The sequence below is a fragment of the Pangasianodon hypophthalmus genome, chromosome 30, assembly GCF_027358585.1.
Source record: "Pangasianodon hypophthalmus isolate fPanHyp1 chromosome 30, fPanHyp1.pri, whole genome shotgun sequence".
Classification (NCBI taxonomy): domain Eukaryota; kingdom Metazoa; phylum Chordata; class Actinopteri; order Siluriformes; family Pangasiidae; genus Pangasianodon; species Pangasianodon hypophthalmus.
Genome location: NC_069739.1, coordinates 1299502 through 1443680, shown reverse-complemented (window position 1 = coordinate 1443680; position 144179 = coordinate 1299502). Strand labels below are relative to the sequence as shown.

General features: G+C 39.2%; 21 protein-coding genes and 1 pseudogene across 21 annotated transcripts; 19 read left to right on the top strand and 3 right to left on the bottom strand.

Annotated features, from left to right (window-relative positions):
• The first annotated feature begins 4634 nt into the window (after positions 1-4634).
• On the top strand, positions 4635-6073 carry LOC113536348 (trace amine-associated receptor 4-like). The gene has a single exon (XM_026930234.3). The coding sequence runs from the start codon at positions 4671-4673 to the stop codon at positions 5715-5717; it is 1047 nt and encodes a 348-aa protein (XP_026786035.2). The 5' UTR covers positions 4635-4670; the 3' UTR covers positions 5718-6073.
• Positions 6074-12839: 6766 nt separating this feature from the next.
• LOC113536331 (trace amine-associated receptor 13c-like) lies at positions 12840-13889 on the top strand. The gene has a single exon (XM_026930211.3). It carries the CDS (start codon positions 12840-12842, stop codon positions 13887-13889), a length of 1050 nt encoding a protein of 349 aa, XP_026786012.1.
• A 2518-nt stretch (positions 13890-16407) lies between these two features.
• LOC113536321 (trace amine-associated receptor 13c-like) lies at positions 16408-17457 on the top strand. The gene has a single exon (XM_026930199.1). It carries the CDS (start codon positions 16408-16410, stop codon positions 17455-17457), a length of 1050 nt encoding a protein of 349 aa, XP_026786000.1.
• A 16984-nt stretch (positions 17458-34441) lies between these two features.
• On the top strand, positions 34442-35491 carry LOC128317876 (trace amine-associated receptor 13c-like). Its single transcript, XM_053231841.1, has one exon. It carries the CDS (start codon positions 34442-34444, stop codon positions 35489-35491), a length of 1050 nt encoding a protein of 349 aa, XP_053087816.1.
• Positions 35492-38971: 3480 nt separating this feature from the next.
• Positions 38972-40021, top strand: LOC117596536 (trace amine-associated receptor 13c-like). The gene has a single exon (XM_034301871.2). The coding sequence runs from the start codon at positions 38972-38974 to the stop codon at positions 40019-40021; it is 1050 nt and encodes a 349-aa protein (XP_034157762.1).
• A 2137-nt stretch (positions 40022-42158) lies between these two features.
• LOC113536263 (trace amine-associated receptor 13c-like) lies at positions 42159-43190 on the top strand. Its single transcript, XM_026930113.3, has one exon. It carries the CDS (start codon positions 42159-42161, stop codon positions 43188-43190), a length of 1032 nt encoding a protein of 343 aa, XP_026785914.3.
• Positions 43191-48711: 5521 nt separating this feature from the next.
• Positions 48712-50119, top strand: LOC117596535 (trace amine-associated receptor 13c-like). The gene has a single exon (XM_034301870.2). The coding sequence runs from the start codon at positions 48982-48984 to the stop codon at positions 50011-50013; it is 1032 nt and encodes a 343-aa protein (XP_034157761.2). The 5' UTR covers positions 48712-48981; the 3' UTR covers positions 50014-50119.
• Positions 50120-51361: 1242 nt separating this feature from the next.
• LOC117596534 (trace amine-associated receptor 13c-like) lies at positions 51362-52494 on the top strand. Its single transcript, XM_034301869.2, has one exon. The coding sequence runs from the start codon at positions 51463-51465 to the stop codon at positions 52492-52494; it is 1032 nt and encodes a 343-aa protein (XP_034157760.2). The 5' UTR covers positions 51362-51462.
• Positions 52495-56486: 3992 nt separating this feature from the next.
• LOC113536232 (trace amine-associated receptor 13c-like) lies at positions 56487-57536 on the top strand. The gene has a single exon (XM_026930075.3). The coding sequence runs from the start codon at positions 56487-56489 to the stop codon at positions 57534-57536; it is 1050 nt and encodes a 349-aa protein (XP_026785876.3).
• Positions 57537-60697: 3161 nt separating this feature from the next.
• Positions 60698-61747, top strand: LOC113536207 (trace amine-associated receptor 13c-like). The gene has a single exon (XM_026930048.3). It carries the CDS (start codon positions 60698-60700, stop codon positions 61745-61747), a length of 1050 nt encoding a protein of 349 aa, XP_026785849.1.
• A 5415-nt stretch (positions 61748-67162) lies between these two features.
• On the top strand, positions 67163-68206 carry LOC113536172 (trace amine-associated receptor 13c-like). The gene has a single exon (XM_026929991.3). The coding sequence runs from the start codon at positions 67163-67165 to the stop codon at positions 68204-68206; it is 1044 nt and encodes a 347-aa protein (XP_026785792.3).
• Positions 68207-72084: 3878 nt separating this feature from the next.
• Positions 72085-73493, top strand: LOC113533601 (trace amine-associated receptor 4-like). Its single transcript, XM_026925844.3, has one exon. The coding sequence runs from the start codon at positions 72236-72238 to the stop codon at positions 73268-73270; it is 1035 nt and encodes a 344-aa protein (XP_026781645.3). The 5' UTR covers positions 72085-72235; the 3' UTR covers positions 73271-73493.
• Positions 73494-76528: 3035 nt separating this feature from the next.
• Positions 76529-77591, top strand: LOC128317806 (trace amine-associated receptor 3-like). The gene has a single exon (XM_053231615.1). It carries the CDS (start codon positions 76529-76531, stop codon positions 77513-77515), a length of 987 nt encoding a protein of 328 aa, XP_053087590.1. The 3' UTR covers positions 77516-77591.
• A 4753-nt stretch (positions 77592-82344) lies between these two features.
• Positions 82345-83331, top strand: LOC128317805 (trace amine-associated receptor 3-like). The gene has a single exon (XM_053231614.1). It carries the CDS (start codon positions 82345-82347, stop codon positions 83329-83331), a length of 987 nt encoding a protein of 328 aa, XP_053087589.1.
• Positions 83332-88146: 4815 nt separating this feature from the next.
• On the top strand, positions 88147-89145 carry LOC113536138 (trace amine-associated receptor 3-like). Its single transcript, XM_026929945.3, has one exon. It carries the CDS (start codon positions 88159-88161, stop codon positions 89143-89145), a length of 987 nt encoding a protein of 328 aa, XP_026785746.2. The 5' UTR covers positions 88147-88158.
• Positions 89146-90909: 1764 nt separating this feature from the next.
• Positions 90910-103840, top strand: stx7l (syntaxin 7-like). The gene is made up of 10 exons (XM_034301842.2): positions 90910-91066; positions 94798-94888; positions 95045-95114; positions 95252-95342; positions 96098-96235; positions 96753-96802; positions 97225-97321; positions 98317-98389; positions 101185-101267; positions 102331-103840. Exons 2-10 carry the CDS (start codon positions 94816-94818, stop codon positions 102424-102426), a joined length of 771 nt encoding a protein of 256 aa, XP_034157733.1. The 5' UTR covers positions 90910-91066; positions 94798-94815; the 3' UTR covers positions 102427-103840.
• A 948-nt stretch (positions 103841-104788) lies between these two features.
• Positions 104789-107508, top strand: LOC113533660 (trace amine-associated receptor 13c-like). Its single transcript, XM_026925938.3, has one exon. It carries the CDS (start codon positions 106159-106161, stop codon positions 107143-107145), a length of 987 nt encoding a protein of 328 aa, XP_026781739.1. The 5' UTR covers positions 104789-106158; the 3' UTR covers positions 107146-107508.
• A 2093-nt stretch (positions 107509-109601) lies between these two features.
• On the top strand, positions 109602-110683 carry LOC128317804 (trace amine-associated receptor 13c-like; annotated as a pseudogene).
• Positions 110684-113624: 2941 nt separating this feature from the next.
• Positions 113625-114620, top strand: LOC113533604 (trace amine-associated receptor 13c-like). Its single transcript, XM_026925858.3, has one exon. It carries the CDS (start codon positions 113625-113627, stop codon positions 114618-114620), a length of 996 nt encoding a protein of 331 aa, XP_026781659.1.
• Positions 114621-119089: 4469 nt separating this feature from the next.
• On the bottom strand, positions 119090-120082 carry LOC113536092 (trace amine-associated receptor 13c-like). Its single transcript, XM_026929853.3, has one exon. The coding sequence runs from the start codon at positions 120080-120082 to the stop codon at positions 119090-119092; it is 993 nt and encodes a 330-aa protein (XP_026785654.3).
• A 7622-nt stretch (positions 120083-127704) lies between these two features.
• LOC128317898 (trace amine-associated receptor 13c-like) lies at positions 127705-128697 on the bottom strand. Its single transcript, XM_053231910.1, has one exon. The coding sequence runs from the start codon at positions 128695-128697 to the stop codon at positions 127705-127707; it is 993 nt and encodes a 330-aa protein (XP_053087885.1).
• A 7806-nt stretch (positions 128698-136503) lies between these two features.
• On the bottom strand, positions 136504-137496 carry LOC128317891 (trace amine-associated receptor 13c-like). Its single transcript, XM_053231885.1, has one exon. The coding sequence runs from the start codon at positions 137494-137496 to the stop codon at positions 136504-136506; it is 993 nt and encodes a 330-aa protein (XP_053087860.1).
• Between the last annotated feature and the right edge of the window lie 6683 nt (positions 137497-144179).

The window sequence follows — 144179 nt, the reverse complement described above, 5'->3', positions numbered from 1 at the left end:
TAGGCCAGCTTCAGCCTGTGGACTCACTATTATTGATCCCAGCGGACCGCTCTTAGCCTGACCTGCCATGGATATACACCCTTGTACTCATTGTCTCGGAAATCAACTATTTGCAGGACGTAACCCTCAGCTCAAAAAGGAGTAGCAGGCCTAGACCTCGATTCTGTGCCTGTCCACATCCATCCAAGCTGCAAATCATTCAGTGCCAGCCAACATCTAGAGAAAAAAGCCCAAGAAGTGATTCAAAACCTCTCTGAATGTGTGAGGACATTGACTACAGATATGGCTCAGCTAAAATCGTCCCACTGATAGCCAGAAGTCCAGGCCCCTTCATGGTGCTCAACCAAGACTCATGAGGTCAGCATAATCATCGCTGGTTATAGAAGAATTATTAAACAAGAAAACAAACCAATTGTTTATTGTTTTTAATAAGGGACTTGGTTCGGCATCTGGCAGCTTACAGAAACAGCAAATTTCAAATCAGCCATAATTGCCATGATTAAAATGGCAGCAACTCATTTAGGGCTGGATACAGCAACTCAACCCATGGTGCCAAATGTGCTTTTTTTTTTTTGCTTGCTGGTAGCCACAAAAATATACACACCTCAGTGTGAGAATTACATGGATAGCTGTGTTGTAGGTTTCCAGCAGCCTTCCTCCACACACTGGAGCTCTGTGCCTTGGCTAATATGTCAGGCCCTGACAAATACAGTTTGAAACGCATGCCTCTTGCATTCCAGTGGTTTCTCCAGTGCTACGCTTGAGGTCTGCTCTCCCAGTATCAAATGAAGACATACTGATAACTGGCTAGCAAAGGCTTATGATATCACCATGCACCTGATGTGCACGGACAAATCTATAGTGATTTTTCAGCTAGTGCTGGAGCAGCTACTCTAAGTGTCAGAATCCGGCCCCTCTGCTACAGAGTTAATGGAGGCCTCACTTCTAACAGCAGGGCACAAGGCTCAACAGTTTGGTAAACTCACTGCCAGCTTGGTTAATGCATGGTGAACCATGCAAAATGGCACTCTATGGTTTGCCCTGCGTTCCTGGACTGCTCTTTGGGCCTGCGGACAAAGAGGCCCTAGAGAGGAGAGCCCAGGTTTCAGAATAAAAAAACACACCCAGGCCAAGTAGTCCTACTAGACTGCCTAGAACTGAACCAACACTCCAGTTCCCCCTGAAGGCCCACAGTCCACAATGGAGCTACAGTATAATACCTAAATTCATGAGTATAGTATTAAAAACTCCTGAACAAGATTAGTGATCATGGGTGGATAACAAAGAGAAAGCCACTGAGATAAAAAAATATCTCAATTTTGCTACAGACCATGTAGGTGTCCTACAGCAGGACGGAAATCATAATTTGGGAACTGATGAGAAAATATTTTACCCTTTGGAAATAAAAACACTGAAGTGTTGGCAAATGGAGACTAAGACTTAACATGACTTGAATGTGGGCAGAAAAGACTGATCAAAACGTCTAAGTAAATTTCTAAATTCATATAGGCCATTAAGCTTTGTCTTGGCCTCTTCCAACATGATGCCTCCTGGCTATATAATACAGTAGATGCTGGCACTCAAGTGATAGTCATGCTATTGTACAGATATCTAGGAAGTGGTTTATTATGTGAGGTATGCTTTTGTGAGGAAAAATAGCTTATCATTAACTTAAAATCACTGCACTTTGGATGCCTTTTTAAGATATAAACACAATCAGTGATCTCCTTTTCCCATTTACCTACATAACTCTTTTAAAAACACTCCTACACTTACCAAATAATAATGATAAATATGAACTTAGGAGAAGGTTTATACAAATTACACCCCTTTCTAAACACTTAAATCTGTAGTCCACAAAACAGTACTTGGAGACCCAGCGTCCAGTACTGTTTGATAATACATCTATTAATCCTGAAAATTAATTTTTTCAGCAGTCAGGCCCTCCAGAACTGGAACTGATGACCCTATTTACTTCATCTAGCACATTTGGATTACTTAGTATCTTTATTTACAAAAGTTAATTTGCACACTGACATTGTCAGAAAAAATAAATATGTTCTGGCATACAATCACTGTCTGTTTTATTGTGAGAATAATCAGATGTTCTCAAAGCCAGAAGTCAAACTTCTCATGTTTAATAAATTACGCCATTGCCATTGTGATAGATACCAACTGTCAGATTAGGATTTGTGAATGTTATACTTTTATAATAAAAATAAGCTGAATGGAGCAGAACAAAAATCATGTATCTCTGTGTGTGTGTGTGTGTGTGTGTTGCACAAATGTTAGATTTTTAAATCTAGGCCTGATCCAGGAACTTTGGAAGGGAATGGTCTTTTAATGGATGCATTAATACATGATCTGTTTGATTGTAAACTCAATAACTCATGTCTTTCACACATTATATACACAATATATACACAAAGTAATATTGTGTATATTATATCAATCTTCTACGTCAAGGTTCCAGCTCTGCTCCAAGCTCATCTTTATCTAGAAGTTTCCACACATAAGCAACAACTTGCACTTTGACATGTCAAAGCTTTTTTTCCATCCTAAAAGTTTTAATAACTATTAGCAAAATCCTTTGCACCATTACAGCTTAAATGAAAAGGCTTATTTCATCTGAGGCTCTAATAACCAGAAAAAGGTCTTTGCATTAATAAAACATGGAGTTCCAAAAATATCAGAATATAAAGAAATAAAGAATAAATCATAAATGATGAAACAACAATCTGGAGCAAATGCAATAATGTGCTAAATGAATCATTGGGGAAATGTGAAGGATAAACAGGATGGTGTAATATTGTACACAACATCAGTCTGCGGTTTTAGATGACCAGAAATAGACGAGAGTGTGAAGTCATTAAGCTGTTTTGTCTTTAACACCTTTGATTAATCAGATACCTGGGAGAGATTCTTCATCATTAAATGTGAAAGGTGATAACTGGTCTCTTAGGTGTTATCTCCGACAACAAACATTACCTCATTGTGTGTCTTGGCATGATGCAACACGTTAACCAGATTTCAAAAAGGTATCCATCAAAGTTTCTGTACTTTTTGTAATGATCAAGATTTCTGCTTATTCTCCTTTTATAACAAACACCAGTTTAAAAGCAATAAACACTTAAAGACATTAGTGACAGGAAATGAGTAGTTGAAACCCAATCTATGATTAAGTTGCCATTGAAGGATCACAGCTTTAGCTTTTAGCTACATTCTTAACAACAGAATTCAAATGGTCTGATACTCTTAGGCCGATTTCATACTTGAGGTTTTTATAGACTCTGGGCCCTTTGCACTAAAAGTTTGGTACATTTGGTGTGAAAACTGTTTTTGAGTCCAAAAGTGATCAAAAATATGATTGTTTCATCTGGTCACGCTCCTTTCTGTTTCTAGTTTGGTGATGGCAGGGAAAAGATTGTTTCTGTCAGTGGAGGAGAACAAAACTTTCCTAGGACTAGAGCTCTGTAATTATTTCAGCTTTGTGGTATTTGCACTGACAAAAATGCAAATCTCATTCCGGCCTGCATGGTTATACCTCCCTGTTTCCAGGTAATCCTGCATGATGACATGCCATGCATCCAAAAGCACTAATTGCACAATAGTGATTTGTGGATTTGCACAATCAATACATAGTTCTGAAGCAATCCTTCTACATGAAAGCAAACCTGTACTTGGGCCAAGTATGAAAACACCTTTAGGAAAGACTGTTGAAGCTCCTAATCTTAATAAGATTTTACAGCCTCAGACCTGCATCAGCAGCCGTATTTCCAACATGAGGCCTCCTCATTGCTTACAAGAACTGATGCTGGAACTCGAACTCAAGCCAAACCATTTAACAAATATGTAGGAACTGGTTGAATAATCTTAAATGGAAATGTACCTTGATTCTGAAAGTTTCTGTAAAGAAGAATATTACATTTATAGATTGTGGATGTGAGTGTGGCATGTTTAGGAAAATTGCATGATATATTATTTGAAATTCATGCAGCATCGACTAATAGTTGCCCCACATTGTTTTAATGGCAGTTAAATGAGGCCATATACTGTATATTTAGATCCATTTTGTATATGCCATGAAATAATATTTTTTATTAGGGACAGTACACTTCACTACACTCACTACAACCCCCTCAATTACTGAGGATTGATTTATACCTAGTCAACCAGTAAAAATGGTTCACAACTATAAAAAGTCATTGATAAATATTATAAATTTGCTGGTTGTGATTTCCAACAAAAAAAAAGTTAAAAAAAAAAAATCACAGACCCCCCCTGGCAGGGCTTCACGGATCTGACCCCACTATGATAATCATGGTAGTAAACAATGCGAGAAGGTGTTTACTATACAGTAGGACAACATGACCGATGTCCAAATCTGTGCACCATAAGACATTCCATAAAAAATAATGAAGATACACATACAGCTAGTGTTTGTATGACAGAGATATGATGTCACATTAAAGCCTCCCCACTGGTAAACTGGAGCTGACTTTTTAAAACCAGAACGTATTTAAGTCAAGTTGGTCATATGCTAGTTGGTCAGATAATAGAGTTCAGATAATAAACTAATGCGTCCAGTTCCTAGTTGGTGATATTTTTACCATGCTATAATTAGTAATCTGGTGAATAATTTATTATTATTTTTTAAATAACACGACCAAATGGAGTGGATCGAGAACCTCGTTACAAATGCAACCCATGCTGATGTGGATAAGGCACTTCTCTGCTTTCCACATGAGCCTGACTCCTGCCTCCGAGCAGCTCGTTTCTTTGTCATTAGAGTTGCCATGTACATTTTAATGCTTCCTACAGTACTTATGACTGTTTTTGGCAATCTGCTGGTCATCATCACTATTTCCCATTTTAGACAGCTGCATTCTCCGACTAACTTCATCATCCTCTCACTGGCTGTCGTGGACTGCCTGCTCGGCTCTATGATCATGCCTTTCAGTATGGTGCGATGGGTGGAAGGCTGCTGGTTCTTGGGGGAGATTTTTTGCAAAATCCATTCCAGTTTAGACATGACACTAAGTATTGTGTCCATCCTGCACCTGTGTTTGGTTTCTATTGACCGGTACATGGCCATTACTGACCCTCTGGGCTATAAGATGAAGGTGACAAATGAAGGTATGGCTGTGGGAATTGCTGTCATCTGGCTCTTCTCGTTCTCATTTAGCTTTGGTGTGGTATTGTCTAATATAAATCTTGAAGGTTTGGAGGACCTTTTAATGCTGAGTTCCTGTGTTGGAAACTGTGCTTTGATTTTTAACAAACAGTGGGGAGTTATTGCTGCCCTTGTGGCATTTTTCATTCCAGGAACTATCATGAGCTGTCTTTACCTTAAAATATTTCATGTTGCACGAAAACAAGCTAAAGTAATGGCTGACAGGGCTACTATTGGAAAATCTGAAACAAAGAACCATTCTCCAGAACAGAGAGAGAGAAAGGCAGCTAAAACTCTGGGCATTGTTATGGGAATTTTTCTGTTTTGTTGGTTGCCATTCTTCATTACTACTATAGCTGATCCATTCCTGGACTTCTCAACCCCTAAAGATGTTTTTGATGCCCTGGTGTGGTTTGGCTACCTTAATTCTACTTGTAATCCTTTGGTCTATGGCTTTTTCTATCCCCGTTTTCAGAAGGCATTTAAAATTATCATATCTAAATATGTTTTTCACCTTAGTAACTCAGGCAACCTAACACTCTAATTTAAACTGTTCTGTGAAATCCATACGGTTTCTTTTGCATTATACAGAATACTCTTAGCAATTCAGTACTGTACTTACATTTAGTTGTTATCCAATTTAGGTAGTTTTTATCAGAACTTTTGCCACAAATTATATTTGTAAGGCTTAAGCACTGAAGATTTTCTTTTGTGTAGTGAATTCCCATATCAATAGCCAGTTAAATGACATTGACCACCATTAGAAATTGGTATTATTGCTGATGTAAATCAGTCTAACTGATCTTGGGTGATTAAGAAGGAGAATGTACATAAAGCATAAAAAGAAATTAATTATTTGAGTGTCAATTTACCCTTAAAATAAACGTCTAAACCTTTAAAAAGTGGCAAAATGTATTTAATCTATTCAAGTACAGTAAACATTTAAACAATTCTGTCCTTACTGGCCAAACACTAAATCACAAATCACAGACAGGAAAGTAAGCAAGAGGTTAAATGCTTTACAGCCAAGGCCATTTCCTTGTTGTAATCTACCTGGTGCTAATACGTTACCAGTCAGATGTACACACCTTCTCATAAAAGGAGTTTGTTTGTTCATTTTTACTATTTTCTACTAGTTAAGAATAATAATGATGATACTAACACTACGAAATAACACATAGAATTATGCCGTGACCAAGAAAAGTGTTAAACCAATCCAAACTATTATATATTTTACATTTTTAAACTGTATTCCTTATTGTTTGAGCTTTGCACACTCTTGGCATACTTTGGCATCTTCAACTTCATAAACGAGCTTTACCCAGGAAGTGCAGAGCTCCTCACTGCTTCTCATGAGTTCTGCAGCAAAACTTGTACTTTTGAGCAAAAAAAATACATTTTGATTTAGAAATAAATGTATACATGGGTATTAAATTCACTCTGTACATTTGTATTGGAAACCAAAAGCCTTTATCAAAATATCTTTATGAAAAAATACACATTCGATCAAGTGTTTCCACCCTTTTGACTGGTGGTGTAAATCTACTTCATCATTAGTAGACAACCTCCATGTTTGTAGTGATGAACATTACTAACAAAAACCTATTGTCAAGATTAATTTGTGTAATCTCTCCGAAAACTAACTTCCACGGCAGGTGTCTTATCCAACTGGACCATTTAGGGAGGTTTTATACTCAGCTAACAGCTATAATCTTACTGATAAGAACTAGGACATTGACAGCAAAAAAGCAAAGATAATGTAGGAAGAAACCCTCTAGGCCTGAAGATAATGTGTCACGATTTTAAAGGGTCATGTTTGAAAAGAATTATATCATAGTTAGATAAAACATTAAAGTCTCTGTTGTAATTCTCATAATTCAACATAGTGATAAAAATATTTACTTTAATAACAAAATACATGTAGTAGATCATCACGATCAAATATTAGGTCAAATATCTAGGTCAATATATATTTATTGCAGTATATATATATATATATATATATATATATATATATATATATATATATATAGCTTACAAAGTTTAATATGGGTAATATTTTGTTGATGATAACAATAACAAAGAAAAGATAAATGTGGAAAACAAAACTCAAAAGTGTCTTTAAAAATGAAAAGAACAGTAAATTTTTATAATCAAAAGCAGTCATGAGTGATAAAGAGCTAAAACGCAAATACTTATGGAAGAATATATTTAGGAGTATATTTTCATGGAATATATTTAGGCCCATCAGGATCCAGACAACAAAGTATTAGTCCAAACCAGATGTTCAATAAAGATATGAGCTATCAAGGCACATCATATTTCTTAAATATCGCAATATCTCCAAAGATATACATAATAAATCTAAGAAGGTGGTTCTTTTACTGCTAGCTATAGGTGCATTAAATAAGGTACCAGAATCTATAAGGTCAAAAGACTAATATCTATATTTGTGCAAATGAAAGTTCATCAAGAAATTTTTTTACAGCTTTCTAAAGTTGCATATGAGGAAGTGACAATTTTTTTTAAATAAATCGTCTATTAAATTGAAGTCTATTATCAGACTTTTCTAAATGATAAAGGTAAAAAAAAAAAAGTATTAGATCAAACACCACAAGTAAAGAGATGCAGTCCTGATTATAAGAGTAATATGGTAAACTTCCTCTACTATTACTGTTTCTGTTGAGTCGTGGGGCCTAAATAATGAATGAAACATTTTATGTGCATGATCAGTATGATATCTCCTGCTAAGAACTTAAATAGATAAAAAGGACTGCTTGAAAAGCTTAGATTTCCTGATGAAAGGTTTGATCATTTAAATTCATAGATGTTGTACCAAGCATAAATGTACATGACTGTAAAGGGATAATCAGTAAAATAATTTACATCTTTCAGTATAACCAGATGTCAAACAAGTAAGCAAACTGACTTAATGAAATTATGACCTTTTGCCTGTCAGTCAAACTTGTTTGGCACAAATGTTTGTGCGAAATCTTCCTGTCTCTCGGTATTGCTAATGATCAGGGAATTACTGTTTTGCTACTAATTGGTGAATCCTATTAAACAACAACAACATATTAGAGAAAAGTGTGAAGTCAATACATTAATATGTCTAACACCTTTGATTAGCCATGTACCTGTGAGAGAATTTAATGATTCTCCATCATTAAAGGTGAGAGATTGTAACTGGTCTCTCAGGCATTGTCTAAGATGGCTGCCAAACACAAACATAACCTCATAACCTCATGTGTGTTTGTAAAGATATAAACATAGTGATAAATTTAGAAACAGAACTGCTGTTCTGTGGAGAAAGGCCTTGACAAGTCCACAGGCAATCTAAAATGGACATGAATGTCAATGAGTGGACATTAAACACAATGTCTTCTGCCCTGAACTATTGAGGCCAGTAAAAATATTAGAGCCCATATCAGTCAACACACAAGGCCACATCATGAGGGCCATACTAATGCACCCAATAATCTGTCAATAGTACTACATATATTGATATTTTGTAATGTTTAATATGAGTTACTGCAATATCTGTAAGATTATTATAGAGAAACCAGACTGTTATTGTTCTGTCATGCTATAATGACAGTTTTGTTCATTCAGACTAAAAAATATACACTCTGTTGAAATGTTAGAGGCTTGCAGGTTTGCACTACTTCACAGAACTCTTAAGCAGATCATCAACCTTTAAACAACTGCACCTTTCCTGATGTCACTCAAGTGTCTATGTGTTAAGCAAAATCACTGAGGCCAAGGCTGTCAGTTTTGGATGCTCTGATCCACGAGACTCTGATTTTCCCTTGACTTTCCCAGCTCAGGTTCAAGTTTGCTCAATCATGGAGCTTAGTGCTGATTGACTACACACACGTCATATCATGTCATGTCCACCATAGTTGCTGATTATGTACCATAATCCATAAGTCCTGAATCCATTTGGCCTTATCTAATCACACAACTGCTTTTCATTTTTTGTTTCATACACAGTCCAATTTACAGTTAAAGTTTCTAAAACTTTTATATCTCTGCTGTAGAGAAGGTCTTGGGTTATAGTTCAAACCAGATGTATGATAAAGACACGGACTAGTCGAGACATCATATCTCTAAAATTTCTAAATTTCTACATACATACACAAAGATGACTCTTTTAATGCTACATGTAAGTGCACTAAATAAGAGACCAGAATTTATAAGGTCAATAAATGATCATTTAGGCAACTGAAAGGCCATCAAGAAAAACAATATACTTGGGCAGCTTATTTCTAAGGGCTGTGATAAGGAATAGCAACAGCACATTAGTTTTGTATCAGGTACATATGAAGAAGGTACAACATCCAGTCTCTAAATTTCTAGTCTCTAAATTTCTTTACATAAACCTAAGGCCTATTAAATTGCCATTTATGAGCAGACATTGCTAAAAGATACAGGTTTAAAAAAATTATTATATCAAACCACACGAGTAAAGACAATCAGTCCTGTCCTTATTGCAAGAGTAACACAAGAATAACAGTAAAGTACCTCTACTAATACTGTTCATATTGGGTCATGAAGCTTAAATAATGAATGAAATATTTTTTATGTGTATGATTCATTTGTTTTTTTCTCATAGTCTTATCTGCGAAGATCTGATATAGATAAATAATTCAGATCTTGCAGTATAAACTGATGTCAGATAAGTAAGAAAACTTCATAAACTTATAACCTTTCACATGTCAATCAAACTTTTTGACAATAATTTGGTTTGACTCAAGGCCAAATGTTTATGTAAAATCTTCCTGTCTCCCAGTATTGCTAATGATCAGGGAATTGGAGCCCAAATCAGTCAACACAGATAGCCACATCATGAGGGCCATACTAATACACTCAATAACCGGTCACTACTGATATACTCAAATTAGTATCAGTATAGCACACTGCACTAATCAGTGAGATTATTATAGAGAAATCAGATTGTTATTGTTCTGTCATGCTATAATAACAGCTTTGTTCATTCAGACTGAAAATCACTGAAATCACTGATTCCTGGCATTACTTAATCTTAACCAGCGCTTCAGTGTCAGAAGTGAGCCTGTAAACAATTACAACTTTCCTGATGTCATTCAAATGTCCATGTGTCAGACGAGAACACGGTTTTGACTGATTAATGTCCATATTCAACAGAAAAAGCCTTCTCACAATTGTAGCCTGTTTGAAATATGCACACAATCACTGAGGTCAAACCTACCAGTTTTGGATACTTTAGTGCACAAAACTCTGATTTTCAGCTCAAGTTTAAGGTGCTTTGACTTTGCAGTTTAGGTGAGGAAGTCCTGAATTCATTTGGCCTCATCTAATCCCACCACTGATTTCACTTTTCATTTCATATACAGTCCAATTTCTATTCACAGTTCTGTTAATTAGAGTAGATTATGGACCCATGCAGAAAGAAATCAAACTGATGTCAGTTCACCTGGATGCCACACTTTTACACTGTTACTTTTTAGTGATTTGTTGCCTGATTCCTAATGAACAATGCAGAGAAATTCAAAAAGACTTTTAAATCTCTGCATTGATTGGACCTTTTTAATTGAGTTTGTGTTGTACCAAACATCTATTACATTACATTAAGAATATAAATAATGTAATCTCTTTATAGAGTTATGTATATTCATGGGGCAGATAAACTGAGATTAAGCTGATCAGTGTTACAGTAATTATGACAGCAGGCTATTGTGTCATACAGTAAGGAAATGGACAATGTCCACATTAATGGTATAGTGTACTGTTTCTCATGATGAATTAGGATATTATTCTTTTTGCACTTTTGATTAAATGGTTAAACCAAATTGTGACAAGATATTGGTTATTAATACTTCTAGACCTAGACTGATTAAATTGGAGTTTTTGCCACTCTCTGGTGGTTTCAACACTGGATATGAGCTGAAAATCTTGGTACCCGCCAAACTAATTGGGTCCTTGAGCAAGGCCTCTTAAACCTCCACTGCTCAAGTGTATCCTATCATATTGTATAAGCTGATGATATTGTAGTTCAGCTGTTTTTAAGGTGTGATAAGCCATGACCTCTTTGATGTTCATCAAACATCTCATTCATCTAATTTTTCAGAGATGTGGATGACATACTGACAAGTGGCAGGGCAAGGGCATTTTCTTGGCTTTGGTTTGGCTCCACTTGTCCCTTTAGAGGGAAGGGTCACTGCAAATAAGTACTCCATTTCTTCTGACTGACCCTCTTTGACCTATGATGAAACAGTCTCTTCCAGGAAGACCTCAACCCCCATCCACTGGGTACAAGGGCTTACTGAATAATTTGATGATGATGTAACTCATATGTTATGGCCTTCACAGTCACCATGTCTCAACCCATCTGAACACATGTGGGAGATTTTGGAGCATTGTCTTAGACAGCGCTCTCTAGCACCATCATCACTACAGCAAGTGATGGAAGATTTTTGGAAGAGCATTGTTCATGCCTCTAGTATGGGTCCAGAAATGTGTAGAATCCATGCCAAGGCTCCAGAAAGCTGTTCTGGTGGCTCATAAAGGCCTGACACCTTACTTATCCACATGGTGGTTTTCCTTGAATTTGCCATTATATATTAATTTGTCTGTCCATAGTGACCTATATTCTGATTACACTCAAGTTGTTTTTATTTTTTTCCAAAGCAGCCAACTGTGGAAGCGCATCATGCCAAAGGCTTTGAGATTTGGCTTCCTGAAGGAATACTGGAACCATGCAACTTTATATCATGTATTCGCCAAATGAAATGATGTATGTACACTATATGACCAAAAGTACGTTGACACCTGACCCTCACACTCATATGTGGACCTTCGCCAAACTGTTGCCAGAAAGTTGAAAGCACACAATTTTCTATAATGTCCTTATATGCTGTAACTTTAAGATTTCTTTCACTGAAATTAAGAGGCCTAATCCAAACCTGTTCCAGCATGAAAATGCCACACAAAGTGAGCTCCATAAAGACATACTTTGCTGTTGTTAGTTTCGAAAAACCTGAGTGGCCTGCACAGAGTTTTGACCTCAACCTCACTGAATGTGCACCAGGCCTTCTCACCGTACATCATTGCCCAACCTCACTAATGCTCTTGATCAAAGAGCACATATGGGTGTGATGGTCACTCATTTGTCCATATAGTGTATTTCATTTCTACTGATAAAATTTAGTACATAATGGCCCCCTCTGATATTTCCAGTAATATTAACAGAGTAGTCCTCTTCTGAAGGTCTGAGCCTAATAAGGACACTCAAAGATACTTTCTTCCTCCTCCATGCACCTTCATTTTCTATCAAACAGGATAATCGTAACCTCTAAGTTTGAATATTGCGATTCTCTTTATGTAGTTTCAACATCTTAATATATTAATATTTCAGGCATACTAATAGATCCACTAATATTGCTCTGATTCAGTTACACTACCTATATTAATCATTTCACAACTAATTTGCAAAGAAACAAACCATGTTCATGTTCATTAAAGATGAAAGTATCACTGTTGCTGTTGGACTATTATCTCCCATAGGGACATAGGATGCAAATATAAGTACTCACATTTCTTAATGTGAAAAATATTTTGCACTTGATGCTTTGAGCCTGCAGATGAACGACTGGACTGGATATTGTTGCTCCCTTCATGTTAAAAGATGATGGAAGCTCCAAATTCATCTTTACTAGAAGAAGCACATTTGATTGAGTTCTGTTATCCTGACTCAAATGCCTCTTGTGCGAAAAGTTCTCATAATATGGCAACTAAAACTGTGTTATATTCAGTATTGGTGTTTGCAATGGCCATTACGATTTTGGGGAATTTTGTGGTCATCATCTCTATTGCTCATTTTAAACAACTTCACACACCTACAAACATTTTGGTGATGTCTCTGGCTATGGTGGATCTGCTTCTGGGAATCATAGTCATGCCATTCAGCATGATTAGATCTGTGGATGGCTGCTGGTACTTCGGAAAAGATTTCTGTCTCCTGCACTCTACGTTTGATATGTTTCTCACCGGTGCATCAATCTTCCATCTGATTTTTATTGCTATAGATCGATATCAAGCTGTGTGTTATCCACTTCAGTACCCTACAAGAATAACTCTAACTCTGGCATGGTTTATGGCAGCTCTAAGCTGGACTTTAGCTGCAGCATATGGTTTCACTCTCCTGTATACAAAAGCAAATGTGGCTGATATAGAGGACTTTCTTGAATCTATAAGCTGCTTGGGAAGTTGTATACTTTTGATCAATGAACTATGGGCTGCTTTCAGTACAGGTGCATTTTTCATTTTGCCGGTCTGTGTTATGATTTATTTGTATGCTCAAATATTTTTAGTTTCAGAAAAGCATGCAAAAAAAATGGATGGCACAAAACAGGGCAGAGTTGACATGGCCTCGAACAAAATTTCACAAAAGGTGAAACATGAGAAAAAGGCAGCAAAAACTCTTGGGATTGTTGTAGGGGCATTCAATTTATGCTGGATGCCATATTTCTTTACATCTGTTGTTGATCCTTTGTTTGATTTTACTACTCCTCTAGTTCTTTATGAAGTGTTTGTCTGGTTGGGTTACATTAATTCAACTTTAAACCCCATCATATATGGCCTTTTCTATCCGTGGTTCAGGAAAACACTGAATCTCATTGTTACACTAAAAATATTTGCACCGAATTCCTCTGATATAAAAGTTTATTCAGCTTAGCAGAAATGTACTGATGACATAATTATGAAGGCATAGTCAACATCGGTTTTACATGAGGATGCCCATTAATGCCGTTATACTTGGGCATTCAGAAAACCAGGAATAAATCAAGTCTGTTTTTTTAGGCTTGAATGTTTTGAAAGAATTTTTAACGATATTCTTCTATATTTAATGTACATAGGCATGCCAGAGTTTCCTGGAAGTGAGGAATATTTTGCACAGAAAAAAATATGTACATGTTCAAGGCCTTATTCCAGGAACAGTGAGGTGGCTTGTGCAAATTACTGTGATGTGGAATATTGAAGCATATAATGAGTGATAAGAAAAAATAAAAAATAAAAGTATTTCCAAAAATGAAAGATGGATTAATAGTGTTTTATATTCCATTAAAATATGTCTAATTAAGTATACTATATTTGGTATGATTACTTACTTATTGGTATATTAAACTGACACTGTCCACTTTTATGTTAATCATAACTTCTGGGTTTCAGATATGGTTTATCCAATTTTATACATTTAATACAGTTGCTTTATTGGACTACAGTGCCATTTCATATATTAGAATTATGTATTAAGCATAGTGTTATACTGTAGATAGCCGTGATTTAGGTGGGGCTTGGTAAAGCCTTAGTCACTTGGGAGGCCTGTATGGTTCTGGTTGTGCTGGTTCTGGTTGTGAGTTAATTCATGGAACACATAAGCTACTTGAACATAAGCCTGATCACCCCCGGCTGGGTTGCCTGGGCAAAGGTGTCTGATAATGAAAGACCTGTAAACACCCAATGACACCAGGTTACTTCACTGATGGCCTCCAGGGCAGTGAGGGTTGCAACCAGGGCATTGAGGGTTAGGAGAGGGGCAGAAAATGAGCACTCCAACTGGACAGACATACAGCCAATGAACCATGGAGTAATGACTACGAGTGTGGTGTGTGTATGTGGCAAAGTATGCAAAAAACCCGCATAGTCTGAAGATCCACCAGGCCAAAATGAGATGCTTGCTGGGGGAGCAAGTGGTACAATTCATAGGTCCAGCACCTGATGAGATGCTAAGGAGGAGCCAGGCCCGAAATCACCCCACAAACCAGGAGCCTCCAAGCATCATAACCCCAACCATGTCTTTTTTTTAGGCTTGAATGTTTTGAAAGAATTTTTAAGGATATTCTTCTATTTCTATTCTTCTTCTATTCTTCTATTTACATTAAAATAGGCATGCCAGAGTTTCATAGAAGTGATGTGGAATACTGAAGCATATAAAGAGTGATAAGGAAAAAATAAAAATAAAAGCATGTGAGCCCATCGGAGTTGGCTGAAGCTCTGGAGCACAAATGCTGCTTGGACACAAGCAGCTTTAATTAAATATAATAGGTAAGAAAAGGTATAATCACCTAACATATTGTTGTCACCTCAACCATGGACAATCCCCCCCCCCCCCCCCCCCCAACCCATGAAAATAAATAAATAAATAAATAAATAAATAAATAAATAAATAAATGAATGAATGAATGAATGAATGAATGAATGAATGAATGAATGAAGCTCCAAAACCTAGTGGCAAGTCCTGGGCAGATTTGAGGGGATTTGTGTGTAAGCCTAATAATGTTGGTAGTAAATTTATTAAACTGGTTGCATACAAAAACGTGTAACAATACAGTCCCTGTCAATGACCATATAACCAATTCTGTTCAGAAATAAAGTGTACTAAATGGTAAATTAAAGGACGTATCTCTGGCCCTCTGTCCTGTAGAGGTCATTACTAGGCCTCTCAGCTCTACTAAGGAGGTCGCTCTGCCTTCCTGCTCTCCTGAGGATGTCGTTTTGCCGCCTGGCCGCACTTTAGGGGAGGGTTCTGTCATGTTAGTGCTGAAATCAGCGTGGGACTACACTACCCATTAGCCCTTGCATAGCACGTGACCCCACTGATCACACACACCTGTTCCTGATTGCACCTAATGACCACTGTTATTTAATTCCTGGTTTTTGTTGTGTGTTACCCTTTGTCTTTGTGTGTTTTTTGTGTTGCTTGCCTCATATCCATAGTTTATGTTTCATATTCATAGTTTATATTTAGCCTCCTAGGTTTTTTGTTGTACATCTTTCACTTGAAAATAAATTGGTTCAAATGACCAATTAGGCGCTTAATTAAAAGCAGATTTGCTCATCATGTTGGCCTACAGTATGTGCCAATCTATGCTCATTATGAATAACTGACAAAAAAAGTCTAAAAATGAAATATTGATTTTCCTTTATGTAGTTTTCCACGTATTAACATATCAGCCATACTAATAGATCTTGTTCATTTCATGCCCAATGTGCACAGCAACAAACAAGTTTTTAGTTCCCTATTGATCTAAAGGGGAAGTAACTTTGTTGCTATTGGACTACTATCTCCCAGATGGTCTCATTACTTGACCAGTAAGCAAATATAACTACTGATATTTCTTAAAGTAAGAATCATGTTGCACATGAGGCTGCAGAGACTTGTGTCTATATTTTTGATATCATTAGCTTGAAGGATGGTGGACCCTCAAAATTCTTCTTTACTGGAAGTAGAAGATTTTATAGAGTACTGTTATCCTGAATCAAATGTCTCATGTATGAAAACTTCTCATAATGTGGCTGCTAAAACTGTGTTATATTCGATACTGGTGTTTGCAATGGCCATTACAATTCTAGGGAACTTTGTGGTCATCATCTCTATAGCTCATTTCAAACAGCTTCACACACCTACAAACATTTTGGTGATGTCTCTGGCTCTGGTGGATCTGCTTCTGGGAATCACAGTCATGCCTTTCAGTATGGTCAGGACCGTGGATGGCTGCTGGTACTTTGGAAAAGAATTCTGCTATTGGCATTCTACTTTTGACTTTCTCTTCACCGGTGCATCAATCTTTCACCTGATTTCTATTGCTACAGATCGATATCAAGCTGTGTGTTATCCACTTCAATACCCTACAAGAATAACTCTACCTGTCGCAGGTTTTATGGCAGCTCTGAGCTGGGTTTTGGCTATAGTGTACGCTTTCAGTACTGTTGGTACAAAAGCAAATGAAGCAAACTTAGAAGATTATATTGCATCTATAGATTGTTTTGGAAATTGTTTCTTTTTGGTTAATGCACTATGTGCTTCTATAAGTACATCTCTTTTTTTCATTTTGCCGGTCTGTGTTATGATCGGTCTGTATGCTCAAATATTTTTGGTTTCAGAAAAGCATGCAAGGAAAATGGAAGGCACAAAAAAGGGCAGAACTGATGTGACCTCAAACAAAATATTACAAAAAGTGAAACATGAGAAAAAAGCAGCAAAAACTCTTGGGATTGTTGTAGGTGCATTTAATTTATGCTGGATGCCATATTTTATTACATCTGTTGTTGATCCTCTTTACAACTTTACCACTCCTGCAATCATTTATGAACTATTTGTCTGGTTGGGTTACATTAATTCAACATTCAACCCCATCATATATGGCCTTTTCTATCCATGGTTCAGAAAAACACTGTATCTCATTGTTACACTAAAGATATTTGCTCCTAACTCCTCTGACATAAAAGTTTATGCAGCTTGAAAGAAAAAAAAAATGCTTAAAATAGATCTGGACACTGAAGAGTACAGATTGTATTTTAATTGTTATGCAGTTCTTATTTGCATACACTACAATAACTGGATTAGTCATATCTAACAAGCTTGATAGTGTTGAAAGGGCTATTTCTTTTCAGCAAACTGTCCAATGATATTTTCAACGTGGACATACATGCCAGTGTTTCACAGTAGTCAAGGCCTTATTCCAGAAAAGGGGGCTTGTGATGCTTGTGCAAGTTGACTGTCAGGTCTGATCTCCTGACCTCTTCCTGTTTACTGTTTCCGTCTTTGACTCACATTTTGGATTTTTTTGCCAGTTCCTTTTAATAAAACCCTGAACTGCATTTGCATCCACGTCAGCCTCCACTTCATGACAGATTACTACGCCTGCACTATGGATGCAGCAGGAGAGCATGACAGGCGAAACGGCATGGCAGCACAAGGATAACTGTTAGGAGATCATCGACAATGCTTGACGGAACTAGACACCAAAGTGAACCTAATCTTGCAAGCAATCTCCACCACTGCCACACCATGCCCAGCCACCTTGGCAACAAGCTCATTGATTTTGTGGCCCAATAAGTATGCAGGTGAAATCTCTCAATGTGAGGGCTTTCTTCTACAATGCTTGCTGTATTTCACCAGCCAAGAGGGGTTAATGGACCAGCAAAAATTCACACTATTCCTCAGCTTCCTCACAAGCAAAGCACTAACCTGGGCAACAGCCATGTGGTTTCAGGGTGGCGAACAGCTAACCTCCTATGACCAGTTTATCAAGCTGTTTCAACGTGTCTTTGACCATTCACCCGAGGGAAAGGAGATTGGGGAATAACTGCTCACTATTTCCCAAAGGTCACTGTTTCCCAAGGGAACATGGCTGAGTATGCTCTGGAATTCCACACCCTTACTACAGGAAGTGGGTGGAACAAACTAGCCCTCAAAGCTGCTTTTTGTCAGGGTCTTAACCCCAAACTCCTCTCCGAGATGGCATGTCAAGACAACAAAATAACTCTTGATTCACTGATTGAGCTTGCCATATGCCTCGATCACCTGCTTGGTAATCGGCCATTGCCCAGGGGAAGTGAGACCTCACCAAGCAGTCAGCTGGAATCCATGCAACTGGGCCGCACCAAGCTAAGTGAGAAGCTTTGCAGAGAACTTCTGTGCTACTACTGTGGCAGACCTGACCACTTCGTGGGATAGAGCTCCTACTGTGCCAAGCCACCAGCCCAACGGGGCACAAAGGAGAGCATGAGCACCTCCACACACTCCTCAACAGTAAGTCCATTCCATTCAGTTGTCTCACCAGTCACTCACTCTGCACATGAAAGTACAGCACTCAGATGTTGCCTCTGTCTTGGCAATACTAATCGACTCTGGATCTTCTGGTAATTTCATCAAGCAACCAAGCAACTGTGTACTGGCTGAAAATCCCCACAAAACCAATGCAGCACCTTCTATGCATCCACACTATCGGTGGAGGACCCATCGGCGATGGTACCATCATGCTCTGTACCCAGCCCCTTCTCCTCCAAGTCAGCGCACTACACCAAGAGCACATCTCTTTCTTAGTCACATGATCTCAAAGTACCCCATTATCTTGGAGTTCCCATGGATGCAACTACATGATCCACATATGTCATGGACAGATCACTCACTGGTCACCTCATTGTCTGCAACATTGTTCATATCATATTAGCCTCTACCACAGTGGAAAGCCCTGAGAACAGCACTCCCATAAAAATACCTGCTGAGTACTAAAACCTCCACAAAGTAAGACCAAGGCCAAGAGTCTACCATTGCATCACCCCACGACTGTGTGATTGAAATTAGGTAATTAGGCATGATAGTGAGCCTAACCTCGGGTTACCACCTGCAGACTAATGGACAGGTGGAGAGAGCCAACCAAGAGATCGGCCGTTTCCTAAGAACATTCTGTGTCGCTGAGAAGCAGGAAGATTGGGCCCAGAATTCATTGACACACTCAGCGACACAGTTAACCCCCTTCCAGTGTGTGCTTGGATACCAACCACCTCTGTTACCCTGGAACGCCAACCCCACCAACTTCCCCACAGTCAACAAATGGTTTCAAAAAAGTGAACAGGTGTGGGAGAACACTCAGATACCTACAGCAAGTGGCCCGAGTCAACAAGGAGAACGCAGACCGACACCGAGGGGATACACCATGGTATCAACCCCGAGACCAATTTTGGCTGACCACCAAAGACTTTCGTAATCCCCAAGGATGTATGAAACTGAACCCCAGATATATCGGGCCCTAGAGAATTCTGAAACTAATCAATGACATGTACAAACTCAACTTACCACAACACTGCCGTATAGCACCTTGTCAGGTCAACCCAGACAACCGACAACAAACTCTGTTTCCCAGAACTCACCACGGCCTACAAACATGGATTACACTTATCAAAACATACGTACTTGGTCACATTTACAGTCACGTCACTTCATGCACACCTATGGGGTTAGAATTGTTTCACATTTCCAAATAAATAGATTATGATCTACAAATAAATGTAGAGAGATTCACAAAAATTAAACAATTTTACAAACAAATAGAATAAGATCCACAAATATATGTTAGGAGTTTCACAAAAATGAATTAAATTCACAAATAAATAAAATGAGATTTACAAATAAAAAAACATATTTTCAAATATGTTTTTTTGTCACAAACACAACTCTGTCTGGATTTGTAGATCATTTTAATAAAACGCTAAACTGCATTTGCCTCAACTTCATGACACTGACAGGATGAGAAGAGGAAAGTTTTAATTAAATTTTATCCATAAACAGAGGTCACTCAGTGCTTATATTTGATGTGGTTCTAAATAATGTTTGTGCTTCTATCTAATGTTTGGAAAATGGTGGGAAAAGATGCATTTTTTCCCAGTATGCAGCTAATAATAACTTTATTTTGATCAGTGTGTCCACACATCTGAAAAGAATGCAGAATGCCTCAAAGATTTTCACCTAACAGTAAGAGTAAATGTTAAGGAGATAGATAGTTATAGATATCGCACATCCAGCAACGTAACAAGATTATTTAAGTTTTACCATTTCATTAGATACTTTATGTATCTATGTATGTTTTTCTTGCATATAAGTCTAATGTTTGTGCCAAATCATCCTGTACTTGCTGTCTGTTTGTGTGACATAAACCAGTGTATTGCTGATTATCTGAGTGACAGAACACAATCTGATGTAATCCTGTACATGTCTAATTAGTCTGTGGTTTTCAATAACCAAAATTAGATAAGAGTGTGAAGTCAACAAGCTCTTTCGTCAGTAACACCTTTGATTAGTTGGATACCTGTGAGAGATTCTCCATCATTAAATGTGAAAGGTGAAAAATGGTCTCTTGAGCATCTTAGATGTTTGTAAATTAAACCATTACCTCATTCTTTCACTGAATATGATTCATTATGGATAACTATACAAAATTAAAAACCTGAACTGAATACAGCAGTCAATTATAATTTATAAAATTATCATTTATTCATTATATTCAGATAGGTGCAAGCAATACATGTGATCCTAAATTGTCACTGCCTAAGAAAATGCTGTTCTGATTATATCTCGCACAATTAAGAGTTACAGTTTGAGTTTGACTTACTAGGCCAAAATATTTCACATAATTTAAGAACAAGTGTCATAGACAGACCTTAGCTCTGTTCATCAAATCTGTCAGTATTTAAAATCAACTCATAGATAGCTTTGTTTTGTAATTATTTTCTGATTCCAGTCTGTTAAACATCCTGCTGAAATGTTCAAGAGGTTAAGCAACAAATCTGTAGCACAATATAGTCCATTAACATGTAGTCATATAAAAAGTTTGGTTAGACAATATGTATAAATATAAGTATAGTTGTTATACTCACTGAAAGCAGTTAAGTTACACTGGGGATTACACCAGTGATGGGTCAACAAAGGCTCAGAATAATAAAATCACACTGTCATGTTTCTTTGTAGTTTTTAAAAGTGAGTCATTTGACACTCATATTTCAACATAAGGTGAAAAATATGTGGCACAGAGATTTCTGCATATTTTCACTATTCAATATTCAGTGTTTCTGCATGGCCAGTAGTTTGAGGAATCTAGTGCTTAAGAGCCAGAATAAAAGGGCCTCATTTATTAGTGTTAGTCAAAACAATAGAATGCACCCAAAGAATGGCAAAAAGAACAGCATGACTTGACTAGAACCCAGCAAAATTGGTGGTACCAGCACCATTACGGTGAAAACATTGACAAAGCTCCTGGACACCAGCGGCCAAAGAGAAAGTGTCCCCAATCATTGCTGTAGTGAAACTGCTGAAAAGAGGAAACACCAGCAACAGCAAATTGCACAACTTACAAAAATTTCTGTATGTCCCCAGGAAAGTCTCCTGAATTGCAATATTTAAGAAGTTACGTAACATAAATGCAACATCACAGGAGACAAAACCGGGTCTGCAGCAGGAAAGTGTTGGATGCTGTGCAGTGAATATACTGTTGAATATAACTAGATTGTAATTCACCTTAATATGTCAAAATGTTCAAGAACATATAGCTCAATTCCAGTTGATGTCAGACAAAGACAGACAATGACATCAATAATTACTTATTACTGAGGTGAATTTTACATTACTAGATGATACCATTGTCGTCACACTGTCCAACAAATCAAAACAAATCAACCTTTGGCCCTTTTACTTTTCATGTTACGCCCTGGTTTATTGCTTTGCCTTCCAGGGCCTTAATTTCAGTGAACAATACCCCGAGTCATGTTAGAATTCATGTGTTGTTTGGCAAATACTTGAAAGTTATTAATAATGAGTTATATGAAAAATAAAAATAAATCACATCTAGAAAAAAATTCCCCTTCTGACAAATGATGCTTAACAGTATTAGACTTTTCTAGATAGTATACTGGCCAGTAATATAGTGTGAAGGGACTGCAGGATGCCTCATATGTTTTCAAATACTACAGGTCATTTCATATGTTAGGATAAATGTTTAAAAAATGGTTTATGAATATCTCCAGATATAAATCCAGAAAGATGTACATTTTCATGAATAACAAATAAGAATAATGTTCTGTTTGGCATGTCACATATCATATAATATTAAAAATACTTGTGATTGTTCAATCAGCAGGCCTCTGGTTAGATGTTAACTGCATTTCATTGGCTTTGTATATGTACTTTGAACAATGAAAATAAAGTTGAATCTAATCTATTCAATCTAATCTCACATGGAACAAAGCAAGACCAACTAGAAGAGCCAAAAAGTTTTACCATTTCATTTGATAATTTATGTTTCTATGTATGTTTTGCATGGACAGAATTCTCATGTTTAGGCCAAATCATCATGTACTTGCTCTTTCTTTGTGTGAAGTAGACCAGTGTATTGCTGATGACCCCACAGGCTGATGTAATCCTGTAGAGGTCTAATTAGTCTGCGGTTTCAGATGACAAAAATTAGATGAGAGTGTGAAGTCCATAAGCTACTTTGCAGGTAACAACTTTGATTAGAAAGATACCTGTGAGAGATTCTCTATCACATAAACTTGGCACTAATTTGTTTTGACTCACGGAAGCAAAATATTTGTGCAAAATCACCTTGGTATTGCGAATGGTCAGGGAATTGTTGTTTTGATAAAAATGTAATCCTAATAATCAACAATGACAAATTGTATGAGAGTGTGAAGTCAATAAGTTGTTTCGTCAGAAACACCTTTGATTAGAAGGATACCTGTGAGAGATTCTCCATCATTAAATGTGAGAGGTGATAACTGGTCTCTTGCGTATCTTAGAGACTTTCAAAACATTACATCATCATTTAATTGTATGTAGTTAAATTTGTATGTTTATCCACAATGCGAGGACTGAATTGAATATAATAGTCGATTCTAATTTGTAAAATCATAATTTCTTCATTATATTCAAATACAAATAATACATCTGAACCTAAAGAGTCACTGCCTAACAAAATGCTTTCCTTATTATGTGTCACTCAACGTTAGTTACAGGTTGACTTGCTAGGCCAAAATATTTCACATAATTTCAGAACACATACAGATCTTCACACTGTTCAAGTCTCTTGTATTTATAATCAATGCAAAGATAGCTTTGCTTTTTAATCATTTTCTGGTTGTAGTCTATTATCCTGCTAAAATGCTGAAGAGGTTACACTGTGGATTACATTGCAAAGTCACTCGACACTCAAATTTCAGCATAAGATGGAAAATGTGTGGCACAGTTGGGTCATTAGCATTCTTTCAAAAGAGATCAGTGATCATGTAAATTTTAATACAGCCTTTGGAGATCAGTATTTTTGCTTGGCCTGTAGTTTGAGAGGCAAGGACCCAGAATGTATATTGGCATGTGCTCAGGGGCAATCCCCACAGATAACCAACATTTACGTGCCAGAATAAAAGGCCAAGTCACTAAACAAAATAATGTACCCAAAGTAAAAGTAGACAAATAGGCAAATAGATCAGCAGCATCTGACTAAATCCTAGCAGCGCTGCTATACCGGTACCAGTACCAGTACTGTGAAAACTATCACAAAACCACTAGCTTCCAAACAGACAGTGCCCACAAACACTGGTACTGACAAACTTCTGCATCTCATTTATTTATTTTATTTTTGTATTTTGCTTTCAGATTTAAAAGATTTATAGCAAATTGGTATTGTTAAGGAAAATATATCACATATAAAGAATGTAAATTTCGATCTATGCGTGAATCTAAGCAATATATCTGTAGGTACCCATGCAGGCCACCACAAGAAGAGCTTGAAGTTTTGTTTTTACGGAGCTAAAACTTAAAAGGAGTAGCAAAGTTTAAGCCCCCCACAAACCTCTTCTGTACTGGAAATTTCTGTTGGCAATATGAGACCGGCAATATGAGACCATGTGTAAATTACACACTACAATAAACCAAAACTAAGCACATAATAAAACTGGAAGGTAATTCAAGTTGTTATGAGTTACATGAGTTGTTATGAGTTATGAGTTATGAGTTATAGCAAATAATATCGTAATATCTTAAGTTACGATAGCAAATAATTCCCTGCTGTCGTGTCAGCTCCGAATCTACAACTCCCAGAATGTGACGCGGCCTACAAATGTGGCCACTGCAAACCACAGTTCTCAATCTTCATTGGGTGTTGTAGTCCACGGCGGCCGTGTCTGTAAGTGTCTGGACTACAACATCCAACACACATGAACTCTGTCACGTTCACAGTCACCATCTTACTGATCACGCATACCTGGACTCAATCACCTTCACACCCTACATACACACACTCCAAACCGGCACACAACATGGCACAGAAGTATTGCTCAGTGTAGAGCATTCTCCTGACATGCCAAGCCCTATTATTGTGACTGTACATGTAGTGTTGATCCACACATCCGTTACTGACCATACCCACACTACACACCATTTGGCAATCAGCCCACAGAGGCGTATTTGAGGCCCAAAAGAACACCCTAGTTGACTTCAGTGCATTCAATCTGCACAATGGACAATTGGTCATAGTACAACTATTCATCTGGCATGATGTTTGTCCAAGCAGAATTTGTCAACACCGGGTGAGGGGTAATCACTACGGCCTAAAAGAACAGTACTATCATAATGGACCATTCCACAAGGAGAATTTTCATCCTCAGGGTCTCCATTTTGTCCCCAGTGGAGTGAGTGTGACAATCATATCTGAAAGTCCTTCCAGTCAGATTAAGTCGGATCCTTGTGACCTACTGATATAGGTTTTAAGATGTTGAAACACTACCCCACTACCCCATGGTTCAAGCGTGAAAAAGAACTTTAGTCTATGCATGTAACCATGTTCTATGAACTCTGGATAACCACCAATCACTTGGAAGTTAAGACAAGCTTGGCAAAAGAAGGTTCCAAAAGAAATGTTGGCCATTACTAATGTGCAACAAAGAAAAATAGTATCCAGGTGTGTAAATATCACAACTAGCAGTTATCTGGAGGTCACAGAACATGGTTACATGCATAACCTAACAGTATATACCCTGTATTTAATACACGGTTCTATATTTTATATACTAGATTTTTCACATCAGATTAGATTCTACAAAAAAACACTGTATCTTTCACATTGCCCTGTTCTCACAAAACTCTCCTCTGTGACCGTGCTTATCAAATAATCACAAATGGTTTGGGAGAAGACTACGGTGTCTGCAATGATGCATCAGGGCTCCGAAGTAGCTTCGAAAAGCATTAACCATTCTGATGAGAGATTGCGAGATTTGAATCCTAACAATGCCACAGCCATCTGTAGCCAGGAGTCTACAGAGCAAAATTGTCTGTGCTGTCTTGGTGGGATGACTGGCATCACTGTCGCTCCCCAGTCAATTATTGCAACATGAGACAATTGCAGGTGTCTGTGAGCTGATGTATGTGTAGTGGGACAGACGGTGCTGTTTCTTTTCCTGCATTTTAATATGCCCGAATGCATGAGTTGCCCAATCACAGAATTTTGTGAGGGTATAAAAGGGGACTTTTAAGGCCCCGTTGTGTGTTGGAGCACCGCTTGTGCGTCGCTGCCTGAGATCTGCCCCTTCCGGTTTTTCTCCTTTTCGCTCTCCAGGTACGTGTGTTTGGCTAATTAGTTAGCATTGAGATGCGTGTTTTGGGTAATTTGGTTTTCTTGGATTTTAGTTTTATGGAAATTGTTGCATTGGTTGGTGGTTGCCCTCCTCCATCTCCCTTTTGCTCAGCGTTCTCCTTGCGTGGCCCTGCGTGTAAGTGCTCTTGGATGTCTTTCGCAAGTATGCATGAGATACATGGCAACACAAAGGTACATGAAATGACCATTGTGTATTTTTGTGTATTCTTCTAATCATTCACTCTATAAAATCTTCTTTTTTTTAGGAAGAATCGTTGAATTTGAGGCCAATTGTGTTTAATGAAGCTTGTGGGGCAACATTTGGTGGCACTGCTGCTTTGTCTGCATAGTTTCCTTTTTTTCCGCATTTGCTTCTTGACGCGTTGGATACAGGGTTTTCGGACCTGTCTTTCAGCGCATGTTTGTTTTCTTTTTGTTATTTTGGTCGTTGTACTTGTCTTTTCTTTAGGTTTAGTTTTTGTTTTTCTTTCTGTTTGTTTGGTGTGTATTTTGTTCTGTTTAAACTTGTTTTAGTATGTACATTTTATGTACATTCGTTTGTTTGTTTATATTTGCTGTTTGATGCTTGTATTCATTTTTTTTGTGTGTGTGTGTGTGTGTGTGTGTGCATTTGGAGATTCTCTGTTAATATTGCCTTTTGTTGTAGGAGCTGAGGCTTCCAGGCAGGCCGCTAGTCAATCCTAGTGTGTGGTGGTGGGACTCCAGCACGGGGTGCAGTGTGTGTTCACGCTTGATCTTGTGTGTGGGTGTGTTGTGACCTGTGCACCGGGTGAGTGAGATAGGAGCTTAGTGCTCATTAACTAGCTTACCTGCTATTGGTAAGCCTTGGTCTCCTTTCATGTGTCAGTATCTCATGTGTTATTAGTTGGGTCCTACAGTCTTTTAATGACTTTTAAATAGTGTTAGCTTGTTTCTAATAAAGTTTTGTATTTAGTATTTACGCCTCTACCCTTCTTTTCTGAAACCACGTACCTGTGTGATCTTTTGTTGGTGATTTAATCTATAATTACCATGATTTCCCTGTTTAACAGGGTGGCGTAGTCAGCTACATCTTAACTAGTTTCTCCTGAACTAGCCCCTCCCCGCGCCACATTCTGGCGTAGTCGGCAGGATCCGGTTCAGTGTTGGGTTGAGGCATGGATGCTTATTTGGATAGATGTTTTAACAGTGATCTGTATGGACTAGTAGTTTTTTTTGGTGTATTTTTTTTTTGTTTGGTGTTGGAGACAAAGCAGCAGTGTCACTATTTTAGTGGATTTGGGAGTATTCTAGTAGTGTCTTCATTGCGATTTTCCTTGGTAAGTTTTATTTAATATAATAAATAAAATTTTAAAAAATGGAAGTGGAGTTGTGTGAATTGAGGGATCTCGTTGCTCAGTTAAGGGCAGATAACGAAAGGTTGCGTCAGGAGCAGAGCCATGCCGTTCCCTTCGGTCCAACAGCCGGCCCCTCCAGAGAAACTTTAGCACCACCCACTGATCAATCAACAGGTGCTAGTGCCACCTTAACAGAACGACTGGTGTTTATTCCAAGGGATCGAAAATGTCCAATATTTGATGGTAGGTCAGGTGTTGGCATAGATGAGTGGGTAGATGAAGCAAAAGCTTGTATATGAACTCGTCACCTTTCAGTGGCTGATCAGGCATTTTTTCTATTTGATCATTTAGGGGGGGAGGCACGTGAGGAGATTCGGCATCACCCTGTTACTGAGCGCAGTGACCCAGAAACAATCTTTTCCATTTTGCAAGAGTTATACGAGTGCTCCCAGTCTTATGGTGAGGCTATTCGATGGGAGCGGGTCTTTCTGTCCCTTTGGCGCACGGGTTTCAGTATGGAGTACAGGGGGGTACACAGTTAGGGGGTCGTGGCTCGCTTGAGAAGTCTGAAATGGAGGAACTTAGAGAAATGCTAAAGCTGCAACAGGAGCAGTTAAATCAGCTTACTCAAAGCATTGCCCAATTGCAGGGCCCCCATCCTCGCCCTCGTACACAGTCGTTCCGTAGTGGGCCTGTTATTTGTAGGCGGTGTCAAAAATCAGGCCATTTTGCACGGGAGTGCGAGGGGGAACGTGTTATGTCTTGGTCGCCTTGGCGTTCTGGTGCTGATCGGGCAGTGGCTGGGGGTAGGCAGCCACGATCTAATAATGCGTCGGAAAACTAGTGCCCGTCGGGCTGAAGAGCCACAGCTCGGCTGGGGAAAAGACTGGCTCTGATGGTAGGCAACCTAATTCAGTTCCAAACTTAATGTCTTCTTGCCCGCATCTGGATGTTTTAATTGGTGGTGTGTCTGTCCCTTGTCTAATCGATACTGGTTCAATGGTATCGACTATTACAGAAAGTTGGTTTGTTCAACATTTTGAGCCATGGGGTCAAGACCGTTTGAGGTCATGTTCATGGTTGCAGCTAAGGGCTGCAAATGGGCTCTCCATCCCATATATTGGTTATATGGAGATGGATATTGGGCTCTGTGGTAGGATAATGCCACGATGTGGGGTGCTGGTGGTTAGGGACCCTCCTGGTGGTTTGCGTTCTCGGGTTCCTGGTGTGTTGGGAATGAATGTACTCAGGCGATGTTACCAGGAACTCTTTGGGCAGTATGGCCCTGCTTTGTTTGATCTTCCCCCAGTTTCCAGTGCGCCACTTCCGGTCTTTCAAGCTTTACAACACTGCCATCAAGGTAGTGAGCAACCTCCTGTCGAGTGTACGATTAAGGTAAGGGTGCGCGGATCTCGGGCATGTCGCGTTGCAGGCGGTACTATTAAGTTGGTTGCGGCAACTTGTGCAGAACAGTTGGCAGGTGGTCCAGGGCTGTTTGAGCCCACTGAGTCAGGGTTGCCTGAGGGTTTGTTAGCCTCTCCTGCTTTGGTGCGGGTGACTGGAGGTTCGGTTTATGTGCCGGTTCTTAACCTAGGTACATCGGATGTTTTGCTTTTTCCACGTAGAGTGCTAGGAACCCTGGCTAGAGCGCATGTCATTAGTTGGCCGAAAGGAGTTACCGAGGTTAGGCCCACTACCACGTGTGCTTATTCTCAAGTCACTCAAGCAGCTGGTTCCAAGGTGCCAGAGCAGATTGCAGTGCTTGACTTGACTGCATTACCAGAATTAGAACAAGATAAGGTTAGGGCCTTGCTTATGAAGTATCAGGGGGTGTTTTCTGAACATGATGGTGATTTGGGGTGCACAAATCTCATCTCTCATGATATTCCATTGTCAGATGACATTCCGGTGCGGCAGCGATATCGTCGTGTACCCCCCTCTGAGTATGAGGTTGTCAAGGCCCACATTAATCAGCTGCTGGAGACCCAGGTAATTCGGGAGAGCTGTAGCCCATACGCCTCCCCGATTGTTTTTGTTAAAAAGAAGGACGGTGGTCTACGCATGTGTGTGGACTACCGTCAGTTAAATGCCAAGACTAGACGTGATGCGTTTCCCCTGCCTCGGATTGAGGAGTCGCTGGATGCGTTGACAGGGGCCTGCTGGTTTTCTACCATGGATCTAGCTAGTGGTTATAACCAGGTCCCTGTCACAGAGGGGGATAAGCCTAAGACTGCTTTTTGCACCCCATTTGGCCTGTTTGACTGGAACAGAATGCCATTTGGATTGTGTAATGCCCCCTCTACCTTCCAGCGACTCATGGAGAGGCTATTTGGGGACCAGCAGTGTCAGTCACTACTTTTATATCTAGATGACATTGTAGTGTTTTCCACCTCTATTGCTCAGCATCTGGAGAGGTTGGACGTTGTTTTGGGCCCTCTGGAATGAGAAGGGTTAAAGGCTAAGCTGGAGAAGTGTGCTTTTCTCCAGCAAGAGGTAAAATACTTGGGGCATGTTATCTCATCCAGGGGAGTAGCAACCGATCCTGGTAAGATCGAGGCTGTGGCCTTGTGGCCTCGCCCCTCTAGTGTTACAGAATTGCGATCCTTCCTGGGTTTTGCCAGCTACTACCGGCGATTTGTAGAGGGGTTTGCCAAGTTGGCTGCTCCGCTACATAAGCTGGTAGGGGAGTTTGCTGGTGTAAAAGGTAGGCAGGCAGGAAGGAGTTTTGCTAATGCCTGGAGTGAAAGGTGTCAGGAGAGCTTTGAGGGGTTAAAAGAGAAACTTACCACCACCCCAGTACTCGCGTATGCGGATTTCTCAAGACCATTCATCCTGGAGGTGGACGCCAGTCACCAAGGTCTTGGGGCGGTCCTTTCCCAGGAATATGAAGGTAAGGTACGACCCGTTGCATATGCTAGTCGTAGTCTAAGGCCCACTGAGCGCAACATGTGCAACTATAGTTCTATGAAGTTGGAGTTTGTGGCGCTCAAGTGGGCCATGACAGAGAAATTCCGCGAGTACTTGTTGAGTAATAAGTGTGTGGTATTTACAGATAATAACCCCCTTAGCCACCTGACTTCTGCAAAACTGGGTGCAACGGAGCAGCGTTGGGCTGCCCAGTTGGCCGCCTTCGACTTTGATATTAAATATCGTTCAGGCAAGAGTAACAAAAATGCAGATGCGCTTTCTCAGCAGGACGCCCTGGAACCTGGTGTGTTGGATGGACTGGCCCCAGGTACTGCAGTTCCTGAGTCATTGCGGCAGCTAGCTGGGTTGAATTCCGATAGAGTAGTGACCCAGTGTGTAGTTTCTACATTACCTGGATATTCAGTTGGTGAGTTGGGTTTGTTGCAGGCAGCTGACCCAGTGATTCAGGAAGTGCTGTCATTCTGGAGACAAGGTATTCGCCCAGGCCCTGATGAACGGCGTCAAATGAGTAAGGCAGCTTTGACATTGCTTAAGCAGTGGGACCGTTTGATGGAGCAAGATGGGATGCTCTATCGTCGGACCCACTGCCCGAATGGTAAGGAGGAGGTGTTGCAAGTAGTATTGCCTGCCACTTTGAGGTTGGAGGTGTTGCGGCAATTGCATGAGCAGCACGGACACCAGGGTATAGAGCGCACCACAGAGTTAGTGAGACAGAGGTGTTATTGGCCAAGATTATCTGCAGATGTGGCACAATGGTGCCAAGAGTGTGATCGTTGTCAGGCAGCTAAGGATACTCTGCCTCCTGCTCAGGTTTTTATTGGGCGGTTGTTGTCATCTAGGCCGAATGACATTCTTGCTGTGGACTTTACAGTGTTGGAGCCTACAAGCTCTGGCATTGAGAATGTCTTAGTGATGACTGATGTTTTCAGCAAATATACCCTGGCTGTTCCAACAAGGGATCAGCGTACGGAGACGGTGGCTCAGGCCCTGGTGACAGAATGGTTTTATAGGTTTGGCATCCCTGGCCGCCTCCATTCTGATCAGGGTCGAAATTTTGAGTCCCTGTTGATACGTCAGTTATGTGATCTTTATGGCGTGGAGAAGTCTCGTACCACCCCTTATCACCCGGCCGGCAATGGTCAGTGTGAGCGCTTTAATCGCACTTTACACAATTTACTGCGTACTCTGCAAGTGTCCAGGAAACGAGATTGGGTAGCTTGTCTCCCCCAGGTGGTGTTTAGTTATAATAGCACTCCCCATCAGGCCACAGGAGAATCTCCACATTTTTTGATGTTTGGCCAGGAGCCACGATTGCCTATTGATTTCCTATTGGGGAAAGATTTACAGCCAAGAGAGGGTAGCGTGCATGATTGGGTCTTGGAGCATCAAACAAGGCTACAAGTGGCCTTTGCTAGTGCACGTGAGCGGTTGCAGGTCATGGCTGATAGGCGCAAGGCTCACCATGATCAGCATGTCCGGGATGAACCACTGGTGGAGGGTCAGCTGGTGTACCTCCGTGAATATGGAGTACAGGGCCGCCATAAGATTCAGGACCTGTGGAGCCCAGTGGTTTATCAAGTGACGAGGGCCCCCAAAGAGGGTGGTGTAGTGTACACTATTGCACCAGCAAATGATTTGACCAAGGTAAGGAATGTACACCGTTCACTGTTGAAGAGTCGAGTTCGTAAGGACACAGTGGTTGTTGACCCTGGTAGTCCATTGCCTGACTCCGTTGGGGCTGCACCTTTGTTGGCTGAGGAGGACGAAGAGGTAGATCTGCTTGCGTTAGTGAAAGAGCAGAACCCAGGCGTTGTGGACTCAGAACATGGTGGGTTGGCCTCTGGAACGGAACTGGGCCCACAGGGGAGGGTGAGTGCTATTGGGCTAGGACTACAGGTTCCAGTTAGGGATATAGTTAGTTCTCAGGAGTCTCAGCCTGAAGGCCTGGTTAGGGCCAATGAGGGTGCGTTGCGTAGGACAAGACGTGTAACTGCGGGCCAGCATTCAAATCCACATCATCTTCCCCGTTCGGTGGGGGAGGTGGCTACAGCTTCTCAACAAACGCATGGCATGGTAGCAGGAATTTTTAGGCCGTGGGATTAGGTAATGGTGACCTGGTCGTGGGATCGTCGGGACGGCAATCCGAAAGTGGGGGGTAGACTGTAGTGGGACAGACGGTGCTGTTTCTTTTCCTGCATTTTAATATGCCCGAATGCATGAGTTGCCCAATCACAGAATTTTGTGAGGGTATAAAAGGGGACTTTTAAGGCCCCGTTGTGTGTTGGAGCACCACTTGTGCGTCGCTGCCTGAGATCTGCCCCTTCCTGTTTTTCTCCTTTTCGCTCTCCAGATACGTGTGTTTGGCTAATTAGTTAGCATTGAGATGCGTGTTTTGGGTAATTTGGTTTTCTTGGATTTTAGTTTTATGGAAATTGTTGCTTTGGTTGGTGGTTGCCCTCCTCCATCTCCCTTTTGCTCAGCGTTCTCCTTGCGTGGCCCTGCGTGTAAGTGCTCTTGGATGTCTTTTTGCATTCGCAAGTATGCATGAGATACATGGCAACACAAAGGTACGTGAAATGACCGTTGTGTATTTTTGTGTATTCTTCTAATCATTCACTGTATAAAATCTTCTTTTTTTTAGGAAGAATCATTGAATTTGGGGCCAATTGTGTTTAATGAAGCTTGTGGGGCAACATTTGGTGGCACTGCTGCTTTGTCTGCATAGTTTCCTTTTTTTCCTCATTTGCTTCTTGACGCGTTGGATACAGGGTTTTCGGACCTGTCTTTCAGCGCATGTTTGTTTTCTTTTTGTTATTTTGGTTGTTGTACTTGTCTTTTCTTTAGGTTTAGTTTTTGTTTTTCTTTCTGTTTGTTTGGTGTGTATTTTGTTCTGTTTAAACTTATTTTAGTATGTACATTTTATGTACATTCGTTTGTTTGTTTATATTTGCTGTTTGATGCTTGTATTCATTTTGTGTGTGTGTGTGTGTGTGTGTGTGTGTGTGTGTGTGTATTTGGAGATTCTCTGTTAATATTGCCTTTTGTTGTAGGAGCTGAGGCTTCCAGGCAGGCCGCTAGTCGATCCTAGTGTGTGGTGGTGGGACTCCAGCACGGGGTGCAGTGTGTGTTCACGCTTGATCTTGTGTGTGGGCGTGTTGTGACCTGTGCACCGGGTGAGTGAGATAGGAGCTTAGTGCTCATTAACTAGCTTACCTGCTATTGGTAAGCCTTGGTCTCCTTTCATGTGTCAGTATCTCATGTGTTATTAGTTGGGTCCTACAGTCTTTTAATGACTTTTAAATAGTGTTAGCTTGTTTCTAATAAAGTTTTGTATTTAGTATTTACGCCTCTACCCTTCTTTTCTGAAACCACGTACCTGTGTGATCTTTTGTTGGTGATTTAATCTATAATTACCATGATTTCCCTGTTTAACAGGGTGGCGTAGTCAGCTACATCTTAACTAGTTTCTCCTGAACTAGCCCTTCCCCGCGCCACATGCAAGACTGGGTAGATAGCACTTTCCCCTATATGTGTTATGCTTCCCTGTGACAAGCAGCAGTTTGAAAAGATGTGGAGGTTGTCACAGACCTTACTCAATGGTTTTGCTCAACAGTTCTCTGGCAGGCCTTGGATGTGAACTCATAATCTAGCACTGAACAATAAACCTTAACCTCTGAGGCACAAACAAAGTATTGGACTTGGCTAGTTAGTGAGTTAGCCAGTAATATTATAAATTAAACCTTTAAATATACAACGAGATGTGCAACATTTCTAGTCCTTAAGCCACAGCTTAGACAGCTGTCTATACATTTTTACATATTTAGTAGCAAATATTAAATACAAGTTGGTTTTCAATATAAAAACAAAAATACATATTCCCAGTTCCCTGTTGACCAAAGAAAGAAGTAACTTTGCTGCTATTGGACTACTATCTCCCAGGAGGTCTCTTTACTTGACTAGAAAGCAAATATAACTACCAACATTTCTTAAAGAAACACTTTGTGTATAAGACAGCAAATCAAAGGCTGTTCTACACACTTTGGACATCTTCAGATTGAAGGATGCTGGAAGCTCCAAATTCATCTTTACTAGAACAAGCAGATTTGAAAGAGTACTGTTATCCTGAATCAAATGTCTCTTGTGTGAAAACTTCTCAAAATGTAGTGGCTAGAACTGTGGTATATTCATTCTTGGTGATTGCAATCGTTGTTACAATTCTAGGGAACTTTGTGGTCATCATATCTATAGCTCATTTCAAACAGCTTCACACACCTACAAACATTTTGGTGATGTCTTTGGCTCTGGTGGATCTGCTTCTGGGAATCACAGTCATGCCGTTCAGCATGGTCAGGTCTGTGGATGGCTGCTGGTACTACGGTGAAGAATTTTGCTTTTGGCATTCTAGTTTTGACTACTTATTCACCGGTGCATCAATTTTCCACCTGATTTGTATAGCTGTAGATCGTTATCAAGCTGTGTGCCATCCACTTCAGTACCCTACAAGAGTAACTAAACCTGTTGCATGGCTTATGGCAGCTCTGAGTTGGACTATAGCTGCAGTGTACTCTTATAGTATCCTGTTTACAAAAGCATATGTGGAAAACCTAGATGACTACACTGCATCTATAAATTGTCTGGGAAGCTGTATTTTTTTTATCAATGCACTATATGCTGTTTTAAACACATTTACAGCTTTCATTTTGCCATGCTCTTTCATGATTTGTCTATATGCTCAAATATTTTTAATCTCCACAAGGCATGCAAGAAAAATTGGGGGCACAAAACAGAGCAGACACAACAGAACCACAACAAAGTTTTCAGAAAGGGTAAAACATGAGAACAAAGCAGCAAAAACTCTTGGAATCGTTGTAGGTGCATTCAATTTCTGCTGGATGCCATATTTCATTATATCTGTTGTTGATCCTTTTTTGAACTTTATCACCCCTCTTGGTATTTATGAAGTGTTTTTCTGGTTGGGTTACATTAATTCAACTTTAAACCCCATCATATATGGCCTGTTCTATCCATGGTTCAGAAAAACACTGTATCTCATTCTTACACTGAAAATATTTGCTCCTCATTCCTCTGACATAAAGGTTTATGCAGCCTGATACGTTATTCATAGCTTAAATGCATATGTATTACAATTAGCACAGACTGAATTTGCTTTAACTGTTTTTGTTTGTTTGTTTGTTTAATTCAATACAGATAGGACATCAGCACTCCTTAAACAGCTATGCCTAACACTTTCAAACAGTGAAAATATCATAAGAACTTTTTTTTTCAAGAATTTATGATCTATATCAGTGTCGAGTGTAACTTAAAGGTCTGCTAGTATTTCACAGTAGTTACGAATATTTATATTTGAAAATAAGCCTTAATCCTAAAGAAATACTGTAACAGAAGCTTTAACACAGAATTGGATACAAGAACATTATTTTAAAATTTTACTGATTTTACTATTTCATGTTTATTAATTCAGTGTGGGGCAGTATTGGATTAAACTTTGTTCCATTGCACCTAAGTATCGTTGGAAAAAAATGATATACTTTTTCAAGTATGTTTAGTTACTGTACTATATAGTGTAATTATGGCATGTTACAATTTTATTTAATATGGTTAGAGTGAATTGATATGCAGGGTGCAATAAACTGGTATAAATGTAGAAATGTACTAATTAATTTTTTGATTAAATATAGCAGGTTGATCCTATTTATTCCATCACAAATGCACTGCAGTAGCAATAACATTATTTGAGCAGTCTAAAAAAGAAACTTTTTATATACAATGATTTGGCTTTTACCATTTAAATGAACAGCTGGTCATTTTTAAACTGTCATTTTCCAAGCAAGATGAGGCACAACTGCAATAAAATCATTGGCAAGCCCCAAACTCTATCAATCCAGGAGACTAGCGAGATCCCTGGTGTAGCATTATTGCAAGTGACAGATTGTTTAAGGCATGTTTGAAGTTATATAACATATAGCGCTAGAAATACATTCGAAAGTTATGGGCTGCAACTTGAAGACTGTTGGTTTAGATATTTAAATGCTTATGTCAAATATTTGTTTCAAACCACCCTGTTTCTGTCTCTTTGTATGACATAAATAACTGGCTCAAGAGGTACTAAACACATTTATGTAATTCTGCTCAATTAGTCTTTTTTGTCCTATAAAGTGGATTAGATAAGAGCATGAAGTCATGAAGCAGCTGTTATTGTGTTATTGTATCATTTGATTAGTCGAATATGAAGGATTTTTCATTTATAATCTCCTTAATTATTAGTGTATATGTGTAAATTGATGTCAGATGAAAAAGGTTTAATTAATTAAAATAACACAAATTAACCCTGTATCACTATTTTTTCATGCGCTATAAACTGGACTATACAAATGAAGTGAAAACAAAAGGGACAAGTTGGTAGTCCATAGACAGATATAGACATAGACATAGACACTACCCCTTAATCACATCATTTACTGTCAGGGCCTCAATTTTCACTGATATGTTCATGCTATCCAGCCACTCACCTCTTTGCCAACATTCACTATGGAATCATGTATTTAAAATATTAAATTAGATATGGGATCAGTTATTGTAAACTAATTTCTCATTATGGGCCCTTAGTGTTCTATTTCTATATACCTTTTCATTAATAGTGATGATATGATGGTCACTTTTCACCCTACAGTTTAGTGCCTGGTATAATTTAGGCCCCGTCTTTTAATCAGACACTCACCAGAACATTGTACACTGTCAAATATTAAAGGTAACGAAACACTGAACCTAAAGAGTCACTGCCTAACAAAATGCTTTCCTTATTATGTGTCACTCAACGTTGGTTACAGGTTGACTTGCAAGGCCAAAATATTTCACATAATTTAAGAACACATACAGATCTTCACACTGTTCAAGTCTCTTGTATTTATAATCAATGCAAAGATAGCTTTGCTTTTTAATCATTTTCTGGTTGTAGTCTATTATCCTGCTAAAATGCTGAAGAGGTTACACTGTGGATTACATTGCGATGTTACACTAAAGATTACAGCAGTAATGGGTCAAGAAGTGGTAATGCTCAGAATAATAAATTCACGGTGTCATGTTTCCTTGCAGGTTTTAAAAATGAGTCATTCAACACTCAAATTTCAGCATAAGATGGAAAATGTGTGGCACAGTTGGGTCATTAGCATTCTTTCAAAAGAGATCAGTGATCATGTAAATTTTAATACAGCCTTTGGAGATCAGTATTTTTGCTTGACCAGTAGTTTGAGAGGCAAGGACCCAGAATGTATATTGGCATGTGCTCAGGGGCAATCCCCACAGATAACCAACATTTACGTGCCAGAATAAAAGGCCAAGTCACTAAACAAAATAATGTACCCAAAGTAAAAGTAGACAAATAGGCCAGCAGCATTTGACTAAATCCCAGCAGAGCTACTATACCGGTACCAGTACCAGTACTGTGAAAACTATCACGAAACCACTAGCTTCCAAACAGACAGTGCCCAGTATCCAGAAGTGAGTGAGTGAAGTGATGTGTGGCCAAGTATGGTGACCCGTACTTGGAATTCGTGCTCTGCATTTAACCCATCCAAGTGTGTGCACACACCCACTCCCAGCCTTTTTTTGCTGCAGCGCCCAGGGAGCAGTTAGGGGTTCGGTGCCTTGCTCAAGGGTCTCACCTCAGTCATGGTATTGAGGGTAGAGGAGAGCGCTGGCCCCCCACCTACAATCCCTGCCAGCCCTGAGACTCGAACCCACAACCTTCGGGTTAAAAATCCGACTCTCTAACCATTAGGCCACAACTGCCCCAGGTGTGGGCATTATATAACATAACAGTATATACCCTGTATTTAATAGAGAGAGATTGCAAGATTTGAATCCTAACAATGCCACAGCCATCTGTAGCCGGGAGTCTACAGAGCAAAATTGTCTGTGCTGTCTTGGTGGGATGGCTGGCATCACTGTCGCTCCCCAGTCAATTATTGCAACATGAGACAATTGCAGGTGTCTGTGAGCTGATGTATGCAAGACTGGGTAGATAGCACTTTCCCCTATATGTGTTATGCTTCCCTGTGACAAGCAGCAGTTTGAAAAGATGTGGAGGTTGTCACAGACCTTACTCAATGGTTTTGCTCAACAGTTCTCTGGCAGGCCTTGGATGTGAACTCATAATCTAGCACTGAACAATAAACCTTAACCTCTGAGGCACAAACAAAGTATTGGACTTGGCTAGTTAGTGAGTTAGCCAGTAATATTATAAATTAAACCTTTAAATATACAACGAGATGTGCAACATTTCTAGTCCTTAAGCCACAGCTTAGACAGCTGTCTATACATTTTTACATATTAAGTAGCAAATATTAAATACAAGTTGGTGTTCAATATAAAAACAAAAATACATATTCCCAGTTCCCTGTTGACCAAAGAAAGAAGTAACTTTGCTGCTATTGGACTACTATCTCCCAGGTGGTCTCTTTACTTGACTAGAAAGCAAATATAACTACCAACATTTCTTAAAGAAACACTTTGTGTATAAGACAGCAAATCAAAGGCTGTTCTACACACTTTGGACATCTTCAGATTGAAGGATGCTGGAAGCTCCAAATTCATCTTTACTAGAACAAGCAGATTTGAAAGAGTACTGTTATCCTGAATCAAATGTCTCTTGTGTGAAAACTTCTCAAAATGTAGTGGCTAGAACTGTGGTATATTCATTCTTGGTGATTGCAATCGTTGTTACAATTCTAGGGAACTTTGTGGTCATCATATCTATAGCTCATTTCAAACAGCTTCACACACCTACAAACATTTTGGTGATGTCTTTGGCTCTGGTGGATCTGCTTCTGGGAATCACAGTCATGCCGTTCAGCATGGTCAGGTCTGTGGATGGCTGCTGGTACTACGGTGAAGAATTTTGCTTTTGGCATTCTAGTTTTGACTACTTATTCACCGGTGCATCAATTTTCCACCTGATTTGTATAGCTGTAGATCGTTATCAAGCTGTGTGCCATCCACTTCAGTACCCTACAAGAGTAACTAAACCTGTAGCATGGCTTATGGCAGCTCTGAGTTGGACTATAGCTGCAGTGTACTCTTATAGTATCCTGTTTACAAAAGCCAATGTGGAAAACCTAGATAACTACACTGCATCTATAAACTGTTTGGGAAGCTGTATTTTTTTAATCAATGCACTATATGCTGTTTTAAGCACATTTATAGCTTTCATTTTGCCATGCTCCTTCATGATTTGTCTGTATGCTCAAATATTTTTAATTTCCACAAGGCATGCAAGAAAAATTGGGGGCACAAAACAGAGCAGACACAACAGAACCACAACAAAGTTTTCAGAAAGTGTAAAACATGAGAACAAAGCAGCAAAAACTCTTGGAATCGTTGTAGGTGCATTCAATTTCTGCTGGATGCCATATTTCACTACATCTGTTGTTGATCCTTTTTTTAACTTTACTACCCCTCTTGGTATTTATGAAGTGTTTATCTGGTTGGGTTACATTAATTCAACTTTAAACCCCATCATATATGGCCTGTTCTATCCATGGTTCAGAAAAACACTGTATCTCATTGTTACACTGAAAATATTTGCTCCTCATTCCTCTGACATAAAGGTTTATGCAGCCTGATACGTTATTCATAGCTTAAATGCATATGTATTACAATTAGCACAGACTGAATTTGCTTTAACTGTTTTTGTTTGTTTGTTTGTTTAATTCAATACAGATAGGACATCAGCACTCCTTAAACAGCTATGCCTAACACTTTCAAACAGTGAAAATATCATAAGAACTTTTTTTTTCAAGAATTTATGATCTATATCAGTGTCGAGTGTAACTTAAAGGTCTGCTAGTATTTCACAGTAGTTACGAATATTTATATTTGAAAATAAGCCTTAATCCTAAAGAAATACTGTAACAGAAACTTTAACACAGAATTGGATACAAGAACATTATTTTAAAATTTTACTGATTTTACTATTTCATGTTTATTAATTCAGTGTGGGGCAGTATTGGATTAAACTTTGTTCCATTGCACCTAAGTATCGTTGGAAAAAAATGATATACTTTTTCAAGTATGTTTAGTTACTGTACTATATAGTGTAATTATGGCATGTTACAATTTTATTTAATATGGTTAGAGTGAATTGATATGCAGGGTGCAATAAACTGGTATAAATGTAGAAATGTACTAATTAATTTTTTGATTAAATATAGCAGGTTGATCCTATTTATTCCATCACAAATGCACTGCAGTAGCAATAACATTATTTGAGCAGTCTAAAAAAGAAACTTTTTATATACAATGATTTGGCTTTTACCATTTAAATGAACAGCTGGTCATTTTTAAACTGTCATTTTCCAAGCAAGATGAGGCACAACTGCAATAAAATCACTGGCAAGCCCGAAACTCTATCAATCCAGGAGACTAGTGAGATCCCTGGTGTGGCATTATTGCAAGTCACAGATTGTTTAAGGCATGTTTGAAGTTATATAACATATAGCGCTAGAAATACATTCGAAAGTTATGGGCTGCAACTTGAAGACTGTTGGTTTAGATATTTAAATGCTTATGTCAAATATTTGTTTCAAACTACCCTGTTTCTGTCTCTTTGTATGACATAAATAACTGGCTCAAGAGGTACTAAACACATTTATGTAATTCTGCTCAATTAGTCTTTTTTGTCCTATAAAGTGGATTAGATAAGAGCATGAAGTCATGAAGCAGCTGTTATTGTGTTATTGTATCATTTGATTAGTCGAATATGAAGGATTTTTCATTTATAATCTCCATAATTATTAGTGTATATGTGTAAATTGATGTCAGATGAAAAAGGTTTAATTAATTAAAATAACACAAATTAACCCTGTATCACTATTTTTTCATGCGCTATAAACTGGACTATACAAATGAAGTGAAAGCAAAAGGGACAAGTTGGTAGTCCATAGACAGATATAGACATAGACATAGACACTACCCCTTAATCACATCATTTACTGTCAGGGCCTCAATTTTCACTGATATGTTCATGCTATCCAGCCACTCACCTCTTTGCCAACATTCACTATGGAATCATGTATTTAAAATATTAAATTAGATATGGGATCAGTTATTGTAAACTAATTTCTCATTATGGGCCCTTAGTGTTCTATTTCTATATACCTTTTCATTAATAGTGATGATATGATGGTCACTTTTCACCCTACAGTTTAGTGCCTGGTATAATTTAGGCCCCGTCTTTTAATCAGACACTCACCAGAACGTTGTACACTGTCAAATATTAAAGGTAATGAAACACTGGTCCATACCCTTAATAACCTTTCAAGAAGAGTAGAGAAGTTACTCCACTCCTAAACCACTATAGACACACTGTAGAGTATTCAGACAAAAACTGATTGATTTTGAGTTCAGCAAAAACTTGAAGGTTTGAACAACTCAGCATTATTGAGCACATATTATGGTGAAAGCTGTCATATATAATATTTTAGCCAAAAATTGTCAGCAAATTTTAAAGCTTAATCCATGTTAAAGTTAAAAACCAGTTCCATATATGCATGATCATTATATTGAATTTTTTGTTCCATGTTGTTCAGAAGTAAAAGTATCTTTATTCCTATTAGACTTTTGTGTCTCAGGTGGTTTCTTTCATCATGAAGGATGCAAATATAATTTCTGTCTCTTCTCCCCAACAGAATCATTTGATACATGATCTTTTGAGAGATGTGACTGTTTCCCCCTTTTTTTTTAACACCTTGATGTTTAAGGATGCCAGAATCTCTAAGTTATTTACTAGAAGAATCAGATTTTAAAGTTTACTGTTTTCCGGATTTCAATGCCTCTTGTGTCAAAAACCCTCACAATGTGGCGACTCAAACTCTGTTGTACTTTTTACTGGTGTTTGCAATGATCATTACAATTCTAGGGAACTTTGTGGTCATCATATCTATAGCTCATTTCAAACAGCTTCACACACCTACAAACATTTTGGTGATGTCTCTGGCTCTGGTGGATCTGCTTCTGGGAATCACAGTCATGCCATTCAGCATGATCAGATCTGTGGATGGCTGCTGGTACCATGGCAAAGATTTCTGCTTTTTACACTCTAGTTTTGACATGTGCCTCACTGGAGCATCAATTTTCCATCTGATTTCTATCGCAATCGACCGATATCAAGCTGTGTGTTATCCACTTCAGTACCCTACAAGAGTAACTAAACCTGTTGCATGGTTTATGGTAGCTGTGAGTTGGACTGCAGCAACAGTGTACTCTTACAGTCTCTTGCTCACAAAAGCAAGTGTAGACAGTGGATTCACAAATTGCTTGGGAAGTTGTAGCCTTTTTATGAATGCACTATGGGCCATTTTTAGTATAGTTGCAGGTTTCATTTTACCATGCTGTGTTATGATTTGTCTGTATACTAAAATATTTTTTATTTCAAAAAAGCATGCAAGAAAAATTGAGGGGGTGAAGCAGGGCAGAAATGATACGACTTTAACCAAATTCTCACAAAGAGTGAAGCATGAGAACAAAGCAGTAAAAACTCTTGGGATTGTTGTAGGAGCCTTCAATTTTTGCTGGATGCCATATTTCCTTACCTCTCTACTTGATCCTTTTATTAACTTTGCCACCCCTTTATTACTATTTGATGTTTTTGTCTGGTTGGGTTACATTAATTCCACTTTAAACCCCATCATATATGGCTTTTTCTATCCTTGGTTCAGAAAAACACTGTCTCTCATTGTTACACTAAAAATATTTGCTCCTCATTCCTCTGAAATGAAAGTGTATACATCGTAACATCAATTTATTTAAGACTTAAAATATTAAAATCATTAAATAATTATGTTTGGAATGAAAATATTGAAACACACTGTTATATGATATATTCTATGTGGATACACACACTTTGCACAGAAACTGTTCATTGCCTTAGTCCACAAGGCCTTTGAAGCAGTGGATATGCAGATGTCTTAGAACCAAAAACAATAAGAAAATAATGCTTAATGCTTAATAAAGTGTTGACATTTAAGTAAATCTGCATATTGCACAGCATATTTATGTCTTTATGGAATGAGAAACTACAGAAAGCTGGACACATTTTCATGTAATACAGCTTTACTGGAGTACATTCCCATTTCATTTGTTAGGATCAGTGGTTGAACTAAAACCAAAATCAAGAGGAATTGTTGGCTGGCTATCCTACTAATATAATTAATTATCCTACTAAAATAATTATCCTACTAATTAAAAATGTAAATATACTCTAGACTTTGGTTTATGCTGGTTGGTTAATGCTGGTTATTACACCTGCTTTTTTCTTTAAAAAAAAAAGGTCTATGGATGTTTTGTCTTTTGTCAAGCTTTTTCACCCGTTGGGATGTTGTTCACTTTCGGTGGAAAATATAATTTAATTTTAAATTTTATCTGGAAAATTTGAGATAGTCTGTAGGCAGGAAGGTTTTAAACTATTATCCATCAGCCTTGATTTCTACATAACCAGATATTGAGGCTGCTTCAACTGGAGAGAGTTTAGTAAAAGAGATGTTCAGAAGGCCTGTACCTGAAAACCAGAGTGAATGGGCTGGTGTGTAGGTTAGGAAAATTCACAGAGGTAAGAAGGGGCAAGTAGACAAAGTGGTAAACCACTACACACGCACTGTAGAGTATGCAAACAAAAACTGATTGATTTCCAGCAGATTCATACATTGGAATGTGGATTCAGATCACATCCAAATTAATAAACCAGCTGGATAAATTATCCACTGATTACAAGTGATGCTCAGCAGCACTGGGCTCAGATGGTTAGTAACTTGGCCAGCAAAAACTTGAAGGTTTGAACAGCACAGCAATATTGAGCACATATTATGGTGAAAGCTGTCATTGTCACGATCAGGAATCGAACCCGGGTCTCCGGTGTGAGCCACAGGGAGGCACAAGAAAATATTTATTAAGTAAAAAAAACAAGGAAATGACTCAATTTTCGAGAAGGCAATGAATAACAAAAAACAAAGATGGGCAGGAAAACCGAAAAAAGTCAAAACTAAAATAGAGAAAAAAAGGAGCAAAAAAAAAAACCCAAAAAACAAGGCAAGGGCGCTAGGAAAAAAAAACAGAAGAAATTTAGCTCGAGAGACACAACTATAACGACGACAGGGGCTTAGGAAACAACAATAACCAAGCAGGGAACAAAGACAAAAGGGACGGTTTAAATACACTAAACGGGAACAAGACACAGGTGAAAGCAATGAATCCAATTACAACAAAGAACTAAGGCTGAGCAACATCTAGTGGGGAAAACGTAACGCAACAAAAACACAAAAAAAAGAACCAAAACTCTGACAGGAACCCCACCCCCAGGAACGGCTCCTGACGTTCCTTCCCGACGACCCGGGCCGGTGCGCATAAAAGTCTCGAATGAGCCCGGGGTCCAGGATGTCTCAGGCTGGGACCCAGGAGCATTCCTCAGGGCCATAGCCTTCCCAGTCCACGAGATACTGCCGGGAGCCCCGTACACACCGGACATCCAGGATTCAGTGGACTGTGTAGGCAGGCTGGCCATCGATGATGCGCGGAGGGGGTGGTTTACCTGGCACAGAGAAGGGAGAAGACAAAACAGGTTTTAGCAAAGACACATGGAACGTGGGGTTAATCCTTAGTGACCTAGGGAGAAATAACTCATAAGTAACAGGATTAACTTTCCTAGCAATCCTGAAGGGGCCGATGAACTTCTGGGCCAACTTGCGGGACTCCACCCGCAAGGGAAGGTTCTTGGTGGAGAGCCAGACTCGTTGACCGGGGCGCAGCCTAGGGGCCAGTCTTCGTCGTCGGTTAGCCTGCCGTTGGTCCTGCTGCGAGGTCCTCAGGAGCTTAAGTCTGGCTTTTCTCCAGGTTTGGCGGCAGCGCTTGACGAACTGTTGGGCGGAGGGAACTGCTGTCTCCACTTCTTGCTCTGGGAATAGTGGAGGAGCATACCTAAACTGGTACTCGAACGGGGACATGCCTGTGGCAGAGGAGCGGAGAGTGTTGTGCGCGTATTCCGCCCACATGATGAAAGTGGACCAGGAGGACGGATTGTTAGCAGCCATACACCTCAGGGTGGTCTCGAGATCCTGGTTGATTCTCTCCGTCTGACCGTTGGACTCGGGATGGAACCCGGAGGATAGGCTCACGGAGGCCCCCAGAGACTCACAGAAGGCCCGCCAGAAATGCGAGGAAAATTGGGGTCCCCGATCGGAGACGATGTCCTGTGGTATGCCAAAGGTGCGGAAAACATGAGTAATGATAATCCCCGCCGTTTCTTTGGCTGTGGGTAGTTTGGGCAAGGGGATGAACTTGACGGCCTTGGAAAATCGGTCAACAATGACCATGATGCAGGTGTTACCTTGGGACGGTGGAAGCCTGGTGATGAAGTTCATGGACAGGTGGGACCAGGGCCTATGAGGGATGGGAAGAGGCTGCAGGAGACCCTGGGGAGATTGGTGCGTGGTTTTGCTCTGATTACACACAGGACAGGCCCTGACATAGGTGATGACATCCTCCTTGATGGTAGGCCACCAAAATCGCCTCTGGAGGAACTCGAGAGTACGTGAGGGACCCGGATGACAAGAAAAATGGGAGGAGTGCCCCCACTGGAGAACCGGGGATCGAACAGCCTTGGATACATACAGGCGGTTGGTCGGGCCACTTCCTGGGTCGGGTTCTCTGGCTTGGGCTTGTCTCACTGCGTCCTCAAGTTGCCACCTGACCGGAGCTACAATTTTCGAGCTGGGAATGATAGGGAGGACCTTGTCCTCTCGAGACGTGCTACCGTAGACTCGGGACAGTGAATCAGGCTTAAGGTTCTTGGAACCAGGGCGGTAAGACAGGACAAAGTGAAATCTGTTGAAGAACAGTGACCAACGCGCCTGTCAGGAATTGAGCCGCTTGGCTTGTTGGATGTACTCGAGATTTTTGTGGTCCGTGAGTACCTGGAACGGGTGTTTCGCGCCCTCGAGCCAATGCCTCCACTCCTCCAGCGCTGACTTAACAGCCAGAAGTTCTCGATCACCAACATGGTAATTTCTCTCTGTCGGGGTAAGACGGTGGGAAAAGAAAGCACAGGGGTGCAGCTTGCCATCCTTACCCCTTTGAGACAGCACCGCTCCGACTCCTACTTCAGAGGCATCCACCTCTACAACAAAGGGAACCTCCGGATCCGGGAGAGCCAGAATAGGGGCAGAGGAGAAGCGGGACTTGAGCTCGCAGAAGGCCGACTCAGCGTCCTGGTTCCAGCAAAAGCTGGCGGAGGTGCCCTTGGTGAGAGCCGATAGCGGGGCAGCAACGGAGCTGAAGTTCCGGATAAACTTGCGGTAGAAATTAGCGAACCCGAGGAAGCGTTGGGACCTCTTTTACTGATGAGGGGGTAGGCCAATCAATGACTGCACGCACCTTTTTTGGGTCCATACGGATTAGACCGGGCTTGACGATGAACCCCAAGAACTGGACCTGAGTCACGTGGAACTCGCATTTCTCCGGCTTGACGTACAGGTGGTTGTCCAGTAGGCATCTGAGGACTTTGCTAACATGGGTAACATGCTCCTGCAGCGAGCTCGAGAAAATAAGTATGTCATCCAGATAGACAAAGACGAATTTGTTAAGCATGTCCCTAAGTACGTCGTTGACCAGGGTTTGAAAAACTGCAGGAGCATTAGTGAGGCCAATAGGCATGACCAGGTACTCATAGTGCCCCGTAGGCGTGTTGAAGGTGGTCTTCCATTCGTCGCCCGGCCGGATACACACAAGGTGGTAAGCATTACGCAAGTCCAGTTTAGTGAAAATCGAGGCCTCTTGAAGGACCTCAAAAGCAGTGGCCATGAGAGGTAGGGGATAGCGGTTGCGCACAGTGATCTTGTTGAGCCCCCTGTAATCGAAAAAGAACCCCGCCCCAGCCAGGGAAGTGGATGGATGAATAATCCCGGCCGCAAGGGACTCCTCAATGTACTCGTTCATGGCGGCCCTTTCAGGAGGGGACAATGAGAAGATATGGCCTCTAGGGGGACTGGAGTCAGGAACGAGGTCAGTAGCGCAGTCATAGGGACGATGAGGCTGCAATGAGGTGGCTTTCTTCTTACTAAAAACTGTCTTGAGGTGGTGGTACTGGGGGGGAATTCGGGACAGGTCTATGGTTTCTAGAGACTCGGGAGCAGGGTCAGGGTCTCTCTGGCCCAAGCAGAAAGACTGGCATGATGCACCCTAACTGAGAATTGCCCCCGTGGACCAGTCGACGTGCGGGTTGTGCTGGAGGAGCCAGGGGTACCCAAGGATGATGGAAATCTCGGGAGACTCGATAAGGATAAAAACAGATTTCCTCCTGGTGCTGGCCAACGGCCAGCTGAAGGGATGAGGTAAGATAGGTGATTTCGCCAGGGGCTAGCAGCCTACCATCCAATGCTGTGGCAGTGATCGGGGCAAGAAGATAGTTCCTGGGGATCTGGAGTCTCTGGGCTAAGGAAATGTCCATAAAGTTCCCAGCAGCACCGGAGTCAATTAAGGCCTGGAGTGGGTGTTGCTGGTGGCCCCAGGTGAGAGAGATGGGAAGGAGCCTGGAGTGAGAGGGAGCAGCAGTGCAAGTTACTCCCGCGACAGTCCTGCCTCGCCTGTACAGGACTAAGCGTTTCCCGAGAGCTCGGGGCAAGAAGTACGGAAAAGGCCAGGTCGACCACAGTATAAGCAACAGTGTTCCCGCATGCGACGGTTTCACTCCGCAGGGGAGAGACGGGCCCTGCCCACCTGCATCGGTTCAGCGGGATCTTGGGGATCAGAGTGCCCCTGAACTGCAATAGGGCTGGCCAGCTGGGTGGGGGCATGGGAACGGCTCAGGTCTCTCTCCGGCGATTATCCAACCGGATAGCCTGGTCAATGAGGGCCTCCAGGTCTGGGGCAGGCTCTTTTAGCGGCCAGGTCGTCCTTGATAGCCTCGGATAGCCCGCTCAAGAAGCAAACCATGAGGGCTTCGTCATTCCAGCCACTGCCAGCGGCTATGGTCCAGAACTTGATGGCATATTCAGCAGCACTATCATTGCCTTGCTGGAGGGTGAGGATTCATTTTCATGTAATACAGCTTTACTGGAGTACATTGCCATTTCATTTGTTAGGATCAGTGGTTGAACTAAAACCAAAATCAAGAGGAATTGTTGGCTGGCTATCCTATTAATATAATTAATTATCCTACTAATATAATTATCCTACTAATTAAAAATGTGAATATACTCTAGACTTTGGTTAATGCTGGTTGGTTAATGCTGTCAAAAAAAAGCTGTCATATATAATATTTTAGCCAAAAATTGTCAGCAAATTTCAAAGCTTAATCCATGTTAAAGTTAAAAACCAGTTCCATATATGCATGATCATTATATTGAATTTTTTGTTCCATGTTGTTCAGAAGTAAAAGTATCTTTATTCCTATTAGACTTTTGTGTCTCAGGTGGTTTCTTTCATCACGCAGGATGCAAATATAATTTCTGTCTCTTCTCCCCAACAGAATCATTTGATAGATGATCTTTTGAGAGATGTGATTGTTTCCCTTTTTTAATAACCTTGATGTTTAAGGATGCCAGAATCTCTTAGTTATTTACTAGAAGAATCAGATTTTAAAGTTTACTGTTTTCCGGATTTCAATGCCTCTTGTGTCAAAAACCCTCACAATGTGACGACTCAAACTGTGTTGTACTTTTTACTGGTGTTTGCAATGATCATTACAATTCTAGGGAACTTTGTGGTCATCATATCTATAGCTCATTTCAAACAGCTTCACACACCTACAAACATTTTGGTGATGTCTCTGGCTCTGGTGGATCTGCTTCTGGGAATCACAGTCATGCCGTTCAGCATGATCAGATCTGTGGATGGCTGCTGGTACTACGGAGAAGATTTCTGCTTTTTACATTCTAGTTTTGACATGTGCCTCACTGTAGCATCAATTTTCCATCTGATTTCTATCGCAATCGACCGATATCAAGCTGTGTGTTATCCACTTCAGTACCCTACAAGAGTAACTAAACCTGTTGCGTGGTTTATGGTAGCTGTAAATTGGACTGCAGCAACAGTGTACTCTTACAGTCTCTTGCTTACAAAAGGAAATGTAGACAGTGGATTCACAAATTGCTTGGGAAGTTGTAGCCTTTTTATGAATGCACTATGGGCTATTTTGTGTATAGTTGCAGGTTTCATTTTACCATGCTGTGTTATGATTTGTCTGTATACTAAAATATTTTTTATTTCAAAAAAGCATGCAAGAAAAATTGAGGGGGTGAAGCAGGGCAGAAATGATACAACTTTGACCAAATTCTCGCAAAGAGTGAAGCATGAGAACAAAGCAGTAAAAACTCTTGGGATTGTTGTAGGAGCCTTCATTTTTTGCTGGATGCCATATTTCCTTACCTCTCTACTTGATCCTTTTATTAACTTCGCCACCCCTCTATTACTCTATGATGCCTTTGCTTGGTTGGGTTACATTAATTCCACTTTAAACCCCATCATATATGGCCTTTTCTATCCATGGTTCAGGAAAACACTGTCTCTCATTGTTACACTAAAAATATTTGCTCCTCATTCCTCTGAAATGAAAGTGTATACATCGTAACATCAATTTATTTATGGCTTAAAATATATGTGACATATGAACAGAGGAGAGGATATAAGTAATTCACTTATATCCCCAAAATGTTCAAAATCATTAATTAATTATGTTTGGGATGAAAATATTGAAACACACTGTTATATGATATATTCTATGTGGATACACACACTTTGCACAGAAACTGTTCATTGCCTTAGTCCACAAGGCCTTTGTCATGGAGCAGTGGATATGCAGATGTCTTAGAACCAAAAACAATAAGAAAATAATTGCTTAATAAAGTGCTGACATTTAAGAAAATCTGGATATTGCACAGCATATTTATGTCTTTATGGAATGAGAAACTACAGAAAGCTGGACACATTTTCATGTAATACAGCTTTACTGGAGTACATTGCCATTTCATTTGTTAGGATCAGTGGTTGAACTAAAACCAAAATCAAGAGGAATTGTTGGCTGGCTATCCTACTAATATAATTAATTATCCTACTAATATAATTATCCTAATAATACAATTATCCTACTAATTAAAAATGTAAATATACTCTAGACTTTGGTTAATGCTGGTTATTTCACCTGCTTTTTTCTTAAAAAAAAAAAAGGGTCTATGGATGTTTTGTCTTTTGTCAAGCTTTTTCACATGTTGGGATGTTATTCCCTTTCGGTGGAAAATATAATTTAATTTTAAATTTTATCTGGAAAATTTGAGATAGTCTATAGGCAGGAAGGTTTTAAATGATTATCCATCAGCCTTGATTTCTACATAACCAGATACTGAGGCTGCTTCAACTGGAGAGAGTTTAGTATAAGAGATGTTCAGAAGGCCTGTACCTGAAAACCAGAGTGAATGGGCTGGTGTGTAGGTTAGGAAAATTCACAGAGGTAAGAAGGGGCAAGTAGACAAAGTGGTAAACCACTACACATGCACTGTAGAGTATGCAAACAAAAACTGATTGATTTCCAGCAGATTCATACATTGGAATGTGGATTCAGATCACATCCAAATTAATAAACCAGCTGGATAAATTATCCACTGATTACAAGTGATGCTCAGCAGCACTGGGCTCAGATGGTTAGTAACTTGGCCAGCAAAAACTTGAAGGTTTGAACAGCACAGCAATATTGAGCACATATTATGGTGAAAGCTGTCATATATAATATTTTAACCAAAAAAATCGTTAGAGAATTTCAAAGCTTAATCCATATTAAAAAAAAAAAAAAAAAAAAAAAACAGTTCCATATATGCATGACCAATATATTTAATTTTTTGTTCCATGTTGTTCAGAAGTAAAAGTATCTTTATTCCTATTAGACTTTTGTGTCTCAGGTGGTTTCTTTCATCACGCAGGATGCAAATATAATTTCTGTCTCTTCTCCCCAACAGAATCATTTGATAGATGATCTTTTGAGAGATGTGATTGTTTCCCTTTTTTTTAATAATCTTGATGTTTAAGGATGCCAGAATCTCCTAGTTATTTACAAGAAGAATCAGATTTTAAAGTTTACTGTTTTCCTGATTTCAATGCCTCTTGTGTCAAAAACCCTCGCAATGTGACAACTCAAACTGTGTTGTACTTTTTACTGGTGTTTGCGATGATCATTACAATTCTAGGGAACTTTGTGGTCATCATATCTATAGCTCATTTCAAACAGCTTCACACACCTACAAACATTTTGGTGATGTCTCTGGCTCTGGTGGATCTGCTTCTGGGAATCACAGTCATGCCATTCAGCATGATCAGATCTGTGGATGGCTGCTGGTACTACGGAGAAGATTTCTGCTTTTTACATTCTAGTTTTGACATGTGCCTCACTGTAGCATCAATTTGCCATCTGATTTCTATCGCAATTGACCGATATCAAGCTGTGTGTTATCCACTTCAGTACCCTACAAGAGTAACTAAACCTGTTGCATGGTTTATGGTAGCTGTAAATTGGACTGCAGCAACAGTGTACTCTTACAGTCTCTTGCTTACGAAAGGAAATGTAGACAGTGGATTCACAAATTGCTTGGGAGGTTGTAGCCTTTTTATGAATGCACTATGGGCTATTTTGTGTATAGTTGCAGGTTTCATTTTACCATGCTGTGTTATGATTTGTCTGTATACTAAAATATGTTTTATTTCAAAAAAACATGCAAGAAAAATTGAGGGGGTGAAGCAGGGCAGAAATGATACAACTTTAACCAAATTCTCACAAAGAGTGAAGCATGAGAACAAAGCAGTAAAAACTCTTGGGATTGTTGTAGGAGCCTTCAATTTTTGCTGGATGCCATATTTCCTTACCTCTCTACTTGATCCTTTTATTAACTTCGCCACCCCTTTATTACTCTATGATGCCTTTGCTTGGTTGGGTTACATTAATTCCACTTTAAACCCCATCATATATGGCCTTTTCTATCCATGGTTCAGGAAAACACTGTATCTCATTGTTACACTAAAGATATTTGCTCCTCATTCCTCTGAAATGAAAGTGTATACATCGTAACATCAGTTTATTTAAGACTTAAAATATCAAAATCATTAATTAATTATATCTGGGATGAAACTACTGAAACACACTGTTATATGACATATTCTATGTGGATACACACACTTTGCACAGAAACTGTTCATTGCCTTTTTCCACAAGGCCTTTGTCATGGAGCAGTGGATATGCAGATGTCTTAGAACAAAAAATAATAAAAAAAAAAAATTACTTAATAAAATGCTGACATTTAAGTAAATCTGCATATTGCACAGCACATTTATGTCTTTATGGTATGAGAAACTACAGAAAGCTGGACACATTTTCATGTAATACAGCTTTACTGGAGTACATTGCCATTTCATTTGTTAGGATCAGTGATTGAACTAAAACCAAAATCAAGAGGAATTGTTGGCTGGCTATCCTACTAATATAATTAATTATCCTACTAAAATAATTATCCTACTAATAAAAAATGTAAATATACTCTGGACATTAGATAATGCTGGTTATTTCACCTGCTTTTTTCTTTAAAAAACAAAAGGCTATAGATGGTTTGTCTTGTTTTGTCTTTTGTGAAGCATGTTCACATGTTAGGATATCTTTAATTCCAACGAATTCCCTAAATGTAATCTGGACAATTTGAGATAGTCTGTAGTCAGTTAGAAAGGTTTTAATCTATTCTCCTTCATCATTGACATAACCAGATATGGGGGCTGCTCCAACTGGAGATAGTTTAGTAAAAGGGATGTTAAGAAGATCAGTACCTGAAAACGAGAGTGAATGGGCTGGTGCGTAGGTTAGGAAAATTCAGAGTATAATAAGTGAATTTACACAAATGAACCAGTTCAATAGTTTACATACACTTGATTCTTAATACTGTGTGTTGTTACCTGGAAGATCAACAACTGTTTTTATGTTTTGTGATAGTTGTTCATGAATCCCTTGTTTGTCCTGAGTTAAACAGGTAACAATAAGTATTATATAAAAAACAAAAATGCAATTTTTTATGATCCCTGTTTTTTTTTTTAAAATTATTAACATTTTGCAGATTCTGCAAGGTGTATGTAAACTTATGACCACAACTGTATAGTAAAGTTTGTTAAGGGATTTGAAAGGGACACCTGAGAAAAGTGACAGTGAGTTACAATGATCAAGATGAGATTTAATAAACACATGAATAAAAAAATACACCTTTTAACAAATGTGTGCACCAACAGATGAGTGTGTTTCAATGCACACCTTGGGTAATACTAATTCCAGTGTTGAAGAATTGCTATTCATACCAATAGTCAAGTCAAGTCAAGTCAAGTGGCTTTATTGTCATTTCAACTATATGTAGCTAGTTAGTACACAGTGAAATGAAACAACGTTCGTCCAGGACCAAGGTGCTACATAAAACAAACACAGAACTACAGGAGACTACATAGATTTACATAAAGTGCAAACATGTGCAGACAGCACAAGAGTGTACAAAACTACCAAAACAGACAATGGGCACGGTGAGTTACAGTGCAGCGCCGACTAGTACACAGTTCTAGTAGAAAGTGAATCAGATGACAGTAGTGCAAAAGAGTAACAATATAAGTTGCTGTAAATGTAAACATAAGGAGTAGCAGCCGGGTAGAGAGTATAAAGATTACACTGATCAGCCATAACATTGACAGGTGAAGTGAATAATATTGATTATCTCTTACAATGGCACCTGTCAAGGGTTGAGATATATTAGGCAGCAAGTGATCAGTCGGTTCTTGAAGTTGATGTGTTGGAAACAGGAAAAATGGGCAAGCGTAAGGATTAGAGAGACTTTGACAACGGCCATATTGTGATGGCTAGACGACTGGGTCAGAGCATCTTTAAAACAGCATGTCTTGGGGGGTGTTCCCGGTATGCAGTGGTTAGTACCTACCAAAAGTGGTCCAAGGAAGGACAACCGGTGAACTAGCGACAGGGTCATGGGAGCCCATGGCTCACTGATGTGCGTGGGGAATGAAGGCTAGTCCGTCTGGTCTGATCCCACAGAAGAGCTATTGTAGCACAAATTGCTGAAAACTTAAAGCTGGCTATGTTAGAAAGGTGTCAGAACACACAGTGCATCGCAGCTTGCTGCATATGGGGCTGTGTAGCCCATGCTGACCTCTGTCCACTGCCAAAAGTGCCTACAATGGACAGGTGAGCATCAGAACTGGACCACGGAGCAATGGAAGAAGGTGGCCTGGTCCGATAAATCACATTTTCTTTTACATCATGTGGAAGGCCGGGTGCGTGTGCATTGTTTACCTGGGGAAGAGATGGCACCAGGATGCACTATGGGAAGAAGGCAAGCTGGTGGAAGCAGTGTGATGCTCTGGGCAATGTTCTGCTGGGAAACTTTGGGTCCTGGCATTAATTTGGATGTTACTTTGACACGTACCACCTACCTAAACATTGCTGCAGACCAGGCACACCCCTTCATGGCAACGATATTCCCTAATGGAAGTGACCTCTTTCGGCAGGATAATGCGCCCTGCCACACTGTAAAAATTGTTCAGGAATGGTTCGAGGAACATGACAAAGAGTTCAAGGTGTTGACTTGGCCTCCAAATTCCCCAGATCTCAATCCAGTCGAGCATCTGTGGGGTGTGCTGGCCATCAAGTCCGATCCATGGAGGCCCCACCTCGCAACTTACAGGACTTAAAGGATCTGCTGCTAACATCTTTGTGCCAGATACCACAGCACACCTTCAGGGATCTAGTGGAGTCCATGCCTCGACGGGTCAGAGCTGTTTTGGCAGCAAAAGGGGGACCAACACAATATTAGGCAGGTGGTCATAATGTTATGGCTGATTGGTGTATATACAGTATATAATAAATGTTTGTAGCAGCAGAAATTGAATACGGAGATGTGCAAAAATTGCAAAGAGGATGGGATGATGTTCAGTTGAGCGTATGTGTGTTTTCAGTCCAGTCTCCGAGTGTTGAGGAGTCTGATGGCTTTGGGGAAGAAACTGTTGCACAGTCTGGCTGTGAGGCCCAAATGCTTCGGTACCGTTTGCCAGAAGGCAGGAGGGTGAAGAATTTGTGTGAGGGATGAGTGGGGACATCCACAATGCTGGTGGCTTTGCGGATGCAGCGTGTGGTGTAAATGTCTGTGATGGAGGAAGGAGAGACCCTGATGATCCTCTCAGCTGTTCTCACTATCTACTACAGGGTCTGTTCAGGCTCTCTGTTCATGATCCGGACTGACTGTGGTCTCCCAGTCAGGTAGTCCAGTTGCAGAGGGAGGTGTTCAGGTCTAGCAGGTTCAGCTTTCCAATCAATAGTGATGCAATACAGGCATAAATTGAAGGCACAGGATAACAAGGAAACTCCACTCCACCACATAAGCAGTGCTTAGTCATAGGCACACTAGTCAGTCAAATGGCAAAAAAATGAAAAAAATATAGCACATAGGAAGAACCCAGCCAGGAGAGGACCAAAAAACTGCTGGCCAGTAAAATGAACACAGAGACTGGATGTGCTGTTACAGTGCAAAACTGTAATAATCACTAATTATCACTCATTTATAGTTTTGCCAAAAACCTGCCATCCATGAAACCTGCCCTACGACAATAAAGCATATGCTTACCTGAATATATGCTTATAAAGAACCTGAAGCCATGCTACAGTACAGACCTTCTATTTACTGCTTACAAGTGATGCTTAGCACTATTGGACTTGGTTAGAAAGTGACCTGACCATCTGTACAGTAATATTGTTGTATTTAATATTTAAAGCAAAATTTGCTTGTTGTAAAGTTCAGACAGGTATTCATTTGCACATTAATTTTAATTTCACTTTGTTCAGAGGTGGAAGTAACTTTGTTCTTATTGGTCTGTCATCTCCCAGGTGGCCTTATTCATTGACTGTGAAGCAAATAAAAAACTTTTGGGGAAGTGAGAATCATTTCATACATGACTGTTTGAGACTGCACATTAAAGACAGGTCCATATTTTTTTTCCAGATGCTTTCAACAGATTCATAAAAGTTAAAGGATGCCAGAAGCTCTAAATTTATCTTTACTAGAAGAAGCACATTTGAATGAGTACTGTTTTCCTTATTCTAATGTCTCTTGTTTAAAAGCTTCTTACCAAGTGACAACTAAAACGGTGTTATATTTTATACTGCTATTTGCGATGACCATTACAATTCTAGGGAACTCTGTGGTCATCATCTCCATTGCTCATTTTAAACAGCTTCACACACCTACAAACATTTTGGTGATGTCTTTGGCACTGGTGGATCTGCTTCTGGGAATCACAGTCATGCCTTTCAGCATGATCAGATCTGTGGATGGCTGCTGGTACTACGGTGAAGAATTGTGTTTTTTACACTCTAGTTTTGACATGTGCCTCACTGGTGCATCTATTTTCCACCTGATTTCTATCGCAATCGATCGATATCAAGCTGTGTGTTATCCACTTCAGTACCCTACAAGAGTAACTATACCTGTTGCATGGCTTATGGCAGTTATGAGCTGGACTGCATCTGTAGTGTATTCTTACACACTCCTGTGTTCAAAAGCAAATGTGGAAAAATTAGACGATTATATCGCATCTATAAGCTGCCTTGGATATTGTGGCCTTTTGTTCAATGCACTATGGGCAGCATTGGATGCATGCATGTGTTTCTTTTTACCATGTTCTGTTATGTTTTGTCTGTATGCACGAATATTTTTTATTTCCAAGAAACATGCAAGAAAAATTGAGGGGGTGAAGCAGGGCAGAAATGATGTGAACTTAACCAAGTTTTCGCAAAGAGTGAAACATGAGAACAAAGCAGCAAAAACTCTTGGAATTGTTGTAGGTGCCTTCATTTGTTGCTGGATGCCATATTTCCTTACCTCTCTACTTGATCCTTTTATTAACTTTGCCACCCCTCTAGTTCTTTATGATGTGTTTGTCTGGTTGGGTTACATTAATTCCACTTTAAACCCCATCATATATGGCCTTTTCTATCCATGGTTCAGGAAAACACTGTATCTCATTGTTACACTAAAAATATTTGGTTCTCATTCTTCTGATATGAAACTGTATGCATCGTGACAGCAATTTATTTATGGATAAAATATATTTGACACACAAAAAGTGATCATATGCCCTATACTTATATGCCCTAACCTATAAAAATCCCTTAATTAGTTATGTCTGGGATGAAAAAAAAAAACAAAAAAACTTTTGAATGATATAGTCTATGCAGATTGACATGCTTTGCACTGAAAGTTTATCAATGTTCTTTGCCTTATTCTGGAAGGCTTTTGTTATGGAGCATTGGTTATAGACATCTTGGGACCAATAAATAATAAGAAAAACAATGATTTAATAAAGTGTTAACATTTGTAAAATGTGTACTGTTCACAGTATGTTTACACAGAGGTCTTCACATCCTTACGGTATGAGGAACTACAGGTTGCTGGATACACTGTCATGTAATACAGCTTAACTAAATTATAGTGCAATGTCATGATAGGGTCAGTGGTTGGATGTTTCCAAATTCTAAAAAATGATTGGCTGGCTTTCATACTAATATAATAGTCTAATTAATGCAAAATAGTAGAATTAAATAAGTAGATTTATTCCTGGCTTTCACTGAGTAAATGCTGGCTATTATACCTGCTTTAAGAGAAAAAAAAGCCTGTGGTTCTTAGTTTGTTTGCTTTGCGTTTTCTGAAGCCTTTTCACCTCTCACAAATTGGCCTGCCAACCTTGCTACATGTTAAGCAGTTAAGCAGAGTAAGAAACACTATGGATTTTTAAAAAGATATCCTGATTAGCTGTTTACAAATATACAGCAAAAATAACTGTAAAAAAGTTAGGATAATAGCTACATTATGTTCACTATGTTAAACAAGTGGATTATAGGATAGTGTTCAAATCTTTTGGTTCTTGCTAATAAGACTATTTTTTGTAACTGGTAAATCTTTGCACACTTTGGGTGATGCTAATTCTAGTGTTTGGTTTATTACAATTCCTGACATGTTTGACTGTCATTAGACCCGATATGTAGCCTTTTGTTCATGCTGATGTGTAGCAGCGTTAGTGGGGTATTCGTAAACCCTATCAGACCTGTTGTCCTAGATGAGTGGGTCACTGTCTCAACAAATCACATACCCTGAATCTGTAGGTCAGGCATATTGGCATAACATACTGACATGTTCACAAGGAGTCCGACAATGAAGTGAGTTATCAGCCTATGTCTGAAGATCACACTTCCTCATTATAGTGAGAAGTGAAAATGCTCAAGCTTGTTGGATATGTAAGTCTTTTCTTGCAAAAGAGACACTGCATACATCCAGGAGAGTGATACATCCAGGAGAGTGATGTCTGCTGGCCATCTCTAGACCACATGCTGAACTTTGTGGCCTAGCTGCAGACTTTGGTGGGAAGTTGGCAGCAGTAGAGGAAAAAGGCATACAGTAGATGTTGAGGCCAGTTATGGGCCAGTGCATTCTGTCCCAGTGGGCTGTCTGGCTCCAACAGGAATGCTTCATCTTGTGAAACTATTAGTGACAGTATAACAATTGCATCAAGTGCATTGACAAGAACATCAATTGCAAGCATGTGGCCTAGGCCAACCTGCTTGTGATCCGTCATACTAGTTAGGGCACATGCCACAAAGCCTGAGAGTGGCTGAGCTGTAAGTCCAAACACTCCAATAAAGCTCTTCCATTGTGACTAGCATTGTGAAAAAGAGAGCATTTGATGCTGTGGATTATGCGTCACTACCCATTCCCACTTAGGCTGTTTCCATTTTTAGGGTGGCTATAGAAAGCAACGAGGAATGGCATGAAAGGCCAGTCATTGAGCTACAAGAAAGGCTCTTTTCAATGACATGAGCGCCTGCGTTTTGAGGCTTAGTTCCTGAATCATCAGTTTCAACTACACCATGTTGTCTGATTCGACTCCAAAATCAAGGTCAAAATCTGACAGCCGGGCACACTGTGTGAAGCACCACCACGCATTGTCAGCACAGGGGATGTCCAAACTGCTATGAATGAGAGGTCACCAACAAACAGTGTGGTAAGCAGGCAATGCTAAAAACTGAGCTAGATGGTGCCATAAATTTAAAAAAAAACAATAACATACCCAGCAGTAGAGATTATGAGTCTATTTCCAGCAGAATACCTGTAGCTTGGTCATAGTTAAAAGCTGTTAAGTGGAAAGCTCCATAAGGTCTACATGTGGTCTAAACTGTGTAGGAGGAGAAAAGAAGAAAAGGAAAAAATGGCAGTACGTCACACGTCACTTCATGATTTTACTGAAAGGTCTTGACATGCATGTGCACACACACACAAGAAGGTCTCCATTTGACTCTCATTGCTTCTGGCAGTTAAAAAGATAGAAGGCATGCAGAAAGAAGCCTACAACTGGCTAACACAAGATTTTTAGCTTAATAACTCTGGCCGTGTTATGGTTATTACTACAACCTGAAAGTTCCAGGTATCTTGGCAGAGGCCATATACCACCACAAAAAGACTGGACCTGGTGACCTACTGCACGAATCATATTGACAGATGGCCTCTCTAAATATTGGTGAATTCAGAACACTGCCAACGCAGGATCAGTACTGGGAGGACAGTGTGAGGTGCCCCACAAGCTAGAGTTATTTGTGGAAATCAGAAGAGGACCAAACAACACATTGGATGTGTTGTTACAGTGCAAAACTCATCACTAATCACTAATCATATCTCTCTCATGTGCAGCCTCCCCAAAATCCTGCCCTCCAAGATAACCTGCCCTGCACAATAAAGTATATGATTTTCAGCAGGTCAGTACATTATAGTATGGCTTCAGGTCCTTTATAACAATTAAAATCATGTCAAAATTATTAAACTATTTGTATAAACTATTTACTGCTTACAAATGATGCTTTAGACTTTGCTAGTTAGCTACATGACCATCTGGCTAGTAATGATGTATTTGATATTTTAGGCACAATGTGTTTGTTGTAAAATTTAGACAAGTATGTGTTTGCATAGCTATTTTAATTCTACTTTGTTTATTGGTGGAAGCAACGTTATTCCTGTTGGACTAATCTCCCAGATTGGACCAATCTCCCAGTTGGTCTATGAAGCAAATATAATTTTCAGCACTTCAGTGGGGAGGTGAGTATCAGTTCAGATATGACTGTTTAAGACTGCACAGCGGCTTAACAGCAGCTGCTCCACATTTGTTTCCAGATGCTTTCAACAGATTCGTGTTAAAGGATGCCAGAAGCTCTAAATTCATCTTTACTAGAAGAAGCAGATTTGAAAACGTACTGTTTTCCTAACTCAAATGTCTCGTGTGTGAAAGCCTCTTACAACATAGCAACTAAAACTGTGTTATATTTCGTACTGGTGTTTGCAATGACTATTACTATTCTAGGGAATTCTGTGGTCATCATCTCCATTGCTCATTTTAAACAACTTCACACACCTACAAACATTTTGGTGATGTCTTTAGCTCTGGTGGATCTGCTTCTGGGAATCACAGTCATGCCGTTCAGCATGACCAGGTCCGTGGATGGCTGCTGGTACTATGGTGAAGAATTGTGCTTTTTACACTCTAGTTTTGACATGTTCCTCACAACTGCATCGATCTTCCATCTGATTTCTATTGCTACAGATCGATATGAAGCTGTATGCTATCCACTTCAGTACCCTACAAGAGTAACTATACCTGTTGCATGGCTTATGGTAGCTATAAGTTGGACTGCAGCTGCAGTGTATTCTTATGGTCTCCTGTGTTCAAAAGCAAATCTGGAAAACTTAGAAGAATACATCGCATCTATAAGCTGCCTGGGATATTGTGGCCTTTTGTTCAATGCACTATGGGCAGCATTGGATGCATGTATATGTTTCTTTGTACCATGCTCTGTTATGTTTTGTCTGTATGCACAAATATTTTTCATTTCCAAGAAACATACAAGAAAAATTGAGGGTGTGAAGCAGGGCAGAAATGATGTGAACTTAACCAAGTTTTCGCAAAGAGTGAAACATGAGAACAAAGCAGCAAAAACTCTTGGTATTGTTGTAGGAGCCTTCATTTCTTGCTGGATGCCATTTTTTGTCACCTCGCTACTTGATCCTTATATTAACTTTGCCACTCCAGTAGTTCTTTTTGATGTGTTTGTCTGGTTGGGTTACATTAATTCCACTTTAAACCCCATCATATATGGACTTTTCTATCCTTGGTTCAGGAAAACACTGTATCTCATTGTTACACTAAAAATATTTGCCCCTCACTCATCTGACATAAAGGTTTATGCAGCATAAATGCAAGCAGGATTTGTTTATTGATGCATATTTATTAAATGAATATAAATTAGCCAACAATATTTTTATAATTCAGTTATTACACTGACAGTTTCCATATATTTTAATTAACCGTCTCTTATTTTCTTAACCCATGAAAGCCTTGAATAAACTGTACTTTTTTGAGGGGGAATCTTGTCCAACACTAAGGTACAACAGTAGGCATTTTGTTGTTTCACAGTAGTTCACGTGAAAGTCTGCACAGTAAAATCTGTATACCTGATTTATGTAATTTACCTGATTCACTGGATTAGAAGGCCATTTCATAAATTCGAGTTTGTGGTAAGCAGTTTTTATTATCAAGTATAAACACTATGCTGTGAAGATTTTTGCTGGCAATAAATAAATAACATCTTAGTTGACCATCACACATATGTACAGCATTAAAAACTGTAAGGAGTAAAAAAAAAAAAGTCTAATATTATAGAATAAGTTGGGACAGTCTACAAAAGCCTAATAATTTACTTTCCTTACTGATTTGGGTTTATGATTTAAGACTATTTTGAGTACATTCTTTTAGATATTTTATGACAGAATGAATGTTTTGATGCAATTATTTGTGCCAAATTATGCCATACTTCCCTTTGAATGATAAAAATAAATGTATTGCTAACATTTAGGAAGATGCCAGACAAAATACTTTGTACAATTAGTCTACGCTTACAAATGATCAAAATTACATTGGATGTAAAGTCAACAGGTTGTGTTCTTGTGCTTTTAACACTTCTAATTAATCACCCACATTCTCCATCATTAACCGTTAGAGGTGATAAGTGGTCTCTTTTCTTAGATGCAAAGACAAACACCTTATTAATTGATTGTATAGAGTTAAGTGTGTATTTGCATTTGTGTGTATGTGATTATCTCTAATGCACAGCCTGAATGTAATACAATTTTCAATTATAGTATGTTAATCTTTTGCTATTTTTAATTGTTAATTATATTCAAGTAGGCATGTCTGTATTGGGCCCTACTTAACAATGAACATTTTGTGATCCTAAATTTTAACTGCATATTATGTTTGTTATTTTTTGCAGCACTTTGACCCACTGGGCCAACAAATCAATAGTTGCCTTTCCTTGGGCATCTTAAGACTGTACATTAATCTAGATAGCTAATAAAAATAGGTGAATTTATATCTCCAAATTGTTTGCAGAAAGGAAAAGACAAAGATAAACATATATAGAGCTTGCAGCAGTGGTGGAAAATACTGTTAAGTAATTTTTGACAGCCATGTTTTTGATGCATCAATAGTGCATCAGCAAGTGCAGGTGATTGGAATAAAGATGCTTTTTATGGTCTTTAGGGCTTTTGGACAATTTAGTTTTCCCATCACCTTACTTCGTTAAATTGGTATTATTCTTCATTTTCACTTAGTTTTACTATTTAATTATTGTAGAAATAGCAATAATCAAAATTGATCTATAGAGTTGACATTGGACACCAGTCAAGACACAGATTTTATTTTAACAACAATAGGGCAATATGTACCATAATATAAATATATTCAAGCCATTGGAGCTTTATATTCCTTAGAATAAAGTTAGCATTATTTATAATTGTATTTTAGTTATTGATTATTAGTTATTCAAGTGTCCAGTCAATTAGAATACAACTATAGTAACTAAACAAATAAAACCACACTGATCATGATACAAGTTGATCGTAATTTCCACTACCATCATGTGACTTGATAAAACACTACAGTCAGTGAGTCCCCAGATATACGTGGGTCTGGGATGTATATCTGGGGACTCACTGACTGTAGTGTTTTATCAAGGTCTTAGGTTATACAAATTGACAAATGGAGAATAAACAACACCAAGCTGGAAGGAAGTGATATGAAGTTTCTTGTGTTAGGCCACAAAGCCTAAATGTATTTAAATGTAAAGACAAATATCATCACAAATGAAGAGAGTGGAAGCAATACGTGTGCTTGGAAAGAACTGCAGGGCTTGACAAGATTCCAGCTATACCAGAGATAGCAGTACTGATCAAAAAACAGACAGGGCTGCTAGCAAACAGAAAATGACACTTCTGTCTGTCCTCAGCAAGTATTATACAATATTTTATGTAAGTTGGTAGGCAATATGCTGAAAGCAATAATCCTATTCTGACCGATCACTTAGTTTGTATAATTTTCTGTTATCGTTATTACCTTGCATGTAAAAACCACTACTATTTTAGTTCCAATTAGAAATGGTAGTAGCCAAAATGTATAATTAACAAATAACTATTAACACAGATAACATACTATTCAGCATGAAACTGTGTCGTTTGTTTCACATGTGTCATGAAATGGAGGGCTGCAGATTCTTTTTAATGAGAGACAGGCAAGCAGTCCAAAACCTCAGGTAAGATCAAGGTCAGCAACAGGCTTAGGTCAGGTGAGCTACAAACAGGATGGGCAAAGGGCAATGGGCAAAGACAGAACATAAAACCAGGAAGCTAGCAACTGTCAGGTGACTGGGATAACAATGCACAGAATCAAATGGCTTGGTGAAAATCAGATGCACAAACAAACTGAGAGTATATTTCGCAGAGTCCGTGGGAGTGAGATGCAAAGAGTGTGTGTTGGTGTGAATGTGTGTGATTGGGGACAGGTGTGTGACTGGGGACAGGGGCATGTACTCAAAAGTCCAGTGATTGAGGGCGGGTTAGTGCCAGTGGGTTCTGGGGTGTGTAGTCTGGGGCGGCCATGTTCATATGCCAAAGAGTGTTCTGGAAGGTGGAGTTTGTGGAGCCTCCCCCAAAGGGCTCACTCCTTGAGCACCATGTTTTCTGGGCCTCCCCTTAGATCATGCACCAGGGCATTCAGGGTGGCTGGCATGGAATTTTCGGCATAGACGGGGATTGAGAATGTTGTGTTCAGGAACCCAATACTGTTCTTCCGGACTGTACCCCTCCAACTTGAGGAGGTACTCCAGCCAGCTGTTTCTGCGACAGGAGTTGCAAATGGCTTTTACCGGGTATGCAGGCTGGCCTTTGATGTCGTGTGGTTTCAGGCAGGAGACATGGAATTAGGGTGCTATGCGGCAGTGTCATGGCAGATCCAGCTTGTAGGTGACTTTGTTGTCTTGTTTTAGCACCTTGAACAGACTGATGTATCTGTGAATCAGTTTTTTTTTTTTTTTGCAGTTTTGGGGTCTCCTTATGGGTCTGGACCACCTGTTTGAGACACTGGTGAGTGCTTTCCCATACCTGTTCACTTCTTCAGAACCAGTCATGCAAGGCTGGCAAGTTGGTGGGGATGGTGTTCCACAGGAACAGTGGAGGCTGGTACCCAAATATGCACTGGAACAGAGTCAGCTGGGTGGAGGTGGGTGGGGATACTCCACCCAGGGCAGGAACTGGGCCCAGTCCTCCTGGTTCTCCACACAGAAAGTTCTCTAAAACTGGCCAATCTCCTAGTTGGCTAATTCCACCTGTTCGTTGGACTGGGGGTGGTAGCCAGAGGTCAGACTTATGGTCACCCCTAATTTGTCCATAAAGCTGGGCCATACTCATAATGAGACTTGGGGGGCCTGATCGATGATGATGTCCTCCGGAACCACAAAGTACCAGAACACGTGATTGAAGAGGAGCTCAGCTGTAGCAAAGGCAGTGGGTAGGCTGGACAGTGGGATGAGGTGCAGTGACTTTGAGAACCAGTAAATAATGATTAAGATCGTGGTGTTCCCACGGGATTCTGGCGAGTCTGTAATGACATCAACAGTGATGTGGGCCCCACGGCCGTTGGGGTGTGGGCAGAGGCAGGAGCTTGCCTGCTGGTAGGGTTCATGGTACGTTGGCTTAGGCACTTGCTGTACAAGAGAAGTCTGCACAGTGCACATCAGCATGTATTGCTGCTGTATTCCAGGCCAGGCAAGACTGAGGGCTCGCTAGAGAGCCCATATTGCATTATCAGGTACTCCTAGTGGCCAGAGGTGGTGCTAAATGCCGTCTTCCATTAGTCCCCCTTCTGGATGCGCACTACATTGTAGGCACTATGGAGATCCAGCATAGTGAAAATTCGAGCAGAACAGAGCAGTTCCAGGGCTGCAGGGAACAGAGGAAAGGGGTACCAGTACTTCACGGTCACCTGTTTCAGTCCTCAGTAGTCAATGCAGGGTCAGGTTCTTCCTGAGACGGGTGACATGGAAGGACAGATGTAACCCAGTTGGAGTGTCTCCTGGATGTACTCCTCGTAAGTTCTCGGAAATGACTGAGTGGACCTGACATTATGTGCCCAGGTTCATATTAGCTTTGTTATTAGCTAGGGTTAATTATCGTAATATAATAATTCATATAAGATTAATTAGCTAGGGTTAATTATCTTTATAGAGTGTGACTTTGTATAAGATGACCCCTAATTGTTTGCACAATAAATCACTGTTGAATAGCATTTTATTGCCATATCTTACCTCATTATATGCAAGACTAAGTGCCATTCAAACAGCCTCTATAACAGCATTACAGAAAGTGTTCCATAGTATTCCGTTTTCGTCCCTCTTCTTTTCAAAGTTTTGTTGCTCCATAGTCATATTCACAGCAAGGGTCTTAACTTTCACTGCTATGCTGACAATATCCAGACTTTCTTGCCACTATGTACCCTAACATCATATCACCCTGTACTATTATACCTAATGTAATTCTCATTTTTATACCACAGAAGAGCTCTTTAAAAATATTCTTCTTATTATTTTTCTGTTCATATCTTTTATTATTTTCAAAACTTTCCTTATTAATTACTTCAACCTTGCTATTAACATTGTTCGCTGCAGTTTTGAAGATTCTGAAGTGTAACCTTTGACCCCTCTCTCATTACTACATACAATGAAAATACATCCATTATTTTGCTTGTTTTCATCCATTAGCAAAAACATGAAAAATGCTAAACATTAGTTCACACTTTTATCAACTCCAAAACTTCATCAGTATGCTCAAATGCTGGCTAAGATCTCACACACTCTCTCTCTATCGGTTACATTGGACACCTTTTATGTTTTCATATTCATTACAGCTTCCTGCTTTTAAAATTGAACCCTCATACTAAGCAGAGCTCAGGTTGAGTTGTGATACAATTTTTGGGCTGAAAGATGCTAATTTGAATGTATTTTTTCTATAAAGTTGATTGCACCTAAGTTTAATCCTTGTTCATTTTAAAAAAAATAGACAAGGGTGTATTTGCATGGCAACAAATATGTAATTTTAGTTCCCGATTGTACAGTGGATTTTGTTTCTATTGGACTATTACGTCCCAGGTGGTCTCTATTGTCAGCTAGAAAGTGAATATAACTCATGGCATTAATTACAGAAAGAATCATTTTGACCAGGACAGTTGGGGCCTGCAGATCTGCCCTTTTTTTAACTGTTTCGATATCATCAGGTTAAAGGATGCCAGAAGTTCTGAATCCAACTTTACTAGAAGAAGCAGATTTGAAAGAGTACTGTTTTCCTGGTTCAAATGTCTCTTGTTTGAAGGCTTCTTACCACATAGCAGCTCAAACAGCAATATATTTTTTCCTGCTGTTTGCAACAACTATTACCATTCTAGGGAATTCTGTGGTCATCATCTCCATTGCTCATTTTAAACAACTTCACACACCTACAAACATTTTGGTGATGTCTCTGGCTCTGGCAGATTTGATTCTGGGAGTCATTGTCATGCCATTCAGCATAATCAGGTCTGTAGATGGTTGCTGGTACTTCGGTGAGGACTTCTGCCTTTGGCATTCTAGTTTTGATGTTTTCCTCACAACTGCATCAGTCTACCACTTGATTTGTATCGCTGTAGATCGATATCAAGCTGTGTGCTATCCACTTCAGTACCCTACAAGGATAACTATGCCTGTTGCATGGTTTATGGTAGCTATAAGTTGGATTGCAGCTGCATTATATTCATTTGGTCTCCTGTTTTCAAAAGCAAATGTGGAAAATTTAGATGAATATATTGCATCTACATATTGTCTGGGATATTGTAACATTTTGTTCAATGCACTATGGTCTGTTTTGGATACATGTATATGCTTCATGTTGCCTTGTTCTGTTATGATTTGTCTGTATGCTAAAATATTTCTCATTTCAAAAAAACATGCAAGAAAAGTTGATGGTGCGAAGAAGGGCAAAAATGATATAACCAAGTTCTCACAAAAGGTGAAACATGAGAACAAAGCAGCAAAAACTCTTGGTATTGTTGTAGGTGCATTTAATTTATGCTGGATGCCATTTTACATTAACTCGCTCATTGATCCTTATATTAACTTTTCTACCCCTTTGGTCCTTTTTGATATTTTTGTCTGGTTAGGTTACATTAATTCAACTTTAAATCCCATCATATATGGCCTTTTCTATCCATGGTTCAGGAAAACATTGTATCTCATGGTTACACTAAAAATATTTGCTCCAAATTCTTCTGACATAAAAGTTTATGCAGCTTGAAAGCAAAAATATATTTGAATTATGAATGGCACAGATGGCATTCGAAATCCCATTAATGCAAATACTACTTGAGCACTTTTGAATCCATAAATTGGCCATGTTGATGAGTTCTTAAGACATTAAAGTCTTAAAAACAATAGTATTTTTCAGGAAAACAGAGAGAATATGATACGAATATGCCAGTGCTTTTTTGCACACCTGGAGTTTATTATATTTTAAATCCCTATTAACTATTGGCATGGGCCAAACAAAATAATACAGATTCATAATTAAATAAGGACAGTTAAAACTGTGTGGATCTTATTAACTGCTCGCTCTCAGACCCTAATGTGACTCTAAATATGTGCTTTCATGTAGGCAGATGCTTTTTGAGGTTAAAGCCATTAAGCCTATGAATAAAAGACTCATGGACAGTGTAAGTATTAACTGTAAAACATACATATGTGGTGTGCCTAAAGTGCCTAATTAGAGAGATAAAGATTTTTCTGATTATATTAAATCTAAATTATTCCAATAAAATAAAGTAATTTCTAGCATTTCTTGATCTATTTATACCTACACCTTGGTTAATTTATCAAATATAAAATATATTTGAATGTATATATAGGGTGCGCATGCATTTTTGTCTGGTAATGTACAACGTTCTGTATATTATAAAAATATATTAATAATTTATTGTCAATATATTATATAGTCCAGTATACTGGATGGTGATGTCCTGTCATATATTGTAAGATTTACTGTTCAAGGCTGTACACCAACAAAAATAAATAAATAAACAAATAAAATTAAAGGTATTGAATATTCAAATTGCACTGGCATTGGGAATCTTTTTGACTTAGCCTGAGACTATTAACTATTACTTGCATTTGTATTTCTATTTAAGATGAATGAAAAGTGGGTTAGTAACATGTAATCTATTCAACCGAAACTAGTTGAAATCACAAATGTATGAAAAGACAAGTAGCCAGGAATAACATTTACAGTAATAGTTAATGGAAACATTTTTTATGTATATTATATATAATATTTTTAGGTAACACCATAATTATGCCATAATTTTACAGTTTTTTACATGAACAGTTTTCACAATGACAGTCTTAATGCTCCACCAGCTCTATGAGTTCTCCTAGAGATTAAGTAACTTTATGGCTCAAAATTCAATCATGATTACAGCAAACTAACAGAATGACCAACCATTAACACTATCACCATCAAGACGTTATGAAAGTCATCTTGCATAATACTGCACCTTTGTAAAGGTTTATTGTTAGCCTTCAATTTCGATTAACTTCTTTACTGGTTGAAACTCTACAGTTAATATTGCATGCTAATGTAAAACACTTGACAACATTTTTAAATGATGGGCTTGTATTCACAAGAAGTAACCATGATTGATTAAACAATACAGTAAATTAATAAACAGAATTCACAAATAATATTTAATTAATTATAATTATTATTTCTTTTAAATCAACTACTTCCGATACATATTTAATCTGAAAAAATACAACAAATTCTTCCAGACATAAACTCACGATCTTCATTTTGATCGCGACCTTAAACTTTTGTGATTAGGGTGAGACCTTGTGGTGTCCTGATACAGGATGTTATTTTGTTGTAAGGTGTCACACACAGCCCGTTCAAATAATGGCATGTTTTTGAGAGATGGGGGAAACTGGAGTACTTAGTGAAAACCTATGCACACACTGGGAGAATATGAGAATCTAACCACAGTTCAGGACTGAACTCCAAACCCTGGAGATGTGAAGCACCAACACTATCTGCTGCACCACCAAGGCACCATGTACCGAAGGCATTTGTATTCGTCCCATGTCTTCCTGATATTACTGTGGCCAAAGAATGAATAAAAAAAAGTATGCTGATCATAGCTAATAATAACACTAAGTCTGAAATTAGAGACAGGTGCTAGTGGTAAAGACTGAGAGGCACCAAGAAGGTGATGTTCAACTATGGAAGTGCCAACATACAAGAAAAAACTGGAATTCTCTTGAGAAATCTCCAGAGCGATGGTGGCTCACCATAGACCTCCCAGCATGGGCATAGGAGAACAAGACTGGGAAGTAAGATAGTGGAGTAGGAGCTGCTCTGATAGTGATTATGGAGGTCAGAGAAACAGGATCATCCTTATCTAATATTAGTAGACAAGGGTCAGTGACAGAGACTGGTTGAGAAAAGTAATAGTGGAGATGCAGGGACTGCTGTGACGAGAGCCATGGGAGCAGTAACTGTAGTAACCCTACACATAAAAGACAGAAAATCAAAACCTAGGCACAAACTAGGCCTGTGAGATTGTGTGTAATATACCATGTAATATATCATGCTCCCTAACTAGCGCTGATTGACCATAGTTTTGCTCATGGTTTTGGGGTGATGTAGGCTAACGTGCATTTCCGAGTAGGATATTGCTGCAGCGACTTGGCCAGGCATACATAATGTGAGTTATGTGCATGTTACATCACTACAGACAAACTACAAGAAGCTGGTTACAACTCAGTTGTTGCTGCTAGTTACTAACATTAGCATTAATTCAGGTTTGTTAATGACTGCTAATTACCCATTAACAAGTATAGTAATGGTGCAAACGCCACATTTTCTGACAGACATTTTAATTATCCAGCATGACAGCCATCATGATAGATATAATCTATCAGCGATTCCTGATAATCAACTCAAACCTAGCACAAATGTTGTTATGCAAGGAAAGACAAAGACTTCCTGCCATTTACTCAAGGCCAAAAGCAAAATATGTGGCATTAAAGACATTATCAGGACAGATTGAGGACAAAGTCGCCCTTCCCAGAGGATTCAAGTACCCTATTAATTTTTATTAGTATGTATTAATACACTTAACTAGATAACTAGTTCATCAATCTTTGTTTTTTTTTTTAGCTACCATTTTAGACTAGTTAATCTCTGGACAACCAAAACAAGTACATGGCAGCTTTCACTTGCCCACTGAGCTAGTTAATTAATTTATTATTTGCCTTCCTGTTAATACATAACTAGTAATCTTGTTAATACTGATTGCAGGCAACTGTTGATAGAAATCTACAGGGTAAAGGTCAACAGTCTAACGATATCACAGGAAAATAACCAGATCCTAAATCAGCTCAAACCAATAAGTTGATTTCAGGAGTTAAAAGAGGACAGAACAAATCTTATATATGTCTCAGGTAGCACATGTGACAATTTTCACTGAAAATTCAACACTGATACTAAACTTCACTCTTGCACAGAAAGCGTAGCTGCTTCTCTATGGCTTAAGAAAGCTTAATTAAGCAAATTCTTCTGTCAAATTAGAGTGTTTCATGTTTGTAAGAATATAAGCTACATATTCTATACAATAAGGACCCTATAAGGCACATATTTCAAAATCAGTTGCACTACATTTCAGAGCTAACTTTATTTATGCATTTTTGTCAGACGACTTTTTTCATTCTACGTTGTGCACTTAACATTGTTACTCATTGAACTGTAAACTTTAAATCATTATTTATATGTACAGTATCAGTGTGTTGGTGAGATGACTGTATTGAATCTGGTTTTGTTTCTTCTCTATGTTGTAATTCTGTATTGTATAACAACAATAAGATTGACTTAACATTCGGCAATCCATAATTAGCAGAAAGCACAGAACAGGCAATATTAGGATAGACAAGAAAGCTGGTAACAACAACAATGGCGTTGCTAGCTAATTACAAACAAACCTTCGCCAAGGACAACGGGACCTTCATGCAAATAGGATGATGTCACACTGAAGCATTTCTACTGGTTGTCTTTTAAACACCAAAATGTATATAATTTAGCATGGAGCAGTGTCTTGTTTTCATCTGTGTACTTTGTGGGCATGAAAAGACTATCTGCTAGATGTAGATGTGATTTATCAGCTAAAGTAGATTTAATGTGTTTTGTTTCAAGTGCTGGCGTTTGTACTTTATTTATTTATTGAAATTCATATAGTTGAACAGAATTTTACTTGTAAAGGACACTTGTGAATTTGTTTGGATGGACACGCTGTTCATGAATAACACTGATGTGGAGATTTTGCTGCTCTGCTTCCCACACCAGCCTGACTCCTGCCTCCAAACGACACGCTTCTTTGTCATTAGAGTGGTCATGTACTTCTTAACACTAACTGCTATTCTTATGACTGTTTTTGGGAATCTGTTGGTCATCATCACTATTTCCCATTTTAAACAGCTGCATTCACCGACTAACTTCATCATCCTATCCCTGGCCTTCGTGGACTTCATGTTGGGCTGTCTGGTCATGCCTTTCAGTATGGTGCGATGGGTGGATGGCTGCTGGTTCTTGGGAGATCTGTTTTGTCAAATCCATTCCAGTTTAGACATGACACTAAGTATTGCCTCCATCCTGCACCTGTGTTTGGTTTCTATTGACAGGTACATGGCCATTACCGACCCTCTGGGCTATAAGATGAAGGTGACAAATGGAAATGCGGCAGTGTGTATCGCTATCGTTTGGATTTTTTCTTTCATGTTCAGCTTTGGAATTGTGTTTTCCAAAATTAACGTTGCTGGTCTGGATGAACAAATGCTAAAAACCTGTGTCGGAAACTGTGTTTTGATTTTTAACAAGGAATGGGGTGTTATCGCTCCACTTCTTAACTTTTATATTCCAGGAGCTGTAATGACCTGTTTGTACCTTAAAATTTTTCATGTTGCAAGAAAACAGGCGAGATTAATTTCTGATAGAACTGCTGCACTCACATCTGGTGAGACAAAAAAACAAGTATCGGATCAGAGGGAGAGAAAAGCAGCTAAAACTCTGGGTATTGTTATGGGTGTTTTCCTTTTGTGTTGGCTGCCTTTTTTTCTCACCACTGTTATTGACCCATTTCTCAACTTTTCAACCCCTCTTGATGTTTTTGATGCACTTATCTGGTTTGGTTACTTTAATTCCATGTTTAATCCTCTGATCTATGGATTTTTCTATCCCCGTTTTCAGAAGGCATTTAAGATTATCATTGTAAGATATCTTTTTCACCTCAAAAGCTCAAGCAACTTAGTGCTTCAGTGATTCTACTGGGCAGAATTGTTACTGGCATAAAATGCAATTTTGATGTTCACAACCTGGATTGGTTTCTGTATTGGTCTTCATAATCAGAATTCATATCATTTTGAATTTCAGGAACATGCTATATACAATAATTTGTGTACAGTGTCAGGTGCAGGTTTGAAACATTTACAGGAAACACTGTAAATAGTATTGAAGTAGAGGAAGTGAAAGTAAAAAAAGCAGAAATGGCACTGTTAGAATAGATCCTGTAGAGATTAGAGTGCTGAAAACTGAAGTAAATGTGTGTAGTGTACTCTTTCATAAATCATTTTAAAAAAAAAAAAAGCAAAAAAATGGTATGATTGTTTCATGGACACAAATACAAATGGGAATCATGTGAGATATTTTAGTATTACGACATACAGCGATGAAAAATCAGCAACAGTTCATGCTCTTTTAATATCATTGTTATTATGCTATTAGATATTGATGTCACAATAAACTTTATATCCCGGAAAATATGGTTTTTGGTGAAAAGCAGAAAAAAAATAGTAGTTCATCACAATTTAAATCAACTGCTAATCTACAGGTTTGTAAGAAAAATATTTTTGCAGGTTCCCCAACTCAATATTTAAACCCTTGCAGTGCTGCAGTATTATTATATGGTTTATACTGGTTTAGATATAGTACAGAAAATTACATTATTAAATGAAAAACATGATATTTGTAAAGATATTTTGGCTGAAATATAAAAGACATTTAACTCTAAAAGAGCTGGTAGTTTACTTCACATAGCATTAAAAAAAGGCAAAAACAACTACAGTGTAGTTAAAACTCTACTGTATTTTATACAGTATCTCAAGGAAATTTTATTTATTTTTATTGTGAATCATTTTGTACAACACATCTGTTCAGGTAAGCACTAGGCTCTCGGTCATTTCAATTTTATTTAGTTTTATTTTCATGCTAATGCAGTTCGTTGGGAGTTGAGGGGTATTCTCAAAGCTCATTCTGTGCACTTTTAAAAATGTTTGCTTTTTTGTTTTGTTTAAAGAACACCGTAATACATTACTGCAAGTTTGGGCTGACGGTACAGCTCATAAAAGTTTAATAATATTCATTTTTGTCATTTCAGGAACTTTGAAATTTATACATTTATATTAGCTCATGAGTGAGTGAGGTAGAAGTGTGTCTGTAATGATACTAACCTTTCTCCACTTACCTTTTTTCATTTTTTCTCCACTTACCTTTTTTGTTTTGTGTCTTTTTCCTGTCATTCATCTTCAGTAACCGCTTTATCCTAGGAACACCTGTTGCGAGGCTGGAATACACCCTGAGTGGGACGCCACATGTCCATCACAGCCTACCATTAACACACACCTTCACACACTCATTCACACTTACCGGCATGTTTTTGGGAGGTGGAAGGAACCTGGAGAACCCAGAAGACACTGGGAGAACGTCCTTTTCATGTCACTGTGAAATAACATGACTACAATAAGTAAAAGCTGCAACGTTTCCTACTTTCATAGAAAAAAAATATAAAGAAAGTTCACAATTGTCACAGCAAGCTTAGCGTACTGTATGTGTCTCCAATAATCACCATCTCACACAAAAGCCTGAGCTTGTAATAGTGTTCACTGTTTTCATAAGTTTCACCACAAATGCTAGCTGACATGAGCTAACCAGAAAGGATTTCTGGGAGACCTGTTCATAACCTTACAAAGTTAGGCAAAGTTGACAACATTTCTTGGAAGGATTTTATGAAGATCTATTCATAAATATACTTAAAATATAATCTGTTAATGCTAGCTAAGCTAACCTGACAGGATTTCTAAGAGGAGTTCTGCCCATACTCATTAATGTTGACAGCCCTTAATGCTAACACTAACTAGATAACTAATGTGAGCTAACTTTAGGATTTCTGAGCAGACTTCCCATTCCTAAATATACTAAATATTCTTCTAAGCCTAGGAGAGCTAACCTGACAGGATTTTTGAGAGGATTTCCTGTTCATACATATGCATAATATTTAATGCTGAGTCTTGCTAAGCTAACCTTACAGCATTTCCCATTCATAAACACACATAATATTTAATGCTAAGTCTTGCTAAGCTAACCTGAGAGGATTTTAAGTCTTTAGCTAACACAAGCTAACCTGACAGAAATTCTGAGAGGATTGTCTATTCATACATACACATAATATTTAATGCTAACTCATGCTAAGCTAACCTTACAGGATTTCTGACAGAATTTTAAAGTCTTTAGCTAACACAAGCTAACCTAACAGCATTTCTGACAGAATTTTAAAGTCTTTAGCTAACACAAGGTAACCTTAAAGAATTTCTGAGAGGATTTTAAAGACTTTAGCTAACACAAGCTAACCTTAAAGAATTTCTGAGAGGATTTTAAAGACTTTAGCTAACACAAGCTAACCTAACAGCATTTCTGAGAGGATTTTAAAGACTTTAGCTAACACAAGCTAACCTTACAGAATTTCTGAGAGGATTTTAAAGACTTTAGCTAACACAAGCTAACCTAACAGCATTTCTGAGAGGATTTTAAGTCTTTAGCTAACAAAAGCTAACCTTACATGATTTCTGACAGAATTTTAAAGTCTTTAGCTAACACAGGCTAACCTGACAGGCTTGTTAGCAAATAGTGGTCATAATTGTTTGATATTTTAATCTTTCATTGCAGTTTATTTACCTACTGACTTCCAGGCTTACCAGGAGTCTCTCAGACACCTTCTGATGGATGACATTTTTTTTATTTTATCTTTATAAATGTGTAGATCAAAGTCCAACAATCTGAGGAAAACAGTTATTGCTATCTAACATTTTATGCAGCTTTCATTCTGAAGACTTACTGTATGAGAGATATCTGTGCCAACCCTCAGTTACGAACATCAACATCTACATCTTGCCACAGTGGTGAGTGCTGGAATGTGGAACATGGCTGGAACTATCTTTCACAGATTTATTCTCTAAAAGTTCAATTATTTTTATATCTGGTTCAAGCAGAGGCATGATTTTGCATATTGCAGGAAGTCTTATCTAACTGGCTGCCACACAATAGCACCATATCCGTGGTGAGTAATATACAAAAATAGCACAGATTATTCTTCAGTTAGTCTTCATGGTGACGCAATTCCCTCTACACACCCTTTAGCAACCTCAGATGTGCAGTATTGGTGTGGATAAAAAGAGCCTTACATAGATCCGAGCTGAGTGTGTTTGGGTCTGTGTTTATATAACACAGGATGAAGGAATAGGATTCATGGAAGATTACACCAACACAGTCTTTGCTCATTTGGATTATCGTTGCGTCGCATCATGGAACACAAGCTGCTCCTCTGACTTCCAATTATTCCATTTGAATCACAGCAATTTGATTGTATTTTTCTTTTTTTCTGTGGTTTCTGTGCTTACCGTTAGTGGAAACGTAGTTGTAATAGTATCGATCACTATCTCCAAACAGCTCCGCACGGCAACTAACTTTGTCATCCTGTCTTTGGCCATGTCTGATTTCTTAGTGGGAGCATTAATGATGCCTTTACAGTGTATTATGCTTGTGGATGGTTGTTTATACCACACAAAACATCTCTGTCCTGTTTATCACTTTATCAGCACCATCATTGGCACCGTTTCGCTCTACAACGTCATTCTGATCGCGATCGATCGATACTTTGCCTTGTGCCACCCTTTCCGTTATGTTGCAAAAATGTCTGTGAGAGTGGTGCTGAAGTATGTGGGTTTTGGATGGATCTTATCCTTCTTTTATAATCTCTCAATGATGTACACTGGAAATTCAGAACAAGGCGAAAGGAAAGTGATCTGCATCCAAACATGCGCCATTCCCGTCAACAACGCTTGGGGTTTTATTGACTTTATATTCATTTTTATTGTTCCATGTTTACTGATCATAATTCTGTATGTCAAAGTTTTCACAGTTGCCCTGAGACATGCAAAGGTTATTTCTGATTCTGCAAAACCTGGACTTGGACCTGGACTTAACCGGAGAAAATGGAAATCAGAGATCAAGGCCACAAAAACATTAGGCACTGTTGTGTTTGTGTATTTGGTGTGCTGGATTCCATGGTATATATTTTTAGTGAATATTGAGAATGTTTCAGACTCTAATGTTATCCTAAATTATTTAATGTGTCTGTTTTACAGTAATGCCTTTATAAACCCCATTATCTATGCAATATCAAGTCCCTGGTTTAAAAATTCACTGAAATTCTGTGCTTTATTTGGAAAATAGTCTTCAGTGTGTTTGTGCAGTTAAAGATGCAGTAGTGGATTTTTTTTAAAGTTTCCTATATGTACAAATATCTTGAAAAATATGCAGAACAAAACTTAAAAAAAAATTATATTGTATTATATGGCTGAAAAAAACATTTGAAAACCTGAAAATACACTTCATTCCATACCAGAATTATTTGGATGGCCCTTGTGTCAGTCATTTCATACACACTCCCCAGCACCCCTTCACAGCTGAATTTCATGTGTTTTAGTGCTAAAACTTGGCTTTAAAGTGCTTGAATGTCCGAGTGGGCAAAAGCTGCAAAAATGCTAACATCAGCCAGGCTTTATAGAGCTTCGTAGTTCACCACTCTAACAAGCAGAGTACTTCTGTAGAGCCTATAGTATGCTTGTGTAAAGCATAATTAATTAAATTTCGTTGTCATATAGAGAGAGCCCTCCACAGTTCCTTATTATTCTGTGGTGCCTTACAATTGTGGTGTTATTCTTCTTATTACTCTGCTGTCCATTATTATGCATTTCCTCTCTGTTTTGTTACTCTGTCATCATTATTCTGTAGTTAGGTACTTTTATCACGTAGATCTAAATAACAAAGTAAGGCAATGCTCTAACTAAATAAACAGCCCACCTTGTTATTTGAAAGTGAAGTCATACTAATGATAATGCTAATCTTTATGATAGCTGAACTTGCTAACTCTATTTGAACTGTACTCTACAGGTCACTGTATGTCCTGGGGATGGAGATTTGTAAACTTGGCCAGGAATTGGGGCAGGCTAAAGGAGTAAAAAAAATTCTTTCAAATGTTGAACCCACCCACTTAACTGTCAGAGGGTTAATCTTGAAAAAATAAGACCAATCTTACCTCATGCTCCTTTAATAGAAAATGTAATGTAAGTCTGCAACAATCACATATTTCATAAATATAAACAGTGATATAAATATAATATAATATAAATATAAACTAATGAGATTAACTACACTATTTCTAGTGTTTGTAAAGGTTACCACACTGAATGTATGTTTTCTCATCTGTCCTTATATGAAAGATATTAATACAGTTCAAGAAGTTTATGCCTTGACAAATCAGGGTGTGGTGTGGAGAATCACACATGCAGTATGTGAATAGAAATAAAGACTGTGTTTGCTAATTTTAAAGCACTGGATCACTTAGATGCAGTACAAACAATTACTGATGTTATACTGGGTACTGGAGCTTATAAGCATGTGCAGGTGCACTTGCAGGTGAAGCTCTGTAAAAATGCTTTTGTCATTATCCTTTAAAGACGTCCTTGGCTATGATTTGTAGCCTTGTTTAGGGATTGCTTCGAAAATGGGTCCAGTTTTGGCGGGTTGTTTGGAGCCATGGTTCTCAAAGTGGGGTCGAGGAAATATAGCCAGGGAGTGTATAAATTTCTTTTTATTACTGTAGAAAATCTAACCCTATACTCTGACTATGACTACAGTAACATGACTACAATAAGTAAGCTGCAACGTTTGCTACATTCATAGAATAAAAAAACAACTGGTTAATATAGAGAAAATTCACAATTGTCACAGTGAGTTTAGCCTACGTTATGTGTCTCCAATAAGCAATAAGGCTCTTGATAGTCACCATCTTAACCAAAAGCCTGAGTGTATAATAGTGTTCACTGTGTTCATAATTTTCACCACAAATGCTAGTTGGTTAACATGATGCTAGAATGGCTAACATGAGCTAACCAAACAGGATTTGATAATTCTCACCTGTGCCTTATTATCTGAAGGTTATTTATTTGTGCCTGTTTGAGCTTTCAGTGCCTCCCGTAATCCATGAGCGAGAGAGAGAGACAGAACGTGAGTACGCTTGGCCAAGCTTGCAAGACATACACATGCACACTCGCACACACGCACACCTGCCACGAAGCGTGAACTTGAACCTGATGGCACGAAAGCCGCGAGTTTTGGTTGTTTTCTGTGTTTTGAAAGTGTGCTGAAAAGCGTGGTTTGAATAAACGTGAGCCCAAAGCTTAGTTAAGATTCCGCCTGTCTCTTGAGTCTTCCTCCAAATTGTCCCACACCGAGGTTCTACAGTGGTCCCAAAACCCAGGATTTGAGGTAGACTCCAATGCTGCTATAGAAAAATCCATGCTAGCCGAGATTGTTAAGTTCCTCGCCACTCTCCACCAAACCCAACATCAAGCACTCTTCGACCTGCGCCACGAGCAGCAGCTGCGCTTCGATGCCCTCATGCGGGAGCATGCTGAGAGCCAATGGGCACTCCAGAAGCTGCTGCAGCCCAGCACACCTCCAACTGTGTCCCCTGCCACTCTGACACATGGTACGCTCATGAAGATGGCCCCCAAGGACAATCTGGAGGACTTCCTGGAGCTCTTCAAGCATGTGGCAGCTGCTTGGGGATGGCTGGAGGAGGAATGGGCTCTGCGACTACTCCCCTTGTTACCGGGGGAAACCCAGCTAGCTGCCCAGCAGCTGCCACCACGGACACAGCTGGAGTATTCCGGTGTCAAGAGAGCAGTTCTACAGCGCATCGGCCAGACACGTGAGGAGCACCGCCAAAGTTTCTGGTCACTGCAGCTCCCCGAGTTTGGCTGCCGCTTCACCTGTGTGCAGCAGCTGAAGGACTCCTGTTACTGAAGGTTGATGGCAGAGAAGCGGGACACAGACCAGATCGTTAAGCTGGTGGTAGTGGAGCAATTTGTCGCTCGACTCCTGACAGGAATGGCAAAGTGGTAAAGTGCCACCGGCCAAAGGCTCTGGACAAAGCCGTGCAGCTGACAGGATCACGGGTCTAGGCGTCTCTCGTTTTCCTCGCTCTCTCTCTGCTACTCCTCCCCGGTCCCAGCTCCCTGGTACCGAGGTGCAGAGGCCCTAAATCTGGCTCCCCGAACCTGGATTCCTCCCCATTGTTCCTCCCCTGCTCCTTTACCTCTGATGTCTCCTCTAACTCCCTCTCTCTATAGAGGTAGAACCTTCTGTGCCCACCAGGACCAGGGAAAAGCCTGGGCAGATCTGCATGCACGGCAGGGAAGCTGGGCATTTCCAGGATCAGCGTCCCTTTGTGGAAGCAGGAATACTGATCTGGATCCCTAATGCGCCGCAGGCCTCCCATGATGGAACAGGAACATACCACGTCAGTGAGTATACAAGGGAGTACACATCAGGCCTTGGTGGACTCAGGGTGTAACCAAACCACTGTCCATCAAAGCCTGATTCCATGTGGGGCATTGAAGAATGCATGATTGGTGAAGATGAGGTGTGTGCACAGAGATGTTCACAATTATTAAATTCCAGAGGCAATAGCTTAAAGTGGAAGCAGCAGGTAGTCCTGGCCTCATGTATCCACTAATTCTTGGGACAAATTGGCCAGGGTTTCTGGCATTAGTGGGAGAAATGTTTGTGGATGGGTCTTGCAGTAGCGAGGTGTGGAATGTGCGCATGATGTGGAATGTGGAAGCGTTGGCTGGGGAGGTGTTGCCGGGGCCATTGACATCAGCTCCACGTCAGGAGAACACAGAGGGTGGGGAGAGCTCTGCCCCTACACACTGGGCAGGGCTTCCCCTTGGGTATTTCCCCTTGGAGCAGTCATGCGATGAGATGCTGAGGCACACCTTCAACCAAGTGAGAGTAATCGATGGTCAGCAAATTCAGCCTAATGTTATACTGTCCCACCCGTATTTCTCAATTATTAAGGATAGGTTAAAAGCGAGTGATGCAGGACACTTGAACTAGACAAGAGACGATCCAGTTGTTGGTCCCAAATTGATAAGACAGCAGCGATTGTGGCCTGCCCAAGACCCAAGACCAAAAAGGGGGTGAGGCAGTTCCTGGGGCTGGCTGGCTATTATAGAAGGTTTGTACCTAATTTTTCGGACATCACCAACGCGCTGACTGACCTCCCTAAAAAGGGAGCACCAGACCCGGTCCAGTGGATGGAGTTGTGTGAGCAGGCTTTCTGCCAGGTAAAAGTGTTTTTTTGTGGGGGCTCACTGTTGCATTCATCTGACTTATTGCAGACTGACACATCGGACAGAGGGCTGGGGACCGTTTTGTCCCAGGTGATGGACGGAGAGAACCACCCCATGCTGTACATCACCTGAAAGCTCTTGGTGAGGGAGCCCAAATATCAAGAAGGAGTGTCTGGCCATCAAGTGGGTGGTCCTCACCCTACGAAACTACCTGCTTGGGCACGCTTTCACCCTATGTTTGGACCATGCCCTGCTCCAGAGGTTCCACCACATGAAGGATGCCAACACACAGTATATCACTCTTTGGGATCTGGCACTTCAACCATTCAAATTTGAGGTGGTCCACAGACTGGGGGAGCAGATGGTGGTGGCGGATTACCTCTCCTGCCGGGGGTCAGCTACAGGCCAGACGGCCTGAGTTGGGCGGTGGGGGTATGTGGCAGCACGGTCGAGCATCAGTTGTGGATGGAGAGGAGGCGAGTCGAACTGGTAGGTAATGCACCCGCTTGGCTGAGTTTGCGAGACATACACCCATACACCCACCACGAAGCATGAACTGGAACCTGGCGGAGCAAAAGCCATGAGTTTTGGCTGTTTTGAAAGTCCGCTAAAAAGCATGGTTTGAATAAACATGAGCACAGAACTCAGAACAACTCGGAACAATATCCGTGGTGAATAATATACAAAAATAGCACAGGTTATTCTTCAGTTAGTCTTCTTGGTGATGCAATTCCCTCTATACACCTCTTAGCAACCTCAGATGTACAATATTGGTGTGGATAAAAAAAAAGCCTTAAATAGATCCAAGGTCCGTGTGCTTTGGTCTGTATTCATAAAACACAGGATGAAGGAATAGGATTCATGGAAGATTACACCAACACAGTCTTTGGTCATTTGGATTATCGTTGCGTCGCATCATGGAACACAAGCTGCTCCTCTGACTTCCAATTATTCCATTTGAATCACAGCAATTTGATTGTATTTTTCTTTTTTTCTGTGGTTTCTGTGCTTACCGTTAGTGGAAACGTAGTTGTAATAGTATCGATCACTATCTCCAAACAGCTCCGCACGGCAACTAACTTTGTCATCCTGTCTTTGGCCATGTCTGATTTCTTAGTGGGAGCATTAATGATGCCTTTACAGTGTATTATGCTTGTGGATGGTTGTTTATACCACACAAAACATCTCTGTCCTGTTTATCACTTTATCAGCACCATCATTGGCACCGTTTCGCTCTACAACGTCATTCTGATCGCGATCGATCGATACTTTGCCTTGTGCCACCCTTTCCGTTATGTTGCAAAAATGTCTGTGAGAGTGGTGCTGAAGTATGTGGGTTTTGGATGGATCTTATCCTTCTTTTATAATCTCTCAATGATGTACACTGGAAATTCAGAACAAGGCGAAAGGAAAGTGATCTGCATCCAAACATGCGCCATTCCCGTCAACAACGCTTGGGGTTTTATTGACTTTATATTCATTTTTATTGTTCCATGTTTACTGATCATAATTCTGTATGTCAAAGTTTTCACAGTTGCCCTGAGACATGCAAAGGTTATTTCTGATTCTGCAAAACCTGGACTTGGACCTGGACTTAACCGGAGAAAATGGAAATCAGAGATCAAGGCCACAAAAACATTAGGCACTGTTGTGTTTGTGTATTTGGTGTGCTGGATTCCATGGTATATATTTTTAGTGAATATTGAGAATGTTTCAGACTCTAATGTTATCCTAAATTATTTAATGTGTCTGTTTTACAGTAATGCCTTTATAAACCCCATTATCTATGCAATATCAAGTCCCTGGTTTAAAAATTCACTGAAATTCTGTGCTTTATGTGGAAAATAGTCTTCAGTGTGTTTGTGCAGTTAAAGATGCAGTAGTGGATTTTTTTTAAAGTTTCCTATATGTACAAATATCTTGAAAAATATGCAGAACAAAACTTAAAAAAAATTATATTGTATTATATGGCTGAAAAAAACATTTGAAAACCTGAAAATACACTTCATTCCATACCAGAATTATTTGGATGGCCCTTGTGTCAGTCATTTCATACACACTCCCCAGCACCCCTTCACAGCTGAATTTCATGTGTTTTAGTGCTAAAACTTGGCTTTAAAGTGCTTGAATGTCCGAGTGGGCAAAAGCTGCAACAATGCTAACATCAGCCAGGCTTTATAGAGCTTCGTAGTTCACCACTCTAACAAGCAGAGTACTTCTGTAGAGCCTATAGTATGCTTGTGTAAAGCATAATTAATTAAGTTTCGTTGTCATATAGAGAGAGCCCTCCACAGTTCCTTATTATTCTGTGGTGCCTTACAATTGCGGTGTTATTCTTCTTATTACTCTGCTGTCCATTATTATGCATTTCCTCTCTGTTTTGTTACTCTGTCATCATTATTCTGTAGTTAGGTACTTTTATCACGTAGATCTAAATAACAAAGTAAGGCAATGCTCTAACTAAATAAACAGCCCACCTTGTTATTTGAAAGTGAAGTCATACTAATGATAATGCTAATCTTTATGATAGCTGAACTTGCTAACTCTATTTGAACTGTACTCTACAGGTCACTGTATGTCCTGGGGATGGAGATTTGTAAACTTGGCCAGGAATTGGGGCAGGCTAAAGGAGTAAAAAAAATTCTTTCAAATGTTGAACCCACCCACTTAACTGTCAGAGGGTTAATCTTGAAAAAATAAGACCAATCTTACCTCATGCTCCTTTAATAGAAAATGTAATGTAAGTCTGCAACAATCACATATTTCATAAATATAAACAGTGATATAAATATAATATAATATAAATATAAACTAATGAGATTAACTACACTATTTCTAGTGTTTGTAAAGGTTACCACACTGAATGTATGTTTTCTCATCTGTCCTTATATGAAAGATATTAATACAGTTCAAGAAGTTTATGCCTTGACAAATCAGGGTGTGGTGTGGAGAATCACACATGCAGTATGTGAATAGAAATAAAGACTGTGTTTGCTAATTTTAAAGCACTGGATCACTTAGATGCAGTACAAACAATTACTGATGTTATACTGGGTACTGGAGCTTATAAGCATGTGCAGGTGCACTTGCAGGTGAAGCTCTGTAAAAATGCTTTTGTCATTATCCTTTAAAGACATCCTTGGCTATGATTTGTAGCCTTGTTTAGGGATTGCTTCGAAAATGGGTCCAGTTTTGGCGGGTTGTTTGGAGCCATGGTTCTCAAAGTGGGGTCGAGGAAATATAGCCAGGGAGTGTATAAATTTCTTTTTATTACTGTAGAAAATCTAACCCTATACTCTGACTATGACTACAGTAACATGACTACAATAAGTAAGCTGCAACGTTTGCTACATTCATAGAATAAAAAAACAACTGGTTAATATAGAGAAAATTCACAATTGTCACAGTGAGTTTAGCCTACGTTATGTGTCTCCAATAAGCAATAAGGCTCTTGATAGTCACCATCTTAACCAAAAGCCTGAGTGTATAATAGTGTTCACTGTGTTCATAATTTTCACCACAAATGCTAGTTGGTTAACATGATGCTAGAATGGCTAACATGAGCTAACCAAACAGGATTTGATAATTCTCACCTGTGCCTTATTATCTGAAGGTTATTTATTTGTGCCTGTTTGAGCTTTCAGTGCCTCCCGTAATCCATGAGCGAGAGAGAGAGACAGAACGTGAGTACGCTTGGCCAAGCTTGCAAGACATACACATGCACACTCGCACACACGCACACCTGCCACGAAGCGTGAACTTGAACCTGATGGCACGAAAGCCGCGAGTTTTGGTTGTTTTCTGTGTTTTGAAAGTGTGCTGAAAAGCGTGGTTTGAATAAACGTGAGCCCAAAGCTTAGTTAAGATTCCGCCTGTCTCTTGAGTCTTCCTCCAAATTGTCCCACACCGAGGTTCTACAGTGGTCCCAAAACCCAGGATTTGAGGTAGACTCCAATGCTGCTATAGAAAAATCCATGCTAGCCGAGATTGTTAAGTTCCTCGCCACTCTCCACCAAACCCAACATCAAGCACTCTTCGACCTGCGCCACGAGCAGCAGCTGCGCTTCGATGCCCTCATGCGGGAGCATGCTGAGAGCCAATGGGCACTCCAGAAGCTGCTGCAGCCCAGCACACCTCCAACTGTGTCCCCTGCCACTCTGACACATGGTACGCTCATGAAGATGGCCCCCAAGGACAATCTGGAGGACTTCCTGGAGCTCTTCAAGCATGTGGCAGCTGCTTGGGGATGGCTGGAGGAGGAATGGGCTCTGCGACTACTCCCCTTGTTACCGGGGGAAACCCAGCTAGCTGCCCAGCAGCTGCCACCACGGACACAGCTGGAGTATTCCGGTGTCAAGAGAGCAGTTCTACAGCGCATCGGCCAGACACGTGAGGAGCACCGCCAAAGTTTCTGGTCACTGCAGCTCCCCGAGTTTGGCTGCCGCTTCACCTGTGTGCAGCAGCTGAAGGACTCCTGTTACTGAAGGTTGATGGCAGAGAAGCGGGACACAGACCAGATCGTTAAGCTGGTGGTAGTGGAGCAATTTGTCGCTCGACTCCTGACAGGAATGGCAAAGTGGTAAAGTGCCACCGGCCAAAGGCTCTGGACAAAGCCGTGCAGCTGACAGGATCACGGGTCTAGGCGTCTCTCGTTTTCCTCGCTCTCTCTCTGCTACTCCTCCCCGGTCCCAGCTCCCTGGTACCGAGGTGCAGAGGCCCTAAATCTGGCTCCCCGAACCTGGATTCCTCCCCATTGTTCCTCCCCTGCTCCTTTACCTCTGATGTCTCCTCTAACTCCCTCTCTCTATAGAGGTAGAACCTTCTGTGCCCACCAGGACCAGGGAAAAGCCTGGGCAGATCTGCATGCACGGCAGGGAAGCTGGGCATTTCCAGGATCAGCGTCCCTTTGTGGAAGCAGGAATACTGATCTGGATCCCTAATGCGCCGCAGGCCTCCCATGATGGAACAGGAACATACCACGTCAGTGAGTATACAAGGGAGTACACATCAGGCCTTGGTGGACTTGGGGTGTAACCAAACCACTGTCCATCAAAGCCTGATTCCATGTGGGGCATTGAAGAATGCATGATTGGTGAAGATGAGGTGTGTGCACAGAGATGTTCACAATTATTAAATTCCAGAGGCAATAGCTTAAAGTGGAAGCAGCAGGTAGTCCTGGCCTCATGTATCCACTAATTCTTGGGACAAATTGGCCAGGGTTTCTGGCATTAGTGGGAGAAATGTTTGTGGATGGGTCTTGCAGTAGCGAGGTGTGGAATGTGCGCATGATGTGGAATGTGGAAGCGTTGGCTGGGGAGGTGTTGCCGGGGCCATTGACATCAGCTCCACGTCAGGAGAACACAGAGGGTGGGGAGAGCTCTGCCCCTACACACTGGGCAGGGCTTCCCCTTGGGTATTTCCCCTTGGAGCAGTCATGCGATGAGATGCTGAGGCACACCTTCAACCAAGTGAGAGTAATCGATGGTCAGCAAATTCAGCCTAATGTTATACTGTCCCACCCGTATTTCTCAATTATTAAGGATAGGTTAAAAGCGAGTGATGCAGGACACTTGAACTAGACAAGAGACGATCCAGTTGTTGGTCCCAAATTGATAAGACAGCAGCGATTGTGGCCTGCCCAAGACCCAAGACCAAAAAGGGGGTGAGGCAGTTCCTGGGGCTGGCTGGCTATTATAGAAGGTTTGTACCTAATTTTTCGGACATCACCAACGCGCTGACTGACCTCCCTAAAAAGGGAGCACCAGACCCGGTCCAGTGGATGGAGTTGTGTGAGCAGGCTTTCTGCCAGGTAAAAGTGTTTTTTTGTGGGGGCTCACTGTTGCATTCATCTGACTTATTGCAGACTGACACATCGGACAGAGGGCTGGGGACCGTTTTGTCCCAGGTGATGGACGGAGAGAACCACCCCATGCTGTACATCACCTGAAAGCTCTTGGTGAGGGAGCCCAAATATCAAGAAGGAGTGTCTGGCCATCAAGTGGGTGGTCCTCACCCTACGAAACTACCTGCTTGGGCACGCTTTCACCCTATGTTTGGACCATGCCCTGCTCCAGAGGTTCCACCACATGAAGGATGCCAACACACAGTATATCACTCTTTGGGATCTGGCACTTCAACCATTCAAATTTGAGGTGGTCCACAGACTGGGGGAGCAGATGGTGGTGGCGGATTACCTCTCCTGCCGGGGGTCAGCTACAGGCCAGACGGCCTGAGTTGGGCGGTGGGGGTATGTGGCAGCACGGTCGAGCATCAGTTGTGGATGGAGAGGAGGCGAGTCGAACTGGTAGGTAATGCACCCGCTTGGCTGAGTTTGCGAGACATACACCCATACACCCACCACGAAGCATGAACTGGAACCTGGCGGAGCAAAAGCCATGAGTTTTGGCTGTTTTGAAAGTCCGCTAAAAAGCATGGTTTGAATAAACATGAGCACAGAACTCAGAACAACTCGGAACAATATCCGTGGTGAATAATATACAAAAATAGCACAGGTTATTCTTCAGTTAGTCTTCTTGGTGATGCAATTCCCTCTATACACCTCTTAGCAACCTCAGATGTACAATATTGGTGTGGATAAAAAAAAGCCTTAAATAGATCCAAGGTCCGTGTGCTTTGGTCTGTATTCATAAAACACAGGATGAAGGAATAGGATTCATGGAAGATTACACCAACACAGTCTTTGCTCATTTGGATTATCGTTGCGTCGCATCATGGAACACAAGCTGCTCCTCTGACTTCCAATTATTCCATTTGAATCACAGCAATTTGATTGTATTTTTCTTTTTTTCTGTGGTTTCTGTGCTTACCGTTGGTGGAAACATGGTTGTAATAGTGTCGATCACTATCTCCAAACAGCTCCGCACGGCAACTAACTTTGTCATCCTGTCTTTGGCCATGTCTGATTTCTTAGTGGGAGCATTAATGATGCCTTTACAGTGTATTATGCTTGTGGATGGTTGTTTATACCACACAAAACATCTCTGTCCTGTTTGTCACTTTATCAGCACCATCATTGGCACCGTTTCGCTCTACAACGTCATTCTGATCGCGATCGATCGATACTTTGCCTTGTGCCACCCTTTCCGTTATGTTGCAAAAATGTCTGTGAGAGTGGTGCTGAAGTGTGTGGGTTTTGGATGGATCTTATCCTTCTTTTATAATCTCTCAATGATGTACACTGGAAATTCAGAACAAGGCGAAAGGAAAGTGATCTGCATCCAAGCATGTGCCATTCCCGTCAACAACACTTGGGGTTTTATTGACTTTATATTCAGTTTTATTGTTCCATGTTTACTGATCATAATTTTATATGTCAAAGTTCTCACAGTTGCCCTGAGACATGCAAAGGTTATTTCTGATTCTGCAAAACCTGGACTTGGACCTGGACTTAACCGGAGAAAATGGAAATCAGAGATCAAGGCCACAAAAACATTAGGCACTGTTGTGTTTGTGTATTTGGTGTGCTGGATTCCACTGTATACATTTTTAGTGAATATTGAGAATGTTTCAGACTCTAATGTTATCCTAAATTATTTAATGTGTCTGTTTTACAGTAATGCCTTTATAAACCCCATTATCTATGCAATATCAAGTCCCTGGTTTAAAAATTCATTGAAATTCTGTGCTTTATGTGGAAAATAGTCTTCAGTGTGTTTGTGCAGTTAAAGAAGCAGTAGTGGATTTTTATTAAAGTTTCCTACATGTACAAATAATCTGAAAAAATTGCAGAACTAGATTTTAAAAGATAATGGTTTGAGCCATGGCCTTAGCACGAGTGTATTATGTGGCTGAAAAAAAGGGATTTTTGTGATGTGGAGAATCACACATGCAATATGTGAATAGAAATAAAGACTGTGTTTGCTAATTTTAAAGCACTGGATCCTCTAAATGTAGTACGAACAATTTCTGTGCTAAAGCTCCATTATTAGTGATGTTATGTTGGGTTCTGGAGCTTGTGGAGTTCTGGTGCACCCGCAGGTACAACTAATAGCGTTATAAAAACCTCAGCAAGTAGAGTGAGAGATTATTTTTAAATGTTTTTCTATAAGCTTTCTTGCCATAAACTAAATCCCCAACCCAGCAAGGTTTTTTTAACTCTACTTCTGGAAAATGAAGAACAAAGAATGTGCATCAGGTGTGTTTTGCTTTTTTATGTTTTTAATCAATTTATGAAGCTGCTGTAAACTTTATCTTTACATATAATATCATAAATATACAAAGCTATAGTATTTTATGGAGGCAATTAGCTTGATTTATTGTAAATACAAAAGCCTGACAAAGACATGTCACTGCTAATTATTCATTCAATTTCAACAAATTTACCTTCAACTACAGACGTTGCATCCTTTCATTCCACCATGTTTTCTTACTGACGCCCCCAACTCGGAAACTCAGAGCTCAAAGAAATGCTGCATCTCAGTTTGCCTATTTATACTACGTATGCACTAAAAGTATGTACTCTTTTTGTGAAAAAAAAGAGTATGCAAGTACTGGGATGTACTAACTGGGGCGTAAAAACATAAAAAAGCAAAACACACCTGATGTGCAATCTTTGTTTTTCATTTTCTAGAAGTAGAGTTAAAAAAAACTTGCTGTATTTTTTGTAGCTAATTAAGAGAAGGTACTCCGCCATCTTGCTCCAACAACAGTGACTTGAACGCACCTGACGTCCTAATTACGACTTCCCAACTTGTAAATACGAACTTTCCTGAAAGACTTGAACGCACAGATACTAACACGTCATGTAATGGAAGAGAACGTTGTTGCCTAGTTACGCACACTGTCACGGTAAACAAACTCCTTGTCACATTTCAGCTTTAATTCTTTGATTATTCCTTATATCAATAATACTATATCATTTAATTTACCATTCCCTTGATTTATTTTGTCCACATTTCATTTACACCTCTCTAAAATGCGTCCTTGAATTTGGGGGAAGCAAACCGTCACAAAACTCCTCCTACTCCCTGGCGCAAGGGGTTGTGGGTAATATTAGCTGAATACGTGTCAACAATTCCACATTTTGAAAATGTACCAGAAATAGTCGACCATCCGGGTTCCTTTAGGATCCTCATATCAACATACTATGATTTGGGATGCACTAAAGTTTCCCACTCGTACTTACGACTTTGTGCTGGCGTTCATGTGCGTTCGACTCATAAATACGATCTTTCCGACACGACTTGAACACACCATCAGTCACAGTATTGCATACTCTTTTGCTACACACTCAAAAGTACTTTTTTTTTTTCTTCACAAAAAAGAGTACATACTTTTAGTGCATAGTGTAAATAGGAGAATTGGGATGAAGCACCTGAACATGGCAACCCTTATTAGGAAACGGAAACACGCGTCATCTGACGCGGTTGAACAACCCGGAAGTGTTAAGCGACTGCGTGATCTCTGCGTTTTAAAAGCTCTTTGGCTTGGTGCAAACCCACCAATCAGCGTTCAGGGTGAAACATCATGTGATGAGAAAGGGCCGCGACTTTAGATGTCAGGAAATCTGTTCGGGAGTGGAGGAGGAAAAAAACAAAACAAAACAAAACAACGAAAGAACAAGGTAAATTACACAAAAGACATTTGTTTCACGGCGTTAATCCACCTCGCGATTAGAGCTGTTTATTATGGATAAATGTTAAAAACAGAAAGAAAGCCACAGTGTGAAACACAGAAGTGCTGACACTCCTGACATGGACGCTTTCACAGCACTTAATAATAATAATAAATAATAGTCATAATAAATGTTATTCGAGCTTTGAGTTTTCAGGCGAATAAACATTTTAGTGTGTGAATATTAAAGCCTGTGCGTGTGTGTGTGTGTGTGTGTGTGTGTGTGTGTGTCTGTCTGTCTGTGTCTGTGTTTCCGCATTTCTTAATGGCGACATTGTATGTTTATGTAACTTTTTCTTTTTTTTATGGTGTCATTTTAGTAGCTTTAGTAGTCAGGATGTCTCACACCTGAGGACATGTAGAGAAACACCACATCATATAATCAAATAATAATAATAATTATAATAATAATAAAGTATTAATATTTTATCATTGTTGCTCCACCTTGACCTCTAGCTTTGGACTTTATGGAAACAATATCATATGAAGACAAGCCACAATGTTCATGTGTGTATATTAAAGGCTGTCATTTATTATTATTATTATTATTATTTATTATTATTATTGGATCCATGGTAGCGTAGAGGTGAGCACTGTTGCCTCACACCTCCAGGGTTGGCAGTTTGATTCCTGCCTCCGCCCTGTGTGTGTGGAGTTTGCACGTTCTCTCCGTGCTTCAGGGGTTTCCTCCAGGTACTCCGGTTTCCTCCCCAGTCCAAAGACATGCATTATAGGCTGATTGGCATTTCCAAATCGTCCGAAGTGTGTGAGTGTGTGTGTGATTGTGCCCTGCGATTAGTGGGCACCCTGTCCTGGGTGTCCCCCGCCTTGTGCCCTGAGTCCCCTGGGTTGGGCTCAAGGCTCCCTGTGAGCCTGTGTAGGATAAGCGGTACAGAGAATGTATTATTATTATTATTATTATTATTGTTATTATTATTATTATTATTATTATTGATATTGTAGTAGTAGTAGGAGGGCCTTTCGCACTGCGGGAACCTTTTCATAGTACCTGAACTAATTGTGGAACTACCCACTTTTTGGCGTTTTCTCACCTCCGGAACTGGGTGTGATTTTAGTACCGACTGCCTTTTTCGAGAACCAAATTAGCTCCTACTCCGGAGCAGCGTCTGACCAGCACAACTGGTACTATCCGTGATGTAAGTAGACGTTGATTGGCCGTATGCGTACTAAAAAACGCCCTCACCCACCATGATTTAAAACGCCGTGTAAACATACTGTAGTGTCAACTTATTTCGCAAGTATGGAGAACAGCGATAGATGGACGCGAGACACGACAGAAACACAGCTCCGATCACAGCGTCCTCCATCCTCCGGTTGTTTACGTTGTTGTTCTTTGTTTCCGTTGTTGAACACGGTGCACAAATGACGTCGCTGTCGACCGGCTTACGTCACTTCCTAGTGCCCACTGTGGTGCGAATGCAGCCCTTTAAACGGTACTGGGAAATAGTTCACGCAAAATCGCCCAGTACTTTAGTACTGTAAATTTTGTTCAAAATTTTACTGTAAATTCAGTACTGTAAATTTAATTTAGGGAACCGACCCCAGCCACTGGGGTTGCGTGCAACAGTGCGCTTTCAACACCGATCCCAAGCCCGGATAAAATTGGAGAGTGTTGCATCAGGAAGGGCATCCGGCGTACAAACTGTGCCAAATCAAATACGCAGACCAATGAGCCGCAGTGGCGACCCCTAACAGGAGCAGCCGAAAGAGGAACAACAACAAAAGCATAGATAATGTGTGATAATTGTAATTAAAACTGGACGACTACAACAAAAAATGTACTCAAGTGGAAGGAAAAAAGTTGCCGTTTTTAAAAAATGTACTCAAGTATTAAAAAAAGTAAATGATGAAATTAAATTCGTGTCTCTTCTTAAGTTGTATTACTTATCTAAAACTGCTAGATCATCTTCATTGACGTCATTAAGTTTGCTGCTCATGTGCTATTTAGATTGAAGTTAAATATCCTATAAATAACCAATTTTTACCATTAGCTAGAATTTAACTTGCTGCCTAGCCAAATTATATTAGCTACTGTAATCAATGCTAGTCTAGCTAGCCTGGCTAACAGGCTAACTTGGTTAAATATAGCCAGTTAATGTTAGCAAACATACATTATGCTTTTTCATATTAGGTTAAAGTTCATGCCTTCAAGCAAGGTAAAGGAGACTCCTCATCTTATACGAGTCTTTGTTTACTCCTGCATACTTAGACATTTTGCTGAGGTAGGGTCAGGAGCGCTCATCCTCAACTTCTACACTGCAGTCCGGTGGATTAGCTATATTCACACGTACACGGATAGCTACAACGCTAACTACTTTGGATAGCATGAGAAGGTCAGCACAGATAACGATTTGGCACAGTTCTTGATAGTATTTTTCTACACTGATGAAACTTGATTGGATGCTAAACTGAATCCATTTTATGAACATAGTGTACAGACATTGGCTGCATTAGAGAGTGTTTGTGTTTTTGAAACAAGTACATTGTCTAAATAAAAATCTAAGGAGTAAAAAAGTAAGTTTTTTTCTTAAGAATGTAGTTAAGTAAGAATACAAGTATTTGATTTTCATAATACACGAGTATAAATATACCAAAATAATACTTGGGTATAGTAATAAACTCCAATTACTCAAGAATTTTCCACCACTGGCTATTGAACTAGAAAGTGGTTGCTCAGGGGTTAAAGCTTTGGGTTACTGTTCGGAGGGTTGTGAGTTCAGATCCCAGCACCACCAATCTACTATTGTAGGGCAAAACCATTAACTTCAACTGCTCATTTTTATCCCATCTCACTTGTAAGCCTCTTTGGAAAGAAATTTCAGCCAAATGTAATTATCATAAATGCTAGGGGTATAATGGGAATGTGCGATTGCACTTGCATTGTTTGAACAGCAGAGGTCCCAAGCAGCACAACCCATAGAGTTAAAATATATAGACAGCATGCTGACCGTTAGCTCCGGATCACAATGACCGATGTGCAATATCCTTTATACAGTTACATGATCATGTTATAACCTTTAAAAAGAGCTCATCAGTAGCTTTCAAATGACACTAGCCCCATGCCCCTGCGATCTACAGTACCTGTGAATGAGGCAGCAGAAGTTGGCCATTTTAGCCGACTTTGGAGCTCTATTTCTGGTTAAAATGATGCCTCAGATGCTGCTACGGAGCTCATTATATTTCAATCAATCGTTTTCCCCTGGGTCAGAGACTTTGTTTACTCAAAAAAAAATTGGGGGAGAATTTATGTATTTATTTTAAGAAATGGTGAATCTGTAGTACATTTTGTTAACAATATTAAATCTCTGTTCATAGCAATTTTTTTTTATTTATTTACTTTATACAGACAAAAATGCACAAAAATGTTATGCTTTGTTTATGATTTAGAAATAAAAAGGAGTCTTTTCAGTCATAATTTTTCTTCATCCAAATTTGTGCAAAATATTCTGAGAATCGAATCTGCTCATGACCAGAGTGTATCTTTACATCTCTAATAAATACAGATTTCTGTAGCAGTTTGCAGTTCATTAAAGAGACATTACGAGCTACTCTGGCTTTACTGATGCGGGAGCGTAAACTCGATGCTGATAATAATTAACATATTGATATTTTGTGCAGTTCAGGCCTGTTCTGTTTGATTTGTAACATATCTATTTAAAGGTGTAGAAGGTCATCACCATGTCTGGATCAAGGGACCCAAATTTACTCGCTCAGACGATTGGCTCAAACATCCAGAACATAACACAGCAGAGTAAGTACATCTCACATCTTGACTAACGTTGTATCACAGTTTGTGATAATAGCAAACAGCTAGCTTTGCTACTTAACTAATGCTAGCTAGCTTGCAAGAACATCTAAATTAAATGTGGCTTTTATGCATCTACACTTACTGATTTATTTCCACCAGCGTCTGAAATCCAGAGGATAGTCACCCAACTCGGAACAGATAGAGACACGCCGGATCTCCGGCAGCGACTGTGAGTGACTACACACACTGCGTTAAACACACACAATATACACACATAAGAGCAATATTATACATTATACATTATAAATACCTTCAAGACTAGTAAAGTGTGTTAATATGTCTCTTCTTATTCACACACACACACAGGCAGCAGAAACAGCAGTATGCGAACCAGCTGGCTAAAGAAACGGATAAATGCCTGAAGGAGTTCAGCTCATTACCAGTCACTCATGATCAGGTAAAGTTAATTTTTTATTTACTTTAGTCTAATATATATATATTATATATATATATAATTTTTTTTTTCCTATTTTTTGCTTATTTCAATCCATCCTATTGTTTTTGGATGTTTCATTTCATTTTAATATATTTTAATATATTAAGAATATATATTTAGGATATATTTTAAAATATTTTATATTATTTTAATAATTTTATATTTTATTTTGTATTTTTTACTTTTGTTATGTTTAGTTCTTTTCTTTTTAGATATTATTTCTGATTTGTTTATGTAAAAGAGAAAGTAAAAAATACATAGTAAAGAAATCTTTTTACTTTTTTCTCTTTTTTACTATTTTTTAACTTTATTTTTCTTAATTTTTTATATTTAAAAAAAAATATTTGTAGTGTTTTAATTCAAATTCACATCTAATTCGCACTTCTTTCAATTCTTGAATTTTATTTAATCTTCTATTTATGTTATTTATTTAATATTTAATTTTAAAAAATTGAATTATGGTATTTTTCTTTATGTACAAGATGTGCATTTTCTTTATATACTTGAATGTTAGCTCATTTTTCAGCACTTTATGGTCTTCTTCATTGTTGGGTTTAACACTTTTTGTAAAATTATACATGATCTTTACCTCATAAAGTCAAAATGAAGTGATAAAAATGCATTATTTTGTGATTTTGGACTCAGATTATCACTGCACCAGTTATATAATAAATTATTTAATCTGTTGTTTTACTAATTTTTTTACTAAAAAATAGCGACAGAGGAAGATTCAGCGAGAGCGGCTCGTCAACGATTTCTCCAACGCACTGGCACTTTTACAGAAAACCCAGAGAGAAGCTGCGCAGAAAGAGAAAGAGTTTGTGGCCAGAGTTCGAGCGAGTTCAAGAGTTTCGGTAAGACGAGTCTATAGAACCGAGGGTTCACGGTTTCCCCAGCGTCCCAAAGTTCACATCGTAAAATCTTATCCGATATCGATCCGGTGTTTCAGCCTCAGTATTGATGTTCAATATGTTGCACAATGTTATTGAAACCGTATTAACACTAGCGAGTTATTTAGCCATGTTAGTTTTCATTATGCTAGCAAATGCAGAACCTCAAATAGGTAAAATAATTCTAGCAGAAGAAATTTCTGTTACTGTGGTCATGTGACTGTTAAGTCCAGATCACACCAAACGTGGGATAATATATAATGTTTCTATAACATGCACCTTCAGCTTTCTGCTTACATCAGTATTTAATATCTGTCATATTGAGTTAATTATAATCAAAATATTGTGAATTTATTATGTTTGTTCCAACTACTGGTTTCAGTCTTCACTCAATTAGTCCACATTACATTTTGTTTGCAAAGTAGGTTTTTTTTTGTTTTGTTTTTTTAGCAATCATGTGACCTACTTTTCTTGTTTGCAGAGTGGTTTTGCTGATGATACATTTGGAGGAAACGCTGCACCTTTTGAGAGGTCAGAAACTCTGAATATAGAGGAAAAAAAACAACTTTCTGTTTCCCTAAAAAGCTTTTCTAAACATCCTTGTGATTAAAGAAAAAAAAAGAAAAATAATTTCAAAGTAATTTTAAAAAATCATCATGGTTTATGATATTACAGTTTTGCAGATATAGTATATAGAGATATAGTATTTATTTATTATAATATATATATATATATATATATATATATATATATATATATATATATATATATACATATATACATATATATATATATATATATATACATATATATATATTACACATTTAAAATCGAAACACGGGTATAATTTGTTTCTTTTTTGCTCCATTATTTGTATAATTACATTTCAATTCCCACATTTACATATTTTTAATAATAATAATAATAATAATAATAATAATGTGGTAACACAGTGAGACCCAGGCTCAGACACAAAGCTACGATGAAGGCATCACTGAGGAGGATTTGCATCTCATTCATGAGCGAGAAACGGCCATCAGACAGCTGGAGGTACGATAAAACAGTAATATATATATTTTACTTACAGCTTTTTATTATTATACTAAAGCAGTAGTGTGACTAGAAATGAACCCGATATAATTTTGTGAAAGGTTAATTAGTTTTGCGCCAGAGAGGCAGAGCTAACAAGTTTATAGCTTAGACCTTTCAGTTTAACATCATGCTTTTTTTTTTTTTTTTTTTTTTTAATTTTTTATAATTAAGATTTAGTGGATGATGCTATAAGCTTCCACTGCTTGTTAGCTACATTAGCCGTGTAGCTCTAATGCAAAACCAGAGACACAAGTGAACATATGATGTAATATTTACAGTAAATATTGTTGTCATACAGTCATAATTCACGTTCTCCTTCTTTTTCTCGCCATGTACACGTCAGTGTATACATGCTGGCTACTAGAAAGTTATAGCACAACTTTAACAAGCCAAACAGGCCACGCCCACTAGCAACAACAGCGTCAGTTCCTACATTTGCTAATCTTCTGTAGCTAATTTAGCACGGATTGTGTATCTGTTGGATTTTGTAGGTGGCCTTGTTCAGAGCTCCTGTATTCATTTTTTTCTTACTTTTTCCCCCTTTTTTTATGTACTGATCTTTAAAAACATCATCTTTTTCTTCTACTCAAGCCACAGACTATTATACTAAACATTACACTTTTATCCACTTCAGGCTAAGCATTTGCAAACAACGCTATGTTTGTAATAAAATTAACCATAAAAACAATTTTTAAAGAGATAACAGTAAGGAATATGTGCCTTATCATAGAATTAATGGCTTTGACCAAATTCTGGTGTTCTACACTCGTCAAAATGTACTCTGATTCACACCTGATTCACACGGTCCACATGTAGATGCTCAGAAATGGTTCGATTAAATGAATTAGATTATGAATCGTGTAAAAACGAATCACTTCTGTCATATTTTCTGTTTATTTATGTAACATCTACACCATAGACTTAATGACTTACCTATATGACCTTGCTTTCAGTCGGACATCACGGACATCAATGAAATCTTCAAAGATCTGGCCGTCATGGTGCACGAACAGGGGGATATGATCGGTAAGAACTAATAGCAGAGACATGCAGTACAAGCTTGAAGTTGTGTTCATGTTGTATTAATAATAGATTTTATATTAATACAAGTGTAGCATTTATTTAAAAATGAACAATATATCACAAATCTTATGCTATTTGGTTATAGAGCGAGTGTATCGGGTACAGATACAATGTCCGTACACTTACACACACTAACCCTTTTTTTATCAAGTCCATGTAGAAAGTGGACCAAAAAAAAAAAACTCTGGTTTCACATACTCACCAAAATGTCAGGATTTAGGCAAGTTAATTTCATGTTTTTTAACCCCTTCATGCACAACGGCTGTTTTTAGGAAAATGTATGGTGTAAATCACCTTCAAATCACGTCAGAGCATTACTGTTTGACATTTGACTTAAATCACTATCCGGATTTTTTTTCCTCCAAGTGCAGCATGACTCTTTACAAACCTTCTAAACAAAATCCCAAATTAAGTTTAAAAAAAAAAAAAATGTTTCAGGCTTCAATGAAAGCCTTAGCTTTTTTTTTTTTAAACAAGTTTTTTGTTCTCAAGCTTTGTTACATGACATCTTTTAGCTGGCAAAGACAGTCAGACACTCCGCCGTAGTGTTAGTGTTTTTTGTTTGTTTGTTTTTTTTTTTTTTTTTTTTGCATATCAACTTTAGTTTGACGAGAATACAGATGTAGTATGGGTCTGTACAGCTGTCTTTGTGTAAAGATCCTATTAAAACATCTGCCGAGGGGTGCCAAAACTTTGTGCAGCGTAACAGATAGACTACAGTCAGTCAATGTACTCTTAGAAATGACTTGCAAGGTGGATTAATCTGATGAAAATGTAGCTCCAGTGTATAGTGTGACATTGTGTGAGGCCAAGAAGCTTTCTGTCGATTTGTCTCGCATGCTTATGGACACACACACACACACACACACACACACACACACGCACACACACACACACGAATATGAGTGTGATTACGGTGTCAAAGTCCAGTGATAAGCAGGTGTTTATTTTTCATGCTAATGATGTTTAATGAAATGCAGTGAAGTAGCTTTTAGGTTTTTCATGAGCTGAAAGTTATATTTGTGTAACTTGCGTAATAATATCGACGACATGATGTATGTAATTTCTTAATATGGCTTTATTTTAATTGCAGGAGTCTGCAATATGCAAATGAGCTCTCAAACAAACCATAACATATATATAATATTGGGATTCACTGAATAAATTGTATAAATAAATCATGAAATACTCTTTTTTCCGTATTGTGCAGGCCCTGATCATAATAATGTAAGTTCAGTTAAAACTGTGCCAATCTAAGGCCTAACTCACTGTACAGGAAGTATTACAAGCAACAATACAGGTGTATTACAACACACACACACGCGCACACACACACACACACACACACACACACACACACACACACACACACACACACACACACAGACGCCTATTAACACCCATCAGGTAGAAACATCACACTTAAAGCACAGAGGGGTTAAAAATGGTTCAGTAATGAAAGAAGAAATCCTGACTGTGTGTGTATTTACGACTGAATTGACACACAACATCAATTAAAGGTGTTAAAATATCAAAACACAGATTTTTAATGAAGTCCTCTGAGAACACCTTAGGTAAACTCAGTAGAAACGCCCTGTGTGTTTTATCTAAAGTTTGACTGGCAAATAAGAGGCGTGTGCTTGTGTGCGCGCGTGCGTGTGTGTGTGTGTGTGTGCGCGTGTGCGTGTGTGTGTGTGGTGGGGGTGTAAACACTGCTGAAGTTACTGTACTTTTTGACTTACGTCCTGAACTTTCCCATGTTACAATATAACTCAGATATAACAATAAACTCGGAAGCTCTTTATACATGTTTAAATGTGCGCTAGAGCTGGAAAAAAATATTAAAACGTGCCACAAGAGAGCACTAAAGTCCTAGGAAATATTTGCTTTTTGGATCACTGGGATGTGTAAGCAGAAGTCCTAGTGAAACTCTTAAGAAGTGTGTTAGAGTTGAATCATTTTTCATAAAGTATGACACAAATCCAATCCAAAAGACACATTAACAGCTCCTATTAAATGTGTTCATTTTTCTGCAGTTAAACGAAACACGTTACATTCTGAGCAAATGGATTGAAGATAAATGCTCTGTCCTCTTTAATAGGAACAGCTGTACAGCTCCTCATTCATGCAGTTATCACAGAAACCGGGCCAGACAATAGAAAAAGAAAAAGGCCAGACAATGTTTTCTCAATCTTCAGCTGTCCAGTTTCAGTGAAAGGGATCTGAAAAGCCTAAATTAGCCACCATCAGAAGATACACCATTAGTTGGAAGGAGCTGACCCGTGTGCAGTTAAAGTGTTCGGAATATAATTACAACGCGTCATGTAAGAACCCCAAACATGTTAGAGAACATATCTACACAAACAGCATCATGCAGAACAGGGAGCGATCAAAACAAAGCCGGGTTCTCGAAAAGTATCAATCAGGGTTTGGTTATTTTTTAAAAAAAAAACTATGAACATCCCTCAGAGCGACATTAAATCCATTATCAGAGAACACAACATACTCAGCGTAGAGGAGGCCGTTCACCACAAAAAAAAGAAAAAACCCTTTCACGTTTTTATTTGTAAATAAACCAAATAAAATAAACCGATTCAGTATAATGGGTAATTGTGTGTAGATTCATGACATGTAATTTCATTTTTCGCAATTTCCGTTCCAGGTTATAACACTACAAAATATGGAAAAGGTCAAGAGGGGGGTGTCAATACTTATGCCACTGTGTTATTTCTTCTCAGACAGCATAGAGGCTAATGTAGAAAATGCTGAAGTGCACGTTCAGTCTGCAACACAGCAGCTCGCCAGTGCTGCGAATTACCAGGTAACTCACCATACATTCTTCACAAATATAAATCCGAAAACATAATTAGTAAGTAATTTTACGTTTATTCATTAAGGATCATGTACAACCAAAATATTAATCTCAAATGAGAAAAGATCAATGATAGCTACAAGCTAATTTCAGTCTGCAGGCCCTGGAGAGAGACAAAGAACAATAATCATTTAGCATTGTATCGTGTTATAGATAGTCATACGTAATAATTTTAATATGGCAATGCCAGGGGTGGAAAATACTTGAGTACATGTACATTGTTTCTGAACATAAGTAGTACTTTGTTGTGTTTGCACTATTGTATTATTGAAATGGAATATTTTGTACTCTTACTAAATAAGTACATCAGTGTGCAAAAAAACTATTAAGAATTATCAATTCGACCTTCTCTTGCTACACAACGTTGTTAGCGCTACAGCTATCTGAAGATGGATAAGCCACCGTACGGCAGCGTTGAACTTGAGGATGAGCGCTCCTTGGCCTACCTCAGTAAAATGTTTCCGTACGTTGGCGTAAACAAAGACTCGTATTAAATGAGGTTTGCTTCCCTAGAAGACATGAACTTCATCTAATTGGAGGAATGTTTTGCTAATTTGTTACCTGGCTGTGTTTAACTAAGTTAGCCAGTTTTCTTTGCTAATGCCAGATTAAACTAGCATTTATTCCTAAAGCTATCATAAATTATGTGGCTGTTCTAGCTAATGGCACATATTGGTTATTTACAGTGTATTTCACTTCTGACTAATTCATTAGAAAACTATATTGCGTTAGTTATACTTACGAGGAGAAAATCTAGAGAGATTGAATAAGTTTTCAGGCAAAGCAGCAACAATGCAAGAAAATAATCTTCTAACTGAATAGATAAGTAATAAAATCTGCTTTACTCGTTAAAACACAATGTAAAAAAAAATCAACTTTTTGCCTTTTATCTATACTATATTTCTCAGGTCATTCTTCCATCCCTGGGTAACGCTAACATAACTTAACATAGCGGTCACTGAAGCAATACATTAACATTAGTGTATTAATTATTATTTATGTTTTTCCACAGCAAAAGTCTCGTAAGAAGATGTGCATCCTGATTGTAGTCCTGGCTGTGGCGATTGTGATCATTTCCCTCATCATCTGGGGTTCGCTTAAAGGATAAAACTTCTAAATTCACCTGAATTGTCACAAGTGAACACTGAAAAACCAAACAAAATTTGTTTCCTGGTCTTTTTTTTTTTTTTTTCTGTGATGTAAAAGGTTGGTGTGAGTAAACGGGGGGAAAAAAAAAACATCTTTACAAGCATGAAAAACTCGTTTATAATGTCACGGTAACATCACACACCATATAGAAACAAAAAAATATACATTTTCTAAGCAATGATTAGTCATTATTTGATGTTTGAATCTCCAAATCTTTACAAGTTTAATTTATTCAACATAAATAATAATCGTAAATAAATCTCATCCCTATCCTTCTGGAATGCCAAGTATTTTTTATTTTTTAAACGTAATTCCATCTGATGCTCAGCTAATAATAATGAACTAACATTGGATACTAGCTTTAACTTTAACACATTTTAACAGATAAATACAAATATAATTAATAAAATAATTTTAAGACTACTTTGTGGTAGTGTTACTAAAAAAATAACAAGCGCTAGCATTTTTCCACATTCAACATATCGTGCTAGAGTTTCTGCTTTAATGTTCACTTCACACATTTCTTGCCATAATATCATGAGAGACTATTTACAATTAACACTATCCAAATGATAAGTTTAACTTCTTATAATTATTATTAAACAGAACCTCTAATGACTAGCATTCGCTAGGAGATTCAGGCTAGGATACTTAATTAAAAACTAGAAACTTAGGTTGCTTCGTGCAACCTGTTCTTCTGAACGTTCGAATTAATTCTACCATTCTTACTTTAATTGAAATTTACCTTGTGCTTCAGACTAATTTTACCAATAAGCAATGAAAAATTCTAGCATTAACCTTTAATTGCTAATTAAACTAACACAATGGGAACATTTTATAATGTATATAAAAACAATTACTAGTGTTAAGAAATTGGGACTGGATATCAGTTGAAGGAATGTGTATTTTAATTATTTCTGAATGTTCTTTGTTGAAATTGAACCAGATTTATATTAAAATATGAAGTTTTGAGTAGAAAAGGCTTTGGTCTGGAACAGAATCTGACACAACATTGTAAATTTTTTCTCTGCTTGTGTTTATGCTGCAGGTTTTTGGATTTCAGTGAGTAAAAAAGTCTTAGTCTAGGTTTTAGCTAAAGTGGGAATAAAATGCGCCTCGTCTGAAATATGAAATATAATCTTAATTAATTAATATGACACAAATGAACTTTATCGATTTATTATCTTTGTAATTCAGTTGTTATTTAATAATTAATAAGAGTTCACCTGTATTAAATAGCCCCTTGCAACACTATGGCTAATGCTAATTATAAGTAATAATAATAATACGTATATACATGCATGACCTCCACCACAGAACTTTATTCAATGTCCAAAGTGTTTTTTTTTTTTTTTTTTTTTTTTAATTTTATTATTTCAAAAAAAATGTTTCAGGGAGGCCCTTCAGCCTTACTCTACAATTAAATGGGTAAAAGTGTTTTAAAAATAAATAATTAGAGAGAAGGACAAAAAGAAACAGGGAATATGGTAATTTAGCATTCTGACAAATTTTGTCTATTAAAAAAAAAAACAAAAAAAAATAAATATTATGATTTTTTTTTTCCTGATTTAGATTTCACTCATTTGCATTCCATTTAGGAAAATGTAAATATGCAGCTTTTTAAAAGGCAAACATTCATGTGCCATTTTAAACATAATTTCACGCAATATCCATTATTTATTTGGTTCACAGACATTAGAAATTATTTGTCAGACATTGAATAAATATATATTAGTCGAAAAGTCAGTAATTTCTTATTGAGGTTTGTATTCTATTGCCAAAAAAGTCTGTTCAATCATAAAAGAGATCCATTTAATGATGCTTATTGTAACAAATAATCACATCATTAAAAAAAAAAAAAAAAAAAATGATGGATATAGTAAGAAATTAATTTCTGCAACTTCATCATTTGCACATGTAAACATTTCTGATTTACTGTAACAGTTTTATAAAGATATATTTCATTCATGTTACTTGTTTAGTATATAAACTTTAAAACACAGCCTTAAACTTTTTTTTCTAATTATTTTAATGTCATATACATGTAGTGCATAGAGTTGCAATTTCTCAATAATTAATATTAATAAACATTCATTCTTGCATATTTGCAATTTTATTAAATACGGTTCATTGCTTTCCATGATTTGTACAATAAATTGGTTTAAAGCAAAGTCTTTCATGTCATTGATACAGATGAGATACAGAGATATGAGTAACAGGCCTCATTTATCAAGCTTGATATGAATGGATTTGTGTGTAAATCGTTCTTACGAGCGTTTACACAAGAAATTTGGAATTTATTAAAATACCAGTAAATTTGAAAAAATGTTGGTATCCTACTCGTGCTCCCGAGTGTGTGTAAATTTACACGAGAAGACTAACTAATGTAAACCTCGACTTCAGTTATAAAGTCTGCACGGATTACTGTGCTTTTCTATAATATACTCTGGTGTTTAAACTGTTTACGGCGTTTAGCAGACGCCCTTATCCAGAGCGACTGAGAGAAGAGCTTTAGAGTCTCGATCAGAAACACATCCTCATGCTAGTTCACTCGCTCTGGGACTCAGAGCTCCATCCACAACATTTAGTCCAAACCAGCACTTTATTTTATTGGCGTTAATTGAAGAAAATAAAAAATAAAGAAAGCGAGCCGACTCAAACCCATAAATTAAGACAAATAAAACTAATCAAACACCTCAGCTGATGGAGTATTTAGTGCTCGCTTATTATTATTAATATTATATATTGTTAAATATTTTATTGGCATAGAAATAAGTCAAAATTACTTCCACTTCTGTTTTTCAGGCTTTACCCTGATGGCTCATTTCGTGCTCCCAGCTGTCGGTGTACTTTACCTTTTATGGAGTTTTACTCAGTCACTGCATGTAAATGAGCTGTATCAGGAACGCACTTTGCACGTTAAGGTGATCAGCATACACACAAGAGTACAAAGAAAATAAATAAATCGGGCAAAAAATTTAGCTTGGTTTGGCTTATGCTTTAACTTTACTAAAAGATTGATAAATCATAAATAAATTGATAAATGACAAATACAACAAAAAACCTGTTCATTTAACTCCCATTATTTGGCCTTTTTTTGACCTCCATTGCAAGTAACGATTCTTGCAATGAAGAATGTATTTTCTCTCAAATGTGCCTTTTTTTTTTTTTTATGACATACGGATCATATAAGTAATGCTGACTTTTATAACAGTTTTATTCATAGTTCTGTCACTGAGCATCAGTGATCATTACCTACCTTTTTTCTCCAGCCCTGTGATTTTGTGGGTTTCCTCTTTTTTTTTTTTGATAGAACTAAGGCTATTTCTTATCTTGCAGTCCTGGGCAATATGATTGTTGACAGGGGTTCTACTCTTATCTACTCTTACGTAATGGTCACAAAAATAACATTGATAGCTACTTTTAATTGCACCATTTTATATCTTATTATTTTGAGATTCTGGAGGAAAAACTATGACACATCTCTAACTGTATTCCTGGGAAATGTAAAAATAATGATGTCAGTAAGATGTAAATTTGGGATGTGGTTTACGCACACAGAGCGTATAAATGTGAGACATCAGGTGGATACAGATGATAATGAAAGTGTCACACTATTTGCTGGGGAGAAATAGATATATTTTTTTCACTAAGATTTTTTTTTGTTTGTTTATGCCTGTGATTTAGATCAATGAATCTGACAGAATTGAATCAGTCCACTCGCTGTGTGCATTTCTCCTGTCCAGAGAGATCTGTATCTCCTGCAGTTTATATCTTACTGTACGTGTGTTCAGCTGCTGTGGTTCTTCTAACAGTGTGTGGAAATCTGCTCGTCATCATCTCTGTGTGTTACTTCAGGCAGCTTCACACACCGACCAACATGCTCGTGCTCTCTCTGGCTGTGTCGGATTTCTTGGTCGGACTTTTCGTGATGCCGTTCCATTTCACGTGGCTGATCGAGTCTTGTTGGATCTTTGGACACATTTTTTGCATCCTGTTTAATTTTATGAGTTTTCAGCTCACGAGTGTGTCTGTAGGAAACGTGGTTCTGATTGCTCTGGATCGTTACATGGCTTTAAGCAATCCCTTTCTTTACCTGAAGGATGTCACATCTACAATTGTTCACACTCTGATATGTTTGTCATGGGTGTTTTCATTTGTGTACAACTTTGTGTTTTTTTACGTGAATGGAAACTTCACAGATTTATCGCTGTGTCCAGGTGAATGTCTGGTCAGTGCTTTAGATGAAGTCTGCTCGTTAATCGATCTCATGTTCATCATCGTCATTCCTTGTGGTTTAATGCTCATTTTATATTTCCAGGTCTTTGTAATTGCGAGGAGGCATGCAAATGCTATACGAGACCTTAATCAAAACATGAAAAACGTCTCCAAAAATGTCTCAGATGCAATGAAATCTGAGAGGAAGGCAGCCAAAGTGCTGGGCATTCTGGTTTTTGTGTTTCTGGCATGTTTGGTGCCGTATTACGTCTGCACTTTAATAAGCAATACAGCGTCATCGTCCATCATGATCAATAATATTTTAATTCTTTTTTATCTGAATTCATCCATTAATCCTGTAATCTATGCCCTGTTTTACTCCTGGTTCCAGAAGTGCACAAAAATGATTTTAACTTGCAAAATACTGCACACAGATTGTTCCTTTGTAAATGTGCTATGAATAAACAGCTGAATGAAGAACAAAACCCAACCTGGTTTGCATACCCTGGTTATGACATCATTCCACTACTGTAAATGGAAAAAATGAATATTATACCATAATTATTGGCAAGAAATAATGCTTTATATTAAGATTCCCTAAACAACTATCATTTACTGCAGTATTAATAGACTATAATAGACTATAAACTATAAACTCTTGGCTCCAGGTGTACATAATGGAAACTGTTTTCTCACCCTCAGTTATTATAATTATATTATAATATAATTATTATAATAATTTTAGATTATAATTGAAATCTGATTGTACTTCTTAATGGGATAAAAATGGCTAATTTAATTTATTAACTATTATTCAAAAAAACATCAATTATACCATTGCTATTTTGTTAATGTTACTGATGGTTCATTAATGGTTCATTAAAGATCATGTTAAATATAAAAATGTGTTAAATATTATCTATTTAGGGAACCTTAGTGTAAATCAATACCATAATAATTATTATAAACATTCTTTCTGGATTTTGAATTTTGCCATTTTTAATGATTAAATTGGACAGTGGTGAGGAAAAACTCCCTGAGACAACATGAGGAAGACACCTTGAGAGGAAACAGACTCAAAAGGGAAACCGGTGTAGAAGAGTAAAGACAGTTTGAGCAGATTGTGAATAAGAGTCCTGGGATGAGCATAAGACTCTTAAGTACAAATGTACAATATCCTGCAATTAAAAAATGCCTTTACATTTTTTATAAAGTGTGTACACTGCCAATTTTTTATTTTGCGCATACTAACTTAGGTTATTGCTGTTTCCTGTTTTGGATGCCATATTGATAACACCATGACAGCACAGATTGTATTAATAATCGATGGTCCCAATCACAGCCCTCCAAATATTTCAGTCAAGTAAAGAACACCGAAGTCCTCTGGTAGCACTATGGAGTTAGTAGAGACCACCTTCTTGATCTCTTGCTCCAGCTTCTCCAAGAAGGCTTAACTGATATTTGGTGTGTATAAACAAACAACATTCAACTTTCCTTACTGAGACTCGAAATTAACAACTCTGAGCTTGACCTGAAACTAGTGAGTATCCGCACACCCGCCTGAGGCTGTGGAAACTCTGGAGTAAGAGAAGAGCACCCTCGATCAAGAAGTTTAATGTCAAAATAAGTCAGATTATATCTAATCCATAGCTTTCCATCTCCCACACTAACTCACCCTGCAAAAAATGGCATCGTAGCAAGTGTAAATATCTTGAATATAGTCAAATTTATCTAGTATTTCCTAGTACAAGATTACAACAAACCAAATATAAGATTATTAAAACTTATTTCTAGACATTTGTACTAATTGCAGGCTTGAAATAGTCTTGTTCTATTGGCAGATCATTTTGCTAATTTTAAGCATTTATTTCTAGAAAGAAGCAAAATGATCTCTGAATAGAACAAGAAAATGTAAAGTCTGAAATGAGTAAAAATGTCTAGAAATAGGTTTAATAATCTCATATTTGGTTAATTGTAATCTTATAATAGGAAATACTAGATAAATCTGACTATACTCAAGATATTTTCACTTGCTAAGATGCCATTTTCTCCCTGCTAGCAAACTGACATTCCATGCTCCTAAAGCCAGTTTCCATTGCAAGGGTCTAGTCCAGAGGTCATCAACTGGTGAACCGCAGATCAAATGCATACACAGCAAAGTATTCAGCAGACCAGTACTAGAAAAAATACTGCAGTAGACCTGATAAACATATGAGGGAAAAAATGGCCATTGTTCAGTGACTCTGGATTTCTAAGATCCTCTGATTATCCAGTCACAATTATGTATTTTATTTATTTGACTGAAGGCATTTTATCAGACCAGAGACTAACTAACATGGCTAGAGAGAGCAGGTCAGAAAGGGGAGGGTATCCACTGATTTACACTGATTTTTCATTTTATTCATCCTCCCTGGTCTGATTAGTGAATTGACAATGAACAAATGAATGGACGGAAAAGTATGCGTTTCTTCTATCGTCAAATTCTAAAATGTCTACAACACTAAAAGGTAACTTTTCACCATTCAGTCATGCTAGTTGATAGTCCAGACAAGGAATTTGACATGATTGGACCTTTACAACTTTTAGTTTAATAACATAATCATGTACTCCAAAGATCCCGTTGTTATATTTTCTGTTTGATACATAAACCAAGTTGTTTATGAATATGAATACTTTTTAAATTCTTAATTTTAGATTTCCATAAAAACAGGTGTATTTCAGGAGCATGACATCATATGCACAAAGCTGTTAATGGACCCTGGAGGCATGAGGCATCATTTTCTAAACTATAAAAGTACCAGAGCTGCTTGAGCCATAACTCATTTGACATTTGAAATTATTTGTACTGTTGCCATTTTAAAACAAATAAACGAGTTATTCCTTTAAATTGTGTAGACTTTTTTAAATGCTGTACTCATGAACCAGTCTGATCGCTGTGAGCATTTCTCCTGTCCAGAGAGATCTGTATCTCCTGCAGTTTATATCTTACTGTACGTGTGTTCAGCTGCTGTGGTTCTTCTAACAGTGTGTGGAAATCTGCTCATCATCATCTCTGTTTGTCACTTCAAGCAGCTTCACACACCGACCAACATGCTCGTGCTCTCTCTGGCTGGATCAGATTTCCTCATAGGTGTTTTAGTGATGCCTCCAGTGTTCATCTGGTCAATCGAGTCATGCTGGATTTTGGGATCAATTATCTGCATGTATGTTTGGTCGACTGCCGGTTTTCTCTTGGCTTTATCCATATATAATGTTGTTCTGATCGCTGTTGATCGGTGGTTAGCTCTCTTGAACCCATTTCTTTACCTGAACAAAGTCTCTGTGAGAAAAATGTGTGTTATAATATTTTGTAATTGGTGCATGGTGCTGGGTTATGACATGGCACTCATATATTTCAATGGAAACTTAATAAGACCTGAAATGTGTCCCTGGAGAGTGTTTTCTCATTCTAGATGAGGTTTTGTCTGTGATTGATCTTGTAGTAACATTTATATTTCCATTATCTGTCATTATCATATTGTATACCCAAGTTTTTTTTATTGCTAAGAAACATGCCACTGCTATCAGAGAGCTTAATAATCACACACGGCCTAAAACACAGAAAATCACCTCACACTCGATGAAATATGAGAGAAAAGCAGCTAAAGTCCTTGGCATTATAGTTTCTGTGTTTTTGGCCTGTTTACTTCCATATTTTATTTGCAGTTTATTAGGTGATGTTATTGAACTACAGTTAGAATCATTTCAGAAACTCTCAATTGTGTTTTGTCTCAATTCCACCATTAATCCGGTTATTTATGCTCTGTTTTACCCGTGGTTTAGGAGGTGCGTTAAAATAATTATAAATCTGCAAATATTTCAAACAGACTCTGCATTAATAAATGTTCTTTCATGAAATTAATTTGTTACATTCATGATAAGTATGCAAAATATTTGTTAAGATGTTTTTCAATCACAAAAGCATTGCACGAAAATGGCTTGTGATTAAGTGAGTAAGAAGTTTGTCATGGGATAAGAACTGTAGCATTTTACTGATCACTAATAGTAAAATGTTTAGTTACAGCATCTTAAAATAGGTATGGTAAAATAAAAGTAGAGAATGTAGAAACAGCAGAATTTCTGTAAATTAACACAATACACAGAAAACCACAAATCTACAGTGTAGTACAGATATACAGTTAAAATACAACTCTGGTCTTTTGAAAGACAGTTTGTATGTTGTTGCAAAATCTTACCCTGATGTCATTCTTAGGGCTTAAATCCTGCATATTATACCTGTAATCCATATTTCTTTAAAATCTAACAATGAAATTTGCATCAGTATTATTGTTGATAGCTAAGCCAAGCTAACCCAACTCATGGATAACAGTAACAATATTAATTTCTGGCTAGGGATTCCCTTTATATTTTCATGTCAGGATTACTGTTTAACATTTTATCATGGTTTACAGTATTATGTTGCTGTATACACTGTAAAAGAGCAAGATGCTCTTTTTGTATCACATTATTTTATACACACCCTGCTTATCTAATTGATCAAGGCATCGCAACTATTAATAACAATACCCTAAGGATTACCCATGAATCTGGACACCACTCTCTTTACTTTTTAAAAATTAAAATAGCTAATGTAGCCAGAAAATAGTCTTTTCAATTCTTATCACTAATGATTAGTTACAGGCCTATACAGTAACGTCAGCAACTGTACACAGCTTTATTGAAAATATCCCAACTTTATGGACTGGTTCACTATCTGACCTCATGGAATTCATTTAAATGATTAAAAGTTTGGAGTCTAAATTCTGCTCTATACTAGATATTGTTGCCCTGTTTAAAAGAAAAATAATTAGGGAGGAAAAACAGGCACCCTGGTACATTGATCTCATTCGAAAGGTAGAATCTAAATGGCATAAAAAACATAAATTGATGGTTTTCACAATTACATGGAAGGCGACCCTTCTTAGCTATAGGAAGATTCTGCGAGATCAGCATATCTCTTCACCCTAACAGAAGATAACAAAAGAATCCTAGATTCTTATTTAGTACTTTAGCAAAGTTAACTAGAAATAAAACAGCCACTGAAGCAAAAATACCAACTTTTCCGCATAAGGGAATATGTTAGTGCAGTCTATGTGTATGCAGAAGGCCTGTGATTGTGTGCCACAACATCTGCTGCATGTACAGTAGTACTTTAGCAACAAGTAGTGCAAAAGTAATATTGGAACTGTGCTGATGCCAATGTATATAAAAGTTTAAAAAAAATTTAAATAAAATAAAAAGTAAATAAAAGGTGAATAAACAAACTTTGCAAATTGTTGTGAAGCAGTGCAGTGGCAGTGATCACACAGAAGTAAAATACAGAGCAGTGCAAGTATCTAAGTTCAGATAGCTGAGCTAATTATGGTGTTGTATTGCTGCTCAGTGCACTGATTGTTTCATGGAGTGGGTTGCATATGATAGCGGCCAGTGTTCTGCTATCCACTGTGTCCAGTCTAAATCCACATTACAATTACATTCACTTATTTGACCACTAATTTATCCAACTGCCAAGTATAAGGGTCTTATTCAAGGTCCCAAGAGTGGTGGCTTGGCAGTACTAGGATTCGATCACCAATGCGATAACCACTGAGTCAGCACCACCACCATCTAATGAGTGTCTATCCTTAAACCATAAGACAAAGTATAGGTTTGCAAAAGCCAAACTTTCACATCTTTGTAGAACTCATCAATGTTGCTCTTCGCACAAATCTTTAGTTATAGAATTAAGAGAAATCCAAGCTCTGATGGATCCTTTTCAGTCTGTCAGTGGTTTTTGTAGTGATGCTGCAAGCAACATTTAACATGTTTGGATTGTTTAGATGTTTCTGTGCACTTCAAATAAATATAAAATAGTACAATATTTGCATTGATAAATGTATACAGGATGTATAGGCCTACTGTTTTCATAAAAAAAATTCAATAAGAACATCTGTCTATTGACTTGCCTGACCATAAAGTTATATTGAAATGAAGACAATATATATTCAGATTGGCATTTATATATTCACAATTTACATTTATATATCCAGAATTATAACTTTATATTCAGATTTGCATTTATATAGTCAGCATTTTTAAATATAAATTCCGATTTACATTTATATATCCAGAATTATAACTTTATATTCAGGATTTATAACTATGTTTCCTGTTTGGCCCTATATATATATATATATATATATATATATATATATATATATATATATATATATATATATATGATACTTTTATTGTGATGACATTTGAGGTTACAACTGTAACATGAACCACTATTCTAATTTAGATTTTTGCAATTTAAAACTTTATTCTCTCCAGTTTCCTTGCCTTCATGTGCATGATCAAAAATATGACGAAATAATTTAATGAAGCGGTCATATGATGAGATCAAACAAGTATGTGTCTAAGCATCACAACATGTTCCTTTACTGTAAGTGGAGCACTTTTTTGGATGGTATTTCATATGGTAGTATGGCAGTTTGTGTGAAGAGTATAGCCATGAAGATACAGGGACACATACTCACTATCACATCATGATTTATTCTGAAAATGTGTTTTTGTCATCCTTTACCACACATATTCTTTATCTATAAGGCAGGTTTTCTCAGCATAAGCACTTTGTTGTGCTGTTTAGTCGTGGCTTTGTTACAGACAGATTTGACTAATATTATTTGCTAATAATTTGCTTCTAATAATCTTGTTTTCTTGCCAATGCATCAAATCCATCATGCTGTCACTCAAACTCAGGGGGTGTGATTAATTTCAAAGCAATAAAAGTGCCAGAGTTGTTTGAGTCATAAGTCATTTGATTATGACTTTTTACAGTTAATGTTTTACAATAGTAGCATCCAGTATATGAGATATTCCTTTAAACTCTGTATACATTAGAGAAATGCTGTATTCATGAACCTGACGGAGTTTAACCAGTCTGATCGCTGTGAGCATTTCTCCTGTCCAGAGAGATCTGTATCTCCTGCAGTTTATATCTTACTGTATGTGTGTTCATCTGCTGTGGTTCTTCTAACAGTGTGTGGAAATCTGCTCATCATCATCTCTGTTTTTCACTTCAAGCAGCTTCACACACCGACCAACATGCTCGTGCTCTCTCTGGCTCTGTCAGATTTCCTCGTTGGGACTTTAGTAATGCCACCGGTGTTAATCTGGACAATGGAGTCGTGTTGGATGTTTGGGACAGAATTCTGCATGTGTGTGTGGTTAATTATTGGTTTCCTCACAAGCTTATCCATCTATAACGTCGCTCTGATTGCTGTAGATCGGCATTTGGCTCTTTCAAACCCTTTTCTCTACACACACACAATCTCTAGGAGGACTGTGTGCACTGTGGTTTATTGTAAGTGGTGTCTGTGCCTGGTGTATAACCTAGCATTCCAGTATTTCAATGGAACCTTCACGGGTATTGTAATGTGTCCTGGAGAGTGTTTTTACTCCATGAATGAGGTTTGGTCTGTAATTGATCTTGTTGTAACATTTATATTTCCATGTTCTGTCATAATCATATTGTATGCTAGAGTTTTTCTGATTGCTAAGAAACATGCCACTGCTATCAGACAGCTTAATAATCACACACGGCCTAAAACACAGAAAATGACTATGAATCTCTCAATGAAATCTGAGAGGAAAGCAGCTAAAGTCCTTGGCATTTTAGTATCTGTGTTTCTGGTGTGTTTACTTCCGTATTTTATTTACAGTGTATTAGGTGATGTTGTTGAACTGCAGTTAGAAACATTTCGGAAAGTTTTGATCATGGCATATCTTAATTCCACCATTAATCCGGTTATTTATGCACTGTTTTACCCGTGGTTTAGGAAGTGCATTAAATTAATTATAACTTGGCAAATATTCCAAACAGACTCTGCATTAATCAATGTTCTTTCTTGAATAGACTTTTTCACTCCTTCTGATGATGTGCCCAAATATTGCATATTATATATAATATAAACTTTTGTAACAAATCAAATTCCAAAATACTGTTACATTATATAATAACAATATTTGTGTTGTTGTTTTGTTTATATTTATATATATATATATATATATATATATATATATATATATACACACACACACACACACACGGTGGGGCCTGAGAGCACTACTGAAAATCCTTCTATTTTGCATTCTTTTTTTAATTTAAAACAACAATTTACAATTACAAATTATATTATTGACAACAACTTGAATGAAAAGTAGAATGTATGTAATATTTACATGAATTTCAGAGCTTCTTAGTATTTGGTATGTCCCTTTTGAGCTGGACTCCATAAGTTTGTGTAAAACATCATGATCCATTTTAGATCAGATTCATTGGAGTGTCATCTGAACACCCGCTTCAGTAGAAGAGATTAGAGGAGATGAGGAAAATCTGACCTTTTGTACAAAGCAGTTAACATGGTCAGTATCACAAATTTGCTTACACTAATGTAGAGACCAGAAATAGTGCAGAATCTTGAATATTAAATATTTAAGATATTGAATATATATTTACCTTCTTTGTTTTAAATATTTTAAAATTATAAAATCTTCTGTCTATTTCCAATTAAAACAAAGTATTCAGTGTGGGATATATATATATATATATATATATATATATATATATATATATATATATATATATATATTTCTCATCTTACTAAATTACAAATGGTACATTAAAATTTCTTTTGTTTGTTTGATATTTTATTTCAAAGCACTGAAACTCAAAATCAGTTATTGTAAGGTGACATTGGATTTATGTTGGGAAATATTTTTAAGAAAAATAAAAAAACTGAAATATCTTGCTTGTATAAGTATTCAACGCCCACACTTTAATATTTGGTAGATCCACCATTTGCTGCAATAAAAGCTTTAATTCTTTTGGGATATGTATGCACCAGCTTTGCATACAGTGTTGGAGTGATTTTGGCCCATTCTTCTTGGCAGGATTGCCCCAGCATGTTCAGGTTGGTTGAGTGATGCTTGTGCACTGCAATTTTCAAATAGTGCCACAGATTCTCAGTGGGATTTGCCTGGCCCACATACAGTATATATGACTTTATATTTGTAATATGGACCACTATTCCAATTTAAAGCTTTATTTCTCACGTAATCTCTGCTTTAGACACGGTAATGAGAAAATAAAAAGCAATAGTGAAATTATATTGAATATATATTAAATATTAATATTTTTCTGTAAAATAAACAGCGTTCAGATGCAAAGAGACATTTCATCTTTGTAAATCAACACACCTACAGTGTTGTACAGATATCCAGGTAAACTTAAACATTTTAAAAGGCAGATGAGGATGCTGAGTGAATGACCTACTCCATTTGTCTGTCAGTTTATTACAATTATTACCATGTCATTATATCTTAAAACTTATATATTATGACTGTAATATGAACATAATCTTAAAATTCAATGATAATGTATGAATGGGAATAAAATAATCATTGCGTCAACATCAGTATGATTGGCAAAGCTACGCTAGTCCGGCACACTGATAAACTGAAAGTGCTAGGATAGACTAGGCATGTGGCAATATTTTAAATCATACACTGTGCAAAAACAGACATAAGCTGCAGTAAACAGCATTGTGAATTGGAGTTTACTAAACAACATCAAAATACTTTTTTTTAAAATTAGGTTATATAGTTGTGAGATGCCTTCACAGGATATAGTGTTGGTGTGTGTTAGTCCAGTGTGGATGTGTTACCTTGCTACCAGGATTTACCTCATCATGGTGAAGATAGTGTTACTGGGGACTGTGCACTTCCTGTGGCAGCCTAAAAATCTTCTTTGGATCTCCACCTCTGACCATGGTATACAATACCTGACCTTATATCTAGTTGAAGTCTGGTGGGAGCAGGGGAGAATGGCCTGGGCACAGGTTCTATGGTTGCTAGCAGCTGCTTTTGGCAGACCCTGGCACCACTGAGCAGCCCTATTTAGGGACCACACTGCTCACCCCAATGGGGGAAGGGCCTAGAAAAGGTGGCCTGAAAATTGCCCACTCTACCATCTTGGGTAGGTTACCGCACCTACCAAGAATTCCATCTTCAAAATGATCTCTCTCAAACTGGCAACATGGAATGTCAGGACCCTCCTGGATAGTGATGGCAACAGACCTCATAGAAGGGCTGCGCTGATTGCTGAGGAACTGAGGCACTGCAACGTGGATATCGCCGCGCTTAGCGAGACAAGACTCCTGGGCGAAGGTTCTCTGAAAGAAGAGGGAGGTGGGTACACCATCTTCTGGAGAGGCTACCCCTCTGGTGGCCAAGATCAGCATGGTGTGGGACTGGCAGTCAGGAACAGCCTTCTACCCAGCCTCACTGAAACACCAACTGGAATAAGTGAGAGGCTGATGACTTTCCGTATCCCCCTGGCAAATTCGCGATAAGCTACTCTGCTAAGTGCATATGTGCCCACACCATCTGCCATCAGATCACAGTGTGAAGGACAGCTTCTATCAGCTACCAGATGACACCCTTCACTGTATCCCCAGGAATGGTGATTTGAGTGTGGCTCATTGTTCTTTAAATGTTCTTTAAAATGGAGTCAGTATTTAATGGTGATTTTTGGTTCTATGACTGATTCAATAGTTTGAGGCTAACTTGAATTGGTATTTGAGTAGGAATTTGGGGCTTAATTGCATTGATTGTCCTGCTTGCTTTGTCTTTGGGAGTCAAAGTTCCTTTTGAGGTCATGTTTAGTCTTAACTAATTATATTCTTTACAGATTTCTATTTAGTGTGAGCTAATGTTATGGAGGTGAAGGTCACTGAGATCTGATTCTTTTCTGTAATATCAGAGTTTTTGTCTTTTTTAAGTTGAAGGTCAGGGCCCAAGTCTGACATTACTGCTGCAACAGGTCCGGATTCTGCTGTAGAGCCTGAGTGGTGCCTAGGTGCCTAAAAAACTGACGGTTGACCCATGACCACTGTAATATACCCATCTTCTCCTTTCTTCTTCTGACACGTCAGGACTCATTTTCACCACATGAAGCTATCCACTTGGCAGCTTGTGACTATGGCTGGAGTACATCCTCCTTCCTCCTCCCGCCACTCAGATGACCTGGGACTGTGCAGTAGATGCTGCTTGACAAACTTGTCAAAGTTTCTCAATGTGGAGTGCTCAAAAAAGTGTCAAATGGCTATCCTTGTGTACAGGCTGGGAAATGAGGATAAATTCCACCTGCCATACCTGTTTAGTGCTCAGAGTCTGTACTTTTCTCAGGTCCCAGATCTTAAAGGAAGATTCCTGGGAAATCTTTGCTAAATAAACTTAGTTTAATTAGATTATGTATGTTTTTGCTCAGTGTATGTCCTAAAAATATTGCCACATACCTAGTTTATCCTAGCACCCTCAGTTTATCAGTGTTCTGGACTAGTTTAGCATCACCTTTATACTGATGTTGATGCAGTGCTTATTTTTTCCATTCACTGATTCATCAAACTACAGGCTGTCCCATACAAAGTCTCCATACATAGGGGAAATTAGCACTTTTTAGCAAAATGGAGCATTATTTACAAACCATCCTCTACACGATTACCATTTCTTTGTAAACACACATAGAGGCTTCTCTCCCGATTTTGGCTCCCAGTTTGGCAACAGTGCCATGTGTGATGGGCTTGCCATGTTTCCAGCCATAAGTGTGATTTCAATATGTTCTTCTTTTGTCAAAGGCATTCTTAAAGGCTATCTGAAAAAAAAACATATATAATATAAACTAAGTATGAAAAATTTTGTAAGACAGGACATTTTGCTAAATAGTGTTAATTTCCCCTATGTATGGAAACTTTTGGGACACAATATTATAATAAAAATATTTATGCAGATAAAATGGACTCCCTTTAAAATGCCTCATTATACCTGGGTATTTGCAAAGATGATATGTGACTTTGCATCCCAGTGCTGTTCATTTTACAGAAGAAAAAAAAAGATACAATAAAAATAGAGAAATAAATTTTTAAAATGCCAAAATGTAATTCATAATAGTGGTCTACATTACAGTTTTAACATCAAATATTTAAAAAATCACAATAAAAGCACAAATGTGTCTTGTTTTTTATAAACCTGTATGAATTTAGCGATATACATTCATTTGTACTATTACTGACATTCCTTCTCATAGTGTGTATCTGTGTTTTGTTAATGATTTAATTCTTATTTTTTAGCATCTGTAAAAAATCAAATTACCACTATCCATATGAATAATAAGAAACCAAATATTGCTATTATTTAATGTAATACATTATAATATATATTATATTAATGGTGCAAATTTGATTTGTTACAGAAGTTTTAGTTATATATAATATAATAGCAATATTTGGGCACATCATCAGAAGGAGTGAAAAAAAGCCTTTTCATGAAAAAACATTTATTAATGAGGAGTCTGTTTGAAATATTCGCAGAGTTATGATTAATTTAATGCACCTCCTAAACCACAGGTAAAACAGAGCATAAATAAATGGATTAATGGTGGAATTAAGACAAGCCACAACCATGAGTTTATGAATAGTTTCTGTCTGTAGTTCAGTAACATCACCTAATAAACTGTAAATAACATATGGCAAAAAACACACCATAAACACAGCCACTAAAATGCCGAGGACTTTAGCTGCTTTTCTCTCAGATTTCATCGAGTGTGAGGTGATTTTCTGTGTTTTAGGCCGTGTGTGATTATTAAGCTCTCTGATAGCAGTGGCATGTTTCTTAGCAATCACAAAGACTCGAGTATACAATATGATTATGACAGAAAGTGGAAATATAAATGAATATACAAGGTCAATTACAGACCAAACCTCATTCAGAAAGAGAAAACACTCTCCAGGACATAGTAAAAAATTCATGAAGCTTATATTGAAATAATAGAATGTAACGCTATATGCCAGACACACACACCAGGTACAATAAACCACAATGCACATAGTCCTCTTAGAGATTTTGTTTGTGTAGAGAAACGGGTTTGAGAGAGCCAAATACCGATCCACAGCGATCAGAGCGACATTATAGAGGGATAAGACCATGATGAAAGCACCAATTAACCAAAAACTGATGCAGAAACCTCTCCCAAAAATCCAGCATGACTCAATTGTCCAGATTAACACTGGAAGCATCACGAAGGCGCCGATGAGGAAATCCGACACAGCCAGAGAGAGCACGAGCATGTTGGTCGGTGTGTGTAGCTGCTTGAAGTGACAAACAGAGATGATGATGAGCAGATTTCCACACACTGTTAAAAGAACCACAGCAGCTGCACATACATACAGTAAGATATAAACTGCAGGAGATACAGATCTCTCTGGACAGGAGAAATGCTCACAGCGATCAGACTGATTAAACTCTGTCAGGTTCATGAATACAGCGTTTTAAAATGTCTTCAACATACTTAAAAATAACACAGTAGACTGGGTGTTGCTTTTAAAAAGAAAAGAAAGAAGGAAGAAAGAAAGAAAGAAAACCAGTAACAGTACAAATTCATAATCCAACATATGAAAGCACAAGCCAGCTCTGATATTTTTAAAGCTTATAATTTGACCACACCCCCAAGTTTGATTGACACTTTTAGACATATGATGTCATAGTTTGTTGAAACAGAAGCCGTAAATCGTATTTGGCAACCTGTTTTTTTATATGTAAGAAATGTTAGATGTAAGAAAATGAAATGAAAACATATAATCATCACATGTATACAACAAAAGTGTGCATATGCTTAGAAATGATGCAGTGCATGTGCTGCCATGGCTTTGTACCAAACTTGCAATCTATTGTACTAAATAATATCAAGATAATGTGCCACTTTTGTATTTGATACCAACACTGTAGTCAACAGTCCTTGGGCCGTGCAGCCTTCTAGCTGTGTTCCTGCCGGCTTGCTGCTGCTTCTGAGAGGCAGGGAACCCTGGAGCTTATCCAGTGTTCATTGAACCACAGGTACAGTACACAGTACCTTAATAACCGATGCCACAATGTCATGAGGGACCGACCCTCAGGACTGAATGGAAGGGTGTTCAGAGATGTCCACCACACTCATGCCACTGGAAGGGACTATGTTAACTTTGTAGAACCCAGAAAAGGTGCATGGTGACACCCAGGTAGGAACAGCACAGGTGTCCTGGAACAGCACGCCTCTAATTACTGCCCAGGAGCAGGAGACACTTCTTGTAGAGTGTAATTTGTGTCTTTTCCCATGACATACAAACATTAAACTCAAACTGATAGAATGACTGCTGTCCAGTCCAAGTAATTCACTATATGGCCAACAGTATGTGGACACCTGATCATCACACCCATATGTGCGCCTTCCCCAAACTATGCCACAAAGTTGGAAGCACACAATAGTCTAGAATGTCTTTGGATCTTGTTGCATACATGACAATTTCCCTTCACTGGAATTAAGGGGCCTAGCCCAAACCTATTGGAGCATAACTACGCCACTGTGCAAAAATCATTTTCTTATATTCTTACATTTTCTTACATTTTTTATATTAAACCATTTGACTAGCCCAGCTGTTTGCAGATGGTAGCCACTGGTGCGAATTGATTTAATTCCCAACAATTCATTCAGTTTGCGAAGAGTGTGTGACATACAAGAAGTGCCCTGGTCAGTTAGGATTTCTTGCGGGATCCTGACTCAGGAGATTACTCGGACAAGTGCCTCCGCAACACTGTGTGCTCAGATGTTGCGAAGAGCCACTGTTTCCTGGTATCGCATTGTGTAGTCCAAAATGTCCTTAACTGTAGTTACATTACTAAAACATTATTAAAATAAGAAGTGAACACTTATGGATGGCAGCCATCATGCAAAACCCTCTACTTTGTGGACAGAGACCTTGTCATGGTGAAGGGGCTTGTGTAATTTGGTGAACCTCAGGGCTTTGTCACTTAATATGGCTGCCCTTGATGAACAGATCTCAGGTCAGACAAAGACCAATCCTAAAGGCAGCGGCTGGAGTGACATGTGCACAGATTAAAAAAGTGAACAGACACAATCATCATCATACGACAAATCACATCATACAGTATGTATGAGATGTAACATATGCAGTCACTTAAACTCTGGGGTCGTGACCAGTTTCTAAACTATAAAAGCAACAGAGCTGCCTAACCCATAATTCATTCAATTATGACCCTTTACTGTTAATGCTTTACTGTTAATGCAATATATGAGGTGTTTCTTTACACTCTGTAGACATTAGAGAAATGCTGTATTCATGAACCTGACAGAGTTTAATCAGTCTGATCGCTGTGAACATTTCTCCTGTCCAGAGAGATCTGTATCTCCTGCAGTTTATTTCTTACTGTACGTGAGTTCAGCTGCTGTGGTTCTTCTAACAGTGTGTGGAAATCTACTCATCATCTCTGTGTTTACTTCAAGCGGCTTCACACACCAACCAACAAGCTCGTGCTCTTTCACAAGTTTGTGCATCCGCGTCTGACATTTACCTACCCGTATTTTCCTGTGGTTGTTATCCCGGTTTTGACTTTGCTAGTTTCTTGGTTCTTCGAGTTTCGTCTTTGCCCTGTTTATGCTGATAGTGCCTCGCCTGACCCACACCTGTTTATTGACATTGATATTGCCTATTGATTTGGATTTGTCTCTTTGCCTGCTTCAATAAATATATGCTCTACTGCATTTGAATCCATCTCATCTCTGGTTATTGTAACAGAATACTTCGCCTCACATTATGGAACCAGCAGGATAGCCGGATTGGAGACAGGCTATCACAGCACATAGACAGCTGATGGGAGAGCAGTGGTAGCGTTTAGCTGACCTGGATGCTAAAGTCAACATGCTCTTGCAAGCTCTTGCCTCCACTGCCATGGTCCGTGCTCCTGCCCCGGCTCCGGTACCCAGTACACCAATGCCAATGCCGGACAAGTTTTCTGGTGACGTCTCGCTATGTAAAGGATTCCTTCTTTAGTGTTCTCTGCATTTCACTAGCCATGAGGGAATGTCTGAGACCAATAAAATAACACGCTTTATGAACCTGCTTACCGGCAAAGTTGGCCACTGTGGTGTGGGAGTTAGGGGGTGAGCCCACATCGTCCTACGAGCAATTCATGGAACTATTTTGTTGTGTGTTTGATAACTCACCTGAGTTTCAGGAGGCTGGAGAGAAGCTGCCAACCATTTCACAAGACTCACACCGTGTAGCAGAGTATGCACTCGAATTCCTCACCATTGCAGCTGGTAGCGAATGGAATGATGCAGCTCCTAAAGCTGCACTTCTCCATGGTCTCAAACCGGAAGTGCTCATGGAGATGACATACCGCGATGAGCGATGAGTTAATCTTCACCCCCGATTAACCTCACCATCCGTCTGGACCTTCTGCTCCACAGTTGTTACCCCTTCCAGGAGACAGGGAGCTTTCTGCATGTTAACCTCTTGCCTGAACCCATGTAACTGGGGCATACCAAGCTCAGCGAGGGAGAAACAGAGAAGTGACGTAGTGAGGACCGCTGCTTCTACTGCAGTAGCAAAGAACACCTCATCAGGCTATGCTCACTATGTGCCAAGACCCCAGCCAGGTCAGACACTTCCTTTAGCACAAGTTGCAGTCCCTGCTTCGACATGGTGAGTTCAGTCCATTTTTTTATCACACAAGTCGCTAACGCTCCAGGTTTCAATACAACACTCACATGTGGTTTCTATCTTTTTATTAATCGACTATGGATCAGTAGGGAACTTTATCGACCAGGACACAGTCACCCGCCTGAACATGCCATGTCCATGAGGAGGGCACTATTGGGGAGGGCATTATCACTCACAGAACAAGGCCCCTCCAAGTCAGTGATCTCCATCAGGAACATACTTTGTTTCTTGTGGTCACATCCAAGCATCCCATCATCCTGGGCTTTGCCTAGCTGCATGCCCACAATCCCCAAATGTCCTGGGCTGACAAGGACAGCTGATTGTTTCCACCAGTGCCTCTTCATGCCCCCAATTTGTGTGGCTTCGACCTCTGTAGTAAGCCCAGAACATAATGCACCCCTTGATATTCCATCTAAATACCAGGGCCTCCTAGAAGTATTCAGCAAAGCCAAGGCCAGCGGTTTACCTTTTCAACGCCCATACGTCTGTGCCATTGAGCTAATGCCTGGAGCCACTGCACCCCGCAACAGGATTTATCCACTCTCCATCACAGAACAGAGAGCCATGGAAGAATATATCCAGGAGGTGTTATAACAAGGATATATCCGCCCTTCTACATCTCCAGCTTCAGCTGGGTTTTTCTTTGTGTAGAAAAAAGGAGGGGGCCTCAGGCCTTGCACTGACTATGGCAGACTCAACCAGGTCACCGTGAAGTACAGGTACCCTTTACCTCTGGTCCCGGCAGCTCTCAAACAAGTCTGTTCTGCCCAGATATTCACAAAACTAGACCTTCGCAGTGCATACAACCTGGTATGCATCAGGGAGCGAGACCAGTGGAAGACTGCCTTCAGCACCACCAGCAGCCACTATGAGTATTGCATCATGTCATATGGGCTCTCTTGCGCCCCCTCTGTGAACCAGATTCCCTGCTGGAAACCATACTTCAGAGCACACAGGGCTACTCTTAACTGCCCTGCATACACCATCCACAGGCAGCAGTGGAAAACAGCACACAAGGAGGTAAACAACCTTACACACACTATAAAAAAAAATCGTGGATGAACAAGAAATTCAATCATAGCTCCATAAAGACCATATGGCCCTAGGAGCTGGTCCATCACACCTCTAAAAGCAGCAGATGGATTCACAATCTTAAAAGACTGAAAACAGGTTTTGGCAAGGTGGGCTGAACATTTTATAGCCATCCTCAACCAATACTCACCGACTGATCACCCCATCCTGGAGGAGTTGCCTAATCAGCCACCCATTCAAGTCCTTGACCACCCACAAACCTTTCAGGTGTTAGCAGCCATCGACTCCCTGAAAAAATAACAAGTCCGCCAGCAATGATGGTATCCCAGCAGAACTCCTCAAACAAGGTGGCCACTTGTGTACCAGGATGATCCACCAATACACCCTGCAGGTCTGGGACCAGGGGAATATACCTCAACAATGGAGGGATGCCAACATTGTCACTCTTTACAAAAACAAAGGTGACAATTCCATCTATGGCAACAGTCGTGGCATATCGCTGCTAGCTGTTGCAGGCAGTGTCCTGGCAATAGTCAGACTATGCAGGCTGGTGGAGAACCTAACAGAACATCTGTTGCCAGAGTCACAATGTGGTTTCAGGAAGAACTGAAGCACTGTGGACATGATTTGCACAGTAAGACAGCTACAAGAAAAGTGTTGTGAACAACATCAGGACCTTTTCATCGAATTTGTCGGTCTCTCTAAAGCCTTCAACACTATGAACTGAGAGCCACTCTGAGACATCCTAATAAAATTTGGCTGCCCTGGCCTACATGACCATAGGGGGACAGTCATCAGTGCCTTTTAATGTATGCACCAGGGTAAGAAAAGGGCGTGTGTTGGCACCGGTGCTCTTCAACATCTTTCTCCTATGTGTCACAAAGCTTCTCCATGACAAGCTGGAAAGCAGTAGTGGGATCACTGTAGAGTTCAGGCTAGATTACACCCCAGAAGATTAGTACACCCCAGAAGACCTGCAAACCATCCTTGCCATGGCCATGAAGGCCTACAGCAGACTAGGCTTGTCAGTCAACACTACCAATACTAAGGTCATATGCCAGTGGAGGACCAGCCCCCACTCACTATGCCTATTTTCGCCATAGAATCTCAACCACTAACAATAGTTCTATCCTTAAAATACCTGGGCAGCATCCTATCTGAGGGCTGCCACGTCGACCACGAAATCCACAACCAGATAAAACAAGCCTCTGCAGCCTTTGGCAAACTCAGACAAAACGTCTTTCAAACCAAGCATGTCTATCTGCACACCAAAGTTACCATCTATAAATCTGTCTATATCACTACTCTCCTATTCAGCTGTGAAGCCTGGGTCACATATGCAGGGATTCCATATAAGATGCCTGCAGCGAATTCTGGGGATCACGTACCACATTCCGAAGTACTTGCTAGGAAAACTACAAGAACATGGAGGCCACAATAACATGGTTTGGCCATGTTATCAGGATGCCTAAAGATCCCCTGCCATAGCAAGTCCTGTATGGACAGCTTCATCTAGGCCACTAGTACAAAGACCAGCTAAAAACATCACTGAGGAAATGTCAATTTGACCCCAGATGACTTGAAGAAGCTGCTGTTAACTGTACCACCTGGCAGCAGCTCTGCCACACAGGAATAGATGGATTTGGAAAGGAACAGGAAGAAACAAACAAAAAACAAAAAACAAGACTAAGGAGACATACAGCCATGCCTTCCCCCAATAACCCAGACTTCACATGTCCAACATGTAATAAAATATTGTATGTGGATCAAGGATTGGACTCTATAGCCATCAAAGAACACGCCGTTAATGAAGATGAGTGTCATTGTTAAAGTTGAATTATTGTCTTATTGCAGTGTTGGTGTGTGTTAGTGTAATGTTGGTGTTTGTTCATGCAGTGTTGGTGTGTGTTAGTGCAGTGTTGGTGTGCATTAGTGTAGTGTTGGTGTGTGTTAGTCTAGTGTTGGTGTGTGTTAGTCTAGTGTTAGTGTGTGTTAGTGTGCTGAGGTCAGTAAGGGGAATCTGTGCTCTGTTCAGCTCTTGGCATTGCAGGGCTTTGTGGTGGTATAAGTGCCACTCATTGTTTTTAACTATTCTTTAAAATGGAGCCAATATTTAATGGTGATTTTTTTAACAATAATGAGAATCAGCCTGAACTTGGCTCTGCACCCATTATGTGTTCTGTTTCTGTGTACTTTACAGAATTCTGCATGTAAATTTTCAGTATTGGATTGGAAGTTTTGGTTGGTGAGTGAGCTCCACGCCTCACTACCGGATAGAACATTCTATGGTTCTATGACTGATTCAATAGTTTGAGGCTAACTTGAATTGGTATTTGAGTAGGGATTTGTGGCTTAATTGCATAGATTGCCCTGCTTGCTTTGTTTGTCAGATCATTGACTGTGGGAGTGAAAGTTCCTTTTGAGGTCATGTTTAATCTTACCTAATTATATTCTTTACAGATTTCTATTTTGTGTGATCTAATGTTTTGGAGGTGAAGATCCCTCAGATCTGACTCTTTTTTGTAATATCAGAGTTTTTGTCTTTTTCAAGTTGAAGGTCAGGGCCCAAGTCTGACATTACTGCTGCAACAGGTCCAGGTTCTGCTGTAGAGCCTGAGTGGTGCCTAGGTGCCTAAAAAACGTCATGAAGTGACATTTGACCCATGACCACTAAACACACACAGAGTCATCTCTCCCAACTTTGGCTCCCAGTTTGGCAACAGTGCCATGTGTGATGGGCTTGCCATGTTTCCAGGCATGAGTATGATTTCAATACATTCTCCTTTTGTCAAAGGCATTCTTAAAGACTATCTGAAAACACACATATAATATAATATAATATAATGTAAACTAAGTATGAAAAATTTTGTAAGCCAGGACATTTTGCTAAAAAAAGTTTTACTTTTGCTTCTTTATTATGTCATAAAGTGTCTACAGCAGAGATTACATTTTAAGAGAGAAATAAAGTTTTAAACTGCCAAAATGTAATTTATAATAATGGTCTATTTTACAGTTTTACAGATCAGATCTTTAAAAAAAATCACAATAAAAGCACAAAAGTGTCTTGTTTTTTTATAAACCTGTATGAATTTAGCGATATACATTCATTTTTACTATTATTGACATTCCTTCTCATAATGTGTATCTGTTTTTTTTAATGACTTCATTCTTATTTTTAGTATCTGTAACAAATCAAATCAAATTACCACACTCCATATAAACAATGAACCACATATTGCTATTATGTAATGTAATACATTATAATACATATTATATTAATGGTACAAATTTGATTTGTTACAAAAGTTTTAGTTATATATAATATAAGAAGGAGTGAAAAAAAATCCTTTTTATGAAAGAACGTTGATTAATGAAGAGTCTGTTTGAAATATTCGCAGAGTTATGATTAATTTTATGCACCTCCTAAACCACGGGTAAAACACAGCATAAATAAATGGATTAATGGTGGAATTAAGACAACCCACAATCATGAGTTTATGAATAGTTTCTGTCTGTAGTTCAATAACATCACCTAATAAACTGTAAATAAAATATGGAAGTAAACACACCAGAAACACAGCCACTAAAATGCCAAGGACTTTAGCTGCTTTTCTCTCAGGTTTCATCGAGTGTGAGGTGATTTTCTGTGTTTTAGGCCGTGTGTGATTATTAAGCTCTCTGATAGCAGTGGCATGTTTCTTAGCAATCAAAAAAACACGAGTATACAATATGATTATGACAGAAAGTGGAAATATGAATGAACATACAAGGTCAATTACAGACCAAACCTCATTCAGCAAGAGAAAACACTCTCCGGGACATAGTAAAAAATTCATGGAGCTTATATTGAAATAATAGAATGTAACGCTATATGCCAGACACACACACCAGGTACAACAAACCGCAATGCACATAGTCCTCCTAGAGATTGTGTTTGTATAGAGAAATGGGTTTGAGAGAGCCAAATACCGATCCACAGAGATCAGAGCGACATTATAGAGGGATAAGATCAGGATGAAAGCACCACTTAACCAAAAACTGATGCAGAAACCTCTCCCAAAAATCCAGCATGACTCAATTGTCCAGATTAATACTGGAAGCATCACAAAGGCGCCGATGAGGAAATCCGACACAGCCAGAGAGAGCACGAGCGTGTTGGTAGGTGTGTGAAGCTGCTTGAAGTGAAAAACAGAGATGACGACTAGCAGATTTCCACACACTGTTAGAAGAACCACAGCAGCTGAACACACGTACAGTAAGAAATAAACTGCAGGAGATACAGATCTCTCTGGACAGGAGAAATGCTCACAGCGATCAGACTGATTAAACTCTGTCAGGTTCATGAATACAGCATTTTAAAATGTCTTCAACATACTTAAAAATAACACAGTAGACTGGGTGTTGCTTTTGAAAAACAGTAACAGTAAAAAAAAGAAAGAAAGAAAGAAAGAAAACCAGTAACAGTACAAATTCATAATCCAACATATGAAAGCACAAGCCAGCTCTGATATTTTTAAAGCTTATAATTTGACCACACCCCCAAGTTTGATTGAGAGTTCTAGACATATGATGTCATAGTTTGTTGAAACAGAAGCTGTTTTTTTATATGTAAGAAATGTTAGATGTAAGAAAATGAAATGAAAACATATAATCATCAGATGTAAACAACAAAAGTGTGCATATGCTTAGAAATGATGCAGTGCATGTGCTGCCATGGCTTTGTACCAAACTTGCAATCTATTGTACTAAATAATATCAAAATAGTGTGCCACTTTTGTATTTGATACCAATACTGTAGTCAACAGTGCTTGGGCCATGCAGCCTTCTAGCTGTGTTCCTGCCGGCTTGCTGCTGCTTCTGAGAGGCAGGGAACCCTGGAGCTAATCCAGTGTTCATTGAACCACAGGTACAGTACACAGTACCTTAATAACCGATGCCACAATGTCATGAGGGACCGACCCTCAGGACTGAATGGAAGGGTGTTCAGAGATGTCCACCACACGCACGCCACTGGAAGGGACTATGTTAACTTTGTAGAACCCAGAAAAGGTGCATGGTGACACCCAGGTAGGAACAGCACAGGCGTCCTGGAACAGCACGCCTCTAATTACTGCCCAGGAGCAGGAGACACTTCTTGTAGAGTGTAATTTGTGTCTTTCCCCATGACATACAAACATTAATCTCATGATAGAATGACTGCTGTCCAGTCCAAGTAATTCACTATATGGCCAACAGTATGTGGACACCTGATCATCACACCCATATGTGCGCCTTCCCCAAACTATGCCACAAAGTTGGAAGCACACAATAGTCTAGAATGTCTTTGGATCTTGTTGCATACATGACAATTTCCCTTCACTGGAATTAAGGGGCCTAGCCCAAACCTATTGGAGCATAACTACGCCACTGTGCAAAAATCATTTTCTTATATTCTTACATTTTCTTACATTTTTTATATTAAACCATTTGACTAGCCCAGCTGTTTGCAGATGGTAGCCACTGGTGCGAATTGATTTAATTCCCAACAATTCATTCAGTTTGCGAAGAGTGTGTGACATACAAGAAGTGCCCTGGTCAGTTAGGATTTCTTGCGGGATCCTGACTCAGGAGATTACTCGGACAAGTGCCTCCGCAACACTGTGTGCTCAGATGTTGCGAAGAGCCACTGTTTCCTGGTATCGCATTGTGTAGTCCAAAATGTCCTTAACTGTAGTTACATTACTAAAACATTATTAAAATAAGAAGTGAACACTTATGGATGGCAGCCATCATGCAAAACCCTCTACTTTGTGGACAGAGACCTTGTCATGGTGAAGGGGCTTGTGTAATTTGGTGAACCTCAGGGCTTTGTCACTTAATATGGCTGCCCTTGATGAACAGATCTCAGGTCAGACAAAGACCAATCCTAAAGGCAGTGGCTGGAGTGACATGTGCACAGATTAAAAAAGTGAACAGACACAATCATCATCATACGACAAATCACATCATACAGTATGTATGAGATGTAACATATGCAGTCACTTAAACTCTGGGGTCGTGACCAGTTTCTAAACTATAAAAGCAACAGAGCTGCCTAACCCATAATTCATTCAATTATGACCCTTTACTGTTAATGCTTTACTGTTAATGCAATATATGAGGTGTTTCTTTACACTCTGTAGACATTAGAGAAATGCTGTATTCATGAACCTGACAGAGTTTAATCAGTCTGATCGCTGTGAACATTTCTCCTGTCCAGAGAGATCTGTATCTCCTGCAGTTTATTTCTTACTGTACGCGAGTTCAGCTGCTGTGGTTCTTCTAACAGTGTGTGGAAATCTGCTCATCATCATCTCTGTGTTTACTTCAAGCGGCTTCACACACCAACCAACAAGCTCGTGCTCTTTCACAAGTTTGTGCATCCGCGTCTGACATTTACCTACCCGTATTTTCCTGTGGTTGTTATCCCGGTTTTGACTTTGCTAGTTTCTTGGTTCTTCGAGTTTCGTCTTTGCCCTGTTTATGCTGATAGTGCCTCGCCTGACCCACGCCTGTTTATTGACATTGATATTGCCTATTGATTTGGATTTGTCTCTTTGCCTGCTTCAATAAATATACGTTCTACTGGATTTGAATCCATCTCATCTCTGGTTATTGTAACAGAATACTTCGCCTCACATTATGGAACCAGCAGGATAGCCGGATTGGAGACAGGCTATCACAGCACATAGACAGCTGATGGGAGAGCAGTGGTAGCGTTTAGCTGACCTGGATGCTAAAGTCAACATGCTCTTGCAAGCTCTTGCCTCCACCGCCATGCTCCGTGCTCCTGCCCCGGCTCCGGTACCAGTACACCAATGCCAATGCCGGACAAGTTTTCTGGTGACGTCTCGCTATGTAAAGGATTCCTTCTTTAGTGTTCTCTGCATTTCACTAGCCATGAGGGAATGTCTGAGACCAATAAAATAACACGCTTTATGAACCTGCTTACCGGCAAAGTGCTAAAGTTGGCCACTGTGGTGTGGGAGTTAGGGGGCGAGCCCACATCGTCCTACGAGCAATTCATGGAACTATTTTGTTGTGTGTTTGATAACTCACCTGAGTTTCAGGAGGCTGGAGAGCAGCTGCCAACCATTTCACAAGACTCACACCGTGTAGCAGAGTATGCACTCGAATTCCTCACCATTGCAGCTGGTAGCGAATGGAATGATGCAGCTCCTAAAGCTGCACTTCTCCATGGTCTCAAACCGGAAGTGCTCATGGAGATGACATACCGCGATGAGCGATGAGTTAATCTTCACCCCCGATTAACCTCACCATCCGTCTGGACCTTCTGCTCCACAGTTGTTACCCCTTCCAGGAGACAGGGAGCTTTCTGCATGTTAACCTCTTGCCTGAACCCATGTAACTGGGGCATACCAAGCTCAGCGAGGGAGAAACAGAGAAGTGACGTAGTGAGGACCGCTGCTTCTACTGCAGTAGCAAAGAACACCTCATCAGGCTATGCTCACTATGTGCCAAGACCCCAGCCAGGTCAGACACTTCCTTTAGCACAAGTTGCAGTCCCTGCTTCGACATGGTGAGTTCAGTCCATTTTTTTATCACACAAGTCGCTAACGCTCCAGGTTTCAATACAACACTCACATGTGGTTTCTATCTTTTTATTAATCGACTATGGATCAGTAGGGAACTTTATCGACCAGGACACAGTCACCCGCCTGAACATGCCATGTCCATGAGGAGGGCACTATTGGGGAGGGCATTATCACTCACAGAACAAGGCCCCTCCAAGTCAGTGATCTCCATCAGGAACATACTTTGTTTCTTGTGGTCACATCCAAGCATCCCATCATCCTGGGCTTTGCCTAGCTGCATGCCCACAATCCCCAAATGTCCTGGGCTGACAAGGACAGCTGATTGTTTCCACCAGTGCCTCTTCATGCCCCCAATTTGTGTGGCTTCGACCTCTGTAGTAAGCCCAGAACATAATGCACCCCTTGATATTCCATCTAAATACCAGGGCCTCCTAGAAGTATTCAGCAAAGCCAAGGCCAGCGGTTTACCTTTTCAACGCCCATACGTCTGTGCCATTGAGCTAATGCCTGGAGCCACTGCACCCCGCAACAGGATTTATCCACTCTCCATCACAGAACAGAGAGCCATGGAAGAATATATCCAGGAGGTGTTATAACAAGGATATATCCGCCCTTCTACATCTCCAGCTTCAGCTGGGTTTTTCTTTGTGTAGAAAAAAGGAGGGGGCCTCAGGCCTTGCACTGACTATGGCAGACTCAACCAGGTCACCGTGAAGTACAGGTACCCTTTACCTCTGGTCCCGGCAGCTCTCAAACAAGTCTGTTCTGCCCAGATATTCACAAAACTAGACCTTCGCAGTGCATACAACCTGGTATGCATCAGGGAGCGAGACCAGTGGAAGACTGCCTTCAGCACCACCAGCAGCCACTATGAGTATTGCATCATGTCATATGGGCTCTCTTGCGCCACCTCTGTGTTCCAGATTCCCTGCTGGAAACCATACTTCAGAGCACACAGGGCTACTCTTAACTGCCCTGCATACACCATCCACAGGCAGCAGTGGAAAACAGCACACAAGGAGGTAAACAACCTTACACACACTATAAAAAAAAATCGTGGATGAACAAGAAATTCAATCATAGCTCCATAAAGACCATATGGCCCTAGGAGCTGGTCCATCACACCTCTAAAAGCAGCAGATGGATTCACAATCTTAAAAGACTGAAAACAGGTTTTGGCAAGGTGGGCTGAACATTTTATAGCCATCCTCAACCAATACTCACCGACTGATCACCCCATCCTGGAGGAGTTGCCTAATCAGCCACCCATTCAAGTCCTTGACCACCCACAAACCTTTCAGGTGTTAGCAGCCATTGACTCCCTGAAAAAATAACAAGTCCGCCAGCAATGATGGTATCCCAGCAGAACTCCTCAAACAAGGTGGCCACTTGTGTACCAGGATGATCCACCAATACACCCTGCAGGTCTGGGACCAGGGGAATATACCTCAACAATGGAGGGATGCCAACATTGTCACTCTTTACAAAAACAAAGGTGACAATTCCATCTATGGCAACAGTCGTGGCATATCGCTGCTAGCTGTTGCAGGCAGTGTCCTGGCAATAGTCAGACTATGCAGGCTGGTGGAGAACCTAACAGAACATCTGTTGCCAGAGTCACAATGTGGTTTCAGGAAGAACTGAAGCACTGTGGACATGATTTGCACAGTAAGACAGCTACAAGAAAAGTGTTGTGAACAACATCAGGACCTTTTCATCGAATTTGTCGGTCTCTCTAAAGCCTTCAACACTATGAACTGAGAGCCACTCTGAGACATCCTAATAAAATTTGGCTGCCCTGGCCTACATGACCATAGGGGGACAGTCATCAGTGCCTTTTAATGTATGCACCAGGGTAAGAAAAGGGCGTGTGTTGGCACCGGTGCTCTTCAACATCTTTCTCCTAGCAGTAGTGGGATCACTGTAGAGTTCAGGCTAGATTACACCCCAGAAGATTAGTACACCCCAGAAGACCTGCAAACCATCCTTGCCATGGCCATGAAGGCCTACAGCAGACTAGGCTTGTCAGTCAACACTACCAATACTAAGGTCATATGCCAGTGGAGGACCAGCCCCCACTCACTATGCCTATTTTCGCCATAGAATCTCAACCACTAACAATAGTTCTATCCTTAAAATACCTGGGCAGCATCCTATCTGAGGGCTGCCACGTCGACCACGAAATCCACAACCAGATAAAACAAGCCTCTGCAGCCTTTGGCAAACTCAGACAAAACGTCTTTCAAACCAAGCATGTCTATCTGCACACCAAAGTTACCATCTATAAAGCTGTCTATATCACTACTCCCTATTCAGCTGTGAAGCCTGGGTCACATATGCAGGGATTCCATATAAGATGCCTGCAGCGAATTCTGGGGATCACGTACCACATTCCGAAGTGCTTGCTAGGAAAACTACAAGAACATGGAGGCCACAATAACATGGTTTGGCCATGTTATCAGGATGCCTAAAGATCCCCTGCCATAGCAAGTCCTGTATGGACAGCTTCATCTAGGCCACTAGTACAAAGACCAGCTAAAAACATCACTGAGGAAATGTCAATTTGACCCCAGATGACTTGAAGAAGCTGCTGTTAACTGTACCACCTGGCAGCAGCTCTGCCACACAGGAATAGATGGATTCGGAGAGGAACAGGAAGAAACAAACAAAAAACAAAAAACAAGACTAAGGAGACATACAGCCATGCCTTCCCCCAATAACCCAGACTTCACATGTCCAACATGTAATAAAATATTGTATGTGGATCAAGGATTGGACTCTATAGCCATCAAAGAACACGCCGTTAATGAAGACGAGTGTCATTGTTAAAGTTGAATTATTGTCTTATTGCAGTGTTGGTGTGTGTTAGTGTAATGTTGGTGTTTGTTCATGCAATGTTGGTGTGTGTTAGTGCAGTGTTGGTGTGCATTAGTGTAGTGTTGGTGTGTGTTAGTCTAGTGTTGGTGTGTGTTAGTCTAGTGTTAGTGTGTGTTAGTGTGCTGAGGTCAGTAAGGGGAATCTGTGCTCTGTTCAGCTCTTGGCATTGCAGGGCTTTGTGGTGGTATAAGTGCGACTCATTGTTTTTAACTATTCTTAAAAAATGGAGGCAATATTTAATGGTGATTTTTTTAACAATAATGAGAATCAGCCTGAACTTGGCTCTGCACCCATTATGTGTTCTGTTTCTGTGTACTTTACAGAATTCTGCATGTAAATTTTCAGTATTGGATTGGAAGTTTTGGTTGGTGAGTGAGCTCCACGCCTCACTAGCGGATAGAACAATCTATGGTTCTATGACTGATTCAATAGTTTGAGGCTAACTATTGAAAATAATTGGTATTTGAGTAGGTATTTGAGTAGGGATTTGTGGCTTAATTGCATAGATTGCCCTGCTTGCTTTGTTTGTCAGATCATTGACTGTGGGAGTGAAAGTTCCTTTTGAGGCCCTGTTTAGTATTAACTAATTATATTTCTTACAGATTTCTATTTTGTGTGATCTAATGTTTTGGAGGTGAAAATCCCTGACATCTGACTCTTTTCTGTACTATGAGAGTTTTTGTCTTTTTCAAGTTGAAGGTCAGGGCCCAAGTCTGACATTACTGCTGCAACAGGTCCAGGTTCTGCTGTAGAGCCTGAGTGGTGCCTAGGTGCCTAAAAAACGTCATGAAGTGACATTTGACCCATGACCACTAAACACACACAGAGTCATCTCTCCCAACTTTGGCTCCCAGTTTGGCAACAGTGCCATGTGTGATGGGCTTGCCATGTTTCCAGGCATGAGTATGATTTCAATACGTTCTTCTTTTGTCAAAGGCATTCTTAAAGGCTATCTGAAAAAACATATATAATATAACAAACTAAGTATGAAAAATTTTGTAAGACAGGACATTTTGCTAAAAAATGTTAATTTCCCCTATGTATGGAGACTTTTGGGACACCCTGTATATTATTAATGCAGACAAAATAGACTGAGTCCCTTTAAAATGCATCATTATACCTGGGTATTTGCAAAGATGATATGGGACTTTGCATCGCAGCGCTGTTCATTTTACAGAAGAAAAAGAAAATTAGCACTGAATATTCATTAGCATTGAAAAATAAATAAATATTCACTTTTGCTTCTTTATTATGTCATAAAGTGTCTACAGCAGAGATTACATGTAAAGAGAGAAATAAAGTTTTAAACTGCCAAAATGTAACTTATAATAGTGGTCTATTTTGCAGTTTTAACATCACATCTTTAAAAAAATCACAATGAAAGCACAAATATGTCTTGTTTTTTATAAACCTGTATGAATTTAGCAATATACATTCATTTGCACTGTTATTGACATTCCTTCTCATAATGTGTATCTGTTTTTTTAATGATTTCATTATTACTTTTAGCATCTGTAACAAATCAAATCACATTACCACACTCCATATAAATAATAAACCACATATTGCTATTATGTAATGTAATACATTATAATACATATTATATTAATGGTGCAAATTTGATTTGTTACAGAGGTTTTAGTTATACATAATAGCAATATTTGGGAACATCATCAGAACGAGTAAAAAAAAGCGTCTTCAGGAAAAAACATTTATTAATGAAGAGTCTGTTTGGAATATTCGCAGAGTTATAAATAATTTAATGCACCTCCTAAACCACGGGTAAAACAGAGCATAAATAAATGGATTAATGGTGGAATTAAGACAAGCCACAACTGTGAGTTTATGAATAGTTTCTGTCTGTAGTTCAATAACATCACCTAATAAACTGTAAATAACATATGGAAGTAAACACACCAGAAACACAGACACTAAAATGCCAAGGACTTTAGCTGCTTTTCTCTCAGATTTCATCGCGTGTGAGGTGATTTTCTGTGTTTTAGGCCGTGTGTGATTATTAAGCTCTCTGATAGCAGTGGCATGTTTCTTAGCAATCACAAAAACTCGAGTATACAATATGATTATGACAGAAAGTGGAAATATAAATGAACATACAAGGTCAATTACAGACCAAACCTCATTCAGCAAGAGAAAACACTCTCCAGGACATAGTAAAATATTCATGAAGCTTATATTGAAATAATAAAATGTTACGGTATATGCCAGACACACACACCAGGTAGAATAAACCACAATGCACATAGTCCTCTTAGAGATTTTGTTTGTGTAGAGAAATGGGTTTGAGAGAGCCAAATACCGATCCACAGCGATCAGAGCGACATTATAGAGGGATAAGACCAGGATGAAAGCACCAATTAACCAAAAACTGATGCAGAAACCTCTCCCAAAAATCCAGCATGACTCGATTGTCCAGATTAACACTGGAAGCATCACGAAGGTGCCGATGAGGAAATCCGACACAGCCAGAGAGAGCACGAGCATGTTGGTCGGTGTGTGAAGCTGCTTGAAGTGAAAAACAGAGATGATGATGATCAGATTTCCACACACTGTTAAAAGAACCACAGCAGCTGCACATACATACAGTAAGATATAAACTGCAGGAGATACAGATCTCTCTGGACAGGAGAAATGCTCACAGCGATCAGACTGATTAAACTCTGTCAGGTTCATGAATACAGCGTTTTAAAATGTCTTCAACATACTTAAAAATAACACAGTACACTGGGTGTTGCTTTTGAAAAACAGTAACAGTAAGAAAGAAAAAAGAAAGAAAGAAAGAAAGAAAGAAAGAAAGAAAAACAGTAACAGTACACATTCATAATCCAATATATGAAAGTGCAAGCCAGCTCAGATATTTTTAAAGCTTATAATTTGACCACACCCCCAAGTTTGATTGACAGTTCTAGACATATGATGTCATAGTTTGTTCAAACAGAAGCTGTAAATGTTATTTGGCCACTTGTTTTTTTTAAATATCTGTTATATGTAAGAAAATAAAATGAAAACAGCAATACTGTAGTCAACAGTCCTTGGGCCATGCAGCCTTCTAGGTGAGCTCCTGCCGGGTTGCTGCTGCTTCTGAGAGACAGGGAACCCTGGAGCTTATCCAGTCTTCATAGAACCACAGATACAGTACACACGTAACTAGTGCACTATTTCGCTTTAATCTTAATAACCGATGCCACAATGTCATGAGGGACCGACCCTCAAGACTGAATGGAAGGGTGTTCAGAGATGTCCACCACACTAACGCCACTGGAAGGGACTATGTTAACTTTGTAGAACCCAGAAGAGGTGCATGGTGACACCCAGGTAGGAACAGCACAGGTGTCCTGGAACAGCACGCCTCTAATTACTGCCCAGGAGCAGGAGACACTTCTTGTAGAGTGTAATTTGTGTCTTTCCCCATAACATACAAACATTAATCTCATGATAGAATGACTGCTGTCCAGTCCAAGTAATTCACTATATGGCCAACAGTATGTGGACACCTGATCATCACACCCATATGTGCGCCTTCCCCAAACTATGCCACAAAGTTGGAAGCACACAATAGTCTAGAATGTCTTTGGATCTTGTTGCATACATGACAATTTCCCTTCACTGGAATTAAGTGGCCTAGCCCAAACCTATTGGAGCATAACTACGCCACTGTGCAAAAATCATTTTCTTATATTCTTACATTTTCTTACATTTCTTATATTAAACCATTTGACTAGCCCATCTGTTTGCAGATGGTAGCCACTGGTGCGAATTGATTTAATCCCCAATAATTCATTCAGTGTGTGAAGAGTGTGTGACATACAAGAAGTGCCCTGGTCAGTTAGGATTTCTTGCGGGATCCTGACTCAGGAGATTACTCGGAAAAGTGCCTCCGCAACACTGTGTGCTCAGATGTTGCGAAGAGCCACTGTTTCCTGGTATCACATTGCATAGTCCACAATGTCCTTAACTGTAGTCCTTAATTGTTGAAAAGGTTTCATCCTTAACCAAGAAAAAGTTACTCACACTGTTTATTAAATGCACACTGTTTACTATCATACAGTATTCTGAATAGAGGTGATGTCATTGGGTGGAAGGTCAGTTGTATTCATATTTGATATGTCAAGGGTCAAGAACATTATTAAAATAAGAAATGAACACTTCTAGATGGCAGCCCCCATGCAGAACCCCCTACTTTGTGGACAGAGACCTTGCCATGATGAAGGGGCTTGTGTAATTTGGTGAACCTCAGGGCTTTGTCACTGGGAGCTTAATATGGCTGCCCTTGATGAAGAGGCCCTTTGATCTCAGGTCAGACAAAGACCAATCCTAAAGGCAGTGGCTGGAGTGACATGTGCACAGATTAAAAAAGTGAACAGACACAATCATCATCATATGACAAATCACATCATACAGTATAGATCATATGGAAAATATACTGTCACTCAAACTCAGGGGTCGTGACCAGTTTCTAAACTATAAAAGCAACAGAGCTGCCTAACCCATAATTCATTCAATTATGACCCTTTACTGTTAACGTTTTACTGTTAATGCAATATATGAGGTGTTTCTTTACACTCTGTAGACATTAGAGAAATGCTGTATTCATGAACCTGACAGAGTTTAATCAGTCTGATCGCTGTGAACATTTCTCCTGTCCAGAGAGATCTGTATCTCCTGCAGTTTATTTCTTACTGTACGTGTGTTCAGCTGCTGTGGTTCTTCTAACAGTGTGTGGAAATCTGCTTGTCATCATCTCTGTTTTTCATTTCAAGCAGCTTCACACACCAACCAACAAGCCCATGCTCTCTCTGGCGGTGTCGGATTTCCCTTTGTACATCGCCTAAGTTCTGACCTGTGACTCACATTTTGGAATTGTCTGTCTGCTCCTTAATAAAATGCTCAACAGCAATTGCATCCGTCTCCACTCACCATTCATGAAAAGTCTAGCAGCTAAAGTCTAGCAGCTAAAGTCCTCTGCATTTAAGTGTCTCTGTTTGTGACATGTTTACTTCCATATTTTATTTACAGTTTGTTAGGTGATATTATTGAACTACAGAAAGAAACTATTCAGAAAGTTATCACCATACTTTATCTTAATTCCACCATTAATCCATTAATCCATCTGCAAATATTTCAAACAGACTGCATTAATCAGTGTTCTTTCATGAATAGCCTTTTTTACTCCTTCTGATGATGTTACCAAATATTACTATAATAATATAATTTAAACTTCTGTAACAAATCAAACCATCAGTATAACACATATTGTACTCTTTTATATGTCAGGTCAGCTCTGTCTGTGAATTCAGTTCCCCTGAATACACTGTGGCCTAGAGACCTGGCCACCTCAGACTACACTACTCAGAATCCACCACCATTGACATGTTTGCAATCACCAGACTATTGAACACACTCACCTGTTCCTAATCACACACACACACACACACACACACACACACATACTTTAAAGAAAGACTTTCAGTCACAGGAATTTGTGAAGTAAACGCACAGTTTGTGCATCCGCCTCTGACATTTACCAGGCCGTATTCTCCTGTGGTTGTTATCCCGGTTTTGACTTTGCTAGTTTCTTGGTTCTTCGAGTTTCGTCTTTGCTATTGCCTTTCCATTTGGATTTATCTGTTTGACTGCTTCAATAAATATACGTTCTACTGCATTGGAATCCATCTCATCTCTGGTTATTGTAACAGAATACTTCGCCTCACATTATGGAACCAGCAGGATAGCCGGATTGGAGACAGGCTATCACAGCACATAGACAGCTGATGGGAGAGCAGCGGCAGCGTTTAGCTGACCTGGATGCTAAAGTCAACATGCTCTTGCAAGCTCTTGCCTCCACCGCCATGGTCCGTGCTCCTGCCCCGGCTCCGGTACCCAGTACACCAATGCCAATGCCGGACAAGTTTTCTGATGACGTCTTGCTATGTAAAGGATTCCTTCTTCAGTGTTTTCTGCATTTCACTAGACATGAGGGAATGTCTGAGACCAATAAAATAACATGCTTTATGATGCTGCTTACCGGCAAAGCACTAAAGTGGGGCACAGTGGTGTGGGAGTTAGGGGGTGAGCCCACATTGTCCTACGAGCAATTCATGGAACTATTTTGTTGTGTGTTTGATAACTCCCCTGAGTTTCAGGAGGCTGGAGACCAGCTGCTAACCATATCACAAGGCTCACACCATGTAGCAGAGTATGCACTCAAATTCCTCACCATTGCAGCTGGTAGCGGATGGAATGATGCAGCTGTTAAAGCTGCATTTATCTGTGGTTTCAAATCAGAAGTGCTCGTGGAGATGGAGTGCCGTGATTAGCCGCTCACCCTTGACCCTCGATTGACCTCACCATCCATCTGGACCTTCTGCTCCACAGGTGTTGCCCCTTCCAGGGGAGAGACAGGGAGCTCTCTGCATGTCAACCTCTTGCCTGAACCCATGCAACTGGGGTGTACCAAGCTCAGCAAGGGAGAAAGGGAGAAGTGACGTAGTGAGGACCACTGCTTCTACTGCAGTTGCAAAGAACACCTCATCAGGCTATGTCCACTATGTGCCAAGCCCCCATCCAGGTCAGACACTTCCTTTAGCACAAGTTGCAGTCCCTGCTTCAACATGATGAGTTCAGCCCATCCCTAACGCTCCAGGTTTCAATACAGCACTCACATGTGGTTTCTGTCTTCACAGCATTAATCGACTCTGGATCTGTGGGGAACTTTATCGACCAGGACACGGTCACCTGCCTGAACATCCCGACACAGCCAATTCCATGTCCTATGAGTGTCCATGCCCTTCAGGAGGGCACCTTTAGAGAGGGCATTATCACTCAAAGAACATGGCCCATCCTGCTCCAAGTCAGTGGTCTCCATAAGGAACAGACTTCATTTCTGGTGGCTGTCATATCCAAGCATCCCATCATGCTGGGCTTTCTCTGGCTGTGTGCCCACAATCTCCAAATGTCCTGGGCTGACAAGGAGATCACATGCTTGTCAGATGATTGTTTCCACCAGTGCCTCCTCCCGCACCCACTTTGTGTGGCTTCGACCTCTGTAGAAAGCCCAGAACATAATGCACCCCTTGATATTCCATCTAAATACCAAGACCTCCTAGAAGTATTCAGCAAAGCCAAGGCCAGTGGTTTACCTTCTCAATGCCTATACATCTGTGCCATTGAGCTACTGCCAGGGGCCACTCCACCGAACAGAAAGCCATGGAAGAATATATCCAGGAGGCGTTACAACAAGGATATATCTGCCCTTCTACATCTCCAGCCTCAGTCGGGTTTTTCTTTGTCGAGAAAAAAGGAGGGGGCCTCAGGCCTTGCACTGACTATCACAGACTCAACCAGGTCACGGTGAAGTACAGGTACCCTTTACCTCTGGTCCCGGCAGCTCTCAAACAAGTCTGTTCTGCCCAGATATTCACAAAACAAGACCTTCACAGTGCATACAACCTGGTACGCATCAGGGAGCGAGACCAGTGGAAGACTGCCTTGAGCACCACCAGTGGCCACTATGAGTATTGTGTCATGCCATATGCCTCTTGCGCCCCCTAAGTGTTCCAGAGTCCCTGCTGGAAACTATGCACAGAGCACACAGGGCTACTCTTAACTACCCTGCATCCACCATCCACAGGCAGCAGTGGAAAACAGCACACAAAGAGGTACAAACGACCTTACACATACTAGAAGATACATCGTGGATGAGCAAAGCTCAAGAAATCCAATCATATGCTGACATAAAAGACATGCACAACTTCTATAGCTCCATAAAGACCATATATGGCCCTAGGAGCTGGTCCATCACACCTATAAAAGCGGCAGATGGATTCACAATCTTAAAAGGCTGAAAACAGGTCTTAGCAAGGTGGGCTGAACATTTTACAGCTCTACCAATACTCACCGACTGATCACCCCATCCTGGAGGAGTTGCCTAAATGGCCACCCATTCAAGTCCTTGACCACCCACCAACCTTTCAAGAGGTGTTAGCAGCCATGAACTCCCTGAAAAAATAACAAGTCCACCAGCAATGATGGTCTCCCAGCAGAACTCCTGAAACAAGGTGGGTACTTGTGTACCAGGATGATCCACCAATACACTCTGCAGATCTTGGACCAGGGGAATATACCTCAACAATGGAGGAATGCCAACATGGCATCATAGAATATCACCATAGCACCATAGAATATCAACCACTAACAATAGTTCTATTCTTTAAATACCTGGGCAATACTTTCAAACGTTATGAATATGCTTGACAAAACGTCTTTCAAACCAAGCATGTCTATCTGCACACCAAAGTTACCATCTATAAAGCTGTCTATATCACTACTCTCCTATTCAGCTGTGAAGCCTGGGTCACATATGCAGGGCTTCCATATAAGATGCCTGCAGTGAATTCTGGGGATCACGTACCACATTGCAAATTGCTTGCCAGGAAAACTACAAGAGCATGGAGGCCACGATCCCTGAACACCAGCTGCATCGGTTTGGCCATGTTATCAGGATGCCTAAAGATCCCCTGCCATAGCAAGTCCTGTATGGCAGCTTCATCTAGGCCACTAGTACAAAGACCAGCTAAAAACATCACTGAGGAAATGTCAATTTGACCCCAGATGACTTGAAGAAGATGCCATTAACCTTACCACCTGGTAGCAGCTCTGCCACACAGGAATAGATGGATTCGGAGAGGAACATGAAGAATCAAACAAAAAAACAAGACTAAGGAGACATACAGCCATGCCTTCCCCCAATAACCCAGACTTCACATGTCCAACATGCAATTAAATATGTGGATGAAGGATTGGACTCTATAGCCATCAAAGAACACACTGTTAATGAGGACGAATGTCATCGTTAAGGTAGAATTAGTGTCTTATTGCAGTGTTGGTGTGTGTTAGTGTAATGTTGGTGTTTGTTAGTCTAGTTAAGGTGTGTGTTAGTCTAGTGTTGGTGTGTGTTAGTGCAGTGTTGGTGTGCATTCATGTAGTGTTAGTGTGCTGAGGTCAGTAAGGGGAATCTGTGCTGTGCTCAGCTCTTGGCATTGCAGGGCTTTGCGGTGGTATAAGTGTGACTCATTGTTTTTAAATGTTCTTTAAAATAGAGCCAGTATTTAATGGTGATTTTTTTTAGTAATAATGAGAATCAGCCTGAACTTGGCTCTGCACCCATTATGTGTTCTGTTTCACAGAATTCTGCATGTAAATTTTCAGCATTGGATTGGAAGTTTTGCTGTAGAGCCTGAGTGAAGTGAAGTGACGTGACTTGTGGCCAAGTATGGTGACCCATACTCGGAATTCGTGCTCTGCATTTAACCCATCCAAGTGCACACGCACAGGAGTGAACACACACACTCACCGTG

Excerpts from the sequence above, each read along its gene's own strand:
- LOC113536263 (XM_026930113.3), top strand. The coding sequence starts at position 42,159 with ATGCCAGAATCTCTAAGTTATTTACTAGAAGAATCAGATTTTAAAGTT.
- LOC113536207 (XM_026930048.3), top strand. The coding sequence starts at position 60,698 with ATGCCAGAAGCTCTAAATTCATCTTTACTAGAAGAAGCAGATTTGAAA.
- LOC117596535 (XM_034301870.2), top strand. The coding sequence starts at position 48,982 with ATGCCAGAATCTCTTAGTTATTTACTAGAAGAATCAGATTTTAAAGTT.
- LOC128317806 (XM_053231615.1), top strand. The coding sequence starts at position 76,529 with ATGGAAGATTACACCAACACAGTCTTTGCTCATTTGGATTATCGTTGC.
- LOC117596534 (XM_034301869.2), top strand. The coding sequence starts at position 51,463 with ATGCCAGAATCTCCTAGTTATTTACAAGAAGAATCAGATTTTAAAGTT.
- LOC128317891 (XM_053231885.1), bottom strand. The coding sequence starts at position 137,496 with ATGAACCTGACAGAGTTTAATCAGTCTGATCGCTGTGAGCATTTCTCC.
- LOC113536172 (XM_026929991.3), top strand. The coding sequence starts at position 67,163 with ATGCCAGAAGTTCTGAATCCAACTTTACTAGAAGAAGCAGATTTGAAA.
- LOC128317898 (XM_053231910.1), bottom strand. The coding sequence starts at position 128,697 with ATGAACCTGACAGAGTTTAATCAGTCTGATCGCTGTGAGCATTTCTCC.
- LOC128317805 (XM_053231614.1), top strand. The coding sequence starts at position 82,345 with ATGGAAGATTACACCAACACAGTCTTTGGTCATTTGGATTATCGTTGC.
- stx7l (XM_034301842.2), top strand. The coding sequence starts at position 94,816 with ATGTCTGGATCAAGGGACCCAAATTTACTCGCTCAGACGATTGGCTCA. Across the intron at positions 94,889-95,044 it reads CCAGAACATAACACAGCAGA|CGTCTGAAATCCAGAGGATA; the intron begins GTAAGTACATCT and ends TATTTCCACCAG. Across the intron at positions 95,115-95,251 it reads CCGGATCTCCGGCAGCGACT|GCAGCAGAAACAGCAGTATG; the intron begins GTGAGTGACTAC and ends ACACACACACAG.
- LOC113533604 (XM_026925858.3), top strand. The coding sequence starts at position 113,625 with ATGAACCTGACGGAGTTTAACCAGTCTGATCGCTGTGAGCATTTCTCC.
- LOC113536092 (XM_026929853.3), bottom strand. The coding sequence starts at position 120,082 with ATGAACCTGACAGAGTTTAATCAGTCTGATCGCTGTGAGCATTTCTCC.
- LOC113536331 (XM_026930211.3), top strand. The coding sequence starts at position 12,840 with ATGATGGAAGCTCCAAATTCATCTTTACTAGAAGAAGCACATTTGATT.
- LOC113536321 (XM_026930199.1), top strand. The coding sequence starts at position 16,408 with ATGGTGGACCCTCAAAATTCTTCTTTACTGGAAGTAGAAGATTTTATA.
- LOC113536232 (XM_026930075.3), top strand. The coding sequence starts at position 56,487 with ATGCCAGAAGCTCTAAATTTATCTTTACTAGAAGAAGCACATTTGAAT.
- LOC113536138 (XM_026929945.3), top strand. The coding sequence starts at position 88,159 with ATGGAAGATTACACCAACACAGTCTTTGCTCATTTGGATTATCGTTGC.
- LOC113536348 (XM_026930234.3), top strand. The coding sequence starts at position 4,671 with ATGGAGTGGATCGAGAACCTCGTTACAAATGCAACCCATGCTGATGTG.
- LOC117596536 (XM_034301871.2), top strand. The coding sequence starts at position 38,972 with ATGCTGGAAGCTCCAAATTCATCTTTACTAGAACAAGCAGATTTGAAA.
- LOC113533601 (XM_026925844.3), top strand. The coding sequence starts at position 72,236 with ATGGACACGCTGTTCATGAATAACACTGATGTGGAGATTTTGCTGCTC.
- LOC113533660 (XM_026925938.3), top strand. The coding sequence starts at position 106,159 with ATGAATCTGACAGAATTGAATCAGTCCACTCGCTGTGTGCATTTCTCC.
- LOC128317876 (XM_053231841.1), top strand. The coding sequence starts at position 34,442 with ATGCTGGAAGCTCCAAATTCATCTTTACTAGAACAAGCAGATTTGAAA.